At 51.9% G+C, this 143,093-nt stretch overlaps 2 long non-coding RNA genes across 3 annotated transcripts; both read left to right on the top strand.

Moving 5' to 3' along the window:
* Nucleotides 1-38,394: 38,394 nt before the first annotated feature.
* On the top strand, nucleotides 38,395-102,634 carry LOC120639017. 2 transcript variants are annotated; one of them, XR_005661122.1, is made up of 3 exons: nucleotides 38,395-38,599; nucleotides 52,876-53,001; nucleotides 101,750-102,634. It is a non-coding gene; the product is annotated as an uncharacterized LOC120639017 (long non-coding RNA). The 2 variants fall into 2 exon arrangements; XR_005661121.1 differs by having other exon boundaries at nucleotides 52,876-53,025.
* Nucleotides 102,635-108,658: 6,024 nt separating this feature from the next.
* On the top strand, nucleotides 108,659-110,077 carry LOC103171270. Its single transcript, XR_486687.3, has 3 exons — nucleotides 108,659-109,100; nucleotides 109,465-109,584; nucleotides 109,921-110,077. It is a non-coding gene; the product is annotated as an uncharacterized LOC103171270 (long non-coding RNA).
* Nucleotides 110,078-143,093: the final 33,016 nt, after the last annotated feature.

The raw sequence follows: 143,093 nt of genomic DNA, 5'->3' as shown, positions 1-143,093 counted from the left end.
CTGTGAATTGGATCCTCGGGCCTCGGCCCATCTGGGTCTCCCAGCCGGGAAAGCTGAAGGAGGAAAAGAGGCCGGATTTGGGGAGCAGGTGGGGGCCAGTCAGTCAGGCGACCGTATTTATTGAGGGCTTACTGTGGAGAGCACTGTACTGAGCGCTTGGAAGTAAACAATATTACAATAAACAGACACGTTCCCTGCCCACAAGCTTCCCCCCTTCAAAACCTTACTGAAGGTACATCTCCTCCAAGAGGCCTTCCCAGACTTCCCACTTTTCCTCACCTCCCAGACTTCCCAGACTTCCCACTTTTCCTCACCTCTCACTCCCTTCTGCATCGCCCTGACTCGTTCCCCTTGCTCTTCCCCCTCTCCCCAGCCCCACGGCACTTACAGCCATATGTGTCATTTTATTTATCTGTATTGATGTTTGTCTCCCCATCTCCTTCAGGGACTGTGAGCTCATGGTGGGCAGGGATTGTCACTTTATTGTTGTATTGTTCTTTCCCAAGCGCTTAGTACAGTGCTCCGCACATAATAAGTGTTGAATAAATATGATCGAATGAATTAATGAATGAATGGAGGAGAAAAGGGGGACTGGAGGTGGGGCAGGCTGGGGGCAGGATGGCTGGAGCGGCCTGTGGATTTAGGGCCTGGGTCTGCGGGGCGAACGGAGAGCTTTGTGGGAGAGGGGCTCCAGCTAGCCCAGGCCATAATGCCCCCCACCAGAGGAAGACTCTGCCTTTCCTTCACCATCCTCCTACCCCACCCCCAGATCTTTCCCAGGGTCCAAGGTGGTCCATGACCCTCTTCCTCCTCCCTCCGCTTCCCCAGGGGTCCACCGCCCCACCGCCGGACATTTGAAGTGGGGGCCCCCCGGGAGGGCTTCCCCAGCGTACCCTCTACTTCGGGACCCTTCCCCCGGACCCCAACCCCCAGCTTGCCTCTCTTGGATCTACTGCGGGGGGGGGAAAGCCCTGATCAGTGCCCCTGCCCAAGTAAGTTGGGGGTCCCGCAGAGCCAGATGGGGGTCGGGAGGGAAGGACTGGGCTTCCCCGCTCAGAAATGGGGAGCAGGGGATAGGAGGGTGGGCCCGGGGGGAGCCTGGATAACCCATTCCACATCTGGCGGGAATTGGCAAGAAAGGAAGTGGGAGTTGGGAGGAAAAAGGCCAAGCGGGAGGCACAGATGGGAGTAACTGGTGAGGCCGGACTTCCTTTTCCTTCCTTTCTTTCTTTTTCTTTCTCTCTCTTCCTTTCTCTCTACCTTCCTTCCTTTTCCCCCTCTCTCTTCCTTTCTTTTTCTCCCTCCCTCCCTTTCTTTCTCCTCTTTCCTTTCTCTCTCTTCCTTTCTTTTTCTCCCTCCCTTTCTCTCTCCCCTTCTCTCTTTCTCCCCTTTCTTTCTTCCCTCCTTCCTTTGTCTCCCCTTCTTTCTCTCTTCCTTCCTTTCTTTTTTAACAAAGTTGCAAGTTCAGACTCACTTTCTGAGCCAACTTCCCTTCCCCCCACGCAACCACCTTTTTTCCACCCTCCCCTCAATATAAATACCCCCGGGGCGGTTTCTTTTCTCTCTGCTCCATGAAGCTCTCCCCCGCAACTCCCCAACTGCTGGCCATTGGCCCTGGGGGCTGTCAATCCCGGCACACCTCCTGGCCCCTCGCCAGCCCCCTCCCCCCCGGTGCAAGCCGGCCTTGTAACCCGTGGGCGTAATTACATCAGTTACTGCCCGGAGCTCCCTCCCTCCTTCCCTCCCTGCTTCCCTCCTTCCCTCTCTCTGTGTGTGAGAACCTGGCAGGCCTCAGCTCCCGGGAAAATGCATCTGCAGGACCCCTGACCCCCGCATTAAACTCCCCCCGCCAGGGAGCTGTAGACCGTTTCCACCGCCTGTAGACACAACCACCGGGGCCAGGCCTGACAGGGCATCTGGGAGAAAGCGGGGCGGCCCTGGGAAAGGCCGTGTCGGGTCCTGGACGCTGCCGCTTCTTGATCCTGCAGCCATGACCCACCGAGGGGGTGAGGAAGATAATAATAATAGTAATAATAATAATGTTGGTATTTGTTAAGCGCTTACTCTGTGCCGAGCACTGTTCTAAGCGCTGGGGTTGATACAGGGTAATCAGGTTGTCCCACGTGGGGCTCACAGTCTTAATCCCCATTTTACAGATGAGGTCACTGAGGCACCGAGAAGCGAAGTGACTTGTTCAAAGTCACACAGCTGACAGGTGGTGGAGCTGGAATTAGAACCCATGACCTCTAACTCCTAAGCCCATGCTCTTTCCACTGAGCCAAAGATGGGCCCCGGCTCTCTCGGGGGGGGGGCAGGAAATCTGGGGGGTGGGAGGACCAGAGGGACCCAGTGGGCCTGCCCTGTCTTGCCCTCTCTTGGATTTCAGGAAATAATAATAATAATAATTGTGGTATTTGTTAAGCACTTACTATTTGCCAAGCGCTGTTCTAAGTACTGGGTGGTTACAGAGTATTCAGGTTGTCCCACGTGGGGCTCACACTTTTAATCCTCATTTTACAGATGAGGTAACTGAGGCATAGAGAATTGAAGTGACTTGCCTGAGGTCACACAGCAGACAAGTGGCGGAGTCGGGATTAGAACCCACGTCCTCCGACTCCCAAGCCCGGGCTCTTGCCACTAAGCCACGCTGGCTCTCCCGGGAGATGTCTGGGTTCCCTTCCGGCCATTCGGGGCCAGAGCCAGGGAGGGAAAGGCCAGGAGGCTGAGTCTGCCAGTCAGTCAGTCGTAGTTATCGAGCACTTATTGTGTATAGAGAGCACTGTACTAAGCGCTTGGGAGGGCACAGTGTAGCAGACGCTCCCCGTTCATGGGTTTACGGTCCCGAGGGTCGTGCAGTGGCGGGCTGGTCCTCCTTTCCATTTGCAGCAGAAGAATGGACAGGGGTCTCTAAGGGTCTCCTTCCAGTGCTTAGAACAGTGCTCGCACATAGTAAGCGCTTAACAAATACCAACATAATTATTATTCTGCTAGAGGTGAGACAATTTGTTGCAGAGCCTAGAGCGGGCTGGGTGTCAACACTAGAAGCAGTCTTGCCTAATGGGTGGAGCCCAGGCCGGGGAGTCAGAAGGATCTGAGTTTTAATTTTTTTATGGTATTTGTTAAACGCTTTCTATGTGCCAGGTACTGTATTAAGCGCTGGGTTAGACGCAAGATAATCAGGTTGGACACAGTCCCTCTCCCACGTGGGGTTCACAGTCTTCATCTCCATTTTACAGATGTGGCAACTGGGGCACAGAGAAGTTAAGAGACTTACCTAGGGTCATACAGCAGGCAAGTAGCACAGCCGGAATTAGAACCCAGGTCTTTCTGCTTCCCAGGCCCGTGCTCTATTCGTTACACCATGCTGCATCCAGCCTCAACCACTTTTCTGCTGTGTCCGCCTCTAGACCGTGAGCCCGATGTTGGGTAGGGATTATCTCTGTCTGTTGCCGAACTGTACTTTCCAAGCTCTTAGTAGAGTGCTCTGTACACAGTAAGCGCTCAATAAATATGATTGAATGAATGAATGACCTTGGCAAAGTCACTTCTCTCTGCCTCAGTTACCTCATCTGTAAAATGGGGATTCAATACCCGTTCTCCCTCCTACTGACAATGTGGGACCTGTATCTACCCCAGCATTTAGAACAGTGCTTGGCACAGTGTAAGTGCTTAACACATACCACAATTATTATTGTCATTATTATTATTATTGTTAACTAATACCATAAAAAAAGACTTCAGGGTTTCTGGGAAAGGTGAAGGGCATCCTAGGACCACTAGGTCTATGGGCTGGACAGTCGGGTGGTGAGTATCTGTAATTTATTTATTTATATTAATGTCTGTCTCCCCCTCTAGACTGTAAGCTCGCTGTGAGCAAGGACTGTATCTGTTTATTGTTCTCTTGTACTCTCCCAAGCTCTTAGTACAGTGCTCTACATACATTAAGTGCTCAATAAATACGATTGACTGATGACTGACTGATCGGGAGGCGGGAGTGGGTCAAGTCTTCGCTGGTCAGTCCAAGAAGCTCCGCTTGGAGACAGGAATCTGGCCGGGGGAAAATCTCCGAATCCCGGAGGAAGCAACCACTCTCCCCAGAGCGACGGGCCTCCTAGGAAAAGTGGCCGAGCCATTGACTCAGCGACCACCGAATTAGCCTGGGGTTAATTAGCGTGTTACTCATTTAATAGTCACATGAAGAGAAATCCTTCTGGTCTTTGTTCATCTTCCAGTGGGGCCAACCATACTTCTCAATCACTCTCTTCCTTCCCCTTCTGGTGCCCATCAGCTCAGCGGGACCTAGTGGCTACAACCCCGGGCCTGGGAGCCCTAAAAGGATCTGGGTTCTAATCCTGGCTCCGCCACTTGTCCGCGGGGTGAACTCGGGCAAGTCACTGCATTCATTCATTCACTCAATCGTATTGATTGAGCGCTTACTGGGTGCAGCGCACGATATTGAATGCTTGGAAAGTACAATTCTGCAACAAATAGAGACAATCCCTACCCTATGGGTTCACGGTCTAGAAGCGGGGAGACAGACAACAAGACAAAACTAAACAAGTGGACAGGCATCAGTAGCGTCAATTTAAATAAATAGAATTATAGATATATATACACATAATTAATAAAATAGAATAATAAATATGTACATATATATACAAGTGCTGTGGGGTGGGGGGTAGAGAAGAAGGAGGGAGTTGGGGCGATTGGGAGGGGAGGAGGAGAAGAGGAAAAGGGGGGCTCAGTCTGGGAAGGCCTCCTGGAGGAGGTGACCTTTCAGTGAGATTTCAGAGTACTTCACTTCTCCGTGCCTCAGTTACTTCACCTGTAAAATGGGGATTAAGACTGTGAGCCTTATGTGGGACAGGGACCGTGTCCTTGTATTACCTTGAATTAATTAGCTTGTATCTATCCCAGCGATTAATACGGTGCCTGGCACACAGTAAGTGCTTAACAAATACCGCAAGTATTATTATTATTATTACTATCTACTTCCCCGACAGGGTCCCGAGGCCTCCGGCCCCTACCGTCCCAGCCTCTAGCCAATCCGTGACAAGTTGGGACCCCCAGCCTGATCGGACTCCATGCCAGAGCCCCCGACCCCATCCCCTTTGGGGGGGCAATCCTCCTCTCAGGGGGCTTGGGATGGCTCCAAACCTGGGGAGGGACATACACAAATGCATTTGATCGATTGATTGACTGTGGGGCTGGAGTGGGAAGACAGGAAAGGGAGAGTGGTCACGGGGGAGGAGGGCAGATTAACTAAACCATGGCATTTATTGAGAGCTCACTGTGTGCAGAGCACTGGGCTAAGCGCTTGGAAGAGTCCAATAGATACGTAGACATCACTTAAAAAATACCATTATTATTAATCGGCCTTGCCCAATTAAGCCCTCTTTTCCCTGGCTCCCTCTTCCTACTGTGACATCTTTGCACTTTGATCCGTGACCTTTGGGCATTTTATATTGGCCCCACCCTCAGTCTTTAAATTATGGATTATAAATTGCTTATTTATATCCATGTCCCCCTCTAGACTGTTAGCTCGCTGTGAGCAGGGCACGTTTCTGCTGACTCTCCCAAGCATTTAGTGCAGTCCTCTGCGCAAAGTAAGTCCTCAGTAAATACCACTGATTGACGGATTGATTGATTATTATGGAGCAGAGGACCTCAACCAGGGCATGGAGGCATGCCGGGGTGAAGCAGCATTATCTAGTGGATAGAGACGGGACTGGAAGTCAAGAAGAACCTGGGTTCTCTCCTGGCTCCTGCACTTGTCTGCTGTGCGACTTTGGGTAAGTCATTTCACTTCTCTGTGCCTTATTCCCTCATCTGTAAAAATGGGGATTAAGACTGTAAGCTCCATGGGGGACAGGAACTGTATCCAACCTGATTAGCTTGTATCTACCCCAGCGCTTAGAACAGTGCTTGGTACTTAGTAAGCGCTTACCGAACACCATAATTATTATTATTATTACAGGAGGTGTGGGCATTTGGTTAGGTGGTTGTAATGGCCCTTGAGAATGCCAGAAGTTGTCCGTAACGCGTCCTACGTCAGGCCTGCAGGTTAATGGGATGATGTCACAGGTGGGAGACGTACATCCGGTTCACTCCGATCGTATTTATTGAGCACTCACTGGGAGCGGAGAACTGCACTAAGCTCTTGGGAGAGAACTCAAGCCCAGAGCCTTTTCCAGGGGGACCCCCTGGTCCTCTCCACCTTGCTCCGGGTCCTTTGCTCTCCCCTCCCACAACTGCGTGAACCCAGGCATCCCTTCTGACGAGTGGGCCCTGAAAATTAAGATTCTGGACATAAAGTCATCCGTTGCCAAATCCTCACTTTGCAGGAGACAGATGGCTGAAAATTGCACTTAAAACCCGATGCCCGCCATTCAAGCTGTTAGCTAATGGGGGTCCTGGGGAGAGGGAGAGCCCCAAATTATAGTTTAGGAGCTCTAATGAGAGATGGCAGTTGACAGAAAGCACCGCAGGGCCCCGAGAAGCGGAGAAACAGAGTCTGGAGCTGTCGACGGCTATGTAAATGCAGGATGATAGAAAGCCAGTTCCTTGATGTGAAATCTTCATCAGGCAAGGAGTCATAGGCCTGATTGTCTAGAGGTGGCAGTCCTCGGGAGGACCCGAGGCTGGATGACCTGGGTTCTAATCCTTCCTCCACTTCTTGGCTGCTGCATGACCTTAGGCAATTCACTTAGCTTCTCTGTGCCTCAGTTCCCTCCTCTGTAAAATGGAGATTGAGACCGTGAGCCCCATGGGGGACATGGACTATGTCCAACCTGATTAGCTTGTATCTGTCCCAGTGCTTAGTACAGTGCCTAGCACACAATAATCCCTTAACAAATACCATTAAAAAAACCTCCAAACAACAACAAAAAAAACCAAACCAAAAACAAACCAGGAAATTCCTGGGAAATCATTTGCATCTAGTTTCACAATTCAAACGCTGGTGGAGTCGGTTTGGAACGTTCCCAGTTCCCAACTTTCTTCCCCTTTCCTTGCTCCAGCCACTCAACGCCCTCCCGCCACACTCATTAAGTGCTTAGTACCTGCTCTACGCATAGTAAGCGCTCAATAAATACCAAGTTCATTCACCCCCAGGAGATCTGGGGCTTCACTTCTCTCTCTTGTTGTGTGTCCTGGGTTCTCACCTTCCTTATCTAGAAAATGAGCACTACCAACAAAAGCAATAATAATCTTAGTCATGATATTTGTTAAGTATTTTCTATAGTCCAAGCTCTGTACCAAGCACCGGCAGAAACGAGATAATCAGGTCAGACCCAATCCATGCCCACATGGGGCTCACGGTCTTAATCCCCATTTTACACATGAAGAAACTGAGACCCGGAGAAGTCAAGTGACTCGCTCGAGGTCACACAGCAAGCAAGTGGCGGAGCTGGGATTTAGAACCCAGGCCCTCTGGCTCCCAGGCCCGTACTCTGTCCACTAGGCCGTGTTAAAGTAAGGTCAGTAGAGAGGAAGGGGGAGGGAATGACCCTCCCCATGAGGACTCTCAGACTTGGCAGCTAAAAAGGCAACCTTGCAGGGACGTTCAGGCCTAAAGGCTTTTTCCAGAGCGTAGAACAGTGCTTTGCACATAGTAAGCGCTTAACAAATGTCATCTTTATTATTCACCAGCCGGAATAGGGTGTGCCGACCTTTCCCTTCCCTGCCAGCATCATGCCCACCCTCCATCCTCAACCTCCTCCCATTCCCCGTTTGACATGACTGAGAGAACCCAAACAACCTGAGCTCGTTGTTAGACTGTGAGCTGGTTGTGGGCAGGAATGTGTCTATTTCTCGTTGTATTGTACTCTCCCAAGGGCTTAGTACAGTGCTTTGCACACAGTAAGCGCTCAATGAACACGATTGAATGAATGAGAGAATGAACCAGGCACTCCCCCTTCTACACTGTGAGCCGGTTGCTGGGCCAGGATTGTCTCTATTTGTTGCTGAATTGTACTTTCCAAGTGCTTAGTACAGTGCTCCGCACACAGTAAGCGCTCAATAAATATGATTGAATGAATGAATGAACTCCCATGGTCCTAGAGCCCCTGGGCAGAGTCCTGCAGCTGGGTGGAGGCTAAAGAACTTGATTTCTGGAGGCTTGAGAACTGCCTCCTTTCAAGGTTGAACTAAGGTGGAAGGGGGCACCCAGTGAAGAAGAGGAAGAGGAGGAGGAGGAGGGAGAGGGAGAGATCAGGTGGCAGGAGAGCAGGTTACCTAGATATTTTAGTGACTCGGGCGGGGCCCCCACCCCACCCCCGCCTCATTCAGTCCCTGACCAGGGAGGTGTCGACAACCCCACGGTACCTCTACCCTTCCATAAAGAAGGGCGGCTCCCCTCCCCCAGATTCGGGTCCTGGTCCCAGCCTGCCGGCACCCCCAACCCCCTCCCCACCTCCCGGGTGCATGGGGGAGCACCTGTCGGTGATGCTGAGCGGGTCGGTGATGCCCCCGGGGGCGGGCAGAGAGCCCCACGAGGTCGGCGAGGTTGGCATTAGCGGGAGGCAGTGAGTCAGCAGGAAGAGGGATGTCTGGAACTAAGGAACAATTAGGAAAGCGAGCCGTGGTTTCTCTGCTGTGGTCCAGAGGGCCGAACAGCATGAAGGAGTCGGGTTGGAAAATGGTCGTCAACAGGATGGAAACCTTCGCTCTGCTGTCCGGCTGTGCCTCTAAAACTTCGTACTGGACGCGTCTGTCTCCCCGCTCCTCCAGTGGCTGCCCATCCCTCTCCTTATCAATCAACCAACCATTGGCATTTATCGAGCGCTTACCGTGTGCAGAGCACTGTATGAAGGACTTGGGAACAAGCAGAAACTCCTGACCGTCAGCTCTCTGCCTTAAGCATTACCTCACTTCTCTCCCATTCCACCCCAGCTCGCACTCTTCGTTCCTCTCAAGCCCACCTACTCAGTGTGCCTCACTGTCACCTCTCCCAGGGGTGACCGCCTGCTCCCTCCCTCCCCTCTCCCTGGAACTCCCTCCTTCCTCTCTGGCAGACCCCTGCTCCCTCCATCTTCAAGCAGTGTGGCCTAGTGGACCGAGTACATATCTTTAAATTATATATTATAAATGACTTGTTATTAATTTTTATATTAATTTTTGCCTCCCCTCCAGACTGGAAGCTCATTATGGGCAGGGAACAAGTCTGCTAAATCCGTTATCCTTTCCCAAACATTTAGTAAAGTGGTCTGCACACAATAAGCGCTCAATAAGTACAACTGACTGACAAGGAGGAAGCCTGCTCTAGACTGTGAACTCGATGTGGCCAGGGAATGTGTCCACCAAATCTGTAATAGTCTCCCAAGTGCTCAGTATAATGCTCTGCACACAGTAGGTGCTCAATATATACCACACTGATTAATTCTGTCTTTCTCGTCTTGATTATTCACCACCAATATGGCCCAGGGTTTCCAGACCAGCAGATATGACCTCCAGTCCTCCCCAGTTGTAATGGCTCTGCCATCTCTCAATCCCTCTGCCCCACTTGCCCCAGCCCTGGCACACCCCCCCCACCCCAAATCTGTCTGTGGGCAACACCCGGGGTTCCCCATAGGCTCAGAGCCCTCGGGGGTAGGTCACCGTTGTCAACCACGGATTAGGGGTCTCTGCCTGAGGTGGGCTGGACCCGGGGCCGAGGGAGGGAAGACGACGCCGGGGGGCCGGCGGAGGGCTGCCTCAGCTCCTATCCACCCCAGAGGACCCGGAATTGGGAAGCGATGTGGCCTAATGGCTAGAGCATCGGCCTGGGAGTCAGAAGGACCTGGATTCTAACCCCGGCTCCGCCTCTTGTCAACTGGGTGATCTTGGGCAAGTCGCTGAAGTGACCTCATCTATAAAATGGGGATTAAGATTTCGAGCCCCACGTGGGAGGTGGACTGTGTCTGATTAGCACTGATTACCTCAGTGCTTAGGACATTGCCAGGCACCCGGTAAGCGCTTATCAAATGCATTAAAAAACCAAACAGAAAACAACTTTTTCCAAGCCAGGAACCTGGCCGGTGGGGATAGAGTGGGCAGCAGCCTGGGTAGCTCAGTGCTGACTGCCTGGGTGTAGACTGGGGGTAAGGGGTCCGCTGACTCCCTCTCCTGCCTTGGATGCTCAGGGCGGGGTCGGCGTCTCTCCCCTCTCCACCTGGAACTTAGGCTGCTCTGACTCCTGACCCCCATCCTCCCCCTCTGTCTTCCTCTCCGGTGCTCCCCGGTGCCACCTCCTCCAGGAAGCTTCCCCGGATTCCCTTCTCCTATTCTCCAAACCAGCCCGATCCGTGATGCCCTCCTTGCCGGCAAACCACTCCTCCCCCAGCGCGGAGCACTGTGCTTGGCATGTAGTCGGTGCTTAACAAATACCACCACTGGCACTGCCGCAGACAGATGGAAAACAGGAGCGCGGGGTTTCCAGAAGCAGGGTGGTAGCGGGAGGGGCTCGCGGTGGGCTCCACACTCCGGGAGGCCCCGGGTGGATGGGAGGGCGAGCAGGAAATGGGAGGAAATGAGACGGAAACACTCCAGGCTTTTTAAGGCCCATCGTGCCCCTGGGTTCCCTCTGTCCTCCTGTACCAGGGTGCCAGTTCCCACATCTGGAAATCGGAGCCAGTCACGGTCGGCGACCAGATTGGGGCCGGGGGAGGTAGACGGTCAAGAAGCGGCGTGGCTCACTGGAGAGTCAGGAGGATCTGGGTTCTAACCCCGGCTCTGCCACGGGTCTGCCGTGTGACCTCGGGCAAGTCACTTTACTTCTGGACCTCGGTTGCCTCATCTGGAAAATGGGGATGAAGAGCGCGAGCCCCATGTGGGATGGGGACTGTGTCCCACCTAGACGGTTTATCTCTAACCTCAGTGCTTAGGACGGTCTCGGCCCATAGTAAGCACTCAGGTATCATTATTATTATTATGATTACTATTATTATTGTTATTGTTATGAGACTCAAGCTGGCGGGGGGTACCGTTGAACTGTAGCAGATCCGCCAGCATCCCCCAGGCTGCTGCTTCAGGATCGGCCCTTCTCGGAAGCACAGGGGCTGCTGGACTCGGTGGGGGGTGGAGAGGGCGCAGAGAGGGGGTTGGCACCCTGCCCACTGTGACCCCCACCCATCCAAGTTGCCCCTTTCACCCCTTCCCTGACAGGGCGACTCCATCCCGCTTTTTCTTCCCCAGCCTCTGGGTCGGTGTGGGATGTCAGCTTTTCTTGTGGCTGAGCCCTGAAGCAGCCTAATAAATGAATAAAATCGCATTTTCCTAATCCCCAGCTCTCTGGAGAAAGCCCCCGCCCCAGTCTTCATCAGCCGGGGGAGATAAATAGAGTGATCGATGCCTTCAGTTCCTGAGAACAGACACATCACAAATCAGTTATCTCCGGCTGTAAACAAGCTGGAGTGGTTTGGTCCTGGTAACGGACTCTCTGAGCCTCCCTCGCTCCTTGGCAGAGGAGCTGCCCTCTGCCTTACGTAACCTCCAGCTACTCTGCTGACCTATTTCGTCTTAATGAACTCCAGTTTGAATTCAGTTCCTTCCTCTCCCCAAGCCTTCCACGTCTGAGAAACCTGGGGCTTCTCTTCTGCTCCCTCGGCCCTCTTCCCTGCTCTCCCGTGACCTCTGCTCTCTCCCTTAGGGCCGGGGACCACTTTCCGGCTGCCTCGGGCCAAAGCCCGGATGGCCGCCCGTGTGCGTCGTCGTCAGTGGTATCTACTGAGCGCTTCCTGTGTGAGGAGCATTGTACTAAAAGCTTGGGAGAGGACAACAGAGTTGGTAGAGGTGTTCCCTGGGATATTACCATGACCCTCTGGGAAAAGAGTGAAGTCGTCTGCAAGGTGGTGCGCCCGTGGCTACCCTCTCCACCCCGATTCAATCAATCAATCAATGGTATTTATTGAGCGCTTACTGTGGGCAATAGAACGGAGCTGGCAGGACGCTGCCCCCGTTGGAGGGGGGTTCGCTGGCCGTGTCCCAGGCTGAGATGTCTTCCTAAGATGGCTGCGCACTGTCAGAGGGGGAGGGCAGGCGGCAGGGACGCTATGGGACCGTCCGTCTGCCCCAGAGCCGACCCCGCCTTTGCTGAAGTAACCCCGGGGTGGCCGCCGTCTTGGGAAGGTCTGATTCGGCTGCTGTCTTGGGATCATCCTGGGAGGCAGTCGTCTCGGGAGGGTCAGGTGGTGCGCCACCATCTTGGGATTGTCACAGGCGGCCGCCAATTTGGGAAAACCCGGTGGTGCCCTGCCATTTCCGCCACTCTGTGGGACCACTTACCCTGCTTGCCAACTGACGCCAACCCAGCACGAGTCCCCTCTGTCCTTTCTCTCCTTCTCTCCCCCAGGCTTCTCTACCTCACTTCCTTCTTACTTCACTCTTTTCTTTCTCCTAACCTGGCCCCCCTCCCCTCTCTTCCGAAGCTACCCCCTCGCCCATTCCCCTCGGAGAACCAGGCCCCGGGACGGGGAGGGGGGTGGAGGCCGAGGGCCTGTCTGGGAGGAGCTTCACCCCTCCTCCCTGCCCCCTCACTGTTTCGGTGGGATGGAGAGATCTTTGAGAGAATCGAACAGAGAATAGACCAGAACATTGAATTCAGCACTCGTAAAAAACATATTGCTCCACTTTTCGTTCCTTCCCTTGAAATTCCCTTTTATGTTCAAAGATTTGATCTTAATCTTCCTCCGGACTGCCCTCCCGTCCCTTTCCTCTGTCACACCTGCTCACTGGTTTATTCTGCGAATCTTCCCGGAGGGAGGGGGACTGGTTCCAAATAGCTTAAAAAGAGGACAGAGGGGATCCGGGGCAGTGAGATTCAGGACCGTGAGGGCCCAGGGCCGGAGAGTTTGGAGGGGCTCCCTCTAGGAACAGCTTCGGAGCCAAGTCTTGGGTTCCAAATGCAACAGAAAAGTTCTCAGAAAGCGTGCTTTCCGCCCCCCCACCTCCGGCCGCCACAGACTCTGGGAAGCTTCCAAGACCCAGTCGCCACAACCACTCCGTCTTCCTGCTGCCTCGGCCGATGGTTCTGGGGGCAGGGCTGCCATTGGCAGGTGCTTTCGATTACGCAGCTCGGTGCCCTGAGAAAGGTGTTCTCCCCCTGCCTGGGAAGAAATGCTGGGGGGCCGGGGCCGGGGCAGGGGGGAGGCGGGAAGTAACACAAGGCCATCTGTGTAGGGAAGAGAGGGGGGACGAATCCCGGAGATGCCCTCTTGGACCCTGGGGCAATCTCAAGGCAATCTCCTGAGGTCATTAAGGCAAGTCCTCTGCCTGCAGGCTGGAGAGACGGTTTTTGCAAACAAGGGCCCTTGTTGATGTTGTTTATGGCACCTGTTAAGCCAGGCACTGTGGTAAGCACTGGGGTAGATAGGTTGGATACAATCCATGTCCCACATGGGATTCACGGTCTGAATCCCCATTTTACATATCAGGTAACTGAGGCCCAGAGAAGTGAAGTAGCTTGCCCCAGGTCACGCAGCTGAGGAGCCGGGATTAGAATCCAGGTCCCCTGACCCCCAGGCCCAGGCTCTAGCCTCTAGGCCACGCTTGTGCTTTTTAAGTCTGAGGGGCGCCACTCCCCAGACCATATCCTAGCTGGCCCCTTGGGGCTGTTTGTTTTTGCCCTAGGTGGCTCCAAGCTCAGGAGGAGAGAGATGGGCCGGTGGGCCGGTGTCACCCTGTCCCCTCACTGTCCGGCCTGGCCTCCCCAAGCCCCCCCGGGGGACCTGGGGCCGGGTCAGCACCTGGGCCTCTCTGGGTGATGAGTGATCTGGGAGGAGCTGGGATTTGGGGGGAGGGGGATCTTCCCCAGAAAGCACATCCCCCTGTTTCATCCCCCTGAAGCAGAGTGGCCTAGTGGGAAAGAAGCCCCCTCATGCACATAACCTTTTTCTTCTCCCCAGGCTGGGCTCTGTCAGTCAGCACACACCCGCCCTCTTCACTCAGCCTGGCGTGTGTAACGTTCGTCTGCTGCGTGACCTTGGGCAAGTCACTTTACTTCTCTGTGCCTCAGTTACCTCATCTGTAAAATGGGGATTGAGACTGTGAGCCCCCCGTGGGATAGGGACTTTTACAACCCGATCTGCTTGTATCCGCCCCAGCGCTTAGTACGGTGCTCGGCACACAGTAAGTGCTTAACAAATACCACAGTTATTATTATTATTATTATTGTTAGCAGTGACACTGTGACCGTGAGTGGTGCCCGAGTGTGTTTGTGTGAGCATACGCATCTCATGAGCGCCCGCACGTGTCTGTGTGTGCGTACTCGTGTGCAGGTGTGTACACCTGCACTTGAGGGTGTAGACACAATAATTTTGGTATTTGTTAAGCGCTTACTATGTGCCAAGCACTGTTCTAAGATCTGGGGTAGATACAAGCTAATCAGGTTGGACACAGTCCGTGTCCCACAGGGGGCTCATGTCTCGATCCCCATTTTACAGACGAGGTAACCGAGGCACAGAGGAGTTAAGTGACTTGCCGGTGTGCCTGCAGGTCTACAAGTCCTTGGGTGTGCATGCAAGTGTGCCCGCCTGTGCCGGTTTGCATGCATGCATGCATGTCTACCTGCTAGAAAAGACTGCCACACTGCAGCGTCTTCTGCAGTTGGGATTCGGATAGCTCCGATGTCTCCGGATGTCATGTTTTCTGTCCGTCTTAGGCTCTGCCTCCCAGAGGACAGAGGTTGGGTCCGTGATTGGTATGGAAACAATTGAGTAATTAGTACTAGTAACTTTCCGGGTAACAGATGACAATTCAGAATGCCCAGAGTCTGGGAAAAACCAAAAAAGCCAAGGAGTGAGGAGGGGCTATCTGCTGGCTGGGTCCCGGAAAGAGTCGTGAGCTGGACACCAGGGTTTTCTGGCTTTGGAAAATCCCACTCAAGGCTGGAACTTTAGTCAAGATTGCTCCAGCCGAAGGGAGAGATGGGAAGGGTGCCATCGAAGTGATTTCGCCTGCGTGTCCTGCCACGGGGAGGGGATTCTGGTTAGATCTGCAAATATCTGTCTGTCCATCTCCCCCTCTAGACTGTAAGCTCACTGTGGGCAGGGAATGTGTCTCTTATCATATTGTATTCTTCCAAGCACTTAATATACTCCTCTGCACACTGCAAGTGCTCAATAAATATGAATGAATGAAAGAATGAAAAGTGTCAACTTACCTGGCCTGGTACCTTGGGGCTCTCCGGGCAGAGCCCGGCCCCAGCCCCTTTTGACAGAAGAAAAAGTATGCAGACCTTAGAGAGACCTGCTCCTTGAATTTCTGAGCTCTGCGAGGTGGAGTAGTGAAGGGTGAGAAATATCTATGATGATTTTTTAAAAATTGTATTTGTTAAGTGTTTCCTATATACTAAACTCTGGGGGTAGATACAAGGTTGGACACAGTCCCTGTCCCAATTTGAGGCTCACAGTCTTAATCCCCATTTTACAGATGAGGAAACTGAGGCACAGAGGAGTTTTCTCTCTCTTTCTTCAGGTGCTCTGAGACCCCAGTGTTAACACTCGCCCCCAACACACCCACCCTCAGAGCTCTCCCATCCCCAGAAGTCTTATCTCTCCAAGTCAGAAAGGTCACCTGGGGTCACCTCTCTTTAGCCCTCCCAAGGGATGGGTCCCTTTGGGCTTTGAAAACCCACTTCCTCCTTACTGACCCCTCTAGTTCCATTTACACTCATCACCTGTTTTCTGAATCTCTTGGTTTTTTAGCCTCTGTCACCTGATTCTTATGAAAAGGAAGTTCTTCAATAGCGCGGGGCCTGAGTTCCTGAAGAACAGACAACTCTCTCAGCAGTAGCCGCCCTGAGTCCGACGCCATGCTCCAGGGCCCGGCCAGGACTTTTCAAGCCACACCCTCCTTCTTTGCCCATGGTAAGTGCTTAAAAACTATTACTCCTCATCCTGCTCGTTGTCATCCTCCTCCTCTGAATTGTATTTGCTAAGTGATATGTTGCCAAGCACCGTACCGAGCACTGGGACAGATACACCATCACCGGGGCAGACGCAGTCCCTGTCCCACATGACAAGTCACTTCACTTCTTTAGGTCTAAGTTACCTCATCTGGAAAATGGGGATGGAGATTGTGAGCCCTACAGGGGACGGGGACTGTGTCCAACCTGATTTGCTTGCATCTACCCCAGCGTTTAGTACAGTGACTGGCATATAGTAAGCGCTAAACAAATAACACAATTATTATTATTATTACTGCTATCGATATTCCTCTTCCTCCTCCTGCTATTACTAATAATGTTGGTATTTGTTAAGCGCTTACTATGTGCAGAGCACTGTTCTAAGCACTGGGGTAGACACAGAGTAATCAGGTTGTCCCACGTGAGGCTCACGGTTAATCCCCATTTTACAGATGAGGTAACTGAGGCCCAGAGAAGTGAAGTGACTTGCCCACAGTCACCCAGCTGCCAAGGGGCAGATCCGGGATTCGAATCCATGACCTCTGACTCCCAAGCCCGGGCTCTTTCCACTGAGCCACGCTGCTTCCCCACCCTCTTGACATCTGAGCTGGTGAAGCTCCAGTGGTCGGGGATCCTGTCACTGATGGCTCGGAGCATCTCCTGACCGATGGAACTTCTTCTGCTATTAAAAATCAGCTGGGAGCCGGGAGGAGGGTGAGGCTTTGGAGAAAGCAAGAGTGTCCCTCCCCCACCCCTCCATCTGACCCCTCCTGTCCTAATTTCCCGGCTCTCATTTGACATTTTTAGAAACAGGTCCCTAGAGGAGACGAGACAATTACAGTGGGTTAGGGTTTAAAGTGAATGGACTTTCTAAAGTAGAACACTCATGCTGTACTACCTGGGATCTAGTGTGGGTCTCTGTGTTTTCCACGGTATTTGTTAAGAGCTTACTTTGCTCCGGGCACTGTACTAAGCGCTGGGGTAGAGACAGACTTAGGTTGGACACGGTCCCTGTCCCGCTTGAGATTCACGGTCTTAATCCCCATTTTACAGATGAGGTAAGTGAGGCACAAAGAAGTTAAGTGACTTGCCAAGATTACTTAGCCTGTATGTGACGGAGGGGGGGTTAGAACGCAGGTCCTCCGACTTCTAGGCCTGGGCTCTACCCACTAGACCACGCTGCTTCCATAGTCCACGCTGTGTTGGGTGGGTGGGGGATGGGAGGGTGCCGCTCCTTCCTCCACCTGCAAAGTGATAGAGTGACAATCCAGGAAAACAAAATTGTAAACTTTGAGCTTACAGTAGATGCTCTTTAAGTTCATACTACATTATTTCCCCTTTTGTATTCTACTTTGAGGTCTGTATTTCCCTATGGATTGTAAGTTTCTTGTGGGCAGGGATCCTGCCTACCAATTCGATTGCCCTGTACATCCCGGTCTCCCTCTTTAATAATAATGTTGGTATTTGTTAAGCGCTTACTATGTGCAGAGCACTGTTCTAAGCGCTGGGGTAGATACCGGGTAATCAAGTTGTCCAACGTGAGGCTCCCAGTTAATCCCCATTTTACAGATGAGGTAACTGAGGCACAGAGAAATTAAGTGACTTGCCCACAGTCACACAGCTGACAAGTGGAACCTAGGCTCCCCGTGGGCAAGGAGTGTGACTGCAAACCCTGTGGTATTGTACTCTCCCAAAGCGCTTAGAACAGTGCTCCGCACACAGTAGGCACTCGATAAATGCGATTTGATTGATCAAGAACAAATGCCAGTGATTGATAATCTTACCTTGAGGATAAGATTGCATCTACTAACTCTTAGTACAGTGCCTAGCACACAATCTGCGCTTAACAAATACCATTTAAAATATAGTTGAAAAGACCAGTCAGCTCATGAAAGCCGAGAAAAGAAAGTGGGTGACTGACTCCTCGGGGAATCTGTGGCTGGACCCTGGGTCCGGGAGACAATCGATTGGAGCCACGGGAGGTAAAATACTTCTTGTTCCGCTTTGCCTTCCCTACTCAGGGGTTTTCCCTCCTGCTGGGATTGTGGACATTTCTGAGCATCAGGATGTGTTTGCCGAGATAAGAGAAAGGAGAGGCCTGGCAGAGTAGGAGCTCCACGTCCCCCGGGGTCGGGTGGGGACTGGAGAACTTGGGGGGAACTTCGTTTGCGATGTTTCATCCTGCATGAATCTACTCTGCTCTCCGTCATCTACTTCCCTTTACTCACGCCATAGAGGTTATTGCCGATTGCTCAATTGATAAGTCAGTGTATTTATTCATTCAGTCCCGTCTTCCCCTGAAGACGGTCCCCTCCTTGTAAGTAATAATAATGATAATGTTGGTATTTGTTAAGCGCTTACTATGTGCAGAGCACTGTTCTAAGTGCTGGGGTAGATGCAGGGTAATCAGGTTGTCCCATGTGAGGCTCACAGTTAATAACCATTTTACAGATGAGGTCCCTGGGGTCCAGAGAAGTGAAGTGACTTGCCCACAGTCACCCAGCTGATAAGTGGCAGAGCCTGGATTCGAACCCATGACCTCTGACTCCCAAGCCCGGGCTCTTTCCACTGAGCCACGGTAGAGAGCTGCACTCTCCTCAGGGGTGACCTTAATAATTGTGGAATTTGTTAAGCCCTTACCAAGTGCCAAGCACTGTACTTAGCCCTGGGGTAGATTAGCACAGTGCTTTGCACACAGTAAACGCTGAATAAATACGACTGAAGTACGACTGAATGAATTTGAGATCACCAGATTGCATAACGTCCCTGTCATCAACACCATCACGTCGACAGTGGCATTTATTTAGCACTTATTATGTACAGAGCACTGTGCTAAGCGCTGGGGAGAGTACAACGCAACGGAGTTGGCCGACACGATCCCTGCTCACAATTTACAGTGGCTGGTGGCAACCAAAACATCTCCCCTCCTCTGTCTCACTTACTGAGGTCACTGTGGGCAGGGAATGCGTCTGTTTACTGTTGCATTGTACTCTCCCAAGCGCTTAGTACAGTGTTCTGCACACAGTAAGCGCTCAATAAATACGATTGAACGAAGGAATGAAAAAGCTGTACCAAATGGAGTCCGCAGGTTATGGGGCAGGGAGAACAGGTATTGCATCTCCATTTTACAGACAAGGAAACTGAGGTCCAGAGAAGATAAGCCTGAGGTCACATGAGAGACAAGTGGGGGAGTCGGGATTAGAACTCAGGTTTCCTGACTCCCACTCTTGTAAACATGCCACTAGACCAGGTTGGGGAAAGGGCCTAAAGTCTCAGAGTCAGATGAGCAAGGAAATGGGCTGAAACAATTGAGTACATTCATTCAATCGTATTTATTGAGCGCTTCCTGCTCGCAAAGAACTGTACTAAAAGCTTGGGAGAGTACAATGCAGCAACAGGCCGACATCTTCCCTGTCCGCAACAGACTCACGGTCTAGAGTCCGGAGAAGGGAAGGCGGAGGGGGCCGTGGGGATCTGAGTGGGAGTCCGACGGTCTCCTACAGAGGTGAGGCCGAGGAGGGGAGATGTTTTGGTTGCCACCGGCACAGATGGAAGGAGAGGAAATAGGGTTGATTGCATCAGGAGAGGTTGAGGTGAGTCAGCTTCCTGCCCGTGTGGGCAGGGAGACCCGGAGCAGGTGGTGGAGAGAGATGATTGTGGAAAAATCAGAGTCTCATCAGGGATAGTCTGGGCAGAATCCTGTCCGGAGGCAGGGGATGGATGCGGCGTGGCCTTATGGAAAGAGCACCGGCCTGGGAGTCAGAAGGACCTGGGTTCTAATCCCGGCTCCGCCCCTTATCTCTTGTGTGAGCTGGGGCCTCATCAGGGACCTCCTCTGTAAAATGGGGATTGAAACTCGGAGCCCCACGGGAGACAGGGACTGGGTCCAACCGGATTAGCTCGTATGAACCCCACCGCTTAGTACAGTGCCTGACACCTAGTAAGCGCCTTAACCATCACCATTTTAAAAAATAAAAGACCTCAAGAGCCCTTCCAGCTTTGAAGAGCCCCACCATGGCAAAGCCACCTTCCCCATTTCCCCCAAGGGACACACATGGGATCTCCACAGGCTGGTGGAGATCTCTCGTCCCTGCCCCTCTGCAGGGTTCGAGGCCGAGAGGTGACAGAGGCAAGAAGGAGGCAGGCTGGGTGGGTGGGTGGGGTAGTTTGGAGGGAGGTGGAGGGGGGAGCCGATGGAAATAACAACTTGCCCCCCCTTTTCTTTCTCCCTTTTCCTCCCCCTGTAGACTGAACCACCGCCTCCAGACCGAAAGGTCTTTGGGGGCGGGGATCCCCTCTACCAACTCTGCCGTACTGTACCCACCCGAGAGCTTAGTACAGACCATTGAACGTTTGATATTCACTCCACCCCCACAGAACTTATGTACATAACTTTAAACTTTATATTATAAATTATTCCCATTAATGCCTACCTCCACCTCTAGACTGTAAGCTCCTTATGGACAGGGAACGTGTCTGTTAATTCCCAAGCGCTTAGTACAGTGCTCTGCGCACAGTAAGCACCCAATAAATGCCAGTGATTTATCGATCGTGCAGTGTAACAGAGTTGGGAGACATGCTCTCTGCCCAAAACAAGCTTACAAACCCTGCTATATTGGAGTCTCCCAAGGGCTTAATCCAGTGTTCTGCACACAACGGTGCTCACTAAATACCATTAATGGGTTGATTCTGATCTTTGAAATCTCAAGAAGACCCTGTTTTTTCTCCTGTTTTGAGGCAGTGTCCCCACTCCCCAGTTCCAACCCTCCAAGCTGAAGTCACCCTCACCCGCCCCTGCAGAAGACACCCCTATTCGCAGACAATTCCCTGGACAGGTGGGAGGCCCCCCCACCGTCTCCCACCCCGACCTTTGTTTTGTGGTATTTGCCAAGCACTTATTTTTGCCAGGCACTGTACCAAGTGCTGGGGTAGGTGTAGGCCAATCAGGTTTGACACAGTCCATGTTTCACGTAGGGCTCAGTATCCTAATCCCCATTTTACAGATGAGGTAACCGAGGCTCAGAGATGTCACTTGCCCAGAGTCACACAGCAGACATTTGGCTGAGCCGGGCTTTAGAACCCAGGTCCTTCTGACTTCCGGGCCGTGCTCCGTCCGCTAGACCTTGGGGTGAGTCCCATCTGCAGAGACAGGGGAACGACTCGGTGATGGAGAGCCGGCAGGCAGGGAAAGGCTTACCGGGGTTCCTGGGGTCCTCTCTATCTGAATACCGAGAGTGGACGATATCCGGAGCGGTGACCCCTACTCTCTGGGCCTGCTGGGATTGGGCAGGGCGGCGGGTGTCCGGTCTCCGCTCCGGGGAATCGGGCTGGGGTCCAAGACACCAGCTGCTCCTCGTCGCCTTCCTGGTCCACCAGGGTCCGACCAGATGGACGCATCTGTGAGCTGGCGTCCCGCCCTGCCTCCCTGGCTCTTCCCGGACAGTGGGCCGGGGATGGGGGCACGTTGCCCTGGGTTTCCGTGGCCAGGGAGCGGGACTGGACTCCGCTTTCCTGACCTGAGGCCCGTTTCCCCAGCCGCCGGGCCCCCTCAGCCTCGGATCCTCTCGGTGACTTTAATCTTCCGCTGGCGGGGATTTTTATAAGGTGCCCCCGCCTCCCACCATCCCCCCTTCCGCCCCTGCGGCTAGTCACGGCCCGGTCCTCACGGGCCAGCTTGGGGTCAGCCACGTGCCCTGCCGTTGCTGCTCCTGAGGGACTGGGAAAGGGAGGAAGAAGCAGCGTGGCCTAGTGGACAGAGCATGGGACTGGGAGTCAGAAGGACCTGAGTTCTAATCCCAGCTCTGCCACTTGGGTGAGCTTTAGCAAGTCACTTCACTTCTCTGGGCCTCAGTTACCTCATCTGTAAAATGGGGATTGAGACTGTGAGCCCCATAGGGGACAAGGACTGTGTCCAACATGATTTACTTGTATCTACCCCAGCGCCTATTACGGTGCCCAGCACGTAGTAAATGTTTAACGAATAACGTAATTATTGTTATTAGAAGGGGAATGGTGGGAAAAGCGGGAGGGGAAGAGGTCACCGGACAACCCGGTCTCAACGCTGAGGCTGACCAGCTCTGATGGCCTCCCATATGACCACCACTGGGCAGACGGCTACTCCCGTCCCATCCCTGGTCAGCTCCAGCCTTGGACGTTCCTTCTGCTTCCTCCTCCTACCCACCTTCTCGCTCTCTCTTTGGTAGGAAAAGCCTACCCCAAGCTTCTTCCCTCTGGCGAAGAGCAAGAAAATCATTTTGGAGGAGAATTTCCAGAAATCCCAGGACTGAAGGGATCTTCCAACCAATCTGACCATTCCCCTGCTTCTGGGCATCCCTCAGGCCAAATGTTTGTCTTTTGACCCCTCTCGCCCCAGAGTAAAGAGGTTCTCCACCAATTCACCTAAAGAACCTGCCTTTATATAAAAAAAACCTGCTGAGGTTGGTGCGTGTGTAGTTTGTGAGCGTGTGTGTCTGTGTATAAAGTGAGCAGCTCCAAGTGGAAAGTGGGTGGTGGGGTAAAGGGTAGGAGCGAGAGACAGAGAGAGTTATAGAAAGAGAGAGCAGCGTGGCCTAGTGGAAAGTGCCGGGCCCTGGAAGTCAGAGGACCCGGGTTCTAATCCTGGCTCTGCACTCGTCTGCTGTGTAATCTTGGACAAGTCATTCAATTACTTCATTTGTAAAATGGGGATTAAATCCGACTCCTTCCTACTTAGTCTGTGAGTCCCCTGTGGGACAGAGACTGAGTCCAACCTGATTAACGTTTCTCTACCCCAGTGCTTAGAATGGTGCTTGTTGGCCAGCGCTTAAAAAGTACCTCTAAAAAAAAAGACAGATGAGAGCTAGGAGACGCAGACGTGAAAGAGGAAGACACGTAGACACACAAAGTCACACACTCATACACCCAGACACTGATACACTCTCCCCTCACATACAGTCACCCAAGTTGACACACACAAACACACAGTCAACCAAGCAGACAGACACGTATAGAGTCACCCAGGCAGCCTAGCCTAGTGGAGAGAGCACGGGCCTGGGAGTCAGAAGGACTTGGGCTCTAATCTCATTTCTGTGCAATGATTGCTGTGTGACCTCGGGCAAGTCACTTCCCTTCCTCTGTGCTTCAGTTTCCTCAACTGTAAAATGGGGATAACTGTTCTCCTTCCTACTTAGACTGTGAGTCCCATGAAGGACAAGGATTGTGTCCAGCCTAATTAACTTGTACCTACCCCAGAGCTTAGAATGGTATTTGACACATGGTAAGCACTTACTACGTACCACCAAAAAGCAGTCACACACACACAACACACACAGTCACCCAAGCAGATACACGCAAGCTCGTTGTGGACAGGGAATGTGTCTGTTTATTGTTGTTTTGTACTCTCCCAAGCGCTTAATTCAGTGCTCTGCACACAGCGAGCTCTAGGTAAAAACGATTGACCGACTGACACACGAACACAAACGCCCACCCACACCCCATCACTCAAGCTGCCAGTCTCAGCAGCAGGAGAAGACAAGAAAAACAGCAACAGCAGCAGCAGTTGAGCAAACCACCGACCCCTTCCCTCGCTGTCACCACCACTGGCTGCCTGCGGATCTCACTGGGGAGAAATAAACACAGAATCTGGTGTTGCCAAGAGCGAACCCAGTAGCCCCGGACCGGATGACGGGATGATGGGGCCGGATGGTTGGATCCGACTGTACTTTCCTCAGCCAGCCATGCCCGGGAGCACGGTTCATGGTCACCGGTTTCATCTCTGTCCAAAGAAGGGCCGCCAAGAGAGGGCGGGGGGCATGGAGAAAGTTCTTTTCGTCGGGTGTGGAAAGACGAAGGAGGAGAGGGGCCCCGATTGGTTTCCCCCAAAGCACGGAGTGTTAGGAGAGCGAGCTTCCAGTCTGGGCCCGTCGGATCCCGTGGCCGGGAAAACGGGAGGCTCCCACCGAAGCCTGTGGCTCAAGAGCCGGCGATAGGAAACGTTTCTTCACCCAGCGGGCCGCTAGCATGTGGAATTCATTAGCACAGGAAGTTGTGCCGGCCGAGAGAGTATCGGCTGCCTCACGGAGGGCCTGGTAGAATTCACGGCTGAGCAATCCACAGTGGTTCATTAGAGGGACTGTTAGGGAAAAAGTTGAAGGATGCAAGATGACTCATCGATGATCATAGCATTTATTAATAATAATTGTGGTGTTCGTTGAGGACTCGCTATGTGCCGAGCGCTGTCCTGAGAGCTGTACTAGATCCAAGATGGGCCGGTCGGACACAGCCCCTCTGTGGGGCTCACAGTGCAGGGGGGAAGGAGAACAGGAATCGAATCCTCCCTTTTCCAGATGAGGAAACTGAGGCACAGAAGCTAAGGGGCCTACCCAAAGTCCCGCAGCCGGCCAGTGGCGGAGCCGGGATCGGAACCCAGGTCTCCCGATTCCCGGGCCCGTGGTCTTTCCATTAGGTTCCGCTGCTTCTGGGAACCAATATAAGGTTCCTCCAGGTATCCTACGGCCACCAGTGGGCACAGCTAATTGCTCTGGGTGCCGCCCCTAATGTTGACTTTCAGAGATAGAGGCCAGTTGGACACAGACCCACATCCTGGTATGTGATTTACGAGTGGAAGAGGGTTGGATTTTTGGGGTCTGTGCTGACGCTCAGGGTCACAGCCAGCGGGAGAAGCAGCAGCATGGCTTAATGGGAAGGCCACAGGCCTGGAAGTCGGAGGACCCGGGTTCTAACCCCGGCTCTCCCAGTTGCTAGCTTGGTGACCTTTGACGAGTCGCTTCACTTCTCTATGCCTCAGTTCCCTCGACTGTAAAGTGGAGATTAAATACCTGTTCTCCCTCCTACTTAGACTGTGGGCCCCAAGCGGGACAGGGACTTTGTCCCACCTGATTAACTTGTACCTACCCCAGCGCTTAGAACACTGTTTGGCACATATCATTTAATACCATTTATATATAAGGAAAATACCATTAAAAAAAGGAGACACACACACACACAATCACCCAAGTGCAGGCACGCACACATATATAGACACACACGCCATCACCATCATCCTGGCCTTGGAGAATCCCCCTCCCATCCCCTCCCCTCCCTGGTTTCCTTCCCTCCCTAGTCCTAGTGTGGGCAGACTGGGCCTGGTATGTTTGCCTCGGGCTCCGGGCTCTCAGAGCCCACTTGACCAGGCCCTGAGTGCCCACGAGAGGCTCCTCAGAGCCGCCACCGCCACGGCCGGCCAGAGATCTTTCCAGAAGGACAAGACCAGTCCCAAGGGTGAGCCGGCCGGTGGCCCTAGTGCCCTGGGACTGCCTTGCACTGCTTATCTAGGCATTTTCTCTGGAGCTGTGTTTGCTGGGCAAAGAAGGGATTGGGGTGAGAGGGCAGCGGAGGTTTGGCCTGTCCCCGAAGGCCCCGCCCACCAATCTGTGGCTGGAAAGAGCAGGAAGAGATCGGGCCGGGGCTGGGTGGGTGGGAGCGGGTGGGCGAGGGGGCCTCTCTAGCTTGCACTTCAGTGACTGCCTCTCTCTCTCTCTCTCCATCTCTCTCCTCTGGACAGGACCTGGCCAAATCCACTTTAGTGATGGTCCCTTCGCTGCCTTCTTTGCAGATCTGCTGCTGGGTGGCCTCGGGTGGGGACAGAGTTAACTTCTGAGTCACGGAGAGGCAGGCTCACTGAGGCAGGGCCCACGGGAGCCGGGGTGGGGGCGTTCCAGGCTAATAATGATGGTGGTATTCGTTAAGCTTTTACTATATGCTAAGCGCTGGGGTAGATGCAAGATAATCAGGTCAGACGCCCAGGACTGATAGTCTTAGGGGGAGGGAGAACAGTTGTTTAATCCCCATTTTACAAGGAAAATGAGGCCCAGAGAAGTTAAACGATTTGATCCGCATCACACAGCAGGCATATGGCAGAGCCGAGATGAAAACCCAAGGCCTCTTACTCCCAGTTCACAGCGTTGGTGCTTGGGGGACAAGGCTTCAGCACTGACTATACTTTCTAACTTCGAAGTTTGGCTTGGGATGGGATGGGATGGGATAGGATGGGGAGAGGCAGGCCCTGACTGGTTCTGGGGACCCTGCTTAGGCCTCCCATCCCAACTCCGCCACCCCCGGTCCCGACCCCATATCCTGGGAAAAGAGGGGGCGACTCTAGGACTGACTCTGGATGAACAGTAGATTCCAGCATCCCTCCTCGTCGCCCACCCGACCCCGGGGTACCAGACCATACTCTGTGACTCACTCCTGAGTCCATGAGTCTGCCTGGTAAGCTCACAGAGACTTTGTCCCGGAAGGTCATTTTGTCTAACCCCCTGCCTCTGGGCAGGGCAGCGCTATAACCTAGGCCAGGGAGATCGCTGCCCCCCATCTCTTAAAAATCCCCAGGGTCTCTGAGGTCTATGTCCTACCGTCTAACCTCAGTTCCTCCCGCTTCAGACCGGGCTCCTCCGGCCGCTGGGCCGGCCTCACCAGAGTCGCCCGGCTGGCTTGTTCCGCTCCGGCCGCCGAGCTCCCAGCAGACGGCCCCAGCTTCGGTTCCCAGGCCGGGGGTTGGACTGGAGCCAGAGAACCCAACACAAAAAACCCTGATCTCATTCCACATTCCCGGAGCCGGCCCTTCCCCCCAACCTGCTCACCCATAGAGGCCTTCTCAGCCCTCCCTCCCCACCCACCCCACTGATTTCCCTCCCAGAAGCCCTAACTGGGGGCCCGGAGACTCCTTCCCCCTGCTCCCCTCTATCCTCCGAACCTCGATCTCTTCCATCCCTGGGCCTTTCTGCTGGTTTGGGGGGCACGGTCTAAGTAGGAGGGAGAACAGGTATTCCCATTTCACAGTTGAGGAAACGGAGGCACAAAGAAGTGAAGTTTCTTGCCCAAGGCCACACAGCAAGCAGGTGGCAGAGCTGGGATTAGAACCCGGATCCTTCTGATTCCCAGGCCTGTCCACTGACCACTAGGCAACACCGCCTCTCCCTCCTCCATGCCTTTCCCCGGGCAGCCGAGCATCAGCCCGGCAGGGTCTCACTCCCCCAACACCAGCACAGGATCCTACGTGGCTGCCCAGGCTCTGCCTCTCAGGCTCGGGCTACTTTGCTTCCCACTTTGAATCGGCTCCAGTGACCCCAGATAACCGCGTTTCCTTCCTCCCCGCCCTCCACGGGCCCGCAGTTGACAGAGATTCGAAGAGGAGAATCATCCTAATCCTATTTGGGTAGTCCGGACGGCCGGGGCCTCGCTGACAGTTATTGATATCGGGTCAAGGGAATGAAGACAGATGGCCCGCCTGAGAGAAATATTCAATTACCCTGCTTCCTCCCCAAAGCTAATAACCCAGGAGGTAACTTGGTTTCCGCCCCTTTATTGATAGACGCGTCTCTCTTCCTTCAATTGAAAATCCAGTCCGTCCCTGCTTTCCGCTCCGTATGGACTGTGGCGGGGAGGATCTGTGAGCTGTCGGGGATCTGGGTTCTTGAGAGAGACTTTGGAAGAGGGAGAAGTGGGGAGCATGGAGAGAGAGTCAGAGAACAACCTGGAGACCATTTTTTAAAATTTATGGTATTTGTTCAGCGCTTACTATTCATTCATTTATTCATTCGATCGTACTTATTGAGCGCTTACTGTGTGGAGAGCACTGTATTAAGCGCTTGGCACGTCTCCTCCCAGAGCCCCTGCCCGACTAAGCCCTCATTTCCCCTACTCCCTCTCCTTTCTGCATCATCCCTTCTGCACGCGCTTGGATCCGTACCCTTCAAGCACTTGATATTCACCCCACCCTCAGCTCCACAGCACTTACGTACACATCCGCAATTTATTTCTCCGAACGTCTGTCTCCCCTTTTAGACCGAAAATTCCCTTTGTGCCGGGAACGGTTTACCAACTCCGTTGTATTGTACTCTCCCAAGTGCTTAGTACAGCGCCCTGCACACAGTAAGTGCTCAATAAATACCATCGATCGTTTGGTTGAATGAGATGGGGTCCTGGAGTCCTGTATACTGGTATCTCTCTCAGTCTCTGTCCAGGAATGGGCTATCTCTGGCGGGGCAGAGTCGGAGGAGCAAAACTCTGCCGCTTCTGGGAAAAAGCGCTGCCTCTAATCTGCCCAGGGCCAAGATCTGGCTGTCCTCGGATCCACTTAACCCCCACTTCAGCTCCTTGTCCGTAGATGTGACTCTGTTACTTTTGCTCTTAAGGGTCTGGAATGTGCTCTGGGTTCTCAGCTTGACCCCACCATTTGCCTGCTGCGAGACTCTGGACAAGTCACTAACGGCTCTTTGCCTCAGTTCCCTCATCTGTAAAATGGGGATGAAATAGCTGTTCTCCCTTCCCTTTAGACCATGGGCTCTGCGGGGAGGACAGGAACTGTGTCAGATCTGATTATCCTCTATCTACTCCAGCACTTAGTACAGTGTTTGGCACTTAGTAAGGATCCGCAAATGCCCATTCATTATTATTAGGATGTCTTCCCTTCCTCTATCTTCCTCAGTGGGGTTCTCTTACTGCATCAACTTCTCGCTGACCTCCCTGTCTCTCCTCACTCCAGTCCCCATTTCATTTTTCTGCCAGGATCATTTTTCTAAAAAAAGTGTTTTCCCCCACTCCTCAACGACTTCTATTGGTTGCCCATCCACCCCTGCATCGAGCAGGAACTCCTTACCTTTTACAGCACTTAGTCACTTCATCACCCTCTTATTTTACCTCCCTATTTTCCTCCCACAACCCAGACCACAAGTTTCGCTCCACCAGTGCCAACCTATTCACGGCACATTGATCTCATCCGTCTCCAGGTGTAATGTCTCTGTCTCATCTGTCTTCCCCCCTTCAGAACCTTATGAAAAGCACATCTCCTCCAAGAGACCTTCCCTGACTTAAGTACTCATTTCCTCTTCTCCGTCTCCCTTCTGTGTCACCTTCTGCGTACTTCGATCTGTACCCTTTAAGCACTTGATATTCACCCCCAACTTCCCCAACCCCAAAGCACTTACATCCACTACCATAATTTATATTTACGCCTGTCTCCTCTAGACTGTAAACTGCTAAGTCTGGCTCTAACCACTTGTCCGCTGTGTGACCCTGGGCAAGTCACTTCACGTCTCTGGGCCTCAGTTCCCTCATCGTAATGTTGGTATTTGTTAAGCGCTTACTATGTGCCGAGCACTGTTCTAAGCGCTGGGGTAGACACAGGGGAATCGGGTTGTCCCACGTGGGGCTCACAGTCTTAATCCCCATTTTACAGATGAGGTAACTGAGGCACAGAGAAGAAGTGACTTGCCCACAGTCACACAGCTGACAAGTGGCAGAGCCGGGATTCGAACTCATGACCTCTGACTCCAAAGCCCGTGCTGTTTCCACTGAGCCACGCTGCTTCTCTTCATCGGTGAAATGGGGAGTAAGACTGAGCCCTACATGAGCCAGGGACTGTGATCAAGGCAATTTTCTTGTACCCACCCCAACGCTTAGTACAGTGCCTTGCACACAGTAAGCACTTAAACAAATACCCCAATTATTATTATTATTTACCGTGGGCAGGCAATGTGTCTACCAACTCTGTTGTACTCTCCCAAGCGCTTAGTGCAGTGGTCTGCACACGTAAGCGCTAATAAATACCACCGACGGATCGGCTCGTGGAATCTGCGGGAAACGGCTACAGAAACGGAAGCGGGAGGAAGCCGGTGGCTCAGCCCGCACTTGGAGCCGGTGGGAATGTCGCCGACATCGGTGGAGCCCAGGGCTGATCCAGGAACCCACCCACGGAGTGGATTAGATGAGTTAATATTCCAGCCCGCTTTTTCCACAGCCACTGTCTCTGATCCCCGCATTAGGGAGTTGTGCTCGGCCAATGCTTAGAAAAGTGTCTTCCCACCCACGTCCTCCAAGAGCCCTCCTTGTCTCCTCCATCGGTCAGAATCCCCGCACCCCTGGGCCCAGAGAAGGCTAGGGACCAGTCCAAGGTCACGATTTTTTAGGGGCAAAAGCTTGGGACGAACTCCCAGTTCTTTGGTCGTCTATTAATCCTTGACTCTAACCCTCAACCTCCCCCATCCTCCCTTACCTGGGAATTTTGTCCGGCAAAACCTGTTTGGTTTTTCCAGCTCGGGAAAACCGACTGGAGGCCCCTGATTGACCGGAGGGGCGGGCCGGGGTTGGAGAGGAGGATCCTGGGATGCAGCGTGGTCTAACGGATAGAACCTGGGCCTGGGAGTCAGAAGGACCTGGGTTCTAATCCTGACTCCTCCACTTGTCTACTGTGTGACCTTGGACAAGACAGTTAACTTCTCTGGGCCTCAGTTCTGTCATCCGTAAAATGGGGATTGAGACTCTGAGCTCCACACGGGACAGAGACTATGTCCAACCTGTGTCCAACCTGTGTCCAATCTACTCGAGCGCTTTGAACAGTGCTTGACACATAGTAAGCATTTAACCAATGCTATTATTAGTATTCTTATTATTACTATTATCCTGGTGCTGGGGTCTGGGTGGTTGCCGGATCAAAGAACCAGGGTGCACTGTGGGAAGGTTGGGGGGCTGCTCCATTTGGCTGCAGAGAGGCAGGAAGTGTCTGCTTGCTGTTGTTTTCTGTGTCTTGGCCTCTGCCTCCCTCTTGGCCTCCGTGTCTCTCCCGAGCCTCCGTTTTACCTATTCTGTATTTTCCCAGGGAATCTCCCAGGAGAATCGGGTCAGCTCCAAAAGAAGCCTCCACAGGTCACGGCAAGGCAGGCACAGGGCAAACCCCCTACACTCTCGATCTCTAAGGGTGAAGGGGGCATCATTTGGAGGGCAGGGACCGCGCAGTTGCGGGAGGAATCTCCACCCTCTGGCTAACATGCCCAACACTCAAAAGAGCAGCAAGGTCTGGTGGAGAGAACCCTGGTCTGGAAATCCAGCGACCTGAGTTCTAATCCTGGTTCTGATCTGCTGTGGGACCTGAGGCAAAGTCACCTAACTTCTTGGGACCTCAGTTTCCTCCCCTGCAAAATGAGGAATGCCTTTTCTCCCTCCAATTTAGACTATAAACCCCAAGTGTGTGTGTATATATATATATATATATATATGTATATCTATTGATTCTATTTATTTTGATGGTATTGATGCCTGACTACTTCTTCTGTTTTGTTGTCTGTCTCCCCCTTCTAGATTGTGAGCCCGTTGTTGGGCAGGGATGGTCTCTATCTGTTGCCCAATTGTACTTTCCAAGCGCTTAGTACAGAGCTGTGCACACAGTAAGGGCTCAATAAATACTATTGAACGAATGAATGAGTGAATGAATGAAAGTGGGGCAGGGGCTGTGTCTGATGTGATTATCTTGTATCTACTCCAGTGCTTAGCACAGTGCTTGGCCCAGAGTTATTCACCCCTCCCTCAGCCCCAACCGCTTACGTACACACCCGAGGTTTATTTCCTGATATGGATGTCCGTCTCTCACTCTAGACCGGAAGCTCTTTGCGGGCAGGGAACGTGTCTACCCAATCTGTTCTACTGTACTCTCCCAGCAGGGCGGCGTAGTGGGTAGATCACGGGCCTGGGAGTCAGAAGGTCCTGGGTTCTAATTCCGGCTCTGCCACTTGTCTGCTCTGTGACCTTGGGCAAGTCACTTCACTTCTCACTGCCTCAGTTCCCTCATCTGTAAAATGGGATTAAGATCGTGAGCCCTACGTGGGACAGGGACTGTATCCAACCCGATTTGCTCGTATCCCCCCCAGAGCTTAGAATGGTGTCTGGCAAATAGTAAGTGCTTAACAAGAGCCATTATTATTATTATTATTATTACAGTGCTGTGCATGCAGTAAGTGCTCAGTAAATATGATTGATTGATTAATTGATTGGGGGTGGGGAGGAGTCAGCCGGACCATCCTCCCGATGTCAGGGGTCCTGTGGTGCCCGGGGGCTGGACCCTGTGATGCAAGCTCTTGCCCACTCAGGCTGTGGCAAAGACCACAAGCCACAGCAGTGAGAACCTGTGGTCTCTGGTCGTCAGTGACTCCAGTTTCTCCGGCCGCTGTGACCGCCCAGATGCCAGGAGGCTCTCCGGCCTATCCCTGAGACTGCCTCCCGTCCCTCAGGCCCGGAGAGCGGACACGAGTTCCTCAACATCTCTATCCCCAACCCCGGTGCCCGAAGCCAGATACTAGAAAGGACTTCCAACCCTGAGAACAAGATTGCTCTCCGTAATAATAATTGTGGTATTTTTAAGCATTTACTATGTGCCAGGTGCTGTTCTAAGCATTGGTTCGGATACAAGTTAATCAGGTTGGACACAGTCCACGACCCACACGGCGGCTCATGGTCTTAATCCCCCTTTTACAGATGAGGTAACTGAGGCACAGAGAAGTTAAGCGACTTGCCCAAGGTCACACAGCAGACAAGTGGCAGATCGGGATTAGAACCCAGATCCTTTCTGACTCCTGGGCCTATGCTCTATCCACTAGGCCTTATATTTTGAACCCCCCTTGACTCAGGGACTCTATCCACCTAATTAGCTTGTGTTTACCTCAGTGCTTGGCAGAGTAAACAATCAAATACAACTGTTGTTATTAGCCCTAATGCAGGCCCCCCCACCCCAATCACCCCCCACCCCGGGACCCTCACCAAGACACCTTCTGCCCATCCTCTGGGGCCAGACTCTCGGGAGCCCACCTCCCTCACGCCCGGGGATCCATTTCTGAAGGAAATCAACCAGATCCAAGAGGCGGCTCGAGCCGAGTGGGGTCAGATGCTTTAATTTGTCTCGGAGATTTATGGGCAGGCTGGCCTCTGGAAACGATCCCGTAAATGGGAAAAGCCCCTAGCGTGAGAATGTCAACAGGGCCCACACACTCATTTCCTCATTGAGTCAGTGTTGAAGCCGCATGACCTAGCGCACAGAGCTCAGGCCTGGAAATCAGAAGGACCTGGATTCTAATCCCGGCCCCGCCACTTGTCTGCTCTCTGACCTTCGCGTCACTTGGCGTGTCTGGGCCTCAGAGACCTCATGTGTAAAATGGGGATTAAAACTATGAGTTCCACGTGGGTCGGGGACGGTGTCCAACCTGACTAGCTCGTATCTATGCCAGTGCTTAGTACAGTGGCTAGAACACAGTAAAAGCTTAAGAAATGCCATGACAAAAAAGAGTCAGATGGCATAACGGAGTCAGGCTCCTCCTGCCTCTCTCATCCCCGCCTCTGCAGGTGCCCTCCTTCGACACGCTGCCCATCACCGCAATACCCCACTGTCGTCACCCACCGATAGACCAGCCGCTCCCGACAGGTCAAATCAATCAGTGAGGCCTACCGGGAAAGGCCTGAGCCTGGGAGTCAGGAGACCCAGATTCTAGTGCTGACTCTGCCACTGGTCTGCTGCATGACCTTGGGTAAGTCACTTAATTTCTCTGTGTCTTAGTTTCCTCATTTTCCTTAGAAAATACCAGGGAAGCTCTCTGGTCCTCCTGCCGAGGTGAACCAGTCTTGGACGCAGTGTGGCCCGGTGTCAGGAGAAACGGCTGCGCGTCACCTGAGGGCTGGGTTGGGCGAGTTGGATGGGTCGGTGGGGGCTCTGTGAGACTGCGACCCCCTCCCCCGCCCCCATCATTGTAGGAGAAGTGGGTGGGCACAGTCTAACCCTCTGCAGGCAGAGCCCTGTCCTGGGCACTGTGGGAAACTGCCAAAGAAGAGCAATCTGTCCTGTTGAGGAGCTTATCAATGAATCAATAGTATTGAGCGCTTACTATACGCAGAGCACTGTACTAAAGTGCTTGGGAGAATATAACTCAACAGAATTAGCGACACATTCCCTGCCCAGAATGATCTTTAGGGCGAGAGCAATACAGAACAGACGACTATTCATAAACCGTCGATGCCAGAGGAGCTGGAAACGCGTTCACAGACCGCCAGCTACGTGGAGGCTGGACCCGGCGGTGGGGCCAGAGACGTGGTGGTTGATGGGGGAAGGAGGGGAGCTAATCTGAGAAGACTTCCTGGAGGATGTGGGATTTTTTAGAGGAGCTCTGAAGGAGGAGGTGGATGTGGTTTGGCAGAGAGAAGGGAAGACGATAGTCCAGATGGGGCGAGATGCATGTGACCTTTGGAGGTGGGTGAGTGAGAGGGTTTTCATAGGAGGGAAAAACCCACAACCTGAGGTGACTGAAGGACGATCCTATGATTCATCAGAGATGAGGAAGACCGCTCTTCCCTACCGAATGCTGGGTGTCACAAGCGGAATTCTACTCTCCCGACTGTCCGTCTGCCCTTCCGTCCGTCCCCGAGCGTGACCCTCGGACAGTCATTCGGCGTGGAGGCCGCCGGAGGAGGGAGGAGGGGGAGGGGGTCCTCTCCCAGCCTGGCCGATCGGAAAATCCTTGACTCAAGTGTGGCTTCTCTCATTGGCTAGTGCGGTTAAAATGGAAAGTACATTCCTGCAAGGATGTGCCGCTGTGAAGTGGAGCAATCTCGGGCCAAGCGGCCCCTCCTTATCCCGAGCAACTGTGCGGCAGCCAAGCCTCTTCAAACGACCCGCTCTAATACCTCAGACCTGAACCCGCCGCTCAAAGCGGGGCTTGTACCATGGGCTGGAGGGAGAGGCTGGGACCCTCAAAGTCCCCTGAGATCTTGATATCGGTGACCGCCCTCCCCTCTTCCTGGTAGAGCTATGTCTCCCATCTGCCTGGCTTGGGGGAAAAAAGTAAAAACCATCAGGTGTAAATTCCCTTAAATCTCCTCTTTGCTTTTTCATCTCCACTCTCTCGTTGCTGTCTCCTGCCTCTCAAGAGGGGAATCAACTACTTGCTTCTAAAATCTGTCCCATCCGACCCTATCCCTTCACACCTTCTCAAAGCACATGCACCCACTCTTCTTCCCTCCCTGATTACCATCTTCAGTCACTCACTCTGATGACTCCTTCCCATCTGTTTTCAATCAGGTCGAAGGCACCCCGATCCAAAGAAAAATCTTCCCTGGACCCGCCCGACTAACCAGAGATTGCCCCATCCCCCTCCTCCCATTCCTGTCCAACTCCTTGAACAGGCTGAAGTTTTGAGTTTTTTTTAAATGGTATTCGTTAAGCATTTACTGTGTGCCAGGCACAGTACTAAGCGCTGGGGTAGATGCAATCTAATCAGGTTGAACGCAGCCCCTGTCCCACATGGGGCTCAGTCTTAATTCCCATTTTACAGATGAGGACACCGAGGCACAGTGAACTGTCTTGTCCAGCGTCACACAGCAGGCGAGTGGTGGAGCCAAGATTTGAACTCAGATCGTTCTGACCCCCAGCACCACGCTATCCACTAGGTCACATTGTTTTCCACTCTCTGACTCCTCTACTCTTCCAATTCCCTTCTTGACCTGCCACAATCCTATTTTTGCCCCCTTCACTGAGACCCCTCTCCCCAACGTCACCAGTGACCTCCTCCTTACCAAATCGAGTGGACTCCGCTCTCCTCGCCCTCCTCCACCTCTCGGCTGTCTTCGACACGGTGGACCGCCTCCTTCTCCTGGAAACACTACCTAATCCTGGTTTTTTTTCTGGCATTTCTTCTCCGGGTTCTCCTTCGATCATTCTAGCTGCTTAGTCACTGGCTCTTCTGCTTCCCTCCTTCTAACTGTGAAGGTCCCTCGAGCCTCTGTCCTGGGTCCCTTTCTAATTTCAAATTGCACTCCCTCCACCCTCCACCCCACACCACTTCCTACATATGTGTAAAATATGTATTTATATTAGTGTTTGTCTCCCCCTCTAGGCTGTAAGCTCCTTGTAGACAGGGAACCTAGCTACCGACTTTTGAATTGTACTCTTCCAAGAGTTTAGTATAATGTTCTGCAAACAGTAAATGCTCAATAAACACCACGGATCGACTGATTTCGTCTGGGCCGCACTCCTGAAGGCCACACCCCGACCCTTGTCTGACCCCTCATCCCGACAATCTGGTTGCCTTAATATCCCTTCTCACTGTGCCTCGATCTCTCCTGTCTCGCAACCGACCCCGGCCCACATCCCGCCTCAAATCCAACAGACAATTACTCCCTCCCTTTGAAGCCTTATTGAAGGCTCATCTCCTCCAAGAAGCCTTCCCTGACTACGCCCCATTTTTCCTCATCTCCCGCTCCCTTCCGCATCACCCTGACTTGCCTCCCTTTGCTCTCCCCCGGCCCCAACCCCACGGCACTTATGTATATATCTGTAATTTTATTTATTTGTACTGATGTCTGTCTCCCCGCCCCGGCTAGACCTTGAGCTCCTTGTGAACAGGGGATGTCACCCTTTATTGTTGTTTTGTATTTTTCCAAATGCTTCGTACAGTGTTCTGCACACAGTAAGCGCTTAAAAAATACGATCGAACGACTGCACGAATGAATCCCGCGGCCCAGCCCCTTCAATCGATCACATTTATCGAGTGTTTACTGTGTGCAGAGCGTTGTACTAAGTGGTTGGGAGAGTACAATATAACAAGATAACAGGCACGTTCCCTGCCCACAATGAGCGTAGGGTCTAGAGGAGCTGACTGCCCAAGGCAGACCACACAGGCATGAGCAGACACATAAAGGACATATAGACCACGGGACCAAAAATGAACAAGGAGGTGAAATAAATGAATAAGCACGGGAATAGATAACCTATTAACATTCTACTCAAGCAAAGGAGGAAGAGTGCACGGTGGGGAAATCAGGGAGGGAGGACGGCATCGTGGGAGAGTTCCGAAATCTACCAGCCAGTCGACGTTTCCCCCGTTTCCCATGACCTACCTGTAGTGGAAGCAGGAGGGGGAACTTTCGAGTTTTTATTATCCTGTCGATTCGCTCAGTGGATTTCTTTTTGGCTCCGGGCCTCTGCTCGCTTTCCAGGGTGGCCTCTCCCACTCGGCAAACTCTCCTGAGCCGAGAGAGCCCCCAAGGTTACGTATTTCTGGATCTCGCACCGGTTCCCACTGGGAAGTGCCTTCTGATGTCTATCCTCAATCCCGCCCGCCGCAGTTGATCACCTCTAGCTACGTAACGGTATTTGTTCATCAATGGTATTTATTGAGCATTTACTGTGTGCAGAGCACTGTACTAAGGGCTTGGGAGAGTACAGGACAACAGGGTTAGTAGACATGTTCCCTGCCCACAGTGAGCTTACAGTCTAGAGGGGGAAAACAGACATTAATAAGTGCTTATTATGTGCCAGACACTGTACTAGGTGCAGTTAGTATACTTTGCCAGTGCAAGTTACTTGCAGGCTTAAGTTGGTTCAGGCACTGGTAGTGAGCAGTGTGGCTTAGTGGAGAGAGCACGGGCCTGGGAATCAGAAGGACCTGGATTCTAATCGCAGCTCTGCCACTCGCCTGCTGTGTGACCTTGGTCACGTCATTTCACCTCTCTGGGCCTCAGTTACCTCATCTGTAAAATGGGGATTAAGACTGTGAGCCTCATGTGGGGCAGGGATTTTGTCAATCAATCAATCAATCAATCAATCATATCAACTGAGCGCTATGTGCAAAGCACTGAGCTAAAGCGCTCGGGAGAGTAACAGAATTAGCAGACACGTTCCTTTCCCATAATGAGCTGACAATTTAGAGGGGGAGACAGACATGAATATGAATAAATAATTTATAGTATATAATTTAGTTTATTACACAAGTGCTGTGGGGTTTGGGTGACTATCAAGTGTCCATAGGTACAGGTCAAAGTGCATAGACGTGTCCAACTTGATTAGCTTGTATCTACCCCAGCAGTTAGAAGAGTAAGCTCACCGTGAACAGGGAATATGTCTTCTTCTTATTATATTAAACTCTCCCAAGCACTTAGCACAGTACTCTGCACAGACTAAATGCTCAATAAATAGGATTGACGAACTGATAGAGTGCCTGATGTCTAGTAAGTGCTTAACAAATACCTTAATAAAAGGAAACAGAGAACAAAAACAATAAAACCATCTGCAGTAACCCTGAACTTCCCAGCAGTTTTAGAGCACGTTGGAATGCCCGGGGGATACCTCTGGGCCACAGGAACCCTAGCTGGGGTTCTGACGGGCCATACTACACCTGGCTTTGGGGTGGGGGGGGTGGTCTTGACCTCTGGGAGCCTCAGTTTCCCCCCTTGGAAAATGGGGATGAAATAAATTACAAGCCTTAGGTGGGTCAAGGACTGGATGAAATCTGACTCTCTTGTGTCCACCCCAGCCAAGACCGGACTCCCAGCCCTGCTAGGGGTCCAGCGGTCCAGATAGCTGAGAGACCAGTCTCGAATCGGGGCAGGAGAGCTCTGCGGGAGGGGCAGCAGAGGTCTCTCTTGTCCCAGCCCCGGCTCACCAGCACCAGCCCCAGAGCACCGGGTACCCCGGCCTCTCCTACTGGGCCTTGAGCCACCGATCTCCTGAATCAATTCCAGCCACCACAGTGGTGGGGGAAGGAGGAGAGGAGGAGGTGGTGTGTCGTAGCTCAGCAGACCTTTAAGTCCCTGCTGGATAGGCTCTGTCTCTGGTGTGATACCTCCTGGGATATGCTGATTGCAAAGGGGAAAGTTCAAAAGCCCTGCCCCGGCGAGTTCAAAAGGACTCTGTAGCTACCACTGGAAAGCTTTTGTGCGTCTGTGTCTGTGACCCATAAGACCTAGAGGAACATGGGTCAATTCAAAGATGGGAAAGGGAAGACTTCCTTTCATTGTGGTGCCTATGCCTTTAAACAGGCCCTATTGCTGGGCAAGGCTAGATCCAGCTGAGCTGGATTGGGGAAGACCATCAGTGAGCCAGCTGGGGCCGGACCAGTGGTATTTAAATGGGAGAGGAGGGCCAGGAAGGTAAGTTTAGGGCATTGGGTTGTGGCTGCTGGTGGAGTGAGGATGCTAGAGACAAGAGGAAGGTGGGGGGTGATCCAGCTGTAGCTTGGTTGATGGTTTTTGGATGTGGGGAGGTCTTCTGTTAGATAGGAGGTTTGGGGCACCTCCCTGGTTGGGGATCCCCTGATACTGCAGTTAATAGGCCCTGAATTTGATCACTTCAGCCTTGACTTGGGCCTGTCTTCACTGCAGGACTGGCTCCTCTCCTTGACTGTGACCCTCCACGAGTGTCGGTAGTATATCGGCGAAGCAGCGTGGCTCAGTGGAAAGAGCACGGGCTTTGGAGTCAGGGCTCATGAGTTCGAATCCCAGCTCTGCCACTTGTCGGCTGTGTGACTGTGGGCAAGTCACTTAACTTCTCGGTGCCTCAGTTCCCTCATCTGTAAAATGGGGATTAAGACTGTGAGTCCCACATGGGACAACCTGATTCCCCTATGTCTACCCCAGCGCTTAGAACAGTGCTTGGCACATAGTAAGCGCTTAACAAATACCAACATTATTATTATTATTATTATTATCCAGGTCTGTAGCAGGCCTTCTGAGGACTAGGTAAGGGAAGGTTCTGTAGCAGGCCTTCTGAGGACTAGGTAAGGGAAGGTTGGGGTTCTCTCCTGTTGGGGCTTCCAGTTTAAACCAGGAGGATTAGTGGGCTTTGGAGCATATATATATTATGGTATAACAATAATTATGGTATTCAAGTGCTTACTATGTGCTGGGAGTTGCACTAAGAGCTGGGGTGGTTACAAGCAAATTGGTTTGTATTCTGTCGTCCCAGGTGGGGCTCCCAGTCTCAATCATCATTTTACAGATGAGGTAAGTGAGGCCCAGAGAAATGAAGCAACTTGCCCAAGGTCACACAGCAGAAAAGTGATGAGGCTGGGATTAGAACTCATGACCTTCTGAATCTCAGGCCTGTGCTCTATCCACTTTGGCATGCTGCTTCTCTCTCACAGGACCCTGAGCACAGGTCCACAGGCTCAGTGAGGAGAAGGGGTGGGTAGGGACTTTTGACTATTAGCGGAAAGCATTCGTAGAAGCTTCTTATGGTCCTTGTTGTTATCCCCTCCTTTAATCGATCATTTTTATTGAGTTCTTTCCTTGTGCAGAGCACTGTACTAAGTACTCATTTGTGTTTGAGTGCTTACTATGTGCAGAGCACTGTACTGAGTTCTTAGAGTACAACTTAACAGTTTGTATTTATGTTCCCTAGCTGCAGTGAGTTTAGAGGGGGAGACAAATAAATTATGGCTATGTACATAAGTGTTGTGGGACTGAGGGAGGGGGTGAATAAAGGGTTTAGGTAGGTTGATGCTGAAGAGAGTGGGAGAAGAGGAAATGAAAGTTTAGGGAAGGCTCTTGGAGGAGATGTGCCTTCCATGCGGCTTTGAATGGGCAGAGAGTGATCGTCTGTCGGATAGGAAGAGGGAGGGCGTTCCAGGCCGGAGGGAGGATGTGGATGAAAAGTCAGCAGTGAGAGATGAACTTGAGATACAATGAGTAGGTCGGCATTATAGAAGTGAAGTGTGTTGGGCTGGGTTGTAATAGGAGAGCAGTGAGGTAAGGTAGGAGGGGACAAGATGATTGAGGGCTTTAAAACTGATGGTAAAGAGTTTCTGTCCACTGGAGAGGTGGATGGGCAACCACTGGAGGTTCACGAGGAGTGGGAATACATGGCCTGAATGTTTTTGTAGAAAAATCATCCGGGCAACAGAGTGAAGTATTGAGTGGAGAGAGACAGGAGGCAGAGAGGTCAGCAAGGAGGCTGATGTAGTAATCAAGGCAGGATAGGATAAGTGCTTGGATTAACATGGTAACAGTTTGGATGGAGTGGAAAGGATGGATTTTAGTGATGTTGTGGAGTTTGACCTGATGGGATTTAGTGATAGATTGAATAGGTGGGTTGAATGAAAGAGTCAAGAATAATGCTAAGGTAACAGGCTTGTGAGACAGGAAGGATGTTGTCTATACTGATGGTAAAGTCAGGAGAAGGACAGGGTTAGGATGAGAAGATAGAGTTCTGTTTTGGACATGTTAAGTTTGAGGTGATGGCAGGACATACAAGTAGAGATGTCTTGAAGATGTGAGACTGCAGAAGGGAGAGCAACTGGGGTGGAGATGTAGATCTGGAAATCATCTGCATAGAGGTGGCAATTGAAGCCATGTGAGTGAATGAGTTCTCTGGGTGTAGATGGAGAATAGAAGGGGACCCGAGGGCCATAGTTTCCATTTGGATTAGCTAAGTGAGACTCCTTAATGTTCCTCCCCCTTAGATTATTAGCTAATTATCACCCTCAGCCTGGTTTCTTCTCACCTGAGCCTGCTTTCTTTCCATTCATGACCTTGGCTGATCTGTCCTGGTCCGCCATGCCCCTAGGGGTGGTGGGGGTGTGGGGCTCCCATGGGAAGCCTGGGCCTGCTTATGCCATGTTGGCTTGCTCATTTGAGGGAACATCTCCTCCCCTCTCTCTCCACCCCCTTCTCCCCAAAACACAGCAGCGCTCCAGACCACCACCTCCTCAGGAAGTTCTGGATTTTTTTAAAATGGTATTTGTTAAGCATTTACTATGTGCCAGGCACAGTACTAAGCACTGGGTTAGATCCAAGTTAATCCAGTTGGACACAGTCCATGTCCCAAATAGGGCTCACAGTCCTAATCTCCTCTTAATGGATGAGGTAACCGAGGCACAGAGAAGTGAACGGCCCGAGATCGTGCAGCAGATAAGCGGAGGAGCTGGGATTAGAACCCAGGTCCTTCTGCCTCCCAGGCCTGTGCTGTATCCACTAGGCCAGGCAACCTCTCCCGGGCTTCAGGATTCAGTGTTGTTTGCTGAGCGCTCACTGAACACAAAACACTGTATCGGGCCTCAGGTTTCAGCATTAACAGCAGCAGCAGCCGCTACCGGGAGCTCAGGGTTCTGTGGGGGAAGGCAGACAGTGATTTACAGACAGTGAGAACCAGAGGAAGAGCCAGGATAAAAGCAGGAAGCCCAGGGCCCTCAGCACCAAACAGCTGAACAAACAATTGAATGTGCAGATAAATATTGAAATCAAGAAAGCCAGAATGAATAAATGTCCATGAGTGCTGAGGAATAAGGCACTCAGAATTTTTTTCGGGGGAGTGGGGAAGGTTGCTGCACCTGGGGAGAAGGTGTTTTTCTTGTTGTTTATGGGGTGTCAGAGTGGGTCAGAGTGATAAGGCTGTACAGAGGTCCGGAGTTCTAGGGGCAGGACCAGCTGTCTGAAAGCACTGCTCAAGGGGCAGACGAGGAAGAGGTGAGTTGGGGAGAGGGTGTGGAAAGATCTGAGGGATGAGGTGCCCCCCTCCCAGAAAACTGCTTCCTAGAACACTAATAATAATTGTGGTATTATGCACTTACTCTGTGCCAGACACCATACTAAGTGCTGTGGTGGATACAAGCAAATAGGGTCAAACACAATTCCTGTCCCACATGGGGCTCATGGTCTTAATCCTCATTTTACAGATGAGTTAACTGAGTCACAGAGAAGTGAAGTGACTTGCCCAAGATCACCCAGCAGACAAATGACAGCGGGGATTAGAACCCAGGTCTTTCTGAACTGGGCTGTATCCACTAGGCCATGCTGCTTCTCATCAAACAATGGTATTGAGCGTTTTCATGGTGCAGAACAGAGTACAGTAGAGTTGGTAGGCACGTTCCCTGTCCATGAGCTTAGTCGGCTCATCTCTGTGACCTTTCTGAGCTTTGCTGGGGACCACCTCAGATAACCCTGCCTACCCTGTCCCAGCTAATCATAATAATTGTGGAATTTCGTTAAATGCTTACTATGTGTCCGTTTGCTAAGCATGAGGGTGGCTATAATAGATCAGATGCAGTCCTTGTTGTCTCTTCTGGGGCTCACCGTCTAACCGGGAGTGAGAACGGCTACTGAATGCCCATTTGATTGTAGAATTGAAGCACAGAGAGATTAGGTGACCTGCCTGAGGTCACAGAACAGGCAAACGCCAGTAAAAATAGAAGTGGGGTGGTGTAGCAGAAAGCGAGTGGGCCTGGCCATCAGAGGACTTTGTTTATAATCCATGTGACCTTGAGCAAGTTCAACTTCTCTGGGCCTCAGTTTCCTTGTCTGGAAATTGGGGAAATACCTGTTGTCCCTCCCCATTTAGATTGCGAATCCCCAAGTGGAGGCAGACCTGATTGTGTCCAACCTGATTTATCTTGTGCTTACCCCAGGGCTTAAAGAATACCACAATTTTAAGTAGCACTTAGAGGTCAAGTCTCCCGAGGCCCGGCTCTGGGTTTCCTGCTTGGAGGAAGGTCTCAGAAGAGAGCCCTAGGAGACTGTCTATTAGCCCATTAATCGTATTTGAGCGCTTACTGTGCAGAGCACCATACTGAAGTTGGGAAAGTACATTTTAAAGATATAACAGACACATTCCCAGCTCACAGTTGTCCTTCTCTGTCCAGGGGGCAGAGGGTGGGGAAGACTTCTCCCCTCCAGCTCTCAGGACGGGTGCCTGCGTTGTGGGTCAGGTTGGCTGTCTGGATTGGGTTCGAGGTCCGGTTGTGGTCCTGGGGCTGCCTGGCTCCGGTCACCCAGCGATCAGAGCCCGTCAGCGCCACCCTCACCCCGCACAGGCTGGTCAGCTGCCCCTCTGCTGCCCAACACCTGCCACTCTGTCCCCTCCTCTCTTCCCCCCAGTCCCAGCCGCCAGCTTTGTGAGGTCATCTGATGGCCTTGCGTGAGGTGACCGAGGGTCCTACGGCGAACCCGGGGGCTGGCGTGGATGGGGAGGGGACTGGCTGGCGCAGTGGAAAGAGCACGGGCTTTGGAGTCAGGGCTTGTGAGTTCAAATCCCAGCTCTGCCACTTGTCAGCTGTGTGACTGTGGGCAAGTCACTTAACTTCTCTGTGCCTCAGTTCCCTCATCTGTAAAATGGGGATTAAGACTGTGAGCCCCACGTGGGACAACCTGATTCCCCTGTGTTTACCCCAGCGCTTAGAACAGTGCTCTGCACATAGTAAGCGCTTAACAAATACCAACATTATTATTATTTAGAATCCATCTTGCTGCTGAATGAGCGATGTCATCGGTGAAGTAGCCGACTGCCCCTCTCCTCTCCTCCCTGCTGCCCACCCCCATCCCGGCGGGCCAAGAGGGTCACAGAGACCCAGCTATAAACAGAACTCTAACTTGCAAGCCAGCAGAAGCCGCACTCGATGCTGTTTTTTGAGTGACCCGAGTGGAACCCAATCTCCCCTGGCTCGGCCCTGCCTTCCTCCTCTCCCCCTCCTCGCCAGCTACTCGGTCTCCTCCCAAACCTTGTGCTCCAGGGTTAAGTTTAGTGTGACCTTTCCCAAGCTCCCTTGAGGCCCGGGGGACGGGGCTGCAAGTGGCATGAACAGAGAGAGAGGGTGACCACCTGACCGTAACCCCCCCTCCTATGATAATTGTGGTGTTTAAGCACTTACATGCCAAGTACAGCTGGACTGTACTAAACTCTGGGGCAGATATAGGATAATCAGGTCCCACACGAGGCTCACCAAGTAGGAAGGAGGACAGGTATTAAATCTCCATTTTGCAGATGAGGGAACTGCATCAGAGGACCAGGGTTCTGATTCCAGCTCTGCTACTTACCTGCTGCATGACCTTGGGTAAGTCATTTAACTTCTCTGTGCCTCAGTTTTCTCAGCTGTAAAATGAGGAGTCACTACTCAGGCTGCAAGCCCCAAGTGGAACAGGGACTGTCCGACCTGATTGCCTTGTATTTACCCCAGTGCTTAGAGCAGTCCTCGACAAAGTAAGCTTTTAGCAAATACCATTTTTCTTTTTTTAAGATGGGTTGAGATCCCAGACCTGTGCTCTTTCCATATGTCCTCTGAGAGGCCTTCCCCGGCTAAGCCCTCATTTCCTCTTCTCTCACTCCCTTCTGCATCGCCCTTACACTTGGATTGCCATCCTTGATTCACCCTTCCCTCAGCCTCTCAGCACTTAGGTACGTATCTGTCGTTTCTCGATACTTATGTCTGCTTCCCCCTCTCGACTGGAAGCTTCTTGTGGGCAGGGAATGTCTACCAACCCTTGCCATATTGACTCCCAAGCGTTTAGTACAGTGATCCGCATACGGTAAGCAATAAGTACGATTGACTGATTGACCCCAGAGCCGTGGACTCACTGGTGGCTAGAGTTCTTGGTCTGGGTGATGGGCACCGGGAAGGTGGGCTGAGGTGACGGGAAGGGATCCCCCCTCTGCTGCCCCAGATTCCAGGATCTCAGTTTTTCCATTAGGGATCTGGAGCTATATTCTGAAGTATTAACAATAATTGTTATATTTGTTCAGTCCTCACTGTGTCAAACCCTGGTCTAAGCACTGAGGTAGCTACGAGTTAGTCGGATCGGACACGGTCCCTGCCTCACATGGGGCTAATAGCCCAAGTGGGAGGGAGTAGAGGTATTTTTTATGGTATTCGTTAAACACTTACTATCCGCCAAGCGCTAAACTAAGCACTGGGATAGATACCAGGGTGGACGCAGTCCCTGTCTCACGTGGGGTTCACGGCCTTAATCCCCATTTTACAGATGAGGAAATCGTGGCCCAGAGAATTGAAGGGACTTGCCCAAGGTCACGGAGCGGGCAAGTGGGAGAGTCGGAATTAGAATTCAGGTCTCCTGCTTCCCAGTCCTGGGCCCTTCCCACTAGGCCACGGTGTTTCTCTTGGGATGTTTTGGGGGCAGAGGCATTTTAGGGAAAGCTGGAAGGGCTACTCTTCCTCTCCCCAGGAAGCCTGACCTTCACTGCGACTCAAAGGTTACAGAGCCCCTCTCCCCACTCTTCCTCCACCCCCCTCTGGCTCCTCTCCCAGGAAAGGGAGGAGCCAGGGGCCACGAGCCAGCGGCTGCCGAGCTGATGGTGTTGTCTGACACTAGAATCCTTCCGCCTGAACTTTCCAGCCTTTCAGGGAATCTGGGTACCGTATATGGCAGTTTCCACTCTCGGTTATTCCCGGGGTCAGCCTGGCACCGTCCCGGGGGTGGGGGCGGGGGAGCGGCTCAGGTACCAGGACGGATCGGGTGCCAGGTCGGAGCGTTGCGGGCGACTGTGGGGATGGGGTGACAGGTGCCCTGTGGGCAGATTCCTCTCTGGGAGCTGCCTCTCAGAGAGGAGCCGATGGGGTGGGCAGGAGGCTGTTGGCAGAGGCCAGTTGGATGGAGGGCAGCTGGTCCAGGCAAACTGGCTTGTCAGATATTCCCACCTGTGCCCCTGCCCCCTCTCCCCGCCCCCCCCCCCCAAGCTCCATGGGGGCATGTGGTCACATCTCTGGATCATTAAGGGAAACTTCTCAGCTGTCTGGGAGGGGCTGGGCCAGAGTCCGCTGGCAGGCTGGGAAAGGACTGTGGCTGACCTTTGATTCTAAGTTCAGAAAGGATCCCTCCTACTGGCAATGCCACCTCCGAGGAATGGGTCACCACGGTGCGAGCTAGAATGACTTTAATACTTTAATACCGTTGTCATCCCCTCTGCTCTTTGCCAATATATGTCCTCCCTCACACCCTTTCTTTTTTTTTATAGTACTCTTTGAACACTTCTTATACTGTACTAAGCACTGGGATAAATGCAGGATAATCGGGTTGGACCCGGTCCCTGTCCCACGTGGGGCTCACAGCCTTAATCCCCATTTTACAGATGAGGTACCTGAGGCACAGAGAAGCAAAGCGAGTTGCCCAAATTCCCCCAGAAGACAGGCGGCGGAGTCGGGTTTAGAACCCAGGTCCTCTGACTTCCAGGCCTGGGCTCTCTCCGCTAGACCATGCTGCTTCTCTTCCTTCTTCAGTTATAAGCCCACTTCCTCCAGGAAGTCTCTCCAGAGTGATTCTCCGGGTCACCTTGGGCCCCTAGAGACACCTCGGCCCTCACGAAGAGAACTCTCTAAGTTATTGGTTTCTGCCTTCTGCGTGTCTATTCACGGTGGTGTTCATGCCCCGTTCTGCCTGGTCTTCCCCCCAAGAACTGTCTTTTCTGTCTTCTCCCCACCTAGGGTGGAAGCAGCACAGATTGGGACTGCTCATTAGGTGAGGCAGCTGTGCCAGTCGCCTCCCTGCAGGGCTCAGATGTGATCATCCCATAGAGAAGCAGTGTGGCCTAGTGGAAAGAACAGAGCTGTCTTCATGAGGGCCTAGGTGACGCTACGCCTGGAAGTCAGAGGACTTGGGTTCTACTCTCGACACCACCGCTTCCCTCATGTTTGACCCTGGGTCAGTCGCTTCATTTCCTCAGTGCCTCAGTTCCCTCATCTGCAAAATGGGGATTAAGATTGCAAGCCCAGTGTGGGATTTAGATGGTGTCCAACCTGATTAGTTTATATCTATCCCAGCACTTAGTACAGTCTTCTAGACTGTAAGCTTCTATGGGCAGGGAAAGTGTCTGCTGATTCTACCGAACTGTACTCTCCCAAGAGTTTAGTACAGTGCTCTGCACATAGTAAGTGCTCTAATGCTAACCTTCTCACTACCTCGATCCCATCTAACTCGCCGTCGACCTTTCACCCACATCCTGCCTCTGACCTGGAACACTCTCTCTACCCTCATATTCAACAGACAATTACTCTTCCCCCTCCTTCTAAAGTCTTACTAAGGCACATCTCCTTCAAGAGCCCTTCCCGACGCTTTCCTTTCCTCTTTTCCTACTCCCTTCTGTTGCCCTGACTTGCTCCCTTTATTCATCCTCCCTCCCAGCCCCACAGCACTTATGTCCATATCCGTAATTTATTTATATTAATGTCTTTCTCCCCTTCTTGACTGTAACCTTGTTTTTAGTGTTAGTGTACTCTTCCAAGTGCTTAGCACAGGGCTCTGCCTGGACTGATTGAATAAATACTATTGATTGACGGATTGCCTGGGACATAAGTGCTTAAGAATTACCATAGAAAAACCACACCTCATCCATCTCTTCATCCACACCTGCCCATCCCATCCATCTACAGGGACCCGTCTCTCCCTGTTGATCCTGCTGGGGCTGGATTGCTCCTGACCAGTTCAGCATGTGCTGCCCACTTTGCCAAACCATCTCTCAGAGCAGACCGGGAGTCCTCAGCCCAGATTATGCCAGGGAAGCCTTCCAGGGGCTCCTCTGGGCTCTGGGTTCATTCCAGTTTCCTGACTTTATTCCCTCAGAATAAGTTGTCAAAGATATCCTCTGCCCTGTCTCTGGGGACACGAAGGAATAAAGAGCCCCAACGTGCAGGGTCTCTTCCCCCCCCGCCCCCCCAAAAAAAAAACACAAACCTATAATCTTTCTGGAGAGATTTCTAGTATTTTAATCTAGTTCTAGTATTTTCTTTCTCTGGTAAATCAGGAAGTCCTTTCAGGTGCCTGACCCGAATAGCTGTGGCTGCAACTGAAATCCTTGGCTTTGGATTAGGCTTCAGATGGTCAAAATGAGACCCAGCTAGGTCAAGGAACCTCCCCAAGGGGAAACAGCCACTCAGGCCACTGAGCAACAGATCTTTGACCAGAACCTGCCCCACACCCAGTTCCCTTAATCAATCGAAGGTCTTTATCGAGCGCTTACTGTGTGCAGAGCACTCTTCTAAGCATTTGGGAGTGTACAGTAGAACAGATCTCATAGACATGTCCCCTACCCAAAAAAGAAGCTTAAAGTTTAAAGGTTCCTCAGAAGTTAGAGGACAGAGCCAAGAAGCATAAAGATCTTGACCCAGTGGAATGCTCAGTGACCTCAGTGACAGTTCAGTAATGAACTATAAATTCATTATGGTCAGGGAATATGTCTGCTAATTTTGTTGCACACTCCCAAGTGCTGAGCGCAGTGCTCTGCACATAGGAAGCACTCAATAAATACCACTGCTGAACTGACTGACCAGGTTCCGTGTTCTTGACCCAGCTGTCCCCTTCCTTCTCAGCGCATGGACGAAAGGTGGTTGGTCGCTTGGTGGTATTCCCCACCTCCAACCCCCGTTCCTTCCCCAAGATGATCAAGCAATCCTGACTGGTCTGTTGCCTGATTTCTCTGGGGCTCTTGTCTTCAGTCCAGAGCCCCTCTGCCCAACTTCTCAAGCAGTTTCAGACACTCCAGGGCACCCAGGCAGCAAAGGCTGGATTCTCTGCCATTCACCATCATGCATGGTCTAGTGGATAGAGCACAGGCCTGGAAGTCAGAAGGTCATGGGTTCTGATCCTGGTTCTGCCACTTGTCTGCTGCGTGACCTCGGTTAAGTCGCTCCACTTCTCTGTGCCCTAGTTGCCTCATCTGTAAAATGGAGATTAAGACTGAGCTCCACATGGGGCAGGGACTGAGTCCAACTCAATTTACTTGTATTCACCCCAGCACTTACCACAGTGCCTGGCACACAAGTGCTTAACAAATGCCATAATTATTATTATTACTTGCCCAGTTAAATGTGACTGCTTTTTTAGTAGTATTTAAGTGCTTATTATAGGCCAGGAACTGTACTAGGTGCTGAAGTAGATATAGGATAATCAGTTTGGACCTAGTCCATGTCCCACATGGGGCTCAAAGGCAGCCCCCATTTTACAGATGAGGTAACTGAGCCACAAAAGCAAAGTGACTTGCCCAAGTTCACACAGCAGACAATTAAGGGAGTGGGGATTAGGCCTGTGCTCTTTCCAAAAGGCCAATAGACCACGCTGCTTTCTCAGTCAGTGGTATTTATTGAATGCTTAATGTGTGCAGAACACTGTACTAAGCTCTTGGGAGAGAACAATATGCTCCAGTTGGTAGATATGATCCCTGCCCACAAGCAGCTTCCTGTCTGTACGTACCGGGCCCACGTGCCTAACTCACATAAGGGCCCAACCATTGATAATCAGGTCGACCTGGTCCCTGTCCCACCACAGGGCGATGGTCTAAGGGGAGAGACATCAATTTAACTGATGAGGAAACTGAGACCTAGAGAAGTTAAGTGACTCTCCCAAGGTCACACAGCAAGTAGGTGGAAGGGACCTACCACCAACAGCCTTGTCTCCAAAGGGAGGGCCCGGATCTCCCCAGACTCCCGCCTTGGGGCCGGGCGCTGGGATCGCCTGGGTTCTTGGCTTCTGATTCACAGAGCGTCCTCGGGCACCATTCTGCTCCAGTAGGCCCAATAGTGACACAGGCTTTCTGACACCCACCCAACCGGGGTGTCGGAGGCTTAATTAATTAATGCTCGGAGAGCCTCCGAGCTGTGCGGATGAAAGCGGCCATGTAATTAGAGAGCGTTTGACATGCCATCGCGATCCCGTAATCTTGCTTTGTACTATATATTTTATACTGAAGGAAATGATGCCAGGTTGGGGACTGGATCACCTCGCTTAGGCAAGGAGGTGGGGATGGTTGCAGGGGGCGGAGGTGGGGCCAGAGAAAGTGCTTCTGGCGGCGGAAGCTTTCTCCATGACCGAGGGACCTTTTGTCTCCACTTTCCCCCTCCCTTCCTGGGGCAGGGGCAGAGCCCAGATCCCGAGGCAAGATAAGTGAGCCTGGAGAGTCCGTTGGCATCGAGGCAGATGGCTTCTGCCGGTCTGAGCTCAGGGGATGCTTCACATCTTACAGATGAGGAAACTGAGGCTGAGCCAGGCCAAGGAATAATAGGTGGGACCGGGCCAAGATTGAGTAATACTAGTATCTATGGTATTTATTAAGCACAGAGTATGGGCCGAGCACTGTACTAAACACCAGGGTAGATATGAGATCATCAGGTCAACCTGGTCCCTGTCCCACCACGGGCCTCACGGTCTAATGGAGAGGTATCGAATCCCCATGTGACAGATGAGGAAACCGAGACCCAGACAGGTGACTCTCCTAAAGTCATACAGCACACACAGTCACACGACAAGCAGTGGAGGGCCTGGGATTCAGAACCCCGGGCCCAGATTCTTTCCATTAAACCGTACTGCTTCCCACGTTTGAACTCGGGTCCTGCGGCAGCCAGCTAAATCCCAGCGAAGCCTAGGTGCAGGGTTCTGGCCAGCAGGCTGGAGTCGTAGTGAACCTCAGGAAGACATCTGGGGGGCCCAGAGTCACCCCACTCTAAGTTGAGGCCACGGGGAATTAGCCAGACAAGTTTTGGAGTTTGAGGGGCAGCTGGGAGAGGGGGAATGGTGTCTTGACTGGGGGGTGGAACCTGTCACCCTCTCCATCCCCCTGCCTTAGGGGCCCTTCCAGGGAAAAGTAGTTTCTGCCCTCCTGCAGGTCTCCAGGGGGCAAGATTCCTCCAGACAGTCCCCCTCCATTTTCTGTCCCCTGATTGGTGGATTCCAGCAAAGGCAGGAGGCTACCCAAATCTTGAAAGGCTGGAAAAGGCAAAATTCTTGTGTGGATGAGAGGTGTGGAGGGCACCCAGATAGCCAAACTTTACCAGGGAAGTGGATGAGGACGATCCAATCTCGGTTACTAACCATCCCCCCGCCCCCTCCCACCTCCTCCCTGCGGCCTTCCCTGATCAAACCCGCCCTAACTTCAAGGAATCCCATTACCTCATTTTTTACATGGATCCTTTTTGATTTTATCAAGGCCCTTTCTCATCAGTGATCTTGTTTTATCCTTGCAACATCCCCGTGAGGTCAGGGGAGGCCAATACTAGATCACCACTTTACGGATGAGGAAACCGAGGTCCGGAGAAGTAAAGTGACTTGCCCAAGGTCCCCTAGCAAGCAGAGCCGGGTCAACAACTGGGGTCCCGTGACTCCCAGACCACGTGCCCTTTCCCCGTGCCTCCCCGGCCTTGGTACCGTGCCAGATCGTGGCAGGATTCCCCAGTCGCTGGCCACAACGATCTTCCCCAAAGGTGGGTTGTGGTGAGAAATCGTTTAGGAGGTGTCTACGGGGCCCACTGGTCTGAGTCGGGAAAACAGCAGTTTAAAATTCCTCTCTTGCCCTGGTATTTAACCCTTCTAATGCAGGTTTTGCTAGGCCCCCGCCTGCTCGTGCAGGGCGGTGGAGGTGGCCGGGGAGCTGGTGGAAGGGGTGTGGGGAGGGTGTTAAGCTCCTCTGAAGTATGTGAGAGTCCCTGCTTCTCTGCAGGAGGGCCGGCCAGCTATGCCAGCAATGCCAAATATGTGCCTGCCATTACTTTCTACGGCACAGAGAGAGCGGGCGAGCACTCCCAATTAATGATCTGGGCTAATGAATAAGCTCAGCTCTCCCAGGCTCAGGCCTGGCCTGGTCTGAGGGAGAGGGAGGGCCGCTGCCCATGGGATGACCCTCCATCTCACCCCCTTCTCTCACTGCCTCCCCACTCCCTCTTACCCCCTTTCTCTCCCTCACCTCCCTTCCTCTACCTCTCTCCACCTCTCACCCCTTCTAGCCCCATCTCTCTCCCTCTCATCCCTCTTTCCCTCTAGCCCCCACTCATCCCTTCTCTCTCCCTCTCGTCTCCTCTCTCTCCCTCTCGTCTCCTCTCTCTCCCTCTCGTCTCCTCTCTCTCCCTCTCGTCTCCTCTCTCTCCCTCTCGTCTCCTCTCTCTCCCTCTTGTCTTCTCTCTCTCCCTCTCGTCTCCTCTCTCTCCTCCCTCTCACCCCCACATCACACCTCTCTCACTCTCACTCTTTTTCTCTTCGCCCCCCCCCCCAACTCTCTCTCTCATTCCCATCTTCGTCCTTGTCTGAGGAAGTTGATGACATGTACATGCCCATGGCCTGTGGACGGCTCCAGCCCCGATGGCGGAGGGTCAGGGGCCGACCGAGGAGATGAAGTCCCAGCTGACCGTTCACTCCCAGGTCCCTGTCCAGCTCTGTCCGAGTCCCTTGGTGGGTCTGGGAGCTGACAGGTTCTGTCCCTTCAGGTGTGGACCCTGGGGGTCTGAACTGGTGCTGGCAGACACTTGGGATGGAAATCATCTCGGATTCGGGTGCGTCCTCCTGGAGCAGAACCCTGGCCCTGAGTCTGGTCCCGTGGTGTTCCTCAGTTTCCCAGGGGTCTTCAGGGGGGCCGGTCGAACCCATGGGACAGTCCCAGACAAGGCTTCCCACCATCCCAAGAGCTGAGGAAGTGTTGTTCCATGAAGTTTTGCTTGTGTGGAAACATATCTGCCTTTCAGACGGACAGTGCTGGTTGTCTGGTCTCTGACTGGGTGGGGGAAAGTCAAGTAGTAAGTGGCATTGGGGAACCCTGGCCCTCTAATGACCTTTGGGAGGTCACCTCACCCATTCTTCTGCCTCCAGGCAGGCCGCCACCCTAAGCTGGCAGAAGGCACGTGGGAGAGTTGGCATTTCTTTCTCAGGAACCTCTTTGCTGTGTTTTACAGTCCTTCCTGGTGTGGGTTTAACAACCTAAAGCTCCCAGCTACAGTGGATCGAGTGCTGCCGGGGAGTGACCGCTACAGAGGACTGACCGCTGTCTGGAAGTGACGGCTCTGCATCCAGAGGGAGACGTGAGCCAGAGCTTTTTCTTTAAGGTTTTTTTTTTAATCATTTACTGTCTGTCAGGTATTGTACTAAGCTCTGGGATAGATGCAAACTGATCAGATTGGGCACAGTCCCTGTCTCTCATGGGGCTGATAGTCTTAATCCCCAATGTATAGATGAGGGAACTGGAGCCCAGAGAAGGGAAGTGACTTGCCTAAGGTCAGCCAGCGGACATGTGGTGGAACTGAGATTAGAAACCAAGTCCTTCCGACTCCCAGGCCCAGGCTCCATCCGCTAGGCCACATTGCTTCTCCACTTTTCCAGGTAAAGGGACCCCCTGCAAGATAGCGGGTGTAGAGGGCAGGCTAGGCCTGGTGCCCAGGTGAGACCTGGGAAGGAAAAGGAGAAAGTGAGGATGGGGATGTTGGCCGGGGAGGCAGGGGCAGTTGGGGAAGGGAGGACCAGGGGGACAGACAGTTACTCTCCCCGACCTTCAAAGCTTTACTGAAGGCACATCTCCTCCAAGAGGCCTTCCCTGACTAAGCCCTTGGGAGGCAGACAATTACTCTCCCCCTGCCACTTTCAAAACCTTATTGAAGGCACATCTCCTCCAAGAGACCTTCCCTGACTAAGCCCTCCTTTCCTTTTCTCCCTCTCCTTCTGTGTTGCCCTGTCTCACTCCCTTCATTCATCCCCCCTCCCAGCCCCACAGTACTTATGTCCAGCTCTGTAATTTATTTCTGTTAGCATCCGTCTCCCCCTCTAGACCGAAAGTTTGTTGTGGGTAAGGAATGTGTCGGTTATAGTGTTCTATTGTACTTTCCCAAGCATCTAATACAGTACTCTGCACATAGTAAGTGCTCCGTAAATACGATTGGCTGACTTGATGCCGGGGAGAGGGCCGGGTCCTTGGCTTGGGCTGATGGCATTCTGCCACTCGGTTCTAAGGAAGGAGACCATCTCCTCTCTGGAACAGCTGGCAGCCGACCAGCACCCCATAAAGATGGGGTCATAACTGTGGTTGTCATGTGGTCAGTTCCGCTGGGCAAATAGTTGCTTCCTTCTCTTTCGCGTGAGGCTACCGCAGGCCCAGGCCTCCGTGTCAAGCTTGGGCTTGTTCAGCTCCCGCCTCCCGAACACACCCCTCACATCTCCCTACCCTCTCCCCACCCTCTCCCCACCTTTTCCCCACCCCGCACCTCACGTGACCCCTTTGAAGTCCGGGCCAAATGTTGGTCCTATCTGCCCATGCCCATTAAAGTCTCTTAATGAGTTTACAGGTGCCATCACGCAAGAAGGAATTCTCTGCCACTCTCGGTGCGGATTTGGGTGAGGGAGGTGGCCTACTCGGGGTTCTAGTTCAGACAGGATCCTTCCGGCTTTGGCTCTGCGGACGGCTTGCGGGGGCTGCAGGTGGGGATCCAAGATGGCTGCAGGCTTGAGGAGGGATAAATCACCCTCAGCCTCCCCTCCTCTCCTAAGGAAGCATGGATAGGGTGGGGGCTGCCTAACCCCTTCCAGGGACTCCCTTGGAGCAGCTGGGTCTAGCCTGCCTGACCATAAATGGTCCGGGGCTGACCGGAAGTGTCTGTCCACCCTGGGGGTCAGTTCCTCCTTGTTCCAGCCCCAGCCAAGCCCCTTCAGGGCAAGATCAGGCCAATAATAAAATTGTAGTATTCAAGTGCTCACTATAGCCCAAGCATTGGGATAGATACAAGGGGATCAGGTAGGACACAATCTCTGTCCCACAAGGGGCTCACAATAGAAGGGGGAGGGAGACAAATTTGTTGCTGAATTGTACTTTCCAAGCACTTAGTACAATGCATTGCACATAGTAAGCACTCAATAAATGCAATTGAATGAATGAAAAGACATCTCATCCCCATTTTACAGATGAGGAAACCGAAGCCCAGAGAAGTAAAATGACTCACTCCAGGTCACCCAGTAGGCCGGTGGTAGAGCTGGCGGTAAACCCCAGGTCTCCTGACTTCCAGGCCTGTACTCTTTTCACTAGGCCACGCAGCTCCTCAGACCTTGGACTCTGCCCTGGGTACATCCCAACCCCTGCTTCAGGAGCGGCAGCATGGCACAGGGGAAACGAGGCCTTGCCAAACAAAGGCTTCTGGGACTGTCACTGACTGGGTTTAGTCCATGAAGCAGCGTGGCCTAATGGATAGAGCACAGGCTGGGAATCAGAGGACCTGGGCTCTAATCCCGGCTCTTCCGACTGCTTTCTGTGAGACCCTGGGCAAGCTACTTAACTTCTCTCTGCCTGTGTTTTCAACTGTAACGTGGAGATTGAATTCTACTCCCTCCTACTTAGATGGTGAGCCGCCTATGGGACAGGGCCTGTGTCCACCCTGATAAACTTGTATCTACCCCAGCTGTTAGAACAGCACATGACACAAAGTAAGTGCCTGACGGATGCCATGAAAGAAAAAGACCGGGGCGCAGAGAAGGTGACGCCTATGGAGCCTTGTGCTGTTGGTTCTGTCCCCCAGCCTGCCTGGCTCCTTACCCCAGAACATCTGCCCGGCTGACGGAGAGCCTAGAGGGCTTCTGCTGGCCAGCCTGTCCCTTGCCTGCTGCCTGCCACTCTGGCACTGCCCCTTTACCCCTGACCATTTCCATGGAATGAAGAGGGTCAGCACGGGGGCCCCAGAGCTCCCGGAGAGAAGCGGCTAATCGAGCAGTTGTGCTGGCCAATGACGAAACCACATGAGGCGCCGCTTGCCACCTCTTGACCCCAATCCACCCCTCCCAGGGGGAAGAGGGGCAGTTTTAAGACAATCTTGGAATATTCCAGTCAAATAGGTTGGACGCCAAGCCCCATTTGGTGTGATTGGAAGTGACCGTAATGGGCACTCCGAAGAGTGAACACCTGGCTGGGAAAAGATGCCGGGCAGAGAAGCGAAGGGCTCAAGGGATTCTCCTATCTGTCCGTGGCCACCCAGGAGCTGCTCAGAGTCCCAGCGCTGGTCTCCAGGGCCACAAGATGGAGGAATCTTGCGTCAGCCTCACCGGACCCTCGCTTCGAGCCAGGCTTGGAAACGGACAGGTCCGAGACCGAAAGCGCTGGGGGAGAGCAAGGTCTGAGGCAGGGGTGCCTGCAGGCGGAGGGGTATGGGAGGGGCAGTGTCAGGGAGGATGGGACTGGGGATCCGAAGACTCACGTTTTAGCCTCAGCTCTACACTGGTCTGCTGTTTGCCCTTGGGCAAATCACTTTGCCTCTCTGGGTCTCAGTTTGCTCATCTGTGAAACGGGAAAAGATGCCTCTCAGATTGTGAGCCCCTTGGGTGTCCGATCTGATGATCTTCTATCTATCCCAGTGCTTTAGTACAGGGTTTGGCACCTAGAGTTTAATAAAGGCTATTATTATTATCATGATGATGATTATGATTATGATTATCTCCAGATAATCCCAGAGGGCAGCTGTGCTTCCCGAGAGCAGTCAGTGGTATTTTAAATCAAGCGTATTTATCGATCAATCAATCAATGGTATTTATTGAGTGCTTACTATGTGCAGAGTACTGTGCTGAGCACTCGGGAGAGTACAGTATAGCAGAATTAGCAGACACGTTCCCTGTCCTTGTCGAGCTTACAGTCTAAAGCTCTCGGGGTTTCTAGGTCTGAGCTGGTTGGAGCCTGACTGAGGGTGTGATCCTGTGGCAGGACCAAAGCCTGAGCCAGACAGATTACCTTGGGGTCATCTCCCTGGGTGACGATAGCCTGGCTCCAAAGGATCGTGGTCATTCTGACCATTGCCCTTGTGGACATCGTATGCCCTCTGGGCTGGCAACTGCCACTGAGGAAGGGAGGGAGGAGCCGTGAGTCACCCACACCCACTGCGGGCATGGAGAGGTGGCCGTGCAGTCTCACCAGACCCATGAGGGTCTGGGTAAGATGGGGTCGGGGTGGGACGGAGGGTGGCAGGACATGGATCTAAGTGGGCGTCACTCTTGAGGCCCTGATGGGTGATGCAGCTAGCCGCTCAGCCCCCAACGGGGCCTTGGGGAAAGGCCTGGGAGTAGGGGCTCCTGGGTTCTAATCCCGGCTCCGTCACTAACCTGCTGTGGGACCTTGGGCGAGTCATTTAACTTCTCTGTACGATGCAATTCCTGCTCTCCTCCCCCTTTAGTCACAGTCATTCATTTTTACTGAGCACGTACTATGTGCAGAGCACTGTACTAAGTGTTTGGGAGAGTACACATCAACAGAGTTGGTAGACATGTCCCCTTCCCACAACAAGCTTACAGTCTAAAGGGGAAGACTGACATTAATGTAAATAAATTACGAATACCTATGTAAGTGCAGTGGGGCTGAGGAAGGGCTGAATCAAGGGAGCAAATCCAAGTGCTAGAGCAGCACAGAAGGGAGTGGGAGAAGAGGAAATGAGGGCTTAGTGAGGGAAGGCCTCTTAGAGGAGGTGTGCCTTCGATAGGGCTTTGAAAGTGGGGAGAGTAAGGGTTCCGGAGTCTGGCATGTTGGGGAGGGGGCTGGTGGCTTTCTTCTTGCTAAGGGCTTGAATCCCACAGCTGCAAAATGTCCTCAGACCGGAACCTAGGAAGGTCCAACAAAGAGCCATAAAACTCAAATGGAGTAAGCTATCGGCAGATAAACCTACAAACCTAGTTCCCTGTTGGTCAACTACGTCTTCCGTTCGGGCAAGTGGCTAGGAGAATTGTCCTTCATTCTCCTCAAGCGCGTGCTCAAATCTCCCTGTCAAAGGTGCCATCCTCCAAGTGTGGGGTGTATGCCTAGACTACAAAGTCCTGTCTGGAGGTTGACCTACCATCCTGAGGGGAGACTGGAGCTATCCAAGGGATCTGACCCAGAGGGAGATTTATCTGAGAAGCCTTTCTGGAGGAGGTGGGCATTTAGTAGCCCCGGAAGGTGGGGAGGAAAGTAGGGTCGAGGTAGCCTGGGGAAGAGTTAAGTTTTGGTTCTGATTTTTATTTTATTTAAGTGCTTTCTAAGCACTGGGGTAGATACAAGTTTATCAGGTTGGATACAGTCCCTGTCCCACATGAGGCTCATAGTCTAAATTGGAAGGAGAAGAATTGAATCCCCTTTTTACAGATGAAGTAACTGAGGCACAGAGAAGTTAACTGGCTTTTTACAAGGTTACACAGCAGATAAATGGTGGATCCCGGATTAGAACCCAGGTCCTTCCGACTCCCTGATCTGTCCTCTTTTCCACTAGGCCATGCTGCTTCTAAGTGCCCCGTCTTGTGTATAACAAGGGCTCTGAAGGTCAGAGAGCAGGAGGTGGGATTAAATTGCATCGAGGGAGACTTAAATTGGAAAAACTTCCTGACGGGGAGAGAGTTAAGTTCTGGACCAAGCTGCCAGAGGTTGAGGCGGTGACGTCCTTCCTCAGGGAATCTTGAAGAACTTCTGAGATCCCCTATCTTTCTGGAATGGCTTCAGAGACAGGGGGAGTGATAAAATGACCTCTGGAGGGTCCTCTCTTCTTTAGGATTGTATTATCCCATCCCCCCAGAACCCCCTTCCCGACCAGCCCACAGCCCCCCTCCAGCCCCAAGGGGTCCCTTACTCATCTTGCAGATGTATTTAACCCCTCTGGTCCCTGAGCCCCCAGGGTTCTGTATCTCAATCAATCACTCGTTCTCACTCTATTCACTCGAGTTCTTCCTGGATAGAGCCCAGATGCTGAGGAAGTTTCGGCAGCACCAGGGGTTAGGCATGCTCACTCAGAGGGTCTTGGCTCTGTCCAGGGATGGTCAGCGGGCTGGACATTACCTTCAGGCCCCCCAGGCACTCTTCTTCCTCCTCATTCTTCTCTTCCTCCTCCTCCTTATCCTCCTCCTTCCTGTCTTTCTCCTCCCCATCTTCCTCATTTTCCTCCTTCTCCTCTTCTTCATCCTCATCTTCCTTCTTTTCCTCCTTGTGCTTCCCTTCCACTTCCTCCTCCTCTTTCTCCTCCTCTTCTTCCTCTTCCTTCTTTCTCCTCCTTGTCCTCCTTTCTCTTCCTCTTTCTCCTTCTCCAGGGGTGCCCTAAAACTAACTGTTCTCCCCAGGTTCCTGTGACTACAGCTCCCAGGGCCAAGCCAGACCCCTGGAGGAAACCATCTCTAGTGAGCTTCCCTGGGTGGGCCTAAGCCTGAGGAGACGGGCTCTTTAGGGCCAAGTGCTGAGGAAGGAGGGCTAGTACAGTGCTCTGCACATAGTAAGTGCTCAATAAATACTATTGAATGAATGAATGAGGGCTAGTGATGCCCCGAGTCCTGCTGGCCCCTGGATCTTCCCCAGTGCTTACCATAGGGTTTGACACTCACTATTATTATTATTTCAGCATTATCTCCCAGCTCTGCCACTTGTCTGCTATGTGACCCTGGGCAAGTCCCTTCAGTTCTCTGTGCCTCAGTTCCCTCATCTGTCAAATGTGAGACCGTGAGCCCCACGTGGGACAGGAACTGTGTCCAAACTGATTAGCTTGAATCTACTCCAGCACTTAGTTCAGTGTCTGGCACAAAGTAAGTGCTTAGCTAACACCATGTAAAAAAAATACAAATCTCTAGCCTCCTCCCCAGAGGGCAGGTGTGTTTCCCGAAATCTCGGGTTTTCTGGATCTGGAGCCCTCTGACCCCCAGCTCTCAGGAAGTTTGCCTTTGGGTGGTAAGTCCTAGGAGCCAGAGCTTGAGTCTTCCACTTTTCTGGCAGTTGCCCTACTGTCTAGCACAGCACCTTGGTAGCAGAAACTGCTCAATAAGCAATAATAACTACCCCCTGTCTCAGACTGTAAGCTCACTGTGGAGATCTTGTCTACCAATTCTGTTCTATGTACTTTCCCAAGCGCTTAGTACAGTGCTCTGCCCCAAATAGGCACTCCACAAATACCACTGATTGATAACTATGCTGTATGCTTACTTCGTGTCAAGCACTAGGCTAAGTGCTGGGGTAGATACAAAAAAATCAGGTTGGAGAGAGCGACTGTCCATTATGAACTTCACTGTCTAAGGGAGAAGGAAACTTTATGGATGAGGAAACTGAGTCAAGGCGAAGTTAAGTCGGTGGATCAAGGTCACGTGGCAGGCAGGTGGCGGAGCAGGGATTAGAACCCAGGTTTCCTGACTTCCAGCCCCTTGATGGTTCCTCTAGGCCCCTGCTGCGTCTCATGAATGTGGCTGATGCTAGAGTCAGGTCTCCTGGACTCTCCAGATGTTTGGCCAGTGGTAATCAATCAATGGCATGTATTGAACACTTACTATGTGCAGAGCACTGTGCTAAGGACTTGGGAGAATACACCACAGTGGAGTTGGTAGACACATTTCCAGCCCGAAAGGAGCTTTCAGTAAGAATTTCATTCTGCCCTCCTTACCGGCCCTGAATTGCAAAGACTGGATCTCCAAAACGAAAAGATCGGTTCTAGCCTCCCTCCGTGGGGCCTCCGGCTGCCTATGATTCAGCTCAAGCCCCTCCCCTTGGAAGAAGGTGCAGCCCAAACCCTTTCTGCGGCCCCTCTGACCCCCCAATCCTGGGGTCTGGGAATGGAAGGGAGTGAAAACCAAACCCCTTCTGCAGCCCCCTTGAAGCCTCAACCTAGGGGGATCTGGGAATGGAGAGAGCCAGATTCTGCTCCAGCCTCGCTGAGTGACCGCAGACAGGTCAGTCTCAAGTGGGGCGACTCACCCCTGCCCGCCTTTTCCCCCAATCCCGTTCCTGCCAGGGAAGAATGAACTCAGCTAGCAGCAGCAGGCTTGACCTCCTTGGAGAGAAGGAAAGAGATTACCTCAGCTTCTTCCTTCAAAGCTTTCTCCCGGATAAAATCTTGCTTATCAGATATTCGCTGGGGCCGCCGACATTCCTGTGAGAGGGAGGAGCAGGGATGAGTCTTCCCATTGCCAAGATGGGAAAATTGAGGATCAGAGAGGTGAAAGGTCTTGTCTAAGTTCATTCAGCCAGTCGACGGTAGAACTTTCCAGACATTCCCTCTTCTAGCCATGGTTCAATCTTATTTTTATCACCTGAAGTCACACCCAGACCCTCCTCCCAACCCCATCCTCAGAGGTACATCACCAGAGACAGAGGAAGCAGAACTGCAACTCAGAGCAGGGCAGACAAATGATCAGTCAATAATCAATGGTATTTATCGAGTGCTTACTGTTTGCAGGACACTGTACTAAGTGCTTGGTAGAATGCAATATCACAGAGTTGGTAGATATTTTCCCTGCCCACAAGGAGCTTGAAGTCTAGAATAAATAATAATTGCGGTATATGTTATATACCTACTTTGTGCCAACCACTGAGGTAGATATAATACAATAGATAAGACACAGTCTGAGTGGGAAGGAGAGGAGGTATTTAATCCCCATATTACAGATGAGGAAACTGAGGCCCAGATAAGTGAAGTGACTTGCCCAAGATCACACAGCAAGCACGTGGCAGAGCCCAGATGAGAAGCCGGGTCTTCTGAATGTCGGGTCGGGTCTCCCCGAACTCTGCTCGCTGCTTCTCTCTGAGGCAGAAGAGAAAGTAAGAGTGGTAAGGCTGTCTGGTATGGGCTGGGTGGAGGGTGAGCTGGGAGTGATGGAAGTCCCAATGCCACGATGGGGATGGAGGAAGATGGCGGAGGGGACAGAGGCAAGGTACCACCTGGAGTGGAGGAAGACTTTCCGGGTGGGGCCAGGAGGAGCTGGGAAAGCCTGGATGGGCTGGGATTTCAACAGGAGGGCCGGATCTGAGAGCCCCCTTTGACCCGGGGCAGCCGCGTGGACGTCGGGCGGTAGCAGAGGAGCGGAAGTCCTGGAGGTCCAGGGTCCATGCTGACTTTCTCACTGACCAGCGGTCAGGCTCGGGGCGGGAGGCACTTTCACCTCGCCCTTTCCACAGCACACACCTCCCCACTGGCCTACGACTGACACATGCCCGCTCTGGACCCGGTGACCTCACCCCGCCTTGCTCCGAGCTCCCAGGCTCAGCCCTGTGACTATATTAAGCGCTTTCCCCAGTGCCCCCCACCCCCAACCCAAACCCAGCCTCTCAGCTTAGTCTGCCTGGCCAGGATCCGGTGTCACTCGTTTAGGAAACGCAAATCTTGGGGGATGGGGGGCAGGGTGACCGAGAATGGAGAAGGCAGCCAAGTGCCCCTCCTCTGGCTCACCCGGTCTCCCCGGGCGGGGGTGTTGGGAGGAGCAGCCGGGAGGGCAGAGCACGGGGAGAAGGTAGGGAGGAGGCAGGGATGATTCTGGGGGGCGATGGAGAAATGCTGAAATGAAGGCCCAGAGAGCCAGCCACTGCTGGTGACATCCCATTGGCAGGGCTCAGCTGAAAGAAAGCAAGCCCAGAGAGGCTGGCTTCTGGGGCAACTCACTCACATTACCCAGCAGCCTTCACTGACTGGCCCTTCTTCATCCCGTGTACACACATACACATGAATTTGCATATATACACACACACACCGGGACAACCGTGAAGGACATTCATGCTTACATTCACACACGTGCACATACATATGCTTGAACACGGACTTGCACAGACCTTGCCCGAGTATGGACCTACACTTGCATGTGCCCACACACGAGCACACAAACAGCACACATTACAACTCACACACACAACCCAACCACCCCTGTTTATAGGTCAGCTTGCCATTTTGTGGTTCACAAATACCCACACTGCCCCCTTATAGAGCTGGAAAAAAAACTATCTGCGCTGAGTTCTGGGGTGGGAATGCAGGGGCAGGTGCTCTTTCTCTAGTTGCCCTGGTAGGCGTTTGCCCCCGCTGAGAGGGAAAGGGTGGCGGGAGGCGGGGCAGCTGGGCAGAGGGACGGCTGAGGGGAGGGGGGCACCGAGACCCGGGGCTCGTCCACAGGTCGGAGATGCCGGGGGGGACAGCCGGGCTCCTCGGAGAGCCGATGTATAAATAGTCTGCTCTCTAATTGGCCGAAGGCAAAATGAGTTAGGCCATTCAGAGCGAGGCTTTCCAGGAACGATACCAAAATTTCCAGGCCCTCTCTCTCCCCTCAGAAGCGCGTCAGTGGCCTAGGGACCGACTGGCAGCTTATTTCTCCTGCCTGACTTCACTCCTTTGGTGCGTGCGATTCCCAGGGTCGTTGGCTGGGACCCCACTGAGGCGGTTTGCTTCTGGCATTCGACATTGGCCCGGGACTCCGCTGAGCCTCCTTGGCTACCGCCCAGAGAGGTCAAGTCACATACCCAAGGTCACCCAGCCCACCAGTGGTGGCCGAAATTAGAACGTCCCGGCCGTGACATAACCATCTGTCGTCCGGGCCCTCCGGGGGCTCCCCCCGCCCTCTCTCCTTCCCTCCCTCCCTCTCAGGCCCCTTGATGACAGGATGCCCGGTCTTTCCCATTCGCCATGGTTTTTTGGTAGAAGCGCAAATGTTTCCAGCTCAGGGGCTTCTTCCGGTCAAAGGGCACCCCCAAGCCCTAGGCCTCGGGAGCCACAGCCACCAGGAGAAGTGAGTGACGGAAGCAGTGCGCCAATAAAGCGTTGGCTTGAGACCTCTGCTTCCCTCCCTCCCCGCAGTCCCAGACCTAATCTGATTCTGCCTACATCTCTCTGACTCCTGATGAGGTGGGCTGGTCCCGGGACCCCCGGCGGGAAGGAGAAAGGCTGCTAAATGGGCAGCACCGCCCGTGCGGACCCAAACCCATCGAGCTGGGCTGAAGCAGCGTGGCTTAGATCACTTCTCTTCTCTGGGCCTCAGTTCCCTCAACTGTTAAATGGGGCCCAAGACTGAGGGTCATAGATTGTGTCCACTCTGATGATCTTATATCTACCTTAGTGATTAGTATATAGTGCCTGGCACATAGTGAGAGCTTAAAGAATACCACGATGTAAATATGTGTGTATATGCGTGCACACATACTATACTATATATAGTTGCAATAGGAAAGATTTAGGTTAGATTTATAAAAAAAAGTCCTGATAGTGGATGGTCTGAGGCATAGGATTGAGTGACCCAAAGTGGCTGTGGGGTTTAGACCCAAGAGGGATCCCCATCAGCCGAGGAAGGGGCGTGGGCAAGCTGACTTCTAAAGTTTCCTCCCACCTCGAAGAGCGTGGGAATGTTTGTGGCCAGCCCCTGAGCTCCGAAACCCCTGGAGAAGAAAGGAAATGATCCCAGCGGGTCTTCCCGACTCATTATTCCAAGCTGGATCTGGAAGGGATGAGGCCCCTTTGGCCCCACCCCCCGCCTCAACCCCTCTCCCTGCTCCTCCTGCCCCTCCCCGAGAGACCCTAGGAAGACATTTTCCATGAGTCAGCGGGAAACCTCGAACCCGGATCCCTTGACCCCATGTTCTGTCTAAGAAAGTGACCATAGATAAAGAGGAAAAAATCCCTGCATTATCTGGACAGTGAAATGGATCTTGGGGCCTTAGGAGCCTTTCTAAGTTTGAGTTCGGACTGTCTCCAAGGGGCCTCTCAGTCGGGAGCCTAATGGATGGGCAGGAAGATTTCCCAAAATACCTAGGGCAGCATTTTGCTTGGGAGATGGCAGGGAAGTGGTTGGGAAGCCATTTGCTTGGTTTTATATTGGACAGTCTTGGTCTGGTCTAATTCCTATTCAGGTGTGTGTGTGTGTTTGGTGGATGGTAGGGGAACATCAAAGGACGGGTTCTGTTCCCCTCCATGTGCTTAATTCAGTGCCCTGTATACAGGAAGCACTCGATAGATATCATTAATTGATTGCCACTGGGATGGAGGCTTTTGTACTGTAGTACTGTAAACTCATTTTGGGCAGGGAATGTGACTGTACTCTCCCAAGCGCTCTGCACACCGTAAGTGCTCAATAAATACCACTGACTGACTGATTTTTCAAATATATAAAGTCAAGGGAGGGATCCGAAACTCCGAGGGCAGGCTCTGCCCTAGGGGCCTGTGGGCAGAGGGTGGATCCTGATGTGCCTGGGGGGCTGGGACCAGCCCAGCTTTGAGGATTTGGCCAAAGCCCCTCTTTTTCCTCTCCCTGCCTCTCCAGACAATCTCCCCCTTTCCCTCTTCTCCCTTTCCCTGTTTCAACAGCACCCTTGCCAGGACTTTCTCGAGAGCTTCTGTGGCCTTCCTCTGACCCCAGTCTCATCCTGGCCATGTGCAGGGGAAGCTGGCCTCTCTCTTTCTTTCTCCCCCCAACCCATTCCTGAGTTTCGGCCTGTTTCCCCCAGCTGCTCTGTTCCTGCGTGACTGATTCCCCTGCACAGGAATCAGGAGGAAGGAGCAGGGACAATTTGGGGTTTCGTCTACCAGCAGTAGGCTCCAGCCTCTCTCCTTTCCTGTCCCCTCTCCTCTCTTCCTCTCCAGCTTTTCCTCCTTTCCTTTCTCTCTCCTCCTTTCCCCTCTCCTCCTCCTCCCTCCCTCTCCCCTGCTCTATTTTCCCCCTTCTTTCCCTGCCTTCCCTCTCCCCAATCCTCTTTCCTTCCCACTCCCTTTCTTCCCTCCCTCCGTCTCTCCTCTCATTCCACTCCCCCCTCTCTCCCTTCGCCCCCTCCCTCCCCTGCCCTTTCTTTCCTTGCCTTCCCATTTCCCATTCCTCTTTCTCCTCTCCCTTGCTTCCCCTTCTCTCTCCTCCCTACCCCTCCCCGTCCTTTCTCCCCCTTTCTTTCCTTGCCTTCCCTTTCCCCATTCCTCTTTCCTCCCCTTCTCCCTCCCTTCTCTCTCCCCTCTCTTCTCTTCCCTTCTCTCTTCCCTCCTGTCTCTTCCTCCCGGCAACCCCCACCCCCCCCAGGCATTCCTCTTCTCACCATTCCCTGTCACCCTAGTTTCCCATGGATGGCCAAGTTGAAGGGCCAGAGAAAAGGAGCAACATCCTTGATCTTGGTGAGGTGGAAAACGTCCTGGGGCAGAAGAGCTTGATTTTCTCCCCCTCTTCAAAGCCTTATTGAAGGCACATCTCCTCCAAGAGGGCTTCCCTGACTAAGCTCTCCTTTCCTCTTCTCCCTCTCCCTTCTGCGTCGCCCTGACACGTTCCCTTCATTTATCCCCCACCTCCAGCCCCACAGCACTTATATCCATATCTATAATTTATTTTTATTAATGTCTGTCTCCCCCTCTAGACCCTAAGCTAGTTGTGGGTAGGGAATGTGTCAGTTGTATGGTTCTATTGGACTTTCCCAAGCACTTAGTTCAGAGAGGGAACTTAAGAGGAACCAGGAGCCGGGTGGCCTAATGGATAGAGCCTGGGACTCAGAGGACCTGGGTTCTAATCCTGATTCTGTCAGTTGCCTGCTATGTGACCTTGGGCAAATCGCTTTACTTCCCTGTGCCTCAGTTACCTCATCTGTAAATTGGGGATTCGATGCCTGTTCTCCCTCCTCTTAGACCGCGAGCCTCAAGTGGGACAGGGATTGTGTCTGATCTGATTAACTTGCATCTAACCCAGCGCTTAGAACAGTGCTTGACACATAGTAAGTGCTAAACAGGTTACCGTAATTAAAATTCCGGTCATATCTTGTCTATGCCGTCGAGTTATTTCCGACCCAGAGCGACACCGCGGACACTAATCATAATAATAATCACTCTAGACCGTAAGGTCTTTGTGAGCTGGTAATGTGTCTTTTTATTGTTGTATTGTACTCTCCCAACCGCTTAGTATGGTGCTCTGCACACTGTAAGTGCTCAAGAAATACGACTGAATGATTGAATAAAAAACTAGGTCCACTCAGCCCCAAGAAGAGAAAGCGGAGGGAGGGAACGGAGCTCTAGTCTGACAGTCTCTGAATGGAAGGTCAGCTCACAATTCTTACATCATCCTCTCTGAGGATTTTGTTCCTTTTTTTATGGTATTTGTTAAGCACTTACTATGTGCCAGGCACTAGACATTATACAAGCTAATCATGTTGGACACAGTCTCTGTCCCACATGGACCTCACTACCTTAATCTCCATTTTACAGATGAGGTAACTGAGGCTCAGAGAAGTGAAGTGACTCACCCAAGGTCTCATGTAGCAGAAAGTGGCGGGGCTGAGATTAGGACCCAGGTCTTCCTGACTCCCAGCCCCGTGCTCCAGCCATTAGGCCACGCTGCTTCTCTCCAGCACCTCATTGAGCTGGGGGTCCACTCTGACCCCACCCTCCTTTTGGGTACCTTATGGGGCACCAGGAAGGTTAGATTTTAACCCCTCTCCTCCAGAGAGGAGCAGGGACCGCCATCTGTTGCCTCATGACTTTCAGTGTTGGCTAAGCCGGGGGAGTCTATAACAGACCTACTCATTTTAGACACGCATGGGTTTATAGATGCGGTAGATCTCCGTGGCTGTGTGCTTCCGTAGCTGTGCGTTCAGGCCTGGTGGGGGTGGGGTGGGGGAGGGTCCCGGAAGGGAGAGGGCTTTTGGAAGCCCTCTCTTTAAATATTTGACTGTATCCCTCCGGATTTTTGCATCTCCCATATGTTCCCGGGATTCCGGTCGGAAACACGTGTGCATTTCCAGGCGAGGGAGAGAAGGGTGTGTCGGCAGTCCGGGGAGCCAAACCGCCAAGGGTAAACAAGGGACCAGAGGATTCTGGGATTATAAACTCCCCGAACCTATAAGACTAAACTCCTGTGACATATTTATGTTTTCTCATACACAAATCACATCGGCTCCCATCACCGGGGTGAATGGACTTCCAACCCGGGGAAGCAGGGGCAGCTGGCTTTGTTAAACACAGAGAGAGGGCATCGCTGCGAGGGGCCGAGGAAGAACAGCACCTGGACGTCGAGGAGCAGAGTAGCCTAATGGCTAGAGCCCGGGCCTAGGAGTCAGGAGGACCTCGGCTCCTATCCCGGCTCCGCCAGTGGGCAAGCACTTACTATGTGCCAAGATGTGTGATCTTGGGCAAGTCACTTCACTCTCCGGGCCTCAGTTCCCTCATCTGTAAAATGGGGATTAAGACTGTGAGCCCCACTTGGGACAGGGATTGTGACCAACTTGATTAGCTTGTATCTACCCCAGAACTTAGTACGGTTCCTGGAAAATAGTAAGTGCTCATATTTGGAGAAGCGGTGATCCCTAATGGATAGAGCATGGGCCTGGAAGTCAGGAGGAGCTGGGTTCTGATCCTGGCTCGGCCGCTTTTATGCTTTATCTGCCAACATATTGTTATACCGTACTCTCCCAAGTGCTCAGTACAGTGCTCTGCAAACAGTCAGCACTCAATAAATACGATTGTCTGACTTGACTGACCTTGGGCAAGTCACTCCGCTTCTTCTTGTCCTCAGTTCCCTCATCTGCAGAATGCAGATTAAAGCCATGAGTCCCATGTGAGAAATGGACAGTTTCCAACCTGGTTGATTAGGTTGTATCTACCCCAGGGCTTAGTACAGTGTTTAATAAGTACCATTAAAAAAAAGAACAGAACTCAGCAGAGCCAACAACCAGTTGTCCATTGTAGGATGGTTGGAGCCAGCTTGTCCCCTGCCAGCTCCCCTCTGCTTTCCGATTCCCTCACTTAGCACCCCGGGAGCTGCAGTTTCCCCAGAATGGCTATTTGTAGCCCACAGGGGCTGCTGTTGGTGCCAACTTGGCTTGGTGGGAAGAGCCTTGGGTCAGAAAGTAGAAGTGTGTCTGTTTGTTGTTGTATCGTACACTCCCAAGCACTTAGTACGGTGCTTTGCACACAGTAAGCTCAATAAATAACGATTGAATGAAGGAATGAATTGAATGAGGCCTGCGTGGTGATCTGGACTCTGGCCTTTTCCCCGGTGGAAGACCTTGGAAAGTTCTGGGCCTCGGTTTTCTCATCTGCGAAACGGGGAGAGGTGGGCAAGGAGCGGGAGTGAGCTGGGCAAAACGAAAGCGTGAGCGTCATTCAGGATACGCCTCTCCTAAGAGTCAGCGGGCCATTGGTCGCCCACCGGGCCAAGAGAATTGCCCATTGGTTTGGAACGTAAACAACCACGGATACAACTGAATCCAGGTCCCCTTGGGGCAAATGGGAACACAGTTTCTCTTAAAAAAGCAAGATAATCCAGTCATGAAAACGAGCGCTAGCCCACCGGCCCTCCATCCAAACATACTGGGTTAAAAGCAACCTCATCAGGAGCCTCATCCTGCCAACTTTCCGCCCTTGCCAGGCCTGAAAAGTGGAGTTACCAGGATGCCAGGGCATGGGGACAGAGGGTCACAGCATAGTAGTAGATCTTTGCAGGCTGGGATGGAAGAAAAACAGCCATCGCCCTATTCCCACAGTTCTCTCTGTTCCCTTTCTGGCCGGGCCCCATGATTTCCGGATCCTCCCCATCCCTTCCCCGGCCCCACATCCCTCACGGGAGGTGCTGTCCCCGTCTGAGAACACCGGTGGTCTGGAGAAGTCACGCAGGGGTCTAATGCAAGCCAGGCAGCGGGCTCAGAGAAAAGCAACGTCTCCTGTCCCCCAGGTTTTATTGGCTTTCCTTCGGCTGTCTGAGGGAGTCTGGCTCCGTGGGGCCGCTGGATGCTCTGATTGCAAGGAGGGAGAGAGCCGGGAGGCAGGAGGAGGGGCAGGAGAGGGCGGCGCTGGGTGGTAGTGGCCCGTACAAATCCTCCTTCCAGTGGGAGACCGCAAACCGTTCGGGGAATTGGCACAGGACGTGGGATGGAGAGCTTTTTAACTGGCCCTCGGGGTAGTATTTACTACTTCCACTCTTTGCTTGGTCCAACCGTCCTAGCCTCCAAACAGACTGATGCCGAAAACCCTTAGGATGGACAGCTGTCTCTTCTTTTCTCCCGCCCCCTATTTCCCAATCTAGGATGGAGACTCCATGCCCCTCTCAGGAGTCGGTTGATCTCCCTGGCCACTGGAGTTTCCAGCCTCTTCCAGTATTCTTACTCACTGAGAACACAGAGGGCAACTGAGCCCAGCATGGGCGATCTTAAGGGCAGTCTTCCCTCAGCCTCCTTGGGCTCTCCGAGTCCCAGTGAGGAGTCTGCTCATCCTTCACTGAGACCAGGAGGGAGATTTTAGGGTTTTTTTAAATGCTTTTGTTAAGTGCTTACTATATGCCAGACACTGTACTAGATACAAGTTTGGGCACAGTCCATGTCCCACGTGGGGCTCGCTGTCTTAATCCCCATATTATAAATGAGAAAACTGAGGCATAGAGAAGTGACTTTGCCCAGGGTGACAGAGCAGACTAGGGGCGGAGCCGGCATTAGAATCCAGGTCCTTCTGTCTCCCAGGCCGGCGCTCTATCAGCTAGGTCACGCCGCTTCTCACATTTCCCCTGACTTATCCGTCTTTGGGCTGGGCCAAGCTCCAGATGCCCCCTATAAACTATAAGCTCCTTGTGGGCAGGGATTGTTTCTGTTATATTGTTGCGTGGTACTTTCCCAATCGCTTAGTATAGTGCCCTGAACACAGTAAGCGCTCAATAAATACGATTGAATGACTGAGGCTGGGGAATGGATGTGTTGACCTCTCCTTCAGTCATGTCCAGTTAGCCAGGAGACTGTGGGGTTGTACTTACTATGTGCAGAACACCGTACTAAGTTTTTGGGAGAGGACAATAGAACAATGTGACAGACACATTCCTTGCCCACAACAATCTAGAGGGGGAGACAGACAATATAAATAAATAAATGACAGATATGGACATAAGTGCCGTGGGCTGGGGTGGGGGATGAATGAAGGGAGCAAGTCGGGAGAGGGAGAAGAGGAAAGGCGGGCTTAAGCAGGGAAGGCCTCTTGGAGGAGATATCACAGGCTCACTAGCCGGGCCTATGTGTGGGAGAGAGCCAGGCCACTATTTCCGTGGGACTGGCTCTCTGGGTTTTCACTGTGCGTGCCTCCTATTCAAGGGCCGTTTCAAGCTGTTGGGGGCAGAAACAGGGAAATGGCACCCTTTCCTTGCCCATTTTCCTGTCTCTCTCCAGCAGACAATGCTTTTCTTGTCTCCGTTTTTATGGGCCGGGCCGGTTCCCAGCTCTGGTTTCAATCCTTTCTGGTTTGGACACAAGCAGCAGATGATTCCAGTTTGGCTCAGAAAATCCAGCCTCTTTATGCGGAGGTGGAGGGGGGGCCTTTCTCAGAACTGGAGAGAGCCCAGGCGCTTGGCCTGGTTGGAGCAGCTGGGGTCCAGAGGCAGGGGGATAGACCAGATGACCTCTAAAGAATTCAACCCCGAGGGTACTTTGGTTTCACCGGGCCCTTGATCCTTTTCCGCTCATCCTGTGGTGGAAGAGCACAAATAACGGCTCCTTCGAGAGGCTTTCCAAGGGAGAGCAGGCCAGGGGAAAGAGCCGAATGGTCCGGTTCAGTGGCCCGTTTGATCCAGGGTGAGTACCCTGGGCTTTCGCCGGGAGTGGCCTAGTAGATACAGCACGGGCTTCGGAGTCAGAGGACCTGGGTTCTAATCTCAGCTCCACTACTCGCCTGCGGAGCAAGTCACCGTTGCGCCGCTTCTCAGTTTCCTCATCTGTAAAATGGGGATTCAATACCTGTTCTTCCTCTCCCGCTGACAGTGAGCCCTGTGTCTGACTGTACCTGACCCGATTATCTTATATCTGCCACAGTGCTTGGCACACTGTAAGCACTTAAAAATGGCTTATTATTATTGGTGTAGCTGGTAGAAAAGGCTGCACTTTCTGTTCTTTTCCAGTTGGCTTCCTCTCAATCGATCAATCGTATTTATTTTGCAGATGAAGTAACTGAGGCCCAGTGAAGTGACTTGACTAAGGTTACACGGCAGGCAAGTGGCAGAGCTGGGATTAGAACCCAGGTTCCTCTGACTCCTAGGACTGTGCTGTATTCACTAGGCCATGTTGCTCTTCTATGTTCATAAATGCTGGGGGGCTGAGGAAGAGGTGAATAAAGGGAGCAGATCCAAGTGTGTCTAAATGACATCTCCCTGTGATGTCACACCGGACCCCACCAATCCCCAGAAGCCCTTCCCTGGAAGCTCCTCCCAATTTCCTATTCTCTGGGGAATTTTCCGAGCCTAGGAAAAGGCTGGCCAATTGTAGTTGGAGCCCCCAGTGATGTTTTCTTTCCATATTGTTTCTTCTTCCTTCCTCTCTGGGGCCCGGTCGGCCGTTCATTCATTCATTCCATAGTATTTATTGAGCACTTACTGTGTGCAGAGCACTTGGGAGAGTACAATATAACACCACCCTGGACTGGCAGAGAACTGGGGGCCAACTGGGGGGCTTTACCACAGTACTCTGCATACACTAAGCGCTCAACAAATACCACTGATGTTGAGAAGCTGTGGCACTCTTCTTCTGGATCATGTCTGAGGCCTTCAGCTGTCGTGGTAGAGATACACTGGCTCTCTCAGCTTATAGCCCCTCTGCAAACCTTCTAGCTCATGGGAAGATAAGGGGGGGACAACTCTCAGAATGCCCAAAGCAGCAGAGGAGCCCCATTGTGAAGAGCTGGGAGTAAGGGGACCAGACAGTCCCCTGTGCGAGGCAGAGGGGGTGAGGCCAGAATGAAAGGAAGGGAAGGGAGTCGGGGGGAAGCGGTTAGTACAGTGCTCTGCATTAAGCAAATGCCATTCATTGACTGACAGAGAGAGAGAGAGAGAGAGAGGAAGAAAAAGGGAGATAGACATAGAGGGAGAGGAAGTAGGAGAGAGAAAAAGGGGAGAAAGAGTTGGGAGCTAGGGAAGAGAGATAAATGCTTAGTACAATGCTCTGCACACAGTAAACTCCTAATAAATATGATTGGTTAATTGATAGGGGAGAAATCAAAGATACAAAAGACAGATATATACCAGCTACTTATCTGGTAATTTGGCTTCCAAGTGGACTCAACTGTCTTGGACTCAATTTTCCAGATGATCAGGGAAAAGTGCGATTTGACCTGAAATATCTGAAAGACTGAGGCCGAGGTGCCTACTTTGCCTTTGGTCATCATGTTAAGTTTCTTTTCCAATCAGTCAGTGGTATTTATTGAGTCTTTATATCATGTTAAAATCAGTGGTATTTATTGAGTCTCTGCTTATTGGCAGAGAGTTCAATAGAGTTGGTAGACATGATCCCTGCTCTCAAAGAGCTTACAAATTAGAAGGGGAGACAGACAGTAAACTTTATCAATCAGTCGATCAATCAACCATTCCCTTTTTTATGGTATTTTTAAGCGCTTACCATGTGCCAGGCATTCTACTAAGCTCTGGGGTAGGTACAAGTTAATCAGGTCGGACACAGGTCGGACACAGTCCTTGTCCCACATGCGGCTCACAGTCTCAATCCTCATTTTACAGAGGAGGGAACTGAGGCCAGAGAAGTGAAGTGACTTGCCAAAGGACATACGGCACACAAGTGGTGGAGCCAGGATTAGAACCCAGGGCCTTTTGACTCCCAGGGCTGTGTTCTATCCGCTAGGCCACACTGCTTCCCATTTTTCTCCTGCCTCTTGCTCCCAGACTGCCCTGGGGCAGAAGGCAAGACCCAAGCAGAAGCCAAGGGGTTCAGATCCCTGGCTGAGCCTCACCTGATTATTTTCCACCTCTCCAACCGCTTAGTACAGTACTTGGCTCATGACAAGCCGTGAACAAATACCGCATTCATTTGTATTCTCCTTTCTCTGTCATCCCCCGTGGTCCCATGACCGGGCTCTGCCCAGAGCTGACCAAAGTAGAAGTCGCTGTTGCTTCTCTGAAGAGTCCGAGAACACCTGCCAGGTGTTGACCGTGGCCAGAGGGATGGTTTACCTTGTGAGCTGAGCTATTTTGGGGCCGGTGTCCTTAGCCCATTAGCACCAGGAGCAGCGGGGATTAAAATAACCTCACATGAATGTCACTCCTGAGGGATACAGCACTGCTGACCCATGAATCATCACGGCTTGGCTTTTTCTGTCCGGTGACCTGGGTGGAATCAGTGAGGTGCCGCTGGATGAGGGCAGGGGAGGAGGAGGAGGGGTGAGGGAGGACTGGTCATGCCATGTGCGCCTGACCGCCTCCTCCTCCTCCTCTGTACCCACACCTCCCCCTGTCCCCTGCCCCCCTGGAGCGGGTGACTGGGTCTCCTGGCTGTGGGACTCCTGGCTCAGACCGACAGTTCTTGGCCCACCTCAGTTCTCCGTTCCCCGGGCCATCCGGGGATTAACAGTGGCTTGTTCACAGTTACCCACTGTGCTCTTGGGTAGCAGCGCCCCAGTCAGAAGCCAGACCTCCAGTCTCCCAGACCAGGGCACTTCCCCCTCAAATTCTACCACCTCTCTGTGGGTTGCCCCCTGAGGGGAACACTCGGGGCCCCCACAGATGTGTTCCGGCCCAGACCCCGGTGGGTGTTTGGACTAAATCTGGAGGAGAATCCGGGCCGGGGGGTGGGAGGGTCCCCGGGAGATTGAGCCGATCGCGGCCCCTCTTCTCCCCACATCCCGCCTCCCCTGAGCCCACTGATGGGCCTGCTCTGAGGTGAATTTCTCCTCAGGACCTAGCTTGTCCGATTGAATGAGCAACATGTTGGCTCCCCTCAGAAATACCATCTTGGAAGGAACTTCTAGAGGTCATGGGGTCCACACCCCTGCCCTCAGGCGAAATTGCATCAATTCCCCTCCTCGAGCAGGAAAGACCCATGCCTCCTCCCTCCGACCTTCCGCCTGAACATCGCACGTTCCCCCAAATCCGACCCTGACTCTCCTCGCCTCAGCCGAAGCCCGCGGCCCCCACCTCAGAGCTCCGAGGCGGGTCCGGCTGATTCCTCCCTCCGGAGGAAAGGGCAAAGTGAAGGAGCCAGGAGCTATCAGCCCATCGCATCGGCGGCCCCTCCCGGCTCCCTTCCTGCTCCCCTCCCTCGGGACGCTGCCCCCCAAGTCATGAGAACGGTATGTCAGAGCACAGACGTGCCCTCTCGTGTCTCTCGGGGTTGGGGGGGAGAGGGTGGGAGGAGTGCTCGGTGGTGGATTTTAGCCCTTCTTGGGCCCCTGGTCCGACCGACATCAAAGCCGCCGGGTGCAAACCGGTTCCCAGGGGTGGTGGCGGCCGGTGTGTGTGGGGGTGTTCCAGAGTTCAGTGGGGCCCGGAGAAAAGGGGGCACCAGGCAGGGCCTCGGGCAGAGCTGGGGCCGGGGGAGGAGAGGGCACCAGGCACAGCGGTTCCAACAGAGAAGGACCCATCCGGGTCCCCACTGAGAGGCAGTTGGGAACCCTGGGGGCAGGGCACCTGGGTTGGTTGGGTCCGATTTCACCCGACTGGGTAGAGGACGGGTGGCTCTGCTCCTCGAGGCCTGAGGAGCATCTGACGGGGACATGGGAGGTGGCCGGGGGTTGTGGGGGAGACGGGATGGAAGGGTGTCGGGTGTCAGGCCTGGGCGAAAGGTGCCCTTTGGCTCGAAGGGCAGTGCTGTGTGGTGGGCAAGCGAGAGGGACCTGTTGCAGGCACTTTTTCTTCTGGGGGAGCGGGGGCCCTTCCAGGAGGAAGTCCGGATAGGGGTGTTCATGGGCTGGCCTAGCGGAGCCTGCCTGGGGAGCAGCTCTGCTCAGAGGGAGGCAGCAGGAACTCAGACTTCCAGGAAAGGAATCTGGATCCGTCCCAGGACCCGCCTGCCTCGGGTGGAGGAAGGGAAAGGAGGGGACGCAGGGCTGTTTCCCCACAGCCCCTACCTTGTGAGTGCTGCTGGATAGAGAGGACAGGAAGCTGCGTGGCTTAGTGGATAGAGTACGCGCCTGGGAGCCAGAGGGACCTGGATTCTAATCCCGGCTCTGCCACTTGTCTGCTCTGTGACCTTGGGCAAGTCACTTCACCTCTCTGGGCCTCAGTTACCTCATCTGGGAAATGGGGATTAAGAGTGTGAGTCCCATGTGGGACAGGGACTCTGACCAACCCGATCAACTTGTATCACTTAACTTCTCAGAGCCCCAATCTCATCAATAAAATGGGATTCAATACCCGTCCTCCCTCCCCTTTAGACTGTGAGCTCCATGTGGGATGGGGACCATGACCAAGATGATGATCTTGACTCTACCCCAGTACTCAGTGTAGTGCTTAGCCCATAGTAAGCAGTTAACAAATACCACTGTTATTATTATTTCATCCAACACAGCATCGTGAGGTAGCCACACAGGCTTTTGTAGCCAGAAGAACACTGGCTAATTCCTGAAAGACATAGAGGACACATGTGCTCCAGCCAAATCGAGCGTCTCAGTCGTCTGTCTCCTCAGGCTGGGATGGACGGATGGGTCGGTCTGATCCTCTAGGCTCAGGTTTCATGGGAGTTTGGTTCAGGACGCCCCCAAATCTAACTGCAGGGAAGAGAAAGCAGATGTCGGCTGTATTGGCTTTTCTTTTCAGGCCGTGGCCCGGTTTCCAGGAGACCCGCTGCCTGGTGACTTCAGGCCCTGGGGTTCACGAGCCCAGCCTGGCCAGAATTAAAAGGGGTATTGGGTTCCATCAGCATCCCCTAAAGTTCTGACCTTTGGTACTTCTCTGATTTCCTCTAATCCCAATTTATTCACTGTACCTCGATCTTGTCCGTCTCACTGCTGACCCCTCATCCACGTCCCGTCTCTGGCCTGAACTTTCTTCCCCTTCATATCTGACACCCGCCTTCAAAGGCTTCTAGGCCAAGAGGCCTTCCCTGACTAAGCCCTCACTTCCTCTTCTCCCACTCCCTTCTGCATTGCCCTTTCACTCGGATCTGTACCCTTTATCCACCCACCCTCAGCCCCATAGCACTTATGTACATATCTGTAGCATATTTGTTTATATAAATGTCTGTCTCCCCCCCTTGACAATAATCTCCTCATGGGCAGGGAATGTGTTTACAAGCTTTGTTATTTTGTACTCTTTCAAGTGTTTAGAACAGTGCTCTGCTCACAGTAAGTGCTCCATAAATATGACTGATTGATTGAGTCAGGCTGGCACAGTCCTAATTTTAGCAATTGCCATGCCAATCAGCCCATGTCCTGGAGAGGTGTACTTTACTCTGCTCAAGTCCTGTCCCTGACTTGCAGGGACAGAGGAGCAGGATGGTCTAATGGATAGAGCACTGACCTGGGAGTCAGAAGGCCTGGGTTCTAATCCTGGTTCCACCACTTATCTGCTGAGTGACCTTGGCTGAGTCACTTTACTTCTCTGTGCCTCAGTTACCTCCTCTGTGAAATGGGGATTAAGACTATGAGCCCCTGTAAACTCAGTGTGGGCAGGGAATGTTATATTGTCCTCTCCATCACTTAGTATAATGCTCTGCACGTAGTGAGCACTCAATAAATACAATTGACTGACTGACTGGCAAGCTGATGTGCTTGTTATCTACCCCAGTGCTTAGAACAGTGCCGGGGTCATGGTAGGCAGTTAGCAAATACCACAAAAAAAGAAAACAAACAAGCAAACTAAAAAATCAGAAAAGGTTTTTCCCAACGGAGGAAGTCGCTGATTGGTTCTTTATCACCTTGGGAGTCCAGGGCCATTAGGGCTTAGAGGATGAAGAGGAGGAGGAGGTGATTTACTGGGAAATGTAGTCAGAGAGCTCAGGCCTTATGTACCTCCTGCAGATTTAGTTTCTGGGACCCATCTGGGACTCGGGTGCACCGTTTTTTTAAATGGTATCTGTTAAGCGCTTATTATGTACCAGGCCCTGTACTAAGCAGTGGGGTAGACACAAGATACTCAGGTTAGGCGCAGTCGCTGTCCCACATGGGGTTCACTGTCTTCATCCTCATTTTACAGATGAGGGAACTGAGGCCCAGAGAAGTGAAGTGAGTCGTCCAAGGTCTCACAGCAGGCAAGTGGAGGAGCTGGGATTAGAAACCAGGTCTCTCTAACGCCCAGGCCCAAGCTCTATCCAATAGGCCATACTGCTTCTCTGGATTCTCCCTCAGCCAGCTTTCCCTCCCTCCCTTGGCAACTCCCTCATCCGCCTTGGGTCTAGACCAAATAGAAAGGGACATCGCTTCAGAGAAAACAGCCAAGGGGCAGAAGGTCAGGCTATCGTGGACGCCTGGGCTGGCCAGACAGCAGGCCGGATGGCAGAGTGGGGGACAAGCGGGAGGGCAGGCGGGCATGTCCGGGAAAAGAGTTATCCCCTCTCAACTGTAAACTCCTTGAGGGCAGGGTTGTTGCCTACCAACTCTGTGTTTTCCCAAGCACTTAGAAATGTGCTCCACACTTAGTAAGCACTCAATAAATAACACTGATTCATTCATTCATTTAATTGTATTTATTGAGCACTTACTGTGTGCAAAGCGCTGTACTAAGCACTTGGAAGAGTGCAGTATAACAACAGACACATTCCTGCCCACAACGAGCTCACAGTCTAGAGATTGATTCCCTGAGGGCTGTCAGGGAACGGGAAGAGGATGGGGAAGCTTGGGAGAGGGCTCAACGCGGAGAGCTTCCGAGGAGAAGGAGCCCTGGGAAACAGGGATTGTGCAATGAGTTGGCGTTATCTACCCCAGAGTAATGAAGGCAGGGGGCGAGGAGGAAGTCAGCTTGAACCACGGAGTAACTCCCAAGGGTCATTTCACGGAGGCTGGCAACCAGCTGTTTTCCATCCCCACCTTGAAGGCAGAACAAGAGGAAATCAAATCCCACTGCAGGAGGAGGGAATGAGGGTAGAACTGTGGGAGACACTGAAAAGAATGCCCGAGGGAAACTGTTGAGTCTTGTCTAGAGACCCATAAGTTCAGGGGAGATTCTTTTCTGCCTGGGATGAGTTTAAGGGGTAGTCCGTCTGGAGGCAGGTAGATGGATGATTTGATCTCCAGAGGGTGGCCTGGCTTGTTCATCTTGGATTTGCAACCTTCATTCATCTATTCCTCAGCCCCGCAGCACTTTTTTAAAATGTGGTATTTGGTTAAGCTCTCGCTATATGCCAGGCTCTGTTCTCGGCGCTGGCGTAGGTACAAACTTATCAGTTTGGACAAAGACCCTGTCCCTGATGGAGCTCACAGTCTTAATCCTCATTTTACAGGTGAATTAACACAGGCCCAGAAAAGTGAACGGATTTGCCCATAGTCACACAGCAGATAAATGACTGAGCTGGGATGAGAACCTAGGTCCTTCTGATTCCCGGGCCCAGGCCCTTTCCACTAGGCTGTTCTGTAACGGCCGCTTTGGCTGGGCCTGGACTCCCGCTTGGACTGGAACTGACCACTGGCCGCCTGCTGTACTCGAGAGCTCAGAGATTGAGGAGGACACAGCATGACCCAGCCCGCAGAGTATCAAACCTGCCATTTTGCAGAGATATGTCGAGTTTCTGAGGCAGTCGGTCGTATTTACTGAGCGCTTTCTGTGTGCAGAGCACTGTACTAAGTGCTTGGAAGAGTCTACTATAACACTGGAACAGACACATTCCCTGCTCACAATTAGCTTACAGTCTGGAGGGGGAGACAGATGTTTATAAAAATTTAAAAAATGACAGTTATGGACATAAGTGCTGTGGCGCCAGGAGGGGGGATGAATAAAGGGAGTAAGTCATTTCTCCAGGAGTGAAAGGTGAGGACCACCCACACCCCATCCTTGCCCAGACCCCCTGCCTGGTCTGAGGATATGTGACTTCTCCCTCTACCCCCAGCCTCTCTACCTCAGCGGTTAGAAAGGTCCTTGTCCTGTAGCATCACCTTTTGGGGCAGGACCTGCTACAAATCAGGGAGCCGCCTGAGGGCTGAGGCATCTGGATCCTGCCGTGATACCCCCGTGCCACAATTCTAGGAGACCCAAGAGTGGGAGAGACTGGTGGGGGGAGGGCAGGGCAGGATAACCTGCCCCTGGGATCCGCTCCCAGGAATCGAGGCTTCCTTTCCTCCCGTGCACGGAACAAAAAGAATTCGCCTCCTTCCCATAAATGTCTAATCCCCTCTAATCCGGCCAAGTTATTTGCTGCGATAATCTCCCCGGGGCAGTGCGTACCACTGATGCGCTGCCCCTGGGGAGGTTAACGGTCTTAATTCCTGTCCCGGGCGGGCTGGGCCACAGGATTCCTGCCTCAGAATTCTGCACCGAGGAGCATGGATCGGGCTATGGAGATAGACAGCTGGAAACTCCACCGGGCTCTGCAGGGGCTTTGGGTGAGACGGGGGAGGAAAGGGCACCATCCCGGCCCCCCGGGAGCTGATGGTCTGATTGGAGAGACAAGATATAAGACCCAGAGTTGTCCCCCGAAAAATGGATGTTCCATGCAAGTAGTAGCTAAGTTGTAAAAGCACTTCAGCAAGGCACGGACCACAAAAGGCCCAGAAGTCCAAACGAAATATTCCGAGATGAGTGGAAATGCTAAGTGTTACTGAAATGGTTGAGGAGGCCAGAAGCAGATGGGATTGATCAGGGAAGGCCTCCTGCAGGAGCTGGACTTTTAGTAGAGTGTCAGAAGTAATAATAACAGTGATAATTCTGGTATTGTTAAGTGCTTACTATATGCCACGCTCTCTACTAAGTGCAGCGGTAGATACAAGCAAATCAGGTTGGACACAGGTCTGTCCCACATGGGGCTCACAGTCTTAATCCCCATTTTCCAGATGAGGTAACTGAGGCACAGAGAAGAGAAGTGACTTGCCCAAGATCACACAACAGATAAATGGCAGAGCCAGGATTAGAACCCAGATCCTTCTGACTCCCAGGACTGGACCCTATTCTCTAGGCCATGTTGCTTCTCTAAGGTTGGGAGGATTGTGGTCTGCTGAAGAGCAGGGGTGAGGGACGTCGAGGCTTGCTCTGTGAAGGAACTCAATCAGGGGTTGGTGGCTGGAGCACTGAGCTTGAGGAAAGATGGATGAAGAGGGAGTCAGAGAGGCAGGAGAGATGGAAGGAGGTTGATACGTCCCACAGCCTTGAAGTCCGTGTCAGGAGCTCAGATTTGAGAAATAGCAGCCGGGAGCTACTGGAAGTTTGGGAGGAGGAAGAGTGAAAGGGTTCGAGATATGGGATCCATGTACCTTGATCGCATCTATCTCACTGCCAACCTCTCAGCCACATCCTGCCTCTGGCCTGGAACGCTCTCCTACCTCATATCTGTCAGATAATAATTCCCCCTCTTTCAAAGCCTTATTGAAGGCACATCTCCTCCAAGAGGGCTTCCCTGACTAAGCCCTCTTTTCCTTTTCTTCAACTCCCTTCTGCATCGCCCTGACTTGCTCCCTTTAATCATCACCCCCTTCCAGCCCCTCAGCACTTACATACTTATCCACAATTTATTGATTTATGTTAATGTCTGTCTCCCTCCCTTGACTGTAAACCGTTTGTGGGCATGGAATGTGTCTGTTATAGTGTACTCTCCCAAGTGCTTAGTACAGTGCTCTGCACACGGTAAGCACTCAATAAATGTGATTGATCGAAAGACAATCTGAGTCTTCTAGAGGCCATCAGAGGATCATTCCTGCTCCATGTCAGTCTGTCCTAGGCTCTTCCACATCCCCTCCCACCTCCGGCCACCCCCCGCCACCTAGCAGTCTTATGTACTTACCAGTTTATCTGTAACTGAATTACCAGATTTCCTGGCATAGCTGCCTGCACCGCATAATGGCCCTACCCCGATTTTTGAGGAGGAAATAAAAGGTTACTCTTCATATCACATGGTTGTAAACAGAGATAGAGGCATGTGTCAGTGTCGGGGAGTAGGGAGAGGATGAAAACAGGACAACATGACAGGGAGAGGAGTTTCTTCATTGAGATGGGCATGCTCCAGGGAAGGGAGAGGAGAAGGAGAAGAACATGGCAACACAGAGGGCAAGGGAATTAATTCACAGAAATGGGCCCGCTATGGGGGATGAAGAGAAGAAGGTTAAGAATACAAGCACACAGCAGGGATGAAACAGGCATGCTCCTGGGGAGGAAGAGAAGAAGGGTATGAGCATGTCACCACAGCCAGGAGAAAGAATTATGTGACAGTGTCTGCAGAACTTGGGAGAGTGAAATAGAAGAGATGCGGTCTCAAGGGTCCTCTTATCTGTCTTCACCTTCTCCCTTCCTTTCCTTCTCCTGTTTTTCTCCTATTTTTTGGCTCTTCTTCCTCGTAATGTAGACTTAATGCTTGTATGACCCGTGTAATTGCGCTTGTCTTATCGTAACAAAAATTGTTGGAAAAAAATGGAGCAGTTATGCAAATTAATCGTTGTGGGAAGAGGAACTTGTCTGTTATATTGTTGTACTGTATCTACCCAAGTGCTTAGTACAGTGCTCTGCACAGAGTAAGTGCTCAGTAAATGCAACTGACTGACTGACTGATATTTCTCATGTATATCTATTCTCACAGTCTTTTAAAACCATTTTCTGTCAATTTATTTCTAAGTGATATCTCCATGAGATTATAAGATCCCTGAGGGCGAAGGACTACATCACTTCCTTAGGACTACATCACTTCCTTTTTCTGTTTACTCCCCAAGCCCTTACTAGAGTGCTTGGCGTGCAAACAGGAAAAGCACGATCATGGGTATGAGCGAGGAGAGAGAGAAGATTCTGGAAGTGTGGACCAGGGAGGGGTCCGCTGGTTCTTTCTCCAGACCACCCGGGCTTCCCAGCACTGTGGCATCAGGAAGAGAGGGGTGGTCTGGCCCTCATTCGGTAGGCGTAGGGGAAAGGGGCTTCTGAACGTATGTTAAAGTCTGAAGGCCGGGGGGAATGGACACTTGCCCGGCCGGAGCCTGGCCATTTGTCTTCTCTGAGCCTCCTGCTTCCCACTGTGCCGTGGGATGTCCTCTGCCTTGCCCGCCCTCCCTGGGAATGCAGGTAAGGTTAATAATAATAACAATGATGTTGGTATTTGTTAAGCGCTTACTATGTGCCGAGCACTGTTCTAAGCGCTGGGGTAGACACAAGGGAATCAGGTTGTCCCTCGTGGGGCTCACAGTCTTAATCCCCATTTTACAGATGAGGTAACTGAGGCACAGAGAAGTTAAGTGACTTGCCCACAGTCACACAGCTGACAAGTGGCGGAGCCAGGATTCGAACTCATGACCTCTGACTCCAAAGCCCGTGCTCTTTCCACTGAGCCACGCTGCAGGTCAGTTGCAGGGTGGAGGGTGAACGCGTAAGGAATCCCCTCAGGGGTCCGGCTCCTTGGGGAGGGGTGTCATCGTCATGTGACACGCACTCTAAGAGCTGTGTTTGTGGGACCCCAACGCTCCTTCTCCGGGTAGGCCTCCTGCATCTCTGCAGCCGGGCTGGAGGCACCCACCGCTGGGGTAAATTCAACCCAGCCAGTCAGTCAGCCAATTGTATTTACAGAGCACTTACTGCGTGCAGAGAACCATACTGAGAGCTTGGGAGAGTACAATATAATAATAAACAGACACGTTCCCTGCCCGCAACGAACCAACCCGCCAGGGATTGCTTACGCGTTCCGAACCCATCCCTGACCTGGCTTGGCCCCCCACCCTGCTGCTGATCTCTCACCCTGACCCCGTCCCTGACCTGTCATCCCTAGCTCTGCAGCCGACCTTCGACCCCGGGCCATCACAGCAGTGACGATAGCAGCCGTAACAGGTGGAGCAGTATTAATAATAGTACTAATATTAGTGGTAGGGAAAATAACGATGGGGTGGTAGCAGGAGAAATTAGAGTAGTAACTGAGGGTTAGTAACCTCTCAGGGTGGCACCTGGAGAGTTTCCGGTCCTCTACCAGTCCCGACTACGGGAGGGAGAGTCAAGCAGAGGCCTACCCATTCCATTCCCGGCTTGGGCAGTGGCTAGCTAGCGGAAGGCCGCCTGCTACAAGTCGAAACTTCGCCGCGCTGGGCAGCGGCGGCACGGGAGAGAGTCGGGGGTGGAGACGCAGGTTGACCGTGCGGAAGGAAGCAACGGTAAGCCGTTTCCATATTTGACCCAGAAAACTCTACGGATCCACTGCCGGATCGATTGCGGATGGAGGTGGGGCGTTCTGGGAGAGGTGTGTCCGTGGCGTCGCTTTGGGTCGGACCCGACTCGACAGCGTAAGACAACAAGGAGTCTTAGTGATAGTGGCATAGAAGTAGTAGTAAAGGGAAACAGCATGGCCTAGTGGAAAGAGCACGAGCCTGGGAGTCAGAAGACTAGGGTTCCCGGCTCCACCACTTTTCTGCTGTGTGACCTTGGGCAAGTCATTTAAGTTCTTCGTGCCTCAGTTCTCTCATTTGTTCTACCTACTTAGACCGTGAGCCCCACGTGGGACCTGATTATCTTGTGTCTGCCCCAGTGCTTAGTAAGTGTTTGGTATATAGTAAGGGCTTAAAAAGTACCACAGTCCTTAGTAGCAACATTTATCTAGCGCTCATTTAGAGGGACTTGGGGTGTACAGAATGGCAAAGTGACTTGTTTCCGACTGGATCTATGCTCTAACAGGGGAGCCAACATAAGAATATTTCCAAGATCTGCTAGGGCCCCTTACAACCAGTGTTAGAACTTCAAGACCCCCGTGTAACTGGGGAGATGGTGGAGGCTCTATGGCCGGGGGGGCACTTACCCCAACTTTCTGGGCTCCTTCTGACAAATCAACCCGCCAATCAATCAGTGGTATTTATTAAGCACTTATTGTGTGTGGAGAACTGTACTAGGTGGTTGGGGGAGTACATATAACAGAGTTGGCAGCCTCTTCCCAGGAGCACCGAGGAGTGATTACGATAGCATGAATGCTCCGAGTGAGTCAGAAGGAAGGAAGAGCCTCCCAACAGACACTGGAAGGAGGGAGCGAGGGAGGGAGGGAGGTTACCGCAGGGTTTAAGCCTCAGGCCGAAACGGATCCGACACAGTCCTTCCATGGAGTCAGGGGGATGACCTCTCAAAATTCCTCCCTGCCCGAGGGTGAGATATTCAAGGTGAGGCGTTCCCAACCAACCTGAGATCGATACATCAGAGTGATCTAAGTGGGAAAAAATGAGCCAGGAATCAAAGCGGCCCGGGCACCGTCGCCCAAGGACGAGCAAACACACGCAGCCCGACCCCAGCCACCGGACGCCTCAGAGGTGGGTAGAGTTGGGACCGCCTCCCGTCCGGTGAAGGAGGCCCGGAATCAGGACCGACCGTGGCACTGGAAGCTCCCTGGGACTTGATCTCTGAGGCCGGCTTCCCCGCGGAGAGCTAAGTGCTGCCGTGGGAAGCCACACACCATTTCCCAAACATCTGCAGTCTTGGGGCCGGGCCTTCTGGATGCCGTTTGAATCCATTTCCTCCCGGGGTCGCCAGCAGACGTTGGCTCTCGAGCTAAAGAAAACCCCAAAGCCACACACGGCAGACCGAGTCGGGCTGGGCCGTCTGACAGAATCCTGAGCTCTTGGACGTTTACCGCGTCCTTATTAGAAAAGATTTTCCTCTTTGAGCTGGGAATGTGGTTTATTTAGAAGGGAAAAGGGCTGATGTTCTCTGAGGCCCGCCTCTAATTTGGGAGACTGACGGCAGAGACTGGAAAAGGTGGGAAGGAAGAGATAAAGGCAGAGAGAGAAGCAGAACCCAAGAGCAGGAGGGATGGGGCAAGAGGGAAGGCACAGTCCGAGGAGAAGAGGCAGAGGACTGTGGGGGGCAGAAGGTGGAAATGGCTTCTAAGCTCAATCAATCAATCAATCAACCAATCGGTGCTACCACGTGCAGATCTCTGTAAAAAATGCTTGGGAGCGTACACCTCAATAGAATTGGTAGACACAATCCCCAGCCACAAGGAGCTTCCCAAGTAGTCTGCCCTAGTGAGATGCAATATGGCCTAGAGGATAGAGCACAGACCTGGGAGTCAGAGGACCTGGGTTCTAATCCTGAATCCACCACTTATCTGCTCTGTTGGATACTCCTAAGCGCTTAAAGTAGCGTTCGGCACCGTGGCTTAGTGGAAAGAGCCCAGGCTTGGGAGTCAGAGGTCATGGGTTCTAATCCCGGCTCCGCCACTTGTCAGTTGTGTGACTTTGGGCAAGTCTCAACTTCTCTAGGCTTCAGTTACCTCATTTGTAAAATGTGGGACTGTGAGCCCCATGTGGGACAACTTGGTTACCTTGTATCTACCCCAGTGCTTAGAACAGTGCTTGACACCTAGTAAGCGCTTAACAAATGCCATCATTATTAATAAACGCCATTGATTGAGGCAATTGCTTAACTAATTGTGGTATTTGTTAAGTGCTAACTATGGGCCAAACACTACCCTAGAGACAAGGTAATGATGTCGGACACATTCCCTGTAGAGCTCGAAGTCTAAGGGGGAGGAAGAACGGGTATTGAATCCACATTTTCCAGATAAGGAAACTGCGGCACAGAGAAGTTAGACGACTTGCTCCAAGTCACCCAGTAGGCAAGTGGCCAAGATGGGATTAGAACCCGGGTCTTCTGACTCCCAGGCCTGTGCACTTTCCACTAGGCCACGCTACTTCCCAGTTTCATGTCCCTGCTTTTCCCACCTCTTAGATCATGCTCCTCGTTTGGGACAGTATCCAGTTGCTTCTATCTCCCCTAGTGCTTAGTACAGTACTAGGCACCAATTATTATTATCATCATTTCATACTCTTCTAACTATCTCAGCCCTTAACAGAGTGCTTGAAAAGCAGTCAGCATTTGGTAAATAATAAAGATGATATTTATTAAGCGCTTACTATATGCTTGCTACGTGCCAAACACTGTACTAAGTACTGGAGCAAAGTAATAATTGTGATGCAGGACTGTTCCAGCTGAAAGAATGGATTGAAGTCACCCCGGGGGACGATTCCACGGGGAGTGCGGCAGCTGATTTTTGAAATTGCTCACCGCAGCCGGGAAGCGGCCTCCCGCTTCACCCCTGGCCAAATATTTCTCTCTGTACATCTCCCAGGGGACAGTAGTAAGTGTCCCAGTCCAGACTTGTCTGGGTTGGCCTAATGACCTAGTTCAAGGGTCGGGATGCTGAGAGATAACCGCCGCCATGAGGTAACATACCAATCTCCTGATTGCCGATTCCTTGCTCAGACCAGCCCTCCCTGGAGAGACCCAGTCCCGTACCATCGCACCGTGGAGGAAGAGCCTCCAGAGGTCAATGTGGCCTTCCCCCTGCCTCTGGGCTGGATGACGCCTTCCTGGCCCAGCCCACTCTGGTGTTGGGTTGAGGTAAGGGCTGGGGATTGCGGGTTGGAGTTAGCTGTTTCATTGCCGGACCAGGTCTGGGAAATGGAGACTTTCAAGGCCCTGGAGTATTCCTCCCTCGCCTGCCTCTGAAACTTTGTCCAAACTTGGAAAAGCAGTATGGAGTAGTGGAAAGAACATGGGGAGGTCCTGAGTTCTAATCCAGGGCCTGCAACTTGCTTGCTGTGTAACCTAGGGCAAGTCACTTCGCTTCTCCGGGCTTTAATCTCCTTATGCGTAAAATGGGGATTCAACACCTGTTCTTCCTCCTAAATAATAATAATATTAATAACTGTGGTATTTGTAAAGTGCTTACTAAGTGCCAAGCACTGTCCTAAGTGTTAGGTAGATACAAGGTAATTAGGTTAGACTTAGTGCCTTTCCCCCATGGGGATCACAGTCTAGACGGGGTCTGTGTTTGTCACATAGTAAGCACTTAACAAATAGCACAGTTATAACTCCCCACCCTCATTCTGCCTGCAACAGCCTCCCTGGCCATGGGGAAACTTTTCTTTCAGATTGTGGGGGCAAAAAGGAACGGGGCTTTTAGGGAGAGGGTGAGCAAGGTGGAGTTAGGAATTGTCTGGAAGCAGCATAGTGTAGTGGATAGACCACAGGGCTGGGAGTCAGAAGGTCATGGGTTCAAATCCCGGCTCTGCCTCTTGTGTGCTGTGTGACCTTGGGCAAGTCATTTCACTTCTCTGGGCCTCAGTTACCTCATCTTTAAAATGGGGATCAAGACTGTGAGGGCCATTTAGGACAAGGACTGTGTCAAACCCGATTTGCTTCTTGTATCCACCCCAGTGCTTAGTAGTGTACCTGGCACATAGGAAGTGCTTAACAAATACCATAATTATTATTTGAAGAGCTAACCAGTTGGACAGTTAAATGAGCAATCAATCAGTAGGATTTATCGAATGCTCACTGTGTACAAACGAGTGTACTGAGTGTTTGGGAGAGTCCAATTGAGTTCCCTGCCTCAAGGAGTTCACAGTCTAGCAGAGGAGACAAACATGAAAACAAATTATAATGTGAAGGAAGAGGCAGAGGGTAAAAGTTTGTACATAAGCTCTGTAGGAATCTGGGAGTACTTAAATGCTTTGAGAGTGTAGAATCCTTCCAAGTAGCATTTGGAGGGATTTTAGGGTGGGGAGATGGGAGATGAATCAGGGAGGCCCTCTTGGAGGAGAGAAGATTGAAGATGGGAGAGCTATGGGATGGGAATGGGGAGGGTGTTCCAGGCAGAGGAAAGGCAAGAAGTTGGCGGCAGAGAGGAGAACAGGGCTCGACCGGTCAGTCAATCCATGGTATCTGTTGAGCACTTACTGTGTGCAGAGCACTGTACAAAGTCCTCGGGAAAGTACAAGGGAGTCGGTAGACATATTCCCTGCCCATAAAGAACTCAGTGAGCAGGGATATTTTCAGCCCTCCCTGGAGGCTCTCGGATCTTGCCGGAGCCCAGCACGAGCCCCGCCCCCAGAAGCCAAGGGACAAGCAGCATGGATTTCCCACCCTTCTGTGGAGCTGAAGGGATGGAGTTAACCAGTGTGGATTTCAGTCCTTCAAATGGAAATCCTACCAATGATGTCACTGCCATCCCTCATTTATATATTCCTTGGCTTGCCAGTGGGTGAGGGGATCCAAGCCCCTAATTCTGGGAAATATCCGGAGGCCGCTCATTGGATGACTAAGTCTGGAGCCACCGGGAGGAGGAGTTGACTGCGTTGGCAGCTCAACTTTCACTTCCTGTCAGCCTCTCTACTATCTGATTTCTTGTCTGCCCTAAGACCTCACCCTTTCCCACGGGACCCTATTATTATTATTATTATTGTTATTGTTATTTTGGTTGTTGTATTTCTCAAGTGCTTACTCTATGCCAAGCACTGGATTAACTGCTGGGGTAGTTACAAGTTAATCAGGTCAGCTACACCGTCCCTGTCCTTCATGGGGCTCTCAGTCTATGTCGATCCTGCTGCTTGGATCACTTGGACAAAATCTTTGTCTGCCCAGGCTGGGTTGCCCTACCCAGCCCCAGCCTTGAACCCTCCTGGACCGTGAGAGATGGAAATGAATTCCAGACCTGAAAGCCTCCCTCCTGCTCCTCCTCCTCACCATCAGTGGTATTAATGGAGCGTTTACTATGTACAGGACACTATACTAAGCACTTTTTTATGGTATTTGTTGAGCGCTTTCTATGTGCCAGGCACTCTACTAAGCACTGGGATAGCTACAAACGTTGCTATCAGGTTGGGTACAGTCCCTGTCCCACATGGGGCTCACACTCTTAATCCCCGCTTTACAGATGAGGTAACTGAGGCACGGAGAAGTGAAGTGACTTGCCCAAGATCACAGAATAGACAAGTGGTGGAACCAGGATTAGAACCCAGGTCCTTCTGACTCCCAGGCCCTACTGACACACTGCTTCTCTTGGAGTGCTTGGGAGGGTACCATACAACAGATCCAGCAGACCCGTACCTTGCCCAGATGAGCTTATAGTTTCCTGTGGCCATTTCAGACCAACCCAAATGACCCAGCCTCAGCCCACTTTCCTCTAATATAACCGAACCATATTTCATCCACAGTTCCAGCCTTTCTCCTGCCTGTCAATGAGTCGGTCAATTGGTAGTATTTATTGGGTTCTTACTGTGTGCAGAGCATTGTACTAATCGCTGTCATGGCCCAGAGAGCAGAGAGGCCAAGCCCCAGCTAGCCAAGGGGGCCATTTTCTCAGGAGACCAGAGACCCAGGTGAATTAGTTCTGTTGGAGGTTTAAGTCCCTGAAACCAGGTCGTTCCAGAATGAACTGGAATGAAACCTGGCCTAGTGGAAAGAGCCCATGCCTGGGAGTCAGAGGATCTGGGTTCTAGTCCCGGCCCTGCCACTTGCCTGCTGTGTGACCTTGGGCAAGTCAAGTGACTTCTCTGGACCTTGTTTCCCCCAAATGAGGATTAAATACCTGCTGTCCCTCCTTCTTAGACTCTGAGCCCCGTGTGAGGCAGGGACTGTGTCTAACCCAATTAACTTGTACCTACTCCAGTGCTTAGAACACGTAGTAATCAATCAATTATAATAATAATAAAGATATTTGTTAAGCGCTTCTATGTGCCAAGCACTGTTCTTAGCACTGGGTAGATACAAGGTAATCGGGTTGTCCCACGTTGAGGCTCACGGTCTTAATCCCCATTTTACAGATGAGGGAACTGAGCCACAGAGAAGTGAAGTGCTTAACAAATATAATAATATCATAGTATCCACCTCAGATCTGTCTCCGCCTCTAGACTGTAAGCTCATCGGAGGCAGGGAATGTGTCTGTTTGTTATATCGTACTCTCCCAGGAGCTTAATACAGTCCTCTGCACACAGTAAGTGCTCAATAAATAAGACTGAATGCCGGGCACATAGTAAGCACTTCACAAATACCACAACTGTTATTATGGTCATTATTATTATCATTGGAAATGAGTCCAACAGAAGCTCGGATCTGCTTAGCAGCTAAAGTGGTCACCCAGACTGACCTCTTCGTCTTTGGACGGTCTCCAGTTTGGCCATTCCTTCAGAAGCCTGCTTCAGCATACAAGTTCAAGGACTGGGTCCTCTCTCGGATCTGGAGTAGGAGCCTGGGACTCTTGGAATCACGGTAACTCCCGGCCTGTCCATTTGTCTCTCCAGTAATAATAATAATTATAATTGTGGTGCGCGCGAGGCATCACCGTCCTAAGCGCTGGGGGGAGATCCGATGATCAGGGCGGACAATGTCCCTGTGCCGCCTGGGGCTCGCGGTTTGGGAGGGAAGGCGTAAAGGTATTGAATTCTCATTTTCCAGATGAGGAAACAGAATAATCATAATGGTGTTTGTTCAGCGCTTACTAGGAGCCAGACACTGTATTAAGCTCTGGGCACTGTACTACACACTGAGAAGTGAAGTGATTTGTCTCAGGTCTAACAGCAGGCAAGAGGCAAAGCTGGGATGAGCATTCAGGTCCCCTGACACCGGGGCCTGGGCTCTTTCCCCTAGGCCAAACTACTTCCCAGTTAGCATTTATGCTAACCTGTAAACTCCTTGAGAGCAGGGATCACATCTACTAAGTCTACTCTACTCTCCAAAGCGGTAAGCTTAGAGCTCTGCAAAGAGTAAGTGCTCGGTGAGTACCATCTATCGATTTATGAATGAATGGACATCCGTACCCTACCTTCACGTCGTTAAAACCCGTCCTTTCCTTTCCATCCAAACTGCTACCACATTTATCCAAGCAATTATTCAGTCAGTCAGTCGTAGCTATTGAACACAATAAATGTGTGCAGAGCACTGTACTAAGCGCTTGGGAGAGTACGACACAACAATTAACATTGACATCCCCTGCTCAGTGTGCCTTTCCCACCTCGACTTCTGCATCAGCCTCCCCTCTGACCTCCCTGCCTCCGGACTCTCCCCACTCCAGTCATTCATTCAGTCGTATTTACTGAGCGCTTAACTGTTTGCAAAGCCCTGTACTAAGCGCTTGGGAGAGTACAGTATAACAACAAACAGACACATTCCCTGCCCACGGTGAGCTCGCAGTGCATACTTCACTCTGCTGCCTGGATCATTTTTCTACAAAACTGCTCAATCTGTGTTTTCCCACTCCTCAAGAACCTCCAGGGGTTGCCCATCCACCTTCGCATCAAACAGAAACTCCTTACCTTCGGCTTCAAAGCACTCAATCGCCTTGCCCCCTCTTACCTCACCTCCCTGATTTCCCACCACAATCCAGCCCACACGCTTCGCCCCTCTAATGCCGACCTACTCACTAGCTCGATCTCGTCGATCTCGCTGCCGACCTCTCACCAGTGTCCCGCCTCTAGCCTGGAAGACCCTCTTCCTTCATATCCTACAGGTGATCTCTCTCCCCACGTTCGAAGGCTAATTAAAAGCACATCTCCTCCAAGAGGCCTTCCCCAACTGAGCCCTTGTTTTCCCTACTCCCTCTCCCTTCTGCATCACCCATGAACTTGGATCTCTATCCTTGAAGCACTTGATATTTACCTCACCCTCATCCCCGCAGAGTAGGTAGATACGTTCCTTGCCCACAGGGAGCTTACATCTAGAGGGTGAGACAGACATTAATATAAACACAAATTCTGTTGAATCATACTCTCCCAAATTTAGTGCAGTGCTCTGCACACAGTAAGCATTCAGTAAATACTATTGACTATAATGATGATGATACCTATGTACGTAAGTGTCACAGGTCTTCCCTTCCCGCTGCATTTTTCCACCGAGATGAAAGCAACATTCCCAAGAATCCACTACAACCAACCAACTTCAGAATCCCAGATGAGAAAGGAGTCCCCCGGCCTGGCTGATTCCAGCTTGGACTTTAGCCCCGCGAGGAGCAGGGAGCCTGCCCTGGATCGCTCTCCCCGAGACAGGATTAATGCTGAGCTGATACTCGTGAGCACTCTATCTTCCACTTAATCTTGTCATTGGTTCAGCTTGAGCGAACCTCATTTCCCACTCGGAGATAACCCCAGAATGCATATCTCCCAGCTCCCCCCTTTCTGAACCGAAGTCTTTGGGCTGCTGCTTTTGCGAAACTATGGGGTCATGGGCTACAGGGTGGCTGGAGAGAGAGGGGCCTAAAGGAAGGAAATGGAGCCAACCCAAAGCGCAATCTCATAGCCCAAGTCACAGCATCCCAAACTACAGGAGTCCCCAGAGATTCAAAGGGAGGCCTCCGCGGAGATAGGCTCTCCCTTACCCGACCAGGGACTGGGAAAACAAAGCACTTCTGGGGAAATTCCCCAGAGACTGTGGAAAGACCGAGAAACAGGATACATGAGCTGAAACGAAAGGAATCAGAACTATTATACCCTGGGGAAGAGAAGGCTGAAGGGGAGCTGAAAAGAGTTTTTCAGCGCTCCGAAGAGCTGTGTCCTAGAGGAGACGGGAGGACGGGATCGGGGGAAATGGGCTGTCACTGCAGCAGGAAGGAGTTAGGTTAGACACAAAGTAGGCCTTGCTCGATTGGCTGTTGAGGAGTGTCTAGAATGGGTGCCCGAAGTTAATTCCAAGTCAAACTTCTGCAGCGTGGCCCCTCTGGGTCAGCCCAGCCCAACTGAGGTTCCATCTGAACCTCAGAATTCTGACTTCCAGGTCCAGTCTGATGTGGTTGGGACCAGAAGGAGGTCTGGTGAACCTCTCTTTGCCACCCGCCAGGGATATGTCAGTGCCGGCTTGGCTGCCTCAGTGGCTTGCTGTAAGCTTGTGGTGGGCAGGGAACGTGTCTCCTAACTCTGTGGGACCCAAGCTAGTCTGCCTTGTGACCTCGGACAAGTCACTTCACTTCTCTGTGCCTCAGTTACCTCATCTGTAAAATGGTGATTAAGGCTGTGAGCCCCGTGTGAGTCATGGACTGTGTCCAACCAGATCACCATGTATCTACCCCAGCACTTAAAACAGTGTCTGGCACGTAGTGAGGGCTTAACAAATGTCATGTAACAAAACAAAAAACCTCTGTTATTGTGTAGTCTCCCCAGTGCTTAGTACAGAAGCAGTGTGGCTTAATGGAAAGAGCAGGGGCTTGGGAGTCAGAGGTCGTGGGTTCTAGTCCCGGCTCCGCCATTTATCAACTGTGTGACTTTGGGCAAGTCACTTAACTTCTCTGGGCCTCAGTTTCCCCATCTGCAAAATGGGGATTAAGACAGTGAGCCCCACATGGGACAACCCGATTACCTTGTATCTGCCGCAGTGCTTAACAGCGCTTGGCACATAGTAAGCGCTTAACAAGTACCATCACTATTATTACAGTCCTCTGCGCATAATAAGCTCTCAACAAGTACTGTTGTTTGATTGACTGTTATGTTTGAGAGAAGGGTTATGGTCTACCGATTCTGTTGTCCGTTATCAAATGCTTAGAACGGTGCTCTGCACACAGAATATCATTAATTGATTGTAGTCCTGCCCAAGACAATCTATACGCATGTGAATTCCCCAGGCCCAGGTAGAATGCCTCAGAAATGTCTCAGACAGGAGGCTCCATGGCTTTGAATGGCTCTAAGGAGGCAGCGCAGGGGAATGAGGCTAGAGTCCACCCCAACCCGAACAGGGCCCTGGAGAGCGAGCTTTGGGGGGCTGGTCTCGAACTATTCCCAAACCTCCACTGGTGGTCTTTAGCGGCGGGGGCAGCTGCTCACTTCCCCGTGAAAGGCCGGACGATTTTGCGGAAGTGATTTCCCCCGTCCTCACCCCCCAAGCCTCCCCTGGTCCCACCGGCCCTCAGCAGCCACCGCCCTCTAGCCCACTGGAAGTTGTAGCTTCAGTGCTTTGAAAATGTGCCGGAGAGATTCCAGACAAAATGCTTTTCAAAGAGTTTAGGTGCAAAACAAACAGAAGGGAGCATTTCTTCACACAGCTGGTGGTGGGCCTATGGAATGTGTGACCTCAGGAAGTTGTGCAGGAGGAAGAGAAGCCACAGGTTTGACAAGGATTTGGGTAAATTCACAGACACATGATCGAAGCGGAGGGTTGCCGGAGGGAATGTTGAGATGGAGGGGGAAGAGGCGGAGCTGTTCTGTGGTCGGCCCTGAAGCCCCAGGATGGTTTTCCAGTTAGTCTGCTAGAGTTTGAAACTTGGGACCATTGAACTGAGTCAGAAATGGCATTTCTTCCTTAAAATGACTTCCAGGTTTCTGGGGTGGTAGACTGGTGGAAGGTGGGAAGAATTTGGTGACAGGAAGGTTCAATCTGCCAGAGCCCAGCCTGGCAAATACCCACTTGCTGCCAAGCCCCTGGGTTTGCACTGTGAGGGTCGGTAGGAGGGAAACTCTGGCCTTTCTCTTAGGGGCCCTGCAACATCATGGGTAAACAGTCAACTGTATTTATTGAGTGCTTATTGTATGCAGAACACTGTACTAAGCATTTCGGAGAGTACAACATAGCATTATAACAGACACATTCTGCCCACCACGATCTTAGAGGGAGCTTGCCACTCAGTTTAGACATATTTTACTGCATTACCCTATTTATTTTATTTTGTTAATGAGATGAACATCACCCTGATTCTATTTATTTGCTATTGCTTTAATGAGATGTTCTTCCCCTTGATTCTATTTATTGCCATTGTGCTTGTCTGTCTGTCTCCCCGGATTAGACTGTAAGCCCATCAAAGGGCAGGGACTGTCTCTATCTGTTACCGGTTTGTATATTCCAAGCGCTTACTACAGTGCTCTGCACATAGTAAGCGCTCAATAAATATTATTGAATGAATGAATGAATGAATAAAGTGAAAACTACAGAAGCAAAAAAGTTTTCAGGTGATTCTGAAGGAGGTATGAGGGGTAGAGGGGTGGCATGGTGAGAAGGAGGGGGAAAGGCACCCCTAGAAATGAGGGCAGCATGGCTGAGGGTAAGCGTGGAAGAGTTGTGCCCAGAGCATTGGGAAGAAGTTATCTTGGCAAAAGAGGGAAATCCTGAGATGGAGGGAGAGGTTAGAGAGGTAGGCCAAGATAAGGCCAAGACGTGTAGCCCGGGGAACTGGAGTCAGTCAATTGTATTTATTGAGCACTTACTGTGTGCAGAGCACTTTACCAAGCACTTGGGAGAGGTCAATTGAACAATCTAACAGACACATTCCCTACCCACAATAAGTCTAGAGTTTAGGAGTTTAGATTTTTTAAAATGGTATTTGTTAAGCATTTACTATGTGCCTGGCACTGTTCTAAGTGCTGGTGTAGGTACAAGTTAATTAGATTGGACACAGTCCCTGTCTCATGTGGGACTCACAGTCTTAATCCCCTTTTATAGATGAGGTAACTGAGTCATGGAGAAGTGAAGTGACTCGTCCAAGGTCTCACAGCAGACAAGCGGCGGAACCGGGATTAGAAGGCAGGTCCTTCTGACGCCCAGGCCTGCGGTCTATTCATTAGATCATGCTGTCCTTGGATCCCACCGTGGGCTTGTGAGCCGAGGAGGGCCACCATGTCCCCAGAGAGACCGTAGACGGTCCAGAGAGCTACAGGAGGCTGGTGAGGAGGCTGCAGCAGTGACCCAGAGGCTCAGTGGTTAGTGCCAGGGGTGAGCAGCCCGGGCGCAAGAGGAGCGAGCAAGGCCTCGGGCAGAGATGGCCTCTGGCGTCCACTCTGCCCCTCAGGTTTCTGAGTTCCGAGCCTTCCCCACTAGGCCGAGGGCCGATCCCCCGACCGCTTCCCCCACCCCGGCCCCCCATTTTCGGAGGTCCTCTGGGAGGTGTGGGCCTTGGCCCGGGGCCACCCTGGCCAGCAGAGGGCGTGAAGGGACCGACTGACTACCAGGCTCTTGGAAGAAGGAGCCACTTGGCCGTCCAGCGGGCAGGGCCCTCCCTCCCCATCCCCCGGCGAGGAATGAGCGCACTCAGCGCTGAGGAGAGGCTAATTCGAGCATTGCACAAGGCCCCAGCCGACCGGGCACTAGAACCAACCCGTGGTATCTGGGGTTTGGTGAAAACCTGGAAAAGGCCTGGCAAGGGTTGGGAGAAAAGAATGTAAAACCTCAGAATCGGGCCAAAATGCCCCCTTCTTCACCCCAGCATTGGGGGGGGGGGATCACGGGTGAGCCCAAGTTGCTTAGGTAGACCGAGAAGAGCGTACTCACTAATAATAATAATAATTGTGGTATTTAAATGCTTACTGTGTGCCAGGCACTGTTCTAAGCACTGGGGTAGATACAAGCTAATAGGGTTGGACACAGTCCCTATCCCACATAAGGCTCTCAGCCTTAATTCCCATTCCCCTGAAGAAACTGAGGCCCAGGGAAGTGAACTGACTTGCCCAAGATCACACAGGAGACAAGCGGCGGAGCTGGGATCAGAATCCAGGTCCTTCTGAGTCCCAGGCCTGTGCTCCATCCACTAGGCCATGCTGCTCCGAGCGGAGGAGCCGGCCCGGCCCGGTGGCTTCCGTGGAGCTCCAGTTACCGTCCCCTATTCCCGGAGTCCTTCACTTCCGTGAGTTCGTTGGTTTTCACCCCAGGCTTGGGGCATGGGGAAGAGGAGGGAGGTCCAGAGAGGTGCCACGGCATGGAGGAGCCCAGCCAAGACTAGAACCTACTGCCTACTCCTGCCACTCCACACTGCCATGCCAACTTCCCCAGGGGCATGTGTGTGGCAGGAAAGGCCAGTGCGGGACAAGTGGTCCAGGTCACCTAGAGCCTAGAAAAAGGGCGAGTAATTCCCAGCCCAACCAGAGGTCCTCCACTTCCCTCTCTCAGGCTGGTTGAAAAACTATCTGCTGCCATGAGTCCTCTTATCCAAGAGTGAGGTCCTCGAAGGCCAGAACGTATCTCTTTCCTCTGTTAGACTCTCCCGAACTGTTAGAGAGCTCAGCAGGAGCCGTGACCTAGGGGAAGTCACTTCAATGCGTCTCAGTTTCCTCCTCTGTAAAGTGGACATCAAACGTCTGTCCTCCCTAAGACCGTGAGCCCCATGTGGTGTGGGAATAGGGTCTGATCCTATTGTATCTACCCCATCGCTTAGTACATAGTAAAGACTTCATTCTCTAGGCTGTAAGCTCATCGAGGGCAGGGACCGAGTTTATCATCTCTGTTGTATTCTACCAAGCATGGAATACAGCACTCTGGACACAGAAAGCACCCAATAAATGTGATTGATCGGTTGATCGATTGATTGATTGATTCGCCAACACCACAATCATTATCCTCCTACTTAGACTGTGGATCCCATGAGGGACAGGCGCTGTGTCTGACCTGATCCATCTCACTGCTTAATCTAATGCTTGACACATAGTAAGCGCTTAACCCATACCATCATCTTAATAATGATTATTATAATAAAAAATACATTGTGCATCCTCTCTTTCCGGAAGCAGCGAGTCCAGGAGCAGGTAGTTCGGGGTTGCATTCACGTCCACCGTAGGCTGCAGGCCGAGGTAGGTTTGGGGGTCAGTTTTTATGATACTTGTTAAGTGCTCACTATGTGTCAGGCACTGTACTAGATGCTGGGGTAGATACAAGATAATCAGGTCGGAAACAGTCCTTGTCCCACATAGGACTCACAGTCTTAATCCCCATTTTGCAGAGGAGGAAACTGTGGCATAGAGAAGTGAAGTGACTTGCTCAAGGTCACACAGCAGGTATGTGGCAGAGCTGGGATTAGAACCCAAGTCTTCCAACTCCCAGGCCTGTGCTCTTTCCACTAGGCCATGCTGTTTCTTGCTTTTTTTATGGCATTTGTGAAGTGCTTTCTATGGGCCAAGCGCTGTACTAAGTGCTGAGGTAGATATAAGCTAATCAGGTCGGACATGGTCCTTGTCCAAAATGGGGCTCACAGTTTTAATCCCCATTTTACAAATGAGGGAATTGAGGCACACAGAAGTGAGGTGACTTCCCCAAGGTCATACGACAGACAAATGGCAGAGATAGGATTAGAACGCAGGTCCTTCTGACTCCCAAGCCCGTACTCTATCCAATACGCCATGCTGCCTTTTCTTAGAATGATCACCCTCCTGGTTAGGCTCGACTCAAAGCCTCTCCCGGACTCCCAGCGGAGACGTGAAACGGCAACGCAAACCAGACGGGGCCGAGCTCCGCTTCCCGGAAAGGGGAGGCAAGACAAGGAAAATGATCCCTCTTTTCCAAATGGAAAATGATGAAATGATCCTGGCAAGGGGTTTCGTCCGCGGCCCTCGTGGGCATAGGAGACAATGAGAATGCGGAACCCCGACACATCGGGAGCTCGACGGGCCCATCCCAGGATTACCCGCCCCCTCCTCCCCACCCCGCCCCCTCCTTAGCCTCCCCTGGGGGACTGAGAGCAGTCGGCCCAAAGCCAAGCTCTGTGAACGAATCCAGCTCGTGGTTAACTACTGCCTGATGTGGGTTTGATGGGATTAGGGCCCCGGGGTGCAGAGAGAAACTGGTCGTGGGCAGGGCCCAGAGCGGGGGCCGTGGCCTCCGACTGGCAAGCGGGATGGGCGACTGCCAGGGAAACAGCCCTAACTGGAGACACGGAGGTCTCGGCCACTTGGTTCCCCGTCAGCCGGGCCTGCGGGTGCCCCAGCGGCGGCGGAGAGCTGCCCTGAACGGCCATGTGGGGAGGCCTGAGGGGAGATAAGAGACTACTAGCCCAATTACTTTCTTATCTGGGCCTCTAAGAGGCTGGCCTGGTTTCTCTCTGGAGATGGCTGTTCAGCTGGGCTGGATTGCCTCCGGCCAGAAGGCAGGGAAAAGCCATCGGTGTTATTTATTGAGCCCTTACTGGGGGCAGAACGCTGTAGTAGACCCTTGGGAGAGAACATTCGGGAAGCGGGGATGGGGGGCCCGGTGGAGAGAGAACGGACCTTGGGTGTCTGTAAGCTTTTTGTGGGCAGGGAACATATCTACCAACTCCATTGTACTCTACTCTCCCAAGCTCTGAGCACAGTAAATTCTCCATAAATACCACTGATTGATTAGTTCTCATCCTGGCTCCACCACTTGCCTGCTATATGACCTTGGGCAAGTCCCTTAACTTCTCTGTGCCTCAGTTGCCTTATCTTTGAGAATGGGGATTCACTACCCGTTCCCCCTTCGGCTTAGCCTGGGAGCCCCACGTGGGACAGGCTCTGAGTCTGATTTGATCAACATGCATCTACCCCACCACTTAGAAAGGTGCTTGAAAAATACAGTAAGTGCTTAACAAATATCACTGTTAGTTATTATTATTAACAAAGGAAAAAGTAGGTACAGTCGGGCCCTCAAACAGCTTGCCGTCTAGTGGAAAACTCCCATGAGGTCTTTCCCCTGGGTGGGATGTCCCAGTGGGGAGTTGGAAGAACACAAGTGCTCTTCCAGAAAATTGGCAAACGCCTTCGTACCGTATCGGGATGTTTGGATCTGCCTCTCAAGGCCCCCAAGGAATCTCTTAGTCTAAGTGCTGGCTTAGATAATCAGTTTGGACACAATTCCTGTCCCACCTAGGCTCCCGGTTCTAATCCCCATTAACTGACTATGAAGCAGCTTGGCCTAGTGGATAGAGCATGGGCCTGGGAGCCAGAAGGGCCTGGGTTCTAATCCCGGCTCCACCTCGGGCAAGTCACTTCTCTGGGCCTCGGTTCCCTCATCTGTAAAATGGGGATTAAGACCGTGAACCCCAGGTGGGACGAGGACTTTGTCCAACCTAATAAGCTTGAAGCTACCCCATCTCTTAGTATAGTGCCCGGTATATAGTAAGAGCTTAACGAATACCATTAAAAAAAGACTACAGTCAGTATTAGCATTATCGACAATTCAATAACAATAATAATAATGGGATCGAGCCCGTTTTAATCTCTTGCAAGACATTTTCCAACGGCTCCGGGCTCGTAAACATGACATCGGACCTAGCCCAGTGGCTTGTTCCTTCCCCCTGCTCCCGTCTACCCTTCTGTACCTCCCAGCTAAGCCAGAGACACAACAGCTGCTCTCTGGGACCTTGGGAGCCTCAAGGCTAAGACCCCACCAGGCTTGAGCCAAACCCGCCTCTGCTCGCTGCCCGCCCCGGGCAACTACTCCCAGGGTTTGTCCGATCCCCGCCCCGTGAAGCCCGGCTGCTTTTAAACCCAACCTTATTCTTGGAAGGTCCGGGCTCAGGAGAGGGTTCTGCTAGCTATTCGTCCAAACCGGCGTGGCCTGGTGGATAAGGCCGGGCCCTGGGAGTCAGAAGGACCTGGCTTCTAATCCCGGCTCTGCCACATGTCTGCTTGGGCAGTCACTTCAGTTCTCTGGACCTCAGTGGGGATTAAGTTTGTGAGTCCTATGGAGGGCAGGGATTACCTTGTGTCTAACCCAGTGCTTAGTACAGTGCCTGTCACATAGCAAGCAAGCGCTTAACAAATATCACCATTATTACTATTAATTATTAGTGACTGTCTGGAGAGGTTGGCCCTTTTGTAGCTCGATCTATTTGACTCCTCATCCTTGCAAGTAAGAACACGCCGACAGCTCGGCTTCCTCCGCTCACCCAACCCCCTCCTCGAAGTGGTCACCGGAATAAAAAGGACCGGAAACCGTCTTCCCAGCTAATCCCTGGGGATGGCTGGGGAAGTGTGCAGGTGCTGACTGGTAACATGGCTCCAGGCCATTGGCAAGTTCATCTTTGAATGGGAAGCGGCATGGCCTAATAATAATAATAATAATAATGTTGGTATTTGTTAAGCGCTTACTATGTGCCGAGCACTGTTCTAAGCGCTGGGGTAGACATAGGGGAATCAGGTTGTCCCACGTGGGGCTCACAGTCTTAATCCCCATTTTACAAATGAGGGAACTGAGGCACAGAGAAGTTAAGTGATTTGCCCACAGTCACACAGCCAACAAGTGGCAGAGCTGGGATTCGAACTCATGAGCCCTGACTTCAAAGCCCATGCTTTTTCCACTGAGCCACGCTGCATACAGTACAGGCCTGGAAGTCAGAAGGGCTTGGGTTCTAATTCTGGTTCCGCCACTTGACTGTCTTGGGCAAATCACTTCACTTCTCTGGGCCTCACTTACCTCATCTGTAAAATGAGGATTAAAAGAGTGCGTTTCATGTGATCCAGGGACTATGTTCAACCTGATTAAATTGGATCTTCCCCAGCACTTAGAACGGTGACTGGCAACATCCCTTTATTCATCCCCCACCCCCGCAGGACTTATGTATATATCTACAATTTATTTATGTTAATGCCAGTCTCCCCCTCTAGACTGTAAGTTCGCTATGGGTGGGGAATGTGTCTGTTTATTTTTGAATTGTTCTTTCCCAAGCGCTAAATACAGTGCTCTGCAATCCACAGACACTCAGTAAATATGACTAGCTGACCGATTGAGTAAGCACTTAACAAATACCTCTTTTTTTAAAAAAAAAATCAATCATTCTGGGTCTGAGTTTCTAACACATACTCTTTCTCTCTCTCTGTCTCTGTTTCTCTCTCTCTTTCTCTGTGCTAGGTCTCCCTTCAAGTATCCAGTAGCCCACTCCCGTCCAGGCTCAAAACTTCCCATCTGCAGCTGAAGCAGGCTCTCCAGTTCTTCTTCCCAGACAGATCCATGGAGGCCTACCCACAAGATCCAGATTCCCAGGGGGATGGGATCCGGGGGGATCTGGAGGGGCCCCCCATATCTCGAGCTGGAGGGGACTGCCTTCTCTCACCTGTCCTTTTCAGTCGGCCCCCCTCCCTGTCACTGGGGGTGGAGGAGAGGGGCACTGGACAAAATGTTCTGTTCCAGATCGGAGTCGGAGATCTGGACTGGGGGCAAAGATGGGAAAATCCATGACAACCCTGGGAGCCACGCCATGCGTGAGTACGTCACTCAGTCGTATTTATTGAGCGTTCTGTGCGCAGAGCACTATACTAAACGCTTGTGAGAGTACAGTGGGACAATATAACAGACGCATTCCCTGCCCACAACAAGCTTACGGTCTAGAGGGCATGGGCAAGCATGTGTACATGTGTACGTGCGGGTGCGTATCCCTGGGTAGTGGGGTGGGGCGGGGCAAGCTGCCAGGCCCGCAATACGGTGTGGGCAAGTTGCATGCCAGCAGGCATCTCGTCACCCCCTGCTGACACCAGCAGCCCCGGGCCACGTCTGAGCAGGAAGCCAAGATTCTGGGCGGGAATCTCCCTCTGGTCAGCGGCTGCCTGGCTCACTTCCAGGAAATCTTCTGGGCCAGTGGGAGGGGTCAGGATGCCCTCTTTGCCACGGAACTGCTCGGTAACCCCGGCAAGCCGCTTTATCCTGCTGGGCCTCGCTGGCTTCAGCTGCCAAATGGGGAGAATAATCAATCAATCAACCAATCGCATTTATCGAGCGCAGCAATCGATTGTATTTATTGAGTGCTTACCGTGTGCGGAGCCCTGTTCTAAGAGCTTGGGGGAGTCCAATGAAACAGAGTTGGTAGATGTGTTCTTTGCCCACACTGAGCTTACTATCTTGACGGGGAGACAGACATTAATGTAAGGAAATAAATTACGCCTATGTAAGTAAGTGATGTGGGGCTGAGGGAGGGGTGATTAAAGGGGAGGAATCCAAGAGCCAGGAGGACGTGGAAGGGAGTGGGAGAAGAGGAGAAGAGAGAGCCTAGTGGGGGAAGGCCTTCTGGAGCCTAGCTATGGTGAGAGGGTGGCTGAGATTCCTAATAGGGAGTGAGTTGCTTTGGCCATTACCCGGGCTCAACCAATCCTCCTCCACCTCAGGCTTGAATAATTGGGGTAATTCAAACCATCCAACTGGACCTACTATTTTCTATTTCCCCGGAGAAGGAGGAAAGGGCATCCCTCTTCAGGAGGAGAGAGTTAGGGTAGGCCACCCCCCTGAAAGAAGAAGAGCTGATGAGACCTCATACCACCTGACTCTAAACCTGTCAATCCCGCTCGTTTGTTTGTTCACTCAATTGTATTTATTGAGCGCTTGGGAAGTACAGTTCAGCAACAAATAGAGACAATCCTTGCCCCCAATGGGCTCACAGTCTAGAAGCAGGGAGACAGACATCAAAACAAGTAAACAGGTCAAAACAAGCTCGTTCCCTACCTGCACTTGTGTCTTTCTATGTCTTTTGATGTCCATCTTTCCCATTAGAGTGAAAGCAGCTGGCGGGCAGGGCGTATGTCACCTCAGTGTTTTGTACTTCCCAAGAACCTTTAGCCTACTACACTCTCCCTCTAGACTGTAAGCTTCCTCTAGACTACGCTCGTTTGGGGCAGGGAATGTGTCTGCCGACTTTTGGATTGTACTCTCCCAAACTCTTAATCCAGTGCTCTGCACCCAGAAAGGGCTCAGTAAATGACATTGATGATGATGATGATAATGATGCCCTGATAAGTATTCAATAAATCCCATTATTACTGCTAATACACTACTCTTATTATTACTCTTTCTACTACTGCTATTACCACTTGTCTCATCTTACGCCGTCGAGTCGTGTCTGATCCATAGCGACGCCACGGACTCATCTCTCCCAGAAGGCCCCGCTCTCCATCTGCAGTCGTTCCGGGAGTGCATCCGGAGAGTTTTCTTGGTAAAAATCTGGAAGTGGTTTAACGTTGCCTCCTTCCGAGCAATAAACTCCCTCGACTCTCTCCCGTACCGCTGCTGCCCAGCACGGGGGAGTTTCGACTTGTAGCGGATGGCCTTCCTCCCTCTAGCCACGCCCAAGCCGGGAACGGAGTGGACAGGCCTCTGCTTGACTCTCCTTCCAGTAGTGGAGAGCGGTAGAGGACTGGAAACTCTCCTGGTGCGACCCTGAGAGGGGTCTGTTACGACTCCTACTATTATTACTATTACTACCAATATCGATAACTTTTTCATCATTACTACTAACTTCTACTACTATAAAGTGTGGCTGAGTGGCAAGAGCCCGGGCTTGGGAGTCAGAGGCTGTGGGTTCTAATCCCGGCTCCGCCACTGGTCAGCTGTGTGACTTTGGGCAAGTCACTTCGCTTCTCTGTGCCTCCGGAAAATGGGGATGAAGACTGTGAGCCCCATGTGGGACAACCTCATTACCTTGTATCTACCCTAGTAATTAAAACAGTACTTGGCACATAGTAAGCGCTGAACAAATGCCATCATTATTATTACTATTAGTTTTTACTACTACCAGTTATTACTACTATTATAACTAACGACTACTATGGCTTTCTCTTCCTCCTATTTCTACGACTCCCAGAATCCATGCCTGTAAGTGACAGATGTTAATTTCTCCTCAGGATTTGGTTATTTTAGTCCTACAGCCTTGTCATTTTTCTCTATCCTTGTGCTGAACAATTGTGCTCCTTCTGTAAACTCCTCGTGGGAGTGGATTCTGTCTTGCCTCTCCTCTGTCACCTCCGGAAGCTCGCAGGTTCCGAAGGCCTGGATAAACCACCAGCGTCGTCGTTGGAAGAGAGAGGGAAGCGGATGGCCCCAGGGTGACCGGAACTGTTTCCAGAGGGGGAGAGACCACCGGCTGTGGCAGGGGTGGGGGTGGAAGGGGATGTTTTGCCTGGAGGTAGGGGGGTGGGGGATCCCCTCTCATCCTTCCCTGAATGCCATTCCCCTAGCGGATGGATGATAGGAGAACGGCACTTCAGCGGCAGAGGGGGAGGGAGATCGGGCCCACTGGTGGCTGAAGCCATACGTGATGTTTTAGCTGAAGTGGTGGGGTTATCTGCTGCTGCCCCCGCTGCTAACCATTAGCTAACTCCCTCCCTCCCCGGGGACACTGACCCTTTGGGCCCAATTTCCTCTCAGTCCCTCTGTGGCTTCCCGGGCCCCTGGAACACCACCCGGCAGATATTAAAAACAAACAGAGAACTCCTCACCTCCCCCGGGGAGAGGCAGGGAGGCCAGCACATCCAAACACCAGCTGGAGATCACCACAGGACGGGAGGGGAAGGGATCCTCTGGGTGTCACAGCCCCCTCCTGCTGGACCTCGTCCCAGCTCCAGATGCTCCCCTGGGCTCCCCCCAAGTAGTCGTGCTACTGGTTAAGCGGTAGAGCACGGCCCTGGGAGCCAGAGGACCTGGGTTCCAATCCCGGCTGCATCACTTGTCTGCTGAGCGACCCTCGGCAAATCTCTTCATTTCTCTGGCCCTCAGTTTCCTCATTAGGACTGTGAGCACCATCAGTACAAACAGATTACTTGGTATCTGCCCCAGCGCTTAGAACGGTGTCTGGCACAAAGTAAGTGCTTAACGAATACCATAGCAGGGAAACAAATGCTGTGCTAGGCACAGGATTGTCAGGTTGGTCATAGTCTCTCTCCCACATAGAGTTCACAGTCTAAGAGAGAGTGAGGACTGGTATTTCATTCCCATTTTGCAGGTGAGGAAACACAGGCACAGAGCAGACAAGTGACTCGCCCAAGTTCACAGGGTCCTCTGATCCCAGGACCAACTGTGCTTTTTCTACTAGGTCTCAGATCAGACACAGTCCGTGTCCCACATGGGCTCCCCAGAGACTCCCTCCTGAATTCATCCCCTCTCCCATCCCTACAGCACTCACGTACATATCTGCAGTTTTATTTATATCACCGTCTGCCTCCCCTTCTAGACTGTAAGCTTGTTGTTGGCAGGGAATAGGTCTGTCATATTGTTATATTGTGCTCTCCCCAGTGCTTAGTACAGTGCTCTGCAAAGAGGAAGTGCTCAATAAGTGCAATTGACTGACTGACCGGGTAAGAAAGCCAATGACAACTGTCTGTCTTCCCCATCCCTGTCCCCCCAAGACCACACTTGCTCTCCTGCAGATTTTCTCTTTATTTTTCTTTCTTGCTCTTCAGCTGCCCTAGCTGCTGAATCCCATTCTACCCCCGGGGAGTGGGCCACACTGAGAAGCAGCGTGGCCTAGACAGTCAGTCGTATTTATTGAGCGCTTACTATGTACAGACCACTGTGCTAAGCTGTTGGAAGAGGACAACAGGACAATCTAACAGACACATTTCCTGTCCACGGCAAGCTTACAGTCAGTCGCTTGGTCATTTTTTGGTAAAATGGGGATTAAATCCTACATCCTCCTACTTAGACCATGAGCTCTATATGGGACAGGGACTGAGACCAACGTAAATATCCTGTATCTACCCCTGTGCTTAGAACAGTGCTTAGGCCTTAGGAAGCAACTGACAAATATTACTACAACTACTATTACTATTAATGATAAAAAAAAAAGAACAAAAAACCCAGCTGGTTGGGAAGGGGGGATGAAGCGGGAGAGAAGGGGTCGGGAGGAAAACCGGCTTGGGGTGTGTTGGGAACTGGGAAGGGCAAGGTGTTGGAACACTAATAATAATAATGTTGGTATTTGTTAAGCACTTACTATGTGCCGAGCACTGTTCTAAGCGCTGGGGTAGACACAGGGGATCAGGTTGTCCCACGTGGGGCTCACAGTCTTAATCCCCATTTTACAGATGAGGGAACTGAGGCACAGAGAAGTTAAGTGACTTGCCCACAGTCACACAGCCGACAAGTGGCAGAGCTGGGATTCGAACTCATGAGCCCTGACTCCAAAGCCCGTGCTCTTTCCACTGAGCCACACTGCTTCTCACTAGGTGAGGAGAGGATGAAGAAGGGCAGAGAAGAGCCGGAAGGGAGAAGGATTACCTATCTATCAAATCTACAGAGGTGGAAAACCAAGTCCAGATTGCTTCTCCAGGAAGTGGTTTCCACCAGGCTCTTATGGAATTTTCTAGACTTTCCTCCCCATCTGGAAGGCTTGAGCCCAAGTAGGACATGGACTGGGGTGCAACCTGATTAGCTTGTTTCTACTCTTCTGCTCAGTACGGTGCCTGGCACTTAGTCAACGCTAAACAAATACCATTAGAAAAAAAAAGTTCTTCCTTATGTCTAATCCCCATCCCTTGTGCTGCATTTGAAGTCCGTTTCCTCATGCTCTGTGAACAAAACAGATAGAGATCGAAGAGAGAGCTGTGTATTCTGTGACCTTGGGCAAGTCACTTAACTTCTCTTTGCCTCAGTTACCTTATCTGTAAAGTGGGGATTAAGACTGTGAGCCCCATGTGGGACACAGACTGTTTCTAACCTGATTAACTTGTATCCAGCCCAGCACTTAGAACAATGTCTGGAACATATTAAGTGCCAAAAAAATACCAGTAAAAAACAGAGTTCACTGGGAACTGTGCAGAGAGGGAATTTTTTCCAGGCGTTGGCATCCTGGTCTGAGCCCCTGATTGGCATGGAGATCTGACTAATAAGAATTATAATAATAGTATGACAATAATCATAACAACAGTAACAATACTGTGTTACTTGTTTTTGTATTTGTTAAGCACTCACCATGTGCCTAGCACTGTACTAAAAGTGCCCTGCGGGAGAGTCAAGCAAATCGAGTTGGTCACAGTCTCAGTACCACATGGGGCTCCGCGGTCTTAATCCCCATTTTACAAATGAGGTAACTGAGGCCCAGAGAATAATAATAATGGTATTTGTTAAGCACTTACTATGTGCCAAGCACTGTTCTAAACATCGGGGTAGATACAAGGTAATCAGGTTGTCCCACGTGGGGCTCACAGTCTTCATCTCCATTGGACAGATGAGGTAACTGAGGCCCAGTGAAGTGACTTGCCCAAAGTCACACAGCTGAGTGGAAGAGCCTGGATTAGAACCCACGACCTCTGACTCCCAAGCCCGGGCTCTTCCCACTGAGCCACGCTGCTTCTCTAAGTAAGAAGTGAAGTGACTTGTCCAAAGCCACCCAGCAGATGAGTGGTGGAGGTGGGATTGGAATCCAGGGTCTTCTGACACCCAGGCCCGTGACCGCAGCTGCTCGGGGCTGGAGTTTGAGGTTCTGTGTCCCTCTCCCCATCGTCCCTCCCCCGTCCCTCCTGGAGGACTGCCCTGAGGGCCACCAGGGTAACCATACCATGTGGGCCGGGCCTGGGATGGCCAAGACCCAAGAGGCGCTCTGTCTCTACCCAGTTCCTGCTGACGGAGGCCTTCCGAGGATGACCGGTAGCCCGTGGCCACAGAACAGCTGGTCGGCACCAATTTAAGACTCCCGGAGAAAGTGTGGGATCGCCCACAGGACAGTTCCTTTCTGCTCGGACAGGACTGATTGATGACTTGGTGAAATGTACTGCTGGGAAGCAATACAACCGCGGCCCCTCCTGACGTCAGCCCTCACCGTCCCTTCCATATTGTTTATGCCTCTTCTTTCATTCCATCGTGTTTATTTGGCGCTTACCAAGTGCTTGGGAGAGTACAATATAACAGTAAGCAGACACATTCTCTGCCCACAACGAGCTTACAGTCTAGCCTGGCCCGTAGTAAATGCTCGATAAATATCCTGGCGATCATTATCATCGCCCTTTCCCCATTTTCCCCATTCTTCCCCTCCCTCCCCCTCCGACCCTCCCGCGGTCCATCTCTGGCAAGGGAAGAGATGCCAAAATGACCCTTCTCTAACTCCTGGCTCTCCAGAGGCTCCAGGGAACCACGAGGAGATTAACCCAAAGATCTGATCCCCGCAGAAAGACAGCCGATTCAGTGACCGGCAATAACCCGGGGCGGGCTGAATGCTGAGATAAGAGTAATCAAATTTCACGCCGCTTAGCTTCTCGAGAGAGAGTCGCTGCGGCTGCCGATGGAAATTTCCCACCCACCCCAGCTTTGGCACGGGGGCCAGCCTGCTGGTGAATGATCCAGGCTGTCGTGGGCACGGCCTGGACCCCACGTGACAAGAGCCAAGCACCCCGGCCTCCCCGGTGGGCCTCGTGAGAGTTGCCAGGACGGTTGGGGACATTTCGTTGTGGACCAGACGGTCCCCCAGATGTGGGTGTTGGACTGTTGCTTCTTCTGGAATCACTCAGTAAGTATCGCGGGGGTGTCCTAGGTGCTCGGAGTACCGGCCCCGGCTTTGGGGGAGTACAGAGACTCTATTAGACCCAGCTCCCGCCCTCGAGGAGTTTCTCGTCGAATTGCGGCGGGGGAGAGTCAACATGACCGGTGTTGGAACTGGTCATCTGGGGATGGTTGAGAATGAGTTAGGGAATCGCTTCCTGAAGGAGGCAGGCTGTGGGCTGACGACTGAAAGGCTGGGCAGGCAGGGGGAGAATTCAGCAAGCCTGAGGGATGGAGAGGGTGGGGAAGCTGGGGGCTGGGGGGAGATTGGCTTCTGTCTGGAAGCTAAAGCTTCAGAGGCATAGCAATGAGCCTGGGTCCTTTGTCTCCAGGTCACGGGTTCTAGCGGGGTCTCGGAGGCAGGGAGTCCGAGATGGATGTCCGACGGTTGACGTAACGGGAGCTGACAGGTGCCGCCCGATGCCGGCCGAGCAGGTGGAGAGTCAGATATGGTAATGGGACCCTGGTCCGGGTGGTGTGGTCGGGGCCCCTCGGACCAGGGAAGGAGGTCACTCCTTTGGGGAAGACCCCAAGGGGACGGGAGGGCCTCGTCTCTGGAACTGGCAAGGCAACAGAAGCAATGTGGCCCAGTGGATAGAGCCCGGGTCTGGGAGTCAGAAGGACCTGGGTTCTAATCCCACCTCTGCCACTGCTCTGAGTGAGACCTTGGGTAAAACACTTCACTTCTCTGGGCCTCAGTTACCTCATCTGTCAAATGGGGATTAAGACTGTGAGCCTTTTGTGGTACACGGACTCTGTCATTACTGATTACCTCCTATCTACCCCAGCTCTTAGGTCCGCAATGGTGTTGGGGATAACAACTCTGCTGTCCAAGTCCAGAAGACCAGCATGACCTCGGGAGCTGAATGGCAGGGCTTCAACCTGAGGCAAACCCAAGCCTGCCGAGGCTACCAGACCTGATAAAATATATATTTTTTTATGGTATTTGTTAATCGCTTATTTTGTACCAGGCATTTTACTAAGCAGGGGTAGATACAAGATGATCAGGTTGGACACCACCCATGTCCCGCATGGGGCTCACAGTCTTACTCTCCATTTTACAGATAAGGAAACTGAGGCCCAGGGAGGTGAAGTGGCTCGCCCTAGGTCAGTCAGCAGACAAGTGGAGGAGTGGGGATTAGAACCCAGGTCCTTTCGACACCCGGGTCCGTGCTCTCTTCGCTAGGCGAACAAATTCCTCTTGGATGGATCCCTCTTTTGTATTCCTAAACACTTCTTCGTCGGGGATGTCGCTCGCCCTCACCTGCGAGGCGAGGTGGAGATGGAGATTATCGCCCTGAGTTGACAGATGGCGAAATCGAGGCACAGAGGTTAAGTGGCTCACCCTCGGTCACCCGGAGGGCTTGGGTAGGATTGGGACCGTGGGTCCGGTTCCCTGAGGCCCATCTACACCCCTGGGCTCGGACTGGATCGGGTCACGTCCCAGGTTGTGAGAGGCCTGGCTGACCACTGGATGATCCAAGCAGCTGCTTCCCGGAGGGCTGAAGAGGCGTAAGCTGGGTGGGCGAAAATAACACCATTAGGCCACGCTAAAATGGCTTAACTGTTTTAGGCTGACCTAGAGGCGAGAGCACCCGGCAGGCCAACCGGCCTGCCCAGGCCCTCCGGGAGCAAAGATGTCAGGTGGCCTGCGAGGGGAAGAGGCCCCGCAGAGAACGGTTGCAGCTGCAAACGAGAACACAGATTGCACAAGGCCTCAGACTGTCCCAGAGAATGACCCAAAACTCCATCTTGGATGAACTCGTCAGGCGGGGCAGAATTTCAAAGGACTCTGGTGTCCACCCCCCTTACGGATATGTAGCGTAAGTGCCCAGAGGCCGGGAGGGGGTGCGGCGGGGGGAATCAAGGGTACAGATCCAAGTGCACGGGAAAGATAGAAGAGAGAAGGGGTAGGGGAAATGAGGGCTTAGATGGGGAAAGCCTTTTGGAGGAGATGTGATTTTAATACAGCTTTGAAGGTGGGGAGAGTGACGGTCGGTGGTCAGAAGCAGCGTGGCCTAGTGGGAAGACCTCGGGCGCGTCGCTTACCTCTTCCCTGCCTCAGTTTCCTCCTCTGCAAGATGGGGATTCAATGCCTATTCTCCTACTTAGATTGTGAACCCCATAGATTGTGAACCCCACGTGGGACCTCATTATCTTGTATTTACCCCGGTGCTTAGTACGTTAGTAAGCACTTAACAAATACCAAGTCATTGCTATTACAGTGATATCTTAATCCTTTTTGTCAGCTGTCTCTCCCTTTATCTTGTAAGTTCCTTGAGGGCAAGGAATATGTTGTCTTGCTTCTGGTGCCTTCGCCCAAGTGCTTAGCAGTAGAAGCGCTCAATAAATAACGCCGATTGATTGGTTGACTGATTGAAAGAGATCAAAGGAACGGCAGAGATGGAGAATGGGCTGACAGGCTGGAAAAATAGACTTGTGGGGAGAGGGGAAGGAGTTGCGACTGTTCTGAATAATATTGATGATGATAATAATGATGATGATAACCAATACTAATAAAGAATGGTATCTGTTAAAAATTTACTATATGCCAAACACGGTATGAAGCGCTGGAGTAGGTACAGTACGATTAGATCAGACACTGTTCCCATTCTATATGGGCTCCCAGACTAAGGAAGTGGGAGAGCAGGTATCTAATCCCCATTTTACAGACGAGGAAACCGTGGCACAGTTAAATGACTTGCCCGACGTCATGCAGCGGACAAGCAGCAGAACTGGAATTAGAGCCAAGATCTCCTGACTCCCAGCCAAGAGAAGGCTAGGGATGGAGAAGGAGTGGGGAGACTGAGTCACGGTCGGCGCTAATCTCCAAAGATTCTTACACAGAGGAGGGGGGATCGTCTGTTCTTCAACTCCTCCTGGAGATGGGGAGCAGGGCGGGCCGGCTTGGGAGGCATTCCTTCTCTGGGCAAGTCACTCCTGGTCCTGCCTAGATACGGGCATGGATGAGATGACCTCTCTGGGGCCCCGCAGCCTGAGGAGTGGATGATTGGCTGGCTGCCTTCTCGCACTCCAGGACCCGGGTACTTCGACCACCAGGCTTTGATCCTTCCCCACGCCGGGGCTCCTGGAGTCCAGTCCCTGGCGCTGACATTATAATGATTGTGAATGTTAATCCCCGCACTGACCTCTCTCCCTCTCTCCCTCTCCCTGTTTTAATTCAATCGAGAATAATAAGCCCTTTTAATTTAGGAAATAACACGGTGTCCACTGGGGAGCTTTCGGGCTGATTGACAGGGCTGCCTGTCTGATGTGATGGGTCGCCCCCTCCGCCCCCCCCACCCCCGGGCAGGGACACAGACCTGTGCCTCCCGTCTGACCTCCCCGGAATGATCCAGTTCCCTGGAGGTCTGGGGGGACAAAGAGACCCTCGGGGCTCCCTCGCCTCCCCACCCCGAGGGAAAGGCATAGCAGTGCCAGAGCAGAGAATGCCCTCCCCCACCACCTGAGCTGTAGACTTCCCGGAGAATGTCAAGAATGTCAGGGAATGGGCAGTCAGCTGACCTTGCAGCAGGAGGGATAAGGTCAGACATCAGGAAGAACTTCCCGCCGGCCAGAGCCATGCATGATGTGACCCAATGACCGGGCTCAGCCCTGACAGATTCAGCGCTGGAGGGCCAAGGAGGAAAAAAACCTCAGCTACGACAACCCCCATTCCCTCTGCAGTTCTTTCCCCCTGAAACCCCCACCCCATGTTAAGAACTGGGAATTCTCCTTGGCCGCGTGCACCAGGTGGTTGTGCTGAGATCTGTGGGGTCCAGATCCTCTTCCTCCTCCTCCTCTTCCTCCTCCTCCTTCTCCTCCTCCTCCTTTTTCTCCCCCTGCTCCTCCTCTTCTTCTTCTTCTACTACTTCGTCTTCTTCTACTCCTCCTCCTCCGCCTCCTTTTTCTCCTCCTCCTCTTCTCCCCCCTTTTCTCCTCCTCCTTCTCCTCCTCCTCTCCTCTTTTTTCTCCTCCTCCTCCTCTTCCTCTTCCTCCTCCTCCTCCTTTTTCCCCTCCTCCTCTTCCTTGTTGTGGGCAAGGAATGTGTCTTGTTTACTGTTATATTATACTCTCTCAAGCGCTTAGTACAGTGCCCCGCACACAGTAAGCACTCAATAAATATGATTTTCTGATTGACTAATCCTCCTCCCCCTTCCCCTCCTCCTCCTTAATCGGTGATATTTATTGAGTGCTTACTATGTGCAGAGCACTGAATTAAGTACTTGGGAGAGTAATCATCCTCATCTTCTTCCTCCTCTACTTCCTCCTTCTCTTCCCCTCTTCTTCTCCTCCTCTTCCTTCTCCTCTTCCTCCTTTTTCTCTTCCTCTTCCTAATCCTCCTCCTCTTCAAACAGTCAATCAGTGGTATTTATTGAAAGCTTACTATGTGCAGAGCACTGTATTAAATACTTGGGAGAGGATTTCTCCTCATCTTCCTCCTCCACTACTTCCTCCTCCTCATCCTCCTCGTCTTCCTTCTCCTCGTTGTCCTCCTCCTCCTCCCGCCCCCAGCATTCATGCTGGTCTCCTGGGGTTCTCTCCAGCCCAGTGCACACATGGCTGACCGCCCTTGGCTGGAGCCTTGATTGCCTCTTGCATGTTACTGTTGAAACTTGCTTTGCCTTGAAACCAAAGAAAGAGGGATTGTTTTGGTGTGTACTTTTGGTGTGCGTCAAGTTACATAAAGAACTTCAAGGGATCCGACCCTCTGCATCTCCTGCTTGTGTTTGCAAGAAACCACCACCCCCAAAGTGCTGGGCCTAAGGAGGTTGATTTTTAACTCCAAATAACCCGGCATAGCCTCCCACCCCCAGCATTGGGCCTATGATGCCGACATGTTAGCATTGTGAGTAGGGAATGTGTCTGTTTATTCTTGTGTTTTACTCTCCCAAGCACTTAGTACAGTGTTCTGCACACATTAAGTGCTCAACAATATGGTTGACTGAGTGATAGAACCCGGGGCCCGGATAAGTGGGAGCAGGCTGCAGCGGAAGGGATTGAGATGAGATGTTCGTAAGGACTTCCCTGGATAGAAGTGGGGTTAAGGGTTGATGCTTGCAGAGAGGTCTCTGGAGAAAGGGGAGTTGGGGAGGCAGAGGGGATGGAGTGCTTTATGAGGAGGTGGACGAAGGACATTGGGAAATAAGGGGCAATCGATCAATAAATCAACAGTATCTATTGAGTTCTTGCTGTGTGCAGAACACTGTACTAAGAGCTTGCAGAGCACAATACCGAAGGAATCAAATCCAATCGATGGTATTTACTATAAGCTTACTGGGGGTGAACCCTGTACTAAGCGCTTGGGAGAGTACAATATGATCGAGTTGGTAGACAAGATCCCTGCCTTCAAGGAGCTCACAGTCTAGCCGGGGGAGACAGATATTAAAATAAATTGCAGATAGGGGAAGCAAGAGAATATAAGAATATGTACATACGCCCTTTAAGTGGGGATAGAGCAAATGCCTAAATGTTTAGGGAATGGAACTAAGGGCCTAGGTGATGTAGCAGAGAGGGGGAAAAGATGGGGAGGTTAGGGATAATCAGGGAAAGCTGCCTGGAGGAGATGGGATTTTAGTAGAGCTTTGAAGATGGAACACTGGTGTTCTGACGGATATGAAGGGAGAAGAATGGCAAGCAAGAGCGAGGGTTTGAACACAGGGTTGATCGCAAGACAGACGAGGTTGTCATAAGATTGTTATTGTTGCTGCATGACAGACACGGAGGAGAGGTTGCTGTTAGGGGAGCTAAGCATACAAGATGAGGTATAGTAGAATGAGGATCAGTTGGGGGCCGGGAGAGAGAGCTGACTGAGATCTGGGCAGGCTGAATCAGACCTTTGTAACCTGGAGATGTGGAAAACAAATTCCCACTGGACTGGATGATCCCGTAGATTCCCTTCCCTCCTTGGGGCGGTTCAGGTTCCACTTATCTGGAAGCTCCCTGCCTGACGGAAGTTGGAAAGAAGAGCGAAAGAAAGGAATTAGTAGATCAGTTGAATTTATTGAGTGCTTACTGTGAACGGAACACTGTACTAAACGCTTGGGAGAGTACGGTATGTCAGAGTTGGAAGATCTGTTCCCTGCCTACAACGAGCTTACAGTCTAGAGAAAACAAGAGGAAAAGCGAAGGGAAGCCAGGCAAAGTTTGAAATGGAGTAATTGCTCTCGAGTTCTTGAAGGGGAACCAGAATTCCAGATTCAGAGGCACTGACTGGCAGAAGATAATAATAACTGTGGTATTTGTTAAGCGCTTACTCTGTGTCAAGCACTGGATAGATACAAGATCATCAGGCCCCATGTGGGACTCACATTGTAAGGAGAGAGAATAGGTATGGAATCCTAGTGGCCAAATCACTTCACTTCTCTGTGCCTCAGTTCCCCCATTTGTAAAATGGGGTTGAGACTGGAGCCCCATGTGGGGCACGGACTGTGCCCAACCTGATTATCTTGCATCCCCCGCACTTAGTACAGCAACTGGAACAGAATAAGCACTTAACAAATACCATTCAATAAATAAATAAAATAAATCCCGGGTCCCGGGCCTGATGGTGCAGACCGAGTCTGTCCTCGGAGAGCCAAGCTGCCCCAGACGCCCCTGGGTGTTATTGTGGAGCTGGGCCCTTGGGGGCTGGGGCTAAGGGGCTAATCCCAGGAGGACGTGGGGCCGGGCCTGGACCAACCTCCCTGGGTTCACACGCCATTGAGGGATCTCCCAGCTTAGGTCACAGGCCTGGATTTGGCAACTGGCTTCACCAGAACTTCCTGTCCAGACATCATAACTGTCTGTTTTAGGGAAGAGGACCCACAGAGAGACGGGGAAGTGGTTTGGGGAACGTGCTCTGAAGCAACATTGCCGGGAAGCAGGGGAGCCCCGTCTGGTTGCCGGCAACTTCTCTTTCAGTTTCCCAGACCCGGGATACCCCGGGCACCCCTGGATCCTGCTGCTCCAGGTTCCATTCATTCAGTCACTAATAATAATAGTAATAATTTTGGTGTTTGTAAAATGCTTACTATGTGCCAGGCACTCACTGAGCTTTGGTGTGGATACGAGCTAATCAAGTTGGACACAGTCCTGGTTCCACATGCGGCTCACAGTCTTAATCCCCATTTTACAGATGAGCTAACTGAGGCATAGAGAAGTGAAGTGACTTGCCCACTAAATCGATCAATCAATCAAGCGCTTGGGAGAGTACAGTATAACAGAGTTGGTAGACACTTTCCCTGCCCACAACTAGTTTACGATCTAGAGAGACAGGCATTGATATAAATAAATATTTTTTATTAATGATATCTGCTAAAGGTTCACTATGTGCCACTGTTCTAAATGCTGGGGTAGAGGCAAGTTAATCAGGTTGGACACAGTCCCTGTCCCACATGGGTCACAGTCTGGGTAGGAGGGAGTAGGATTTAATGCCCATTTTTACAGATGAGGCAACTGAGGCCCGGAGAAGTTAAGCAGCTTGTCCAAGATCCCACAGCAGACAGGTGGCAGAACGGGGATTAGAACCCAGCAACTTTGACTCCCAGGCCCTTGCTCCTTCCACTAAATCACGCTACTTCTCTATAATATATGATTTATAAAAATGCACAGAAGTGCTGGGGTGTCGAGGGCGGGGTGAAGATCAAATGGTCCTCTAGAGAACGTGGAAGCTCGCTGTCCTGACTCTGTTGAAACAACCTGGGTCTGTGGAAACTCGGCTGTCTCCGGGGTGGGCGTGGAGGGGGATGGCTGGAACTCCAAAGCTGCAACTAGAACACTGAGAAACCCGGCCCCCAGAGACCAGTTCTGTGGTTCTGCAATCAGGTGTGAGGCCTTTGACTCAGAGGGAATGGCACAATCCCCCACGGTCAATCAGCCAATCAATCAATCGATCAATCAGTGCCACTGACTGAGAGCTCACTGTTTGCAGAGCACTGGAATATGTGCTTCATTGAGATCTACCACGACACTGTAGGCTCCTCGAGGATCTGCCAGCTCTATTTTATTGTCCTCTCCCAAGCATTTAGCACAATGTTCTGCACACCAGCTACTAAAGAGGGGCTCCCAGAACCTCACGCCCGCAGCCCGCCTCTGATCTGCAACTCCCTCTCCCTTCATAACTGACAGATGACTCTCCACCGTCAAAGCTTTATTAAAATCATATCTCCTCCGAGAGGCCTTCCCTGACTAAACACTCATTTCCCCTACTCCCTCTCCCTTCTGTGTCACCCCGGGCTTGGATTTGCACCCTTTATTCACCCCACCCTCACCCTTCAGCACTTGTGTCCTTATCCATAATTCCTTACAATATCCATCTCCTCCTCTAGAATGTGGGAGCAGCAGAACTTTCCCCCGCGATCCCGCCCTCCTTACGATGAAGGACCAGCTGGTTGTGCGTACGTGTGGATGTGATGAGTGGGGAAAGAATGGCAGGGGGTTACCTCAGCCCTAAATTTCCCTGGACTTCCAGAGTCTGATCAGAGCAGGCCATGGAGAACTCACTCAGGCCTGCCCAGTAGCTGATGCAGGCCAGTGTGGATGGTGGGAGTCAGGAGACCCAGGGCCTAATCTCCAGAGCCTGACCCCTGACTCTCGTTCTTAAGGAAGTGAGGAAGAAGAGGAAATAGAAAGGGGAGACTCACTCCGCCGCCTGATTTCTTGCCAGCTGAGAGTCCTTCCTTAACTTACATAATTGCTCTCCCTTGGGGAACAGACGAGTCCCCAAGTCATAGATCTTGGGCAATGTCGAATCACAGATTTCGGCATTGGACCCGGGGCCCACCTCTGACCTGCTTTGTGACCTTGGGCCGGTCACTTAACCTCGGGAGACCTAGTTTCTCCATCTGTTCGACGGAAGGGTCATCATCCCTGCCCCTTGCTGCCTTGTGAGGGTAAAAGAGGCAGCTTGGCCCAGTAAAAAGAGAACGGTCCTGGGATTCACAGGACGTGGGTTCTAATCCTGGCTCAGCCACCTGCCTACCATTTGACCTTAGATGGGTCACTTAACTTCTCTGTACTTCAGTTTCTTCACCTGTAAAATGGGGATGAAATACTTGTTTGTTTGCTTTTTATGTTATTTGTTAAGTACTTACTATGTGTTAAGCACTGTCCTAAACTCTGGGATAGATACAAGTTAATCAGGCCAGATGCAGTCCTCATCCTACATGGGTCTCACAGTCAAGTCGGAGGGAGAATTATTAAATCCCCATTTTTTGGAGTTGAGTGAACTGAGGCACAAACAAGTTAAGTGACTTGCCCAAGGTCACGAATTAGGCAGACGGTGGAGCCGGGATTAGAACCCAGCTCGCCTGGCTCCCAGGCCACACAGCGTCCCATTTTTTTCTTTCTCCTACATAGACTGCGCACCCCATGTGGGATATTAGTGTCTGTCTCTCCCTCTAGACCGTGAGCTTGTTATTTTCTACTCTCCCAAGTGCTTAATTTGCTGCTCTGCACACAGTAGGGGCTCGATAAATACGATGGATTGATTGAGGGATTGGCTGATGGCTCCTAGATCCAACTGGACCCTACCTGTTTATTGTTTTATTGTATTCTCCCAAGCCACCCCAGAGTTGCACCTGGAGAGTTTCTAGTTCATTCATTCATTCAATAGTATTTATTGAGTGCTTACTATGTTCAGAACACTGTACTAAGCGCTTGGAATGAACAAGTCGGCAACAGATAGAGACAGTCCCTGCCGTTTGACGGGCTTACAGTTTAATCGGGGGAGACGGACAGACAAGAACAATGGCAATTCTAGTCCTCTACCAGTCTCACCTACGGGAGGGAGAGTCAAGCGGAGGCCTACCCATTCCATTCCTAGCATGGCCTGTGGCTAGCGAGTGGAAGGCAATCTGCCGCAAGTCAAAACTCATCCGTGCTGGGCAGCAGCAGCACGGGAGAGAATCGAGGGCAGAGACTCAAGTTTAATGCGTGGAAGGAGGCAGTGGTAAGCGACTTCCGGATTTTTACCAAAAAAACTCTCTGGATAAACTACCGGAATGATTGCAGAATGGACAGCGGGGCATTCTGGGAGAGATGTGTCCGTGGTGTTGCTATGGGTTGGACCCAACTCGACAGCATAAGACAAGACTCTCCCAAAAGCTTGTACAGCACTCGGCACACAGAGAGCGCTCAACAGATACGATTGAATGAAAGAATGAATATCGGCCCAGATGTTGGGGATTCAGGGATTTTTCCACCTCTCACAAGGGCCTGCTCTTGCCGCGCACCGCAGTCCAGGGCTACATTGATCTCGCAGGCCACATGGGGTCATTATGGACAATTACGGGGGAATTGCCGCCTAGTTATTGGGCATTTAGGGAGTAAATCTCATGGTGTGCCTGTGTCATTAGAGGACACTTACACGGCCCAGCTGCTCACTCTAATGTCTGTGTCTGTGTCATTAGGGAGCGGCTTCTGCGGAGAGACAATGGGGCATGATTTAATGGGCCCCAGGATCAGGCGAACCTGTCAGGAGAATCCATTTCAGGGCTCTCGGGGTCAAGCAGTGCCGAGGCAGGAGCCAGTCAAAAGCCCGAATCAACTGAACAAAGGCTTCCTGCGCTGTGTGTGAACATCTGTGTGTGCGTGCGTGGGGGTCTGCCCTTGGCTGTGTGGGTCTTTGCTCCTCAATCAATCGGTGGTATTTATTGAGAGCTTACTATGGGCAGAGCACTAGGCTGAGCGCTTGGGAGAGTCCACTACAACAGAGTTAGCAGGTGCGTTCCCTGTTCACCAAGTGTTTGCAGTCTAGAGAATGTATGTGTGTGCGTCTGCTCGGAGTTTTTTTCTCGTGTGTGTGAGTGTGCTTATGTGTCTGCTTGTGGAAGAGTGCTCATGGGTCTGTGGGTTTTTGCTCTTGTGAGTTTGTGTGTAGGTGTGCGTGTCTGCTTGTGGGGTGAGGGTCGTGAGAGGATGTGCGTGTGTCTGCTTGGGGGGATGTGGGTCTTTGCTCATCAATCAATCAATCGAAGGTATTTATCGAGTGCTTATTATGTGCAGGGAGCTGTACTAAGAGCTTGGGAGAGTACAAAACGACGGAGTTAGTAGACTCGTTCCCTGACCATAATGAGATTTCAGTCTAGAGAATGAGCGTGTGGGTCTGCTCGTGGGTCTGTGGGTTTTGCTCATGTGTGTGTGTGTGTCTGTCGGCTCGTGGGGATGTGGGTCTCTGCTCAAGTATGAGAATGTGGGTGCCTAGGTCATTAGTCAGTCAATCAGTGGTATTTATCGAGTGCGTACTACGTGCGAAAGCACTGTACTAAGCACTTGGGAGAGTACGATATAGCAGATGTGTTCCCTGCGCATAATGAGCTTAACAGTCTAGAGATTATGTGTGTGTGAGTGTCTGCTCGTGGGGCTGTGAGTCTTTGTTCATGTATGGGAATGCGTGTGTGTGTGTGTGTCTGTTCATGAGTCTGTGGGTTTTGTTGTGTGTGTGTATGTGTGTGGCCCAGGACAACCAGTCACAGGCGAGGAAGATTGAGGCCCTCCCCTGTTCCCTGCATGCATTCCCTCTACAACCACACAGGTTTCAGTGATCTCCCCTGCTGCGGGGGCCTGAAATGGAAGAGGATCGGTCTTTCCAGACAGGAAAACCAGGCCGCTCCCACTCAGGGGAACAAAGAGCATAAAGGCTACCCCTGTCTTGGGCGCTCCTCTCTCGGGATTTTCAGGGAAGGCAGGTAGCCTCCCCCGCCCCCCGGCAGAGAGAGTTTATGGCAAATACTGGGGTTAAAGCCCCAGGAAGACTGAGGGGAGCAGACCTGAGAGGCTCATCAGGAGGCCGAGTGACTCCCTGAAAGGTTCTGGGAGACATTTGCCTCTCTAATGATAGTAATAATAATGATGGCATTTGTTAAGCGCTTACTATGTGCCAAGTTCTGTTCTAAGCACTGGGGGGGGGGGGGGGGGGGTTACAAGGTAATCAGGTTGTCCCACGTGGGGCTCACAGATTTAATCCCCATTTTCCAGATGAGGTAACTGAGGCACAGAGAAGTGAAATGACTTGCCCAAGGTCACACAGCTTATAAGTGGCAGGAGGCAGAATTAGAACCCAAGACCTCTGTCTCCCAAACCCGGGCACTTTCCACTGAGCCACGCTGCTTCTCCTTGAGGGCAGGGATTGTGTCTATACTTCTAGCATATTGGACTCCCCCAAGCACTTAGTATAGTGCTCTGCCCACAGTAAACTTTGATATTAACCCCTCCCTCAGCCCCACAGCATGTAGGTACATCTCTCCTGCTGTAATTTATTTTAATACCTGTCCCCACCTCGACACTAAGTTTCTCTGGGCAGGGAAAGCGTCTTCCACTTTGGTTGTATTCTCTCTAGAGCTTAGAATAGTGCTCTGCACACAGTAAGTGCTCCGTAAATACCGTCGATTGATTGGTAAACGCTCGAGAAATACCCCTGGAGGATTGAGAAACGGTAGCTTTCATGAAACAGGAGTGTTCACCCTTTGGAGAGGACAATCTTGAAGTCAGCAATTTATCCTAAATAATTAGATGGCAGATGTTTCTCTCTCCCACTCCCTTCTCCCCTCTCTCCCCTCCCTTCTCCCCTCTTTCCCCTCTCTTCTCTTGAAATTCTTTAAATTATATAGTATTAATTATTTATTCATAGCAATGTCTGTCTCCCCCACCAGACTGTAAATTCATTATGGGCAGGGAAGGTGTCAGCTAATTATGTTGTGTTTTACTCTCCCAAGCACTTAGGACAGTGCTCTGTACATAGTAAACTCTCAGTAAATACCATTGACTGATTTTCTCTCCCTTCTCTAGCCTCTCTTCCTCTCTCTTCTCTCCTTCTCTCCTCTCTGGACTCTCCCTCTCTCTTCTCTCTTCTCCCTCCTGCTCTTCCTCTCTCCCCACTGCTCTCTTCCTCTCCTTCCTTCCTCCCCCCTCACCCCCATATGCCCCCATATGTGACCTTCTTATTCCACAATGACGCCACTGAGCGTGTATTTTTGGCTGACGAGGTCAGTTTGTGGGACCCACAGTCCTTACACATACAGCACACACAAAAACGATCCTTTGTCATGCTGTTGTGTTTATTTTCTGCGGCACTTGTCATTATTTTTGCTTCGGCCTCTCCTTGTCTCCCCGTCATCTAGAAGGTTCGGACCTTTGTCTCCAAGCTTGCAGCTTGTGAGGCTTTGTCGTCTGATGCTCCTGCCCCGCTGCATTCTGAAAAAAGCAAAACGAAAAAACTGTCCTCTGCTCCTCTGTTTCCCATTTCAGCCCATCGAGTGGCAGACATTTTCCGGCATCCATTCCCCTCACGTGTGGCGTCGAGGTGAGCAGAGAGTTATTGCTCTCCTATTTTGATCTTATCTGGCCGCTTGACTTGTATTATGGAGAGTGCTTACTACAGTGCTCCGCACACGTCCTTCCTCTGGCCTTGAACGCGTCCCCCTTCTCAAATCTGACAGGCAGTGACTCTCCCCCCATTCAAAGCCTTATTGAAGGCAAACTCTTCCAAGAGACCTTCCCTGTCTAAACCCTCCTTTTCTCCCACTTGCTTCTGTATCACCCAGACTTGCTCCCTTTATTCATCACCCCCCACCACCCCCACAGCACTTATGTCCTGATCCGGAATTTATGCATTTATATTAATGTCTTTCTCTCCCTGTAGACAGTAAGCTCACTGTGGGCAGGGAATGTGTCTGTTTATTGATGTATTGTTCTCCCCCAAGCATTTAGTACAGTGCTGTGCATACAGTAAGCTCTCAATAAATACGATTGAATGACTGTGAACAGACATTAATATGAATAAGTAATCATTTATTAACAAATAATGAACAAATACCATAAAAAGTAGAGTGCAGTGACATCATCCAAACAATCAGTGGCATTTATTGAATCGCTGTCTCTGTGCAGAACTCTATACTGAGGATTTGGGAGAGTACAGTGGAGTTAGCAGGTTGGAGTTAGCTCTCAGGAATCTTGATCTAGCTACAATCTAGATCTTTCCAGCCCCATGGGAGGGTGAGGTGAGGGAGATGTATCTTTTGAGGAATCGGAAAAGAACCCCAGAGAAAGAGTTGGCCAGTTCAAAAAGAACAAAGACAAGTCCCAGTGCCCTGATACCTAACAGTCCCTCTTCCTCATTCATTCATTGTCGTATTTATTGAGCGCTTACTGTGTGCAAAGCACTGTACTTGGGAGAGTACAGTAGAACAACTTACACATTCCCGACCACAAGGAGCTCACACCGAAAGCCCGATTTTTCTCCGTGAACTTTCCCAGCTCCCCTCTGCGCTCCAGTGGCCGACACCACCTGTTGTCATCGTGCTCTTCACGCCACCCTCCTCCCCGCCAGGAAATTCCACCCCTAAATCTGAGATGGGCCTGGGCCAACCTGGCACCAGTCCATTTACCCACGAGTCTTTCTGGCCTTCCCAGCACAGGCCTGGAATAATTCAGCATGGCTGGAACCTGCTGCAGAGTCAAGGTCAAGGGACCGGGACATGTGACGATCCCAATGACCTCCCCCCCCCCCGCCCCCCGGCCCGCGGTCAGAGTTCTGCAGCCGGGAAGGCGATAGGGACCGGGAAGGGGAACTGGGCCGTTCCGGGCCAGCAGAAGAGATCAGTGACATCAGCTGACGTGACACTCTGCCACTGCTCTCTTCCTAGAAGCAGGCAGCAGCTGGGGCCACCGTGAACTCTGTTTCACGGGATTGGTCTGGTGGGTGGTCAGTCCTCCCAGCTGGGGACCAAGGCGACATGAAGAGAAGGAGTCTGTCATAAACGCTCCGAGTATGACCCTCGGAAAGAGCCAGGGAAGGAACACGGGGCACATCGGCTCAGGAGGTTGGTTTTCAAGCCAACCTTTCCGTTATCAAATTTGGTCCTGCAAATCCTGGCAGGTGTGCTCTTTGAGAATTGATTTCTTTTTTTTTTGGCAGAAAATATTCTGGTTTTTTCCTTCCCCACCAGCAGAATGATCGGGGTCACCCGAGACTGCAGACAAAATGCAGCAAGGACATTCTGACCCTATATTGCAGTGAGGGAGCAGATTTTCTGAAGTTTCAGAGAAGGAGCGTGGCCTAGTAAAAGGAACATGGGCCTGGGAGTCAGAGGATCTGGACTCTAATCCTGGCTCTGCCATTTGTCCCCTATGGCCTTGAGTGAATCACTTAAGCGTGCCTCAGTTTTCTCATCTGTAAAATGGGGATTAAAGCCTCCTCCCTAGACCTCGAGCCCCATGTCCAATGAGATTATCTTTTATCTACCCCAGTGCTTAATCCAGTACTTGGCACGTAGTAAGCACTTAATAAATGTCATCATTATTCATTGTATCATTATTATTCTTGGAGCCAAAGGTTAAGGCAATACCCATGGAGAGGAAGTGGGGAGAAAACCCAGGGGCTACCTATCTGAGGAGGGTCAGGATTGGTTTAAGGAAAGCAAAGCAAAAATGATCGAGGGGTAATGAGTAGACCACAAACCAGGCTTTGCGTCAGCAAGAGCAGGAAACTGTTTGTAACAACAGAGCAAGTTTACCTTTTTTTTTAAAAAAAAAATGTTATTTATTAAGCACTTACTGCATGACAGGCACTGAACTAAGCATTGGGGTAGATACCAGGTACTACCGTGTCTATCAACTGTGTTGTATTATACTTTCCAAAGCATGGTATTTGTTAAACTCTTACTAGGTGTCAGACACTGTACTAAGAGCTGGGGTAGATACAAGATAATTACATGTCTACCAACTCTGTGGCATTGAGCTCTCCCAAGTGCTTAATATAGTATGTGCTCAGTAAATACCACCGATGATGATAATGATGAATCAGGTTAGACACAGTCCCTGTCCCACATGGGGCTCACAGTCTTAATCCCCGTCTTAATCCCCTTGAAGTAACTAGGGACAGAGAAGTTAAAGGACTTGCCCAAGGTCACACAGTAGACCAGTAGCCGAGCTGGGATTAGATCCCAGGTCCTCTGACTTCCCAGTCCAGGCTCTTTCCACTAGGCCACACTGCTTCTTCCTTGGAATGTACCTGGAGAGTAAGGCTGGTAGCCACTCTAAAATCAACCTCTCTCTCGAGGGGAGGGGAACGTAATCTGTGGGTGTTCCAGATGAACTGTTATCGGATGGTCAGGCTGTGGTAAGGTTTCAGTCCCAGACTGCAGTGGGCGATGAGGAATAATAACTGGCATTTGTTAATCGCTTACTATGTGCCAAGCACTGTACTAAGCTCTGGGAAAGATACAAGATCATCAGGTGAGACACAGTGCCTGTCCCACAGGGGGTTCACAGTCTAAGGAGGAGGAAGAACAGATATTTCACCCCCCTTTTTAGATGAAGAAACCGAGGCCCAGAGAAGTTGTGACTTGCCCAAGGTCCCACTGCGAGCTTGTGGCAGAGTTGGAATTAGAACCCAGGTCCTGTAACTCGCAGGTGACCCACAGGGTTGGAAATAGAGTCTAGGAGGAAAGACTAAGGATGTGGGTTGAGGATATGGCTTACCCAGTCCCGGCCGCCCCTCTTTTTAAAATTTGGGCATGCTGATGGATTTGATTCCCTTTGGGTTCTCTGGGGCGGTAGGGGCTGGGAGGCATTCTCCGGCTGTGGAAAATGACCGACCACCAGTAACGGATGTAAACCACCTCTCCGGCCCCCTGGGTTTTCACGTGCCCAGATGTTGCCCGTTCCCCGATCGATTCTGATAGACATTGGGCTGGATTCAATGGTTCGGGGAGGAGCTCGGGGGGCCCTTCAGGGAAATGACGTTGGTTTGAATTGAGGTGGAGGAGCGTCATCATCAGCGTCGAGGACAGGCGAGGAGGGAGCAAGCCTAATAACAGCAACAATAATAATAATGATAATAATAATAGTAATAATAATAAACCTCTTCCATTACAGACCCTTGTAGCAGGGGAGGTCTAGTGCAGCCTGTGTAGCTTCAGAGAGAATGTGTTCAATTTTCCTCACCTGTGGCTGGTTGCCCTAGACTTCTCTTTCTCTCTCTCTCTCTCTCTCTCTCTCTCTCTCTCTCTCTCTCTCTCTCTCTGTCTCACACACACACATACACACAGATCCCCAGCCTCATAAGCAGACACATACGCACATTCTCACCCATGAGCAAAGACCCACAGATTCATAAACAGACACACAGACACATTCTCTAGACTGTTAAACTCATCGTGGGCCCGGAACGTGTCTGCTAATTCTCTTGTATTGTCCCCTTCCAAGCGCTTAGTAAGTTGTCAATAAATACCATCGATTGATTGATAACAATGACTGTGGTATTTGTTGAGCACCCACTATGTGCCAGGCACCGTACTGAGTGCCGGGGTAGATACAAGATAATCGGGTCCCCCCTGGGGCTCCCATTCTAAACAGGAAAGCAGGTATTGAGTCCCCATTTGCAGATGAGGAAACTGAGGCTCAGAGAAGTGAAGTGACTTGCCCAAAGTCACAGAGCAGGCACGTGGAGGAGCTGGGATTAGAACCCAGGTCCTTCTGACTCCCAGGCCCACGCTCTATCCACTAGGCCACGTTGCTTCTCTTCTAGGCCGTGTTGCTTCGCCACGAGGGCAGGTAGGAGCAAAGAGCTGTTCTGGAGACGAGCCAGTGTGGGCACAGATGCAGATGAGAGAGGAAGGCCCAGGTGCGGGCAAAAGGGATCATCTCCACAGGTCAGGGTGGGCTGGCCGCGTAGAGGTTGCGGGAAAGGATCGAGAAGAATCGTTCCAGAAGAGTCGGCTGGGAAGTGCTTGTGAGGCCAGAGAGACCCAATCTCCTCCTTGTCTGGCAATAGAAAGCAAGTGAGCTTCCAAGCTGGAGTGGGGCCATATCGGAGGTTCATGAGCCTCCCGGCGACCCTTGAACTCTCACCTCCGCTCTGAGCTAGGCGAGGGCACCCGGCCTTGCTCCACAGAGCGATGCGGTGGATATGAGGAGGACCACGCTGGGATTCCCTGGGGAAAGCTAGAGATTCCCGGGGCCACAAAGGGGCTGGGGCAAGAGACTCCTGTCGCGGCCTCAAGGCTTTGGCCGTGTCGATGGCCTGAGGTCCAGACTGCCGTGTTCCCGGCCCCGTTCCTCATCCCCCTCCTCTGAACTGGTGGGCCAGGCATCTGGAAGTGATCGGCGAACCCAGGGCGGCTAACAGATTTGATAATTAGACAGAGTATGGCCACATTTCCTGTGAACAGTAGATAAGAGATTTCACAAGGGCCAATGTCATCCAAGGGCAAAGGAAATCAGGTTTTGGAATAACCAGCGGCCTATTTTCCATCAGACCCAAAGCCGGTGGCCCCAGGGGGCCGGGGTAGCAGGTTTAAAGGGGGGACTAATGTGACCCCCACTCTTGACCACTCGCTGCCCCAAAGGCTCCATCAGAGTCTCATGGAACTGCCCAAACTGGCCCTCTCAGAGAGGCCCAACGAGCAAGTTGGAGAAGCAGCGTGGCTCAGTGGAAAGAGCACGGGCTTTGGAGTCAGGGCTCATGAGTTCGAATCCCAGCTCTGCCACTTGTCGGCTGTGTGACTGTGGGCAAGTCACTTAACTTCTCCGTGCCTCAGTTCCCTCATCTGTAAAATGGGGATTAAGACTGTGAGCCCCACGTGGGACAACCTGATTCCCCTATGTCTACCCCAGCGCTTAGAACAGTGCTCGGCACATAGTAAGCGCTTAACAAATACCAACATTATTATTATTAAGGGGAAAGAGATGGGATGAGGGATAGAAATTGGGACCCACTGGCTAGGGCTGGAAGCTTTTTTTATTTTCATAGTATTCGTTAAGCATTACTACCCTCTGTGCCTCAGTTACCTCAGCAGTAAAATGGGGATTAAGACTGTGAACCCCATATGGGACACGGACTGTGCCCAACCTGATTTGGTTGAACCTACCCCAGTGCTTAGTACAGTGCCTAGCACATAGTAAGTGCTTAACAAATGCCACAATTATTATTATTATTATCCTCCCTACCACACCTCATCAGGACCAGAGATCCCAGAGGGAATCTTCCCTGCGTCATTTGCCTGATCTAACAAATTCTAGGTCCATTTCTGACAGGGACCCAAGCCAAGATTTGTACACTGCAACTTTGGATGGATGGATGGATTCCCAGTGGTGAAGAAAGGTCTTCCCCAGGCCACCTGAACTGGCCCAGCTTGGGAACTGAAGCAGAGAGGGTGGACTGGGACAGGTTGGGACGGGGCAGGGGTTGGGAAATGAGCAGTGGAATGCGGGGGAGGTCCAGGAGGTCCTCTGAAGGCTTTGTCTCAAACTCTGACCTGGGAGCTGCCTTAGGGAATCATCCAAGCCGGAGGACACAACCAGGGCAGGTAGAGGGCAGAGAGTAGAGGGTGAGTTTAGGCACTCAGTCAATCAATCGTATTTATTGAGCGCTCACTGTGCTCAGGGAACCGTACTAAGCACTTGGGAGAGTAAGTAACAATATAACATAACTATATTGTAACTAACATAGCAATATAACAGATACATTCCCTGCCCTCAACGAGCTTACAGTCTAGAGGGGAAGACAGACACACATCTTCTCGCCCTCGCAAGGCGAGGAAACCACTTTTTCAGGCCCCTGCCTTGTCTCAGATAGCAAAGATAATGCATCTCTGAGGGCTCCCTGGAGGCGGGAGGGCCACTCCTGGACAGTTTGGGCTCCATGGGTTTCGTTTATCCTCTTTATCTCGAGCAGTCAGTCCCATTCCTTTCCTACTGATTGGCTTGTATCTGCCCCAGCTCTTGGGACAGTGCCTGGCACTTAGTAAGCCCTCAACAAATACCATTAAAAAAAAAAATCCACCAGAGAGAGAAATCGATGGGAATGACTTTTGGGCCAAAAAACTACTTGGCTATCTTGCTTGTCAATACCTTGTCACAAGAACCACATGCTTCCTCTCCTGTTTCCTGCTAAGGGCTCTCCGTATTTTCCTTATATTTTCACTGTGTGCCGATGGTGTGTCATCTGTGCGCATTCTGTGTGTATTTCCTGTTCTCCGATTGCTGGTTGTGTGCTCTCTGGTGTTCTCTGTGTGCTGGATGTTCCTCGGTATTCTCTGTGTGCTTTCTATGTACTGTCCGTGGGTGCGTGCTCACTAGTATTCTCTGTGTGCAGTGTGTGCGTGCTTCCAGGATGAGCTATTTCAGCCTTACTTTCTCTTAGTGGTGTAGAGGAGGCTACTGGGAGTTCCCTCAGGTTCCTTGGTTCTGGGCCTCCCTCGTATCGTCTAAGCTCAGCCTCTCGTGTTGCAGGGGAAAAAGCCATTTCTTCTTGCTCTCTCCCCAGTGGAAAGGAGAAACAGCTGCTCTCTCCACGCCACCCTTCCTTTCCCAGCTCCTGCCAACTGGAAAGAGTCCACAGGCCTTCAGCTTTCCTTTCTTCATTCTCAGTAACCCCAGCCCCTCGTGGGGGCCTGACTTCCCGGAAACTTTGACACGTTCTGCTCCCCGTGCCCATTCCCAGAGGAGGGCTTGCTACCAGAATGCTCAGCTTCTCTGGCCAGCTGATCGGTCCGTTACAGAACGGACAAATACGACTGAATGCATGAACCGATGGAAGGTTTCTCGGGGGCGGGGGCTGGGGGGGTAGAGGAAGTGTTCGAGGACTCGCCGCCCCCCAGGACCTAACAATCTTTTCGGGGAGACAGGATGGACCGCTCCCCCCGACACCACAGTTCCACAGACCTGCAACTGTTGACCTAAGGCACAATGAAGGACTAGAACAGGAAAGGTCAAAGAGTGTATCAAAGGCAGAAATGAGCAAGCCCCCCCCAGGAAAGGCAGCTTGGCCTAGTGGAAAGAGCATAGGGTTCTAATGCTCTTAGGGGCCTCACCGACTTTGGGGGATTGGGGTAGATGGGCCCAGCCTCCCTGACGGTCTCCCCACCTCCAGCTCTTCCCCGGCTCTGGGAGAACAGTCGGTGGAGGTACCATCCTCCCTAGCACATTTGGCCAATGAGCGGAACTAGGCCCCCTGCGCCCTGGACTCCTCTCCTTTAAAGTGCCTTAAAGCCCTTCATCACCTTGCCCCCCTCCTACCTCACCTCGCTACTCTCCTACTTCAACCCAGGCCACACACTTGGCTCTTCTAACGCCAACCTTCTCACTCTACCTCGTTCTCGTCTATTTCACTGCCCGCCCCTCGCCTACGTCCTGCCCGTGGCCTGGAATGTCCTCCCTCCTCATATCCTACAGACAACTACTCTCCCCAAAGCCTTATTGAAGACACATCTCCTCCAAGAGGCCTTCCGTGACTAAGTTCTCCTTTCCTCTTCTCCCTCTCCCTTGGGCATCACCCTGATTTGCTCCTCTTATTCATCCCCCCTCCCGGTTGCACAGCTCTTATGTACATCTGTAATTTATTTATTTCCGTTATAGTCTGTCTTCCCCTCTAGACCGTAAACTCAATGTGAGCAGGGGATGTGTCTGTTATACCGTTATGTCGTACTCCCAAGCATTTAATACGGTGCTCTGCCTACGGTAAACGCTCAGTACAATTGACCGACTGACTGATTCTCCTGATGTGTCTGCAGCTGGTAGCTCCCAGCCGGGACTTGATAGGGCTGTTTGCTTAAGGCCGGAAGGGCCATCTTGGCAGCCTGCTTCACCCTGGGACTGCGGGAGATTCTGGGAAGGGAGAGGTTGGACTGGAGAGGAGTGTGTGTGTTGGGGGGGAGGTGGGGGGAACCCTGGGTTTTACAAAATCCACGGCGCCCCGATTGGACATTCCCTCTCTGGGAGCAGTGACCTGGAGAATGAAAACGGAGGTTTCCCAGATTCCCCCTTCCTTCCCCTCCCTCCCCGCCAGCTCCCACGGAAGCTCCGTAAGTTGGGGTTGTTCCTCTCGGCCCCGCCGAGGGGGTCAATGGAAAGAGGGCCTCTTCGGCCTTTCGAGCATCCAAGTGGCCTCCCCACATGTCCAGCCGGCCTGCCAAGAACTGACTCATTTGTCTCCAAAGCACTTCAGGTGCACTTCTTCAGACAAAGGGTTGCTGTTGGCGGCCCAGCAGGGTCAGGGGCCGAGCTGCCTGAGAGAGGCTTGAACTCGCTCGGATGTTCTACCTTAGGGCTGCGGGAGGGGGCTGGGCAAGATGGCCCTGGACCGAGCTGAGGAAACGAGTCTCCGCAGCATGGCCTAGTGGGTAGAACGTGGGCCTGGGAGTCGGAAGGACCTGGATTCTAATCCCAGCTCCACTATCTGTCAGCTTGGGCAGGTCGCTTCACTTCTCTGGGACTCAGTTACCCCATCTGTCAAATGAGACTCTGAGCCCCATGTGGGACAGGGAGTGTGTCCAACCTGATTAGTTTGTACCTACCCCAGTCCTTAGCACAGTGCTTGACATGTAATAAGTGCTTAACAAATATCATCCTCATCATTATTATTGTTATTATTATTATTCTCCCAAAAGCTTAGTACAGTGCTCTGCACATAGCAAGCACTAAATAAATATTAAGATAGTGAGCTCCATGAGGGTCAGAGGCTGTGTCCGACCTGGTTAGTTGTATCTACCCCAATGCTTAGAACAGTTCTTAACCCAAAGTAGGGGCTTAACAAATACCATTATTTTATTATTGGTAATAATACTAATAAATACTAATAGATAAAAATACAATTGATTGATTAGTGAGAATTTATAAATACTCCTACTACTAATAATAACCTTAAAGCACTTAACCAAGTATGATACTAAGGTACAAGATGATCGGGTTAGACACAGTCCCGGCCTCACAAGGAGCTCACAGTCTAAATGGGAGGGAGAACGGGTATAGAATCTACTTTTTTCAGGTGAGGGAACTGAGGCCCAGAGAAGCGAAGTGACTCGCCTAAGGTCACACAGCAGGCACGTGGCAGAGCCAGGATTTAGATCCCAGGTCTTCTGACTCCCAGGCCCGTGCTCGTCCCGTTAAGTACTCTGCTTCTCGTTGATTAAGCATCTAGTGCTGCCTGCTCCTTTCCAGCCCTGAGAAGACCGACCGGAGACTGGCGGGAGAATGAAAATGAAGGCAGCTGCTCCCTGCCGAGATGATAAAAAGGCGGGTAACCAATCAAATCTGGCATTTTAATCTCCCCTAGCACTAATGGGGGAGTCCTGGAATCCCCCATTCGGTCGGGGGTTGACGGACAGGGTGCAGGAGGCCCAGGGAATAGGTCATGTCTAGACCCCACTTCTATCAGGGAACCAACAAGATAAGCCAATTATCCAGGGAGATATCAGCTGCCGGGCAGACAGGAGTCAGGCAAGAAGAAGATCATCAGAACAAGTCCCTACTGCCTCTTCCTCCTGCGAGGTGTGAGAGTGGAGACAGACACTCTGGACAGAGCACGGGAGAGGGCTGGGACAGAAATCTGAGGTTCGTCAGCCGGTCAGAAACCAGTCTCCTCAAAGAATTCCCCCAAATCTGGGCCCTCTGTCGGGCGAGGGACACACAGTCCCTGTCCTCAAACAGCTGACCGTCTCGGGGAGGAGACACAGAGGAGAGGTGAGGACGGCCAGGTAGAAACTGGAGCCAGGGATAGAGGAGTAGAATGTGGCCTGGAAGGCTTCTTGGGGAAGGAGAGAAACACTGAGTCCTAGTGGGTAGAGCTCAGGCCTGGGAGTCAGAAGAACCTGGGTTCTAATATTACTTGTCTGCTGGGTGACCTTGGACAAGTCAATTTACTTCGCTGGGCCTCATTTACCTCATCTGTAAAATGGAGATTCTGTACATGTTCTCCCTCCCATTTAGACTGTGAGCTCCATGTGGAACAAGGACCTAACCTGGATCTAACCTGATCATCTCGTATCTTCTGTCGTATATGGTACATAGTAAGGGAGATTAAGAGTGTGAGCCCCATGTGGGACAGGGACCGTGTCCAACAAGATTAACTTGTATCTACCCTAGTGCTTGGAACAGTGCTTGGCACTTAGGAAGCCCTTAACAAGCACCATTATTATTATTTATACATTGCTCCTTTCCCGAGGCCCAGCCGTACCTACGTGAGGGCCCGGCCTGGGAAACTCCGGCCCTGGGTCCGGAATCGGCCCCATCCGGGCCCCTACCCTGCAGCCTCCTCCAGAGCCCCTCTCCCCGGCCGCGTCCCCCCAACCCGCGAGGCCTAGTGGTCCCCGGGCTTTGTAGACAGTCGGCTACTCGTGAGCCTGAGGGACGGACGGTCTTTGATGAGGCCGTTCCGAGCCGGATCTGGCTGTTTGTCTTTGGCTTGGCCTCAAGCGAGCGGCTCGGAAAGGGTCTGTTCCTTGCAGAACACGTTCCCAAGTTGCCAGCAGCGGGGGCCTGCGGGGAGATGATCGGAGAGGGAGAGAGAGAGCGGCATCTTTGAGGACGGAACAGTCAACAGAGTGTGCGTGCACATACACACGCACATACACGTTCCTATTTCATCCGATCCAGCTCCAGTGGCTTGGCAAAAAAACAGTCAGCACGAACCGGTCAACCCAACCTTCCCACCTGGTGGAACCTGGCCACTCCTAGGCCTCCGTGGCCGGGGTTCTGCTGGGGTCTGGGGAAGGCGACCAGGTGGCTTGGTATGTGAGGGACAGTCTGGAAATTTGAGGATCCGTCTTGCTACTGGTTTCTCAAATGATCTCCCTCCCTACCTAAGTGGCAGGGGAGAGGAGAGGGGAGTGGAGGACAAAGTTCTGCCAAGGACACTACTTTTCCTCCTTATCCCTCTTTGCCCTCACTTCCCTACTTCCGCCTCCCCTCTCCTCCTCTCCCTGTTCTCCTTCCCACTCCTTTTTTTCTTTTTGGAATTTGTTAAGCGCTTGTTAAGCACTAGGTATCGGGTACTGTACTATGCACTGGGGTACTTACAAGGTAGTCAGGTTGGGTACAATCCCTGCCCCACATGGGGCTCACAGTCTTAATCCCCCTTTGACAGATGAGGTAAATGAGGCACATGGAAGTGAAGTGACTTGCCCCAGGTCACACAGCAGATGAGTAGCAGGGCTGGGATTAGAACTCAGGTCCTTCTGACTCCCAGGCCATGCTACTTCTTTTGGTGGCTGCCCTAGCCACGGCTCTGTCCGATCCAAGACCCCAAGGCCAGACCCCAGAGTCTCTCGTAGCTGGGCCGGGCTGACAGGTCTTCCGCAAACTCGGTGGGGGTCAGGCTGCCGGGACTTCGGCCGGCCCCCGGCACGTGGGTGGGAGGAAAAAGAAAATATATGGTACTTGTTAAGTGCTTACTGTGTGCCAAATACTGTTCTAAGCGCTGGGACGATACACTGGCCCCGTCCAACATCGCGCTTAGACTCTTAATCCCCGTTTTTTACAGGTGAGGTAACGAGGCTTAACAGAGAAGTTAAGTGATTCGTCCAAGGTCATGTAGCAGACATGTGGATTAGAATCCAGGTCTTCCTGAATCCCAGGCCTGTGCTCAGTCCTGCGAGGGGAGGATTGGGGCAAGCCCTCCTCCCGGCCTGTGCCTGGCGATTCTGAGGGGAGTTAAGCGGCCTCTCGTGGCACTGACAGGGTGTTTTCGGCTCCAAATGGTGCAATGATTGGCCTCTCCCCCAGTTGAAATCCCTGGAATATCGCCCTCCTGGCCTGTCTAATAGTTTGTCCTCCCCCTGGCAGGCGAGCCCCGGGCCCCAGCGCCAACCTGGCACGGGGTAGGAGTGGCAGGGGGGCGTCTTTGGGGGTGGGGTCGGCGCGAGGATGGGAGTCGTAGGATGGGATGGGAGGATGGCAGGGGACGAGGCCTGTGAAGGGGTTTCAGGGGGTGGGGCTGGAGGTGAGGCCGGAGGCGGGGGGCGAGGCGGGGGAGGAGGCAGGGGCAGGGCTAGGATGAGGCCGGGGCCGGGATGGCCGCCTCCTTCGGCCCAGGCACCAAGGTTTTCCCGACCCCCAGAGACTCCAGTTTCAACACTTTCCTCTGCCACTGTTGAAGCTTTTCCAAAGGTCGTAGAAGTAGCCTGCTCGGGAGGAGAATGGAGGCAGGGGAAGGGACTGTTTGACCCTTTACCTGAAGGATCAGATTGGGGTTGGATTGAGGGGGACGTGGATTCAACCTGGAATGTTGTCTGTAAACTCGTCCTCTAGACCGTGAGCTCGTTGTGGCAGGGAAATGTGTCTGTTTTGTTCTTATGTTGTCCTCCCCAAGCGTTTAGTACAGTGCTGTGGACACAGTAAGCGCTCAATAAAGACAACTGACTCGACTGGGCTCCGGGCCGGTGGACGGCCCTACTTGCTCAACTCTCTTCAGGGTTGGGTCCTGTCAGGCCCTAAATGAGACCGCGGGAACTGCCCCCACATGATTAATAATTATAATGATAACAATCATTGCGGTATTTGTTAAACACTAACTCTGTGCCCCAAAATGTGAAAGGTGCAATTCAATAAAGTTAGACACAGTCAGTCAGTCATATTTATTGAGCACTTACTGTGTGCCGAGCACTGTACTAAGCACTTGGGAGAGTACAATATAACAATAAATAGGCAATTCCCTGCCCACAGCGAGTTTACAGTCTAGAGAGGAAGACAGCCATTAATATAAATACATAAATTATAGAACCCCACTGGGCCCCTCCGCTTCCAGCGTGGTAATCTTGTGCATGCCCCTGGCCTGTCCAGCGAGCCGGAGCTTCTGGGAACTCTAATCCACACATGGAATGAACTCAGATTCCTGCTCACGAGAGAGGAAAGTACCTGGAAGCTCCCTCTTCCCAGCCCCACGCCCTCCCGCGGTCGAGATAGGCCCAGTCGAAAGGAGATCGGGAATTGGACTCGGGATGGGGAATCGGACGGGGTCCGCCCTGGGGACCCCAAATTCCCCTGTTATGAGGGCAGACTGGGGGGCCCTCAGAACTCCATCTCATGCCTGGTCCCAGTGGCAAGAGGCCCAGGGTGGGTGGTGCTTGGCTCTCTGGGCCCCCTACATCCAGCAGGGCGTTGCCAGGATCCTCAATCAGGGCCCGGGTTGCCAAGCCCCCAGGCTGCAGGATTTGGGCCGGAAACATTTTTTTTCTATTATGGTACTTGCTAAGCACTTGGCTTAGTGGCTAGAGCACGGGCCTGGGAGTCAGAAGGACCTGGGTTCTCATCCCAGCTCTGCCACGTGTCTGTTGTGTGACCTTAGGCAAGTCACTTCACTCCGCTGGGTCACGGTTACCTCATCTGTAAAATGGGGATTAAGAGTGTAAGCCCCATAATAACAATAGTAATAATCATGATAGTTGCTAAGTGCTTACTCTGTGCCAAGCCCTGTTGTAGATACAAGCTGATCGGGTTGGACACAATCCCTGGCCCACATGGGGCTCACACTCTTAATCCTCATTTTACAGAGGAGGAAACTGAGAAGTTAAGTGACTCGCCCAGGGTCACACAGAAGACATGTGGTGGAGCTGAGACTAGAACCCAGGTCCTTCTGACTCCCAGGCCTGTGCTTTATCCACTAAGCCGTGCTCCTTCTCGTGGCTGCTTCTCTGTCCCATGTGTCCAAACTGATTAATCTACCCCAGTGCTTAGAACAGTTTTTGGCACATAGTATGCGCTTAGCAAGTACCATAATTATTATTATTGCTATGTGCCAGGCACTGTACTAAGCTCTGGGGTAGATTCAAGCTAATCACGTTGGACAGAGTCCCCTGGTCTAGCGGATAGAGCATGGCATGGGAGTCGGAAGGACCTGGGTTCTTATCCCCACCCTGCCGCTTGTCTGCAGTGTGACCTTGGGCAACTCACTTCACTTCTCTGTGCCTCACTTTCCTCAGCTGTAAAAGGGAGATTAAGACCGTGAGCCCCACGTGGGACAGGGACTGTGTCCAACCTGATTAGCTCCATCGGCACTTAGAAAAGCGCCTGGCACATGGGAGGCGCTTAACAAATACCACTAAACCCCCTCAAAAAAAACACCCCTCTCTGGGCTTTTTGGGCCCCATCAACTCTCCCCATCTTAAGGCCGTTGCTTCTCCTCCCCAGCCACGGTGGCTCCTTTCCCCCATCTCCACGGGCTCAGGGTACTAAAACAGCACCCATGCATCAGGGCGAGGCTCCACTGCCCTGTCCCCGGTCCTTGGAATTCGGGCCATCTGCGGGGTGTTATCACAGCAGGAGGTGGGGGCCGTTTATGAGCAGGAGCAGCTGAACTTAAACACAACCAACCTGGTCCTCTCCCCTTAATCACCCTATCTGAGCCTTTATGAGAGCAGAGCATTTTGTTGTCAGGGAGAGAAAGAGCAGTGGACTTTTGCAGGGCATCTACTGGGAGGTAGAAACAAGTGGTGAAGATAAGAGGGTTTTAAACAAATAGCTGGGACAACTTAAAAAAAAAAAAGGAGGAGAGAATTCCTTCAAAGCCACTTAAGCATCTAAGACTAATTTGGACCTCGGGATTTATGGACTCTTCAAGCTGAAAGCCATCTCGAGAGGTCAACTCAGCCATCTCTCTCCCTCTGACCTGGACTACCACCTAGCCATTCCAGGAAGCCATTCCATCCAGCCATTCCAGGGCTTCAGCCTTCTCTTCTCAGTCTCCTGCCAAGACTCGATGGGCTTCTCTGGGGTATTTTTCCTGCTGCCTTTGAAAGTTCATTCCCTATTAACAACAACAATAGTAATCATTTTTATAGCACATGTTAAGCGCTTGCCCCATGCCAAACGCTGTTCTAAACCTTGGAGTAGACACAAGCCCGTCAGTTTGGACAGTAGGAGGGAGAACAGGCGAAGTGAGGCACAGGACACCAAGTGACTTGCCCAAGGTCACACAGCAAGCCATCCGCAGAGCGGCGTTTGGAACCCGGTTCCTTCGACTCACAGGCCCGTGCTCTTTCCACTGGGTCATGCTCGACACATACTAAGCGCCTGACTAGGCTATCATTATTATTCTCCATGCAAATAACTGGATTTGCATCCTTTATTCAACCCACCTTTGGCCCCACAGCACTAATGTGTATACCTGTAATGTATTTATTTTAATGTCTCTCTCCCTCACTAAACTGCAAGCTTATTGGGTGCAGGGAAAGTGCCTACCAACTCTGTTCTATTGTATTCTCACAAGCTGTCTGCACAGAGAACCCTGCACTCAATAAGTGCTCCATAAATACAGTTCGTAGCTTGACTAATAATAATAATCGTAGTATTTGTTCAGTGCTTGTTAGGTACCAAGCACTGGAGTGGCCACAGTAAAATCAGACCAGACACGGTTTCTACCCCCATAAGGTTCGCAGTCTGAGCGGGAGGGAGAAGAGGTATTTTATCCCCATTTTACAGATAAGGAAACAGAAGCCCCGAGAAGTTAAGTGAATTGCCCAAAGTCCCGCGGAGGGCAAGTGGAGGTGCTGGAATGAGAACCCAGTTCTGGGCTCTTTCCACTAGGCCATGCTGCCTCTCTAATTTCATAGGAACCCCCAGGATAGAACCCTGGCAGGACAGTCTTGATGGGGGTTGAGTTGAAGCACTATGACCAGGGCTCTGGGCCTGATGGACCCTCTGCCTCCAGGAAGGGGGAGTTCCTGCTATGGCTTTCTGCAGAGAAGCTTCAAGTGATAATAATAATTATTATTGTTATTATTATGGTATTTGTTAAGCGCTTACTATGTGCCAGGCACCGTTTTAAGTGCTGGGATGGATATGAGTAAATCGAGTTGGACACAGTCCCTGTCCCACGTGGGGCTCCCAGTCTTAATCCCCATTTTACAGATGAGGTACCTGAGGCCCACACAAGTGAAAGGCCCAAGGTCACCCAGCAGACAAGTGGCGGATCCGGGATAGGAACCCAGACCTCCTGACACCCAGGCCCGAGGCTCGGAGCACTGGCCGGGAACGCTGGAGCTGAGTGGGCCTGAGCATCCTGCTCACAGCATTGGGGCGCTCTCTTAACTAACCCCTGCCTCCCACTTGGGGGATTTCTGGAGGAGGATGGATGGGCGAGGGTTGGCGGGGGGAATCGCTAGCCCTCCATGATGCAATACGAGGCACCCCACTCTTCTGGCCGTCTGCGCCTCCAATACTCTCATCTGCTGCCAGCAGCCAGATTCTCCGCTTGGGGCCTCATTAAGGAGGAGATCGGGGCTCGATTTTCAACAGACTCTCGGCTACACCCCAGTCCCGGGACGGGATCGGTTTGTTTGCACAAGGATAATTAGCACCCGGCGATTAGCAGCGCGTCTAAGGTTCTGAGGAGCTCCCCAGGCTGCTCATTAAGCCTCACGCCACCTGGGTGAAGCGGGTGACTGGTGATGGGGTGGCGTGGTCTCAGGGTGGGGGAAACTGAGGCCCCGAATGGGGTGAGGCTCACCCGAGAGAGTGGGCGGCCAACCCGAGATGAGGAATTCCCACACATCTGCCCCTGTGCCCTCGGAGACTGAGCCCAGCCCGGAAAGTCTGGGGCTGCACAGCCTCTGATGCCAAGGAAAGGTTGCCTCCTCCTGCCACTTCTCTCCTGATCCTACTCTCCCGCCCCCTGCTCACAGCAGCGGGCCACCTGACTTCTCTGGACCTCAGAGAAGCGGCATGGCCTAGTGGAAAAAAGACGGGCATTGCAGTCGGAGGAACCGGGTTCTAATTCCGGCCCCGCTACTTGTCCGCTGTGTGTCTGCCACGGGAGTCAAGAAACCTGGGTTGTCACCCCAGCTCTGTCGCTTGCGGTGTGAACCTAGGCGAGTCATTTTACTTCTCTAAAACTCAGGTTTCTCATCTGTAAAATGAGAATTCAATATCTGTTCTCCCTCCCCTCTAGACTGTGAGTCCCATGTGGGACAGGGACCGTGTCCGACCTGATTGCCTTGTGTCTACCACAGTCCTTGGCACAGAGTAAACACTTCACAAGTCACTTCACCTCTCTGGGCCTCTGTTATTGAGAGCTTACTAGCTTGTATCTACCCCAGAGCTCAGTACAGTGGCTGGTTCATGGTGAGCGCTTAACAAGTACCACTATAATTATTATTATTAATGCAGTCTGAGTGACTCAAAATGGCTACCCCTCATTGTGTGGTCACGCTTGACGTTCGCAGAGTCAGTGCGAAAGGGGGTTTTCCACCACCGCCCTGCCCCATAGTCCTGTCCTGGAATGGCCTCCTTGGCAGTGCCCACACAGGCCGGAAATGGGAGGAAACGGGCGGCGAGATGAACTCAGTAGCGGAGGTCGATACTGTTTTTCTAAGACTAATCCAGCAGCAGGTGAGAAACCATCTGCAATGGTGTAATAAATCCAAGGGGATGTTATTACGGAAAGATCCACTCAGAAGCCTGAGGGGGAAGTCATCTTTCTTCTCAATTCCAGAAGCAAGAGCCCGGGCTAGGGACTATCAGAGCACAACGGGGGGCCTAGGAAACTTGGGAGTGACGCGTGTGCGCACAGAGCAATCGATCGTATTTATTGAGCGCTTACTGTGTGAAGAGCACTGGGCCAAACACTTGGGAGAGTACAACAGAGTTGGTAGGCACGTGCCCTGTCCACAAGACAGGGAATGTGTCTGTTATGTTGTTATACTGTACTAGATAGGAGCTTAGAGTCTAGAAGGAGTTCACAGTCTAGAAAGGAGCTCAAGGTCTAGAAATAAATTAAAAGGCAAACACACACACAGCAGCATTGGTGTTTCAGTCGATCTAAGCCCGGAGTTAATGATAAAGGGGAATAATAATAATTATGGTACTAGTTAAGCCCTTACTATGTGCCAAGCACTGATCTAAGGGCTTGGATAGACATATTAATCAGTTTGGATTCAGTCCCTGTCCCACATGGGGCTCACTCTCTTATCCCCATTCTACAGATGTGGTACCGAGGCCCAGAGAAGTTAAGTGACTTGTCCGAAGTGACAAAGCAGACTTATGGCAGAGTCGGGATTAGAACCCAGGTCCTTCCGACTCCCAGGCCTGGGATCTATCCAATAAGCCACGCTGCTTCAAATCGATCAGACTTAAAATCACCACGTCTTAGACCTGGAAGGGGCTTCAAAGGTTCTTCTGGTCCAGGTTCTTGACTCTATACAATGATGCACACTTACTGAAAGAGGGCAGGGGAGGTTTGGGCAGTCGCATAGGACAGTGCCGTCAGGTTGTGGAGAAACGTTTCCTGGGCGAATGCCCAAGGCACAGTTGGGAAACCCCCATTCTCAGAGACCAGATTGGATAATGAAGAAAGGGCAAGTGATTCCATCTGAATGGGGCAAATCTAGCTTCGGGTCAAAAAACCCTTTCCGAGCTGCAAAAACCCCCAGTTTTGGAAGGATGCCGGCCACAATCTACCTGCCTGTCGGATGATTGGCTACGGATACTTCTCTGTCATCACTTGCCAGCTGTGTGATCTTGGCCAAGTCACTTCATTTCTCTGGGCCCCAGTTTTCTCATATTTAATTGGAGATTCATTCGTTACTTAGGCTGTGAGTCCCAAGTGGAACAGGGGCTGGGTCCAACCTGATTATGTCGTATTTACCTCAGGTTTTGCTTCCATACTTGGCATATAGTAAGTGCTGAATAAACACCACAGTTATTAATATTAAAAGGAAACAGGTGGAACCATTACAGACGTCATTTTCTTCACAAAATTGTGTCCTTACATGAGCCTCCTGATGAGAAGGAGCGAGATAACGGGACACCGAGATGTGAGATTCCAAGGAATACTGTGGAATCTCCTTTTGTGAAGTTCTTAAAAAAATGATAAGATACATGTACACTTCCCTGGCTGGTTTATGTATTTCCCTGCATGGAGACAAGGGGATGGATCCAGGGACTAGAGAAGGAGCACGGAAAGCCGAGTGGAAAGAACACGGGCCTGGCAGTCAGGCAACTTGGGTTGTAATCCCAGCTCTGCCATTTGCTTGCAGTGTGACCTTGGGCAAGTCATTTTACTTCTCTAAAACTCAGGTTTCTCATCTGTAAAATGGGGATTCAGGATCTGTTCTCCCTCCCCTCTAGATTGGGGTCCCCTGTGGAACAGGGACCGTGTCCGATCTGATTATCTTTGATCTACCACAGTGCTTGGCCCGGAGTAAGTGCTTCACAGTTATTACTGTGAAGATCTCTAGAGATTTCGCCCAGATTGAGGATTCTGTGACCAAATAATGGTATTAATTAAGCACTCACTATGTGTACAGAACACCAAACTAATGAGATCTCCAATCCATCCCCAAGGGAAGCTGCTCATTACACGCCTGTGGGTGCTTCGCATGCAGGCAGAGCTTAATAAATACTCTCACTCCTGCTAGCCTCCCCTAGGGAACTATCTGGCATTTACGGTGCTACTCAGAAAAGTCTTCCTGGATTGGGACGCTTGGATTACTCCAATCAGCCAAGGTCTCCTCTAGCATTTGACGTGTGTATCTGTAAGTCCGTGCTTTGAGAAAGCTGTCCTACTCTCTGACTCTGCCTGTCTGTCTCTGTGCTTCTTCTGTCTCACTGGACTGTCAGCCCCTGGAAAATGCCTTTTGAATCCCCATTCTGCAGATGAAAAAACTGAGGCACCGAGAAGTCAAGGGATCATATCTTCCTCCACTCCCCCGCTTCCCCACAGCATCCTCATCAATGGTCTTTATCGAGTGCTTATTATGTGCAGAGCACTGTACTAAGTGCTTTGGGGAGTACAACACCACAGAGTTGGTGGATGCGTTCCCTGCCCACAAGGAGACTATTCATTCAATAGTATTTATTGAGCGCTTACTATGTGCAGAGCGCTGTACTAAGTGCTTGGAATGTACAATTTGGCAACTCTCTCTCTCTGAGACAATCCCTGCCCAACGACGGGCTCACAGTCTAATCGGGGGAGACAGACGGCAGAGCAAAACAGAACGAAACAAAAACAAGACAACATTATCACGATAAATAGACTAGACTGTGAGTTCGTTGTGGGCAGGAGTGTGTCTGTTTCTTGTTATATTGTACTCATCCCAAGCGCTTAAGTAGGTGCTCAATAAATATGATCAAATGAGGGAATGAATGAGTTTACAGTCTAGAGGGGGAGACAGACATTTATAGGTGAATAAATAATTTATATTATACAATTTAAAGATACATTCATAAGTGCCGTGTCCAATACCAAGCTCTGTGCTCTGTCTGGCCT

The sequence above is a fragment of the Ornithorhynchus anatinus genome, chromosome 19 (assembly GCF_004115215.2).
Source record: "Ornithorhynchus anatinus isolate Pmale09 chromosome 19, mOrnAna1.pri.v4, whole genome shotgun sequence".
Classification (NCBI taxonomy): Eukaryota; Metazoa; Chordata; class Mammalia; order Monotremata; family Ornithorhynchidae; genus Ornithorhynchus; species Ornithorhynchus anatinus.
This window is presented reverse-complemented; position numbering and strand designations above follow the sequence as displayed.